At 40.1% G+C, this 121,896-nt stretch overlaps 3 protein-coding genes across 3 annotated transcripts; 2 read left to right on the top strand and 1 right to left on the bottom strand.

Annotated features, from left to right (window-relative positions):
• Positions 1–7,248: 7,248 nt before the first annotated feature.
• On the top strand, positions 7,249–21,740 carry CLUL1 (clusterin like 1). Its single transcript, XM_065669138.1, has 8 exons — positions 7,249–7,273; positions 8,642–8,790; positions 11,318–11,485; positions 13,359–13,803; positions 15,562–15,699; positions 17,551–17,765; positions 18,850–19,020; positions 21,141–21,740. Exons 1-7 carry the CDS (start codon positions 7,249–7,251, stop codon positions 19,015–19,017), a joined length of 1,308 nt encoding a protein of 435 aa, XP_065525210.1. The 3' UTR covers positions 19,018–19,020; positions 21,141–21,740.
• A 1,733-nt stretch (positions 21,741–23,473) lies between these two features.
• Positions 23,474–32,409, top strand: TYMS (thymidylate synthetase). The gene is made up of 7 exons (XM_065668087.1): positions 23,474–23,759; positions 24,466–24,539; positions 25,749–25,923; positions 28,083–28,184; positions 29,305–29,480; positions 30,913–30,984; positions 31,877–32,409. Exons 1-7 carry the CDS (start codon positions 23,618–23,620, stop codon positions 32,012–32,014), a joined length of 879 nt encoding a protein of 292 aa, XP_065524159.1. The 5' UTR covers positions 23,474–23,617; the 3' UTR covers positions 32,015–32,409.
• Positions 32,410–46,492: 14,083 nt separating this feature from the next.
• YES1 (YES proto-oncogene 1, Src family tyrosine kinase) lies at positions 46,493–97,821 on the bottom strand. The gene is made up of 12 exons (XM_065668086.1): positions 97,516–97,821; positions 64,923–65,192; positions 59,667–59,766; positions 58,436–58,534; positions 55,677–55,780; positions 55,153–55,302; positions 54,782–54,937; positions 54,284–54,463; positions 51,923–51,999; positions 51,418–51,571; positions 50,750–50,881; positions 46,493–49,972 (listed from the first exon to the last, which is right to left on the bottom strand). The coding sequence occupies exons 2-12, from the start codon at positions 65,185–65,187 to the stop codon at positions 49,764–49,766; spliced, it is 1,626 nt and encodes a 541-aa protein (XP_065524158.1). The 5' UTR covers positions 65,188–65,192; positions 97,516–97,821; the 3' UTR covers positions 46,493–49,763.
• Positions 97,822–121,896: the final 24,075 nt, after the last annotated feature.

The following is a 121,896-nucleotide window of genomic DNA, read 5'->3' as shown; positions in this document are numbered from 1 at the left end:
CTTTGCCATTAATTTTGTCAATAATTGCTTATTAGAAATTATTAAATCTACCTTCTTGTAGTTTAAAACCATTACCCCTTGTCCTATCACTGTAGCTCTGCACTGGACAAAAGAAATTATCTCTTTTATGGGGGAGCTCAGACACAGGTGTGGCCTGGCCAGTGCTGAGTAGAAAAGAAGGATCACCTCACTTTAGCTGGTAGCACCTCTCTTCTTAATGCAGCTCAGGAAGCTGCTGGCAAACACAGACAAGCCACATCTTGCTGAAAACTGCATGCCACATCAATGAGATTAATTTATCCCAGTTTTAGAGATCTACATTTAAGTCTGTTGGCCCTGTTCACTTTCTAGTCAGGGGAGAAAAACAGAGTCTTCCAAAGTGAATTCATCTAACTCTGAGGTCAAGGTCTACAGGTTCAGTTAAACTACAGCTTAGCCTAAAGCTCTTCTTTGGCTACAGAGATAATCTACATCACTCATTAGCTGAGGTGCACATGCTGTGCACACTCAGATCTGGATTGGTAAGTCCCACCGTTCTTTTCATAGTATTCCACAGTGCCTGCACACATATTAAGCAGCTTGAAGTATGTGCAAATCCCTCTGTCTTTCCCAGATGGTTTTGTACCAGAACAGGAGCAAGAAGGATCTCAAGGGTTATATAGTTGTCCTGTTCTGCCACATGTGCGTCTTCATGGGCTTCCTACATTATTGTTGTTTGCAATGACTAATTAGCTGATGGTAGATGATACGAAAGCGTATTACACTTCATAAACTTCCAGTTGGAGAGACTGTTCTCGCCAATGTCCCCTGACATTTTGGTACTTTGTAGTCTTTCCTATCTCACCTCCATTTCCCTTTCTGCCTTTTTGTCTAATTTCTAATTCTCATTTGCTCTGAACTCAGTTTTTCGTTTTTATTCTCCTCCTATTCAGCAGGTACCCATAACTAATGTTTTTCACAAGGCTTTAAAAGCTTTGAGTACTGAGGCAGATGCATGGGGCAGTGTACTGTTTATATAAAAGGACAGCTGTAAAAACATGTGTGATGGTAATTAAGCAAGAACTCTTAGAAGCATGAAGTCATTAATTCTAATTACAGTAAGGCTCTTCTTAGAAATTGTTGCTAATATTTGAAATGGAGAAACAGTCAGCTTCAGGCAGCATTCCAGCTTTATTTCCCCCACTTCCATGCTACAGCGAGCAAGGGGGTTGCATGTGTCTTGTTATTGGCTAATCGAGGAATCTTTAACTTCAGACATCCCTCTTCGGGCTTGCTGTTCCACAGGCACTTTAGCAGGTTCCACTTTAAATGCATCAAAAGCATTTAAACTACCAGCCAGAGGATTATTCCCCAATAAAGCAGTTTCCAGTTTCTTCATCGAATATTCTCAAGGCTGTATCATACATGATTCAATCACTTTTCAAGAAAGCAGCAGATTATGGCAGTTAGCAGCATCTTCAGGAGCTGCTCAGCACCTCACAAACTTACAGTTCATCCTTCTTAATTTCATTAAACTTCAGAGTTGTTTCCAACAAGCAGCTACTCTTTTAACTTGCTGATATAGAGCTGAATGATGGATATATGCTTAAGCAAACCAGATGAATACACACAAGGAACCCTGTTCCTTACAGTTGCAGGCTGAAAGCTGATATATTACATGCCTGCATGCAATAAAATTTTTTGTTTTAATGTTCCTAGGGAAGCTTGAAACTAAATCCTTGCAAAACATCTGGTTCAATACTGCAGCATTTTAATATTAAATGCTTCCTGAAATGTTTGTGTAACTGTACCAAGCAGGTTTGCTTCGTAGCTTTATAATAAATTGTTTCTAACTCATTTTGTTATCCTTGCACTGACTTTGGTATCTCCTGCTGGTAACATAACATCAGCGATAGTGCTACTCCAAGTTCAATAGTTAGTTGATATCCCAAGCACAAATTCTGAAGACAACCACATAATTTTCGGGTTTCAGTTTTGTACTGTGTTTTAGTCAACTCTAAGTTTTTAATATTGTGTTCCTTAAAATTCACTAAATTTCTTTATGTCATAGATTTGCCTTCCCAGACTAGGTGTTCAGTGTCACAACAGGTTCTTCTGCAAGGTCTCTGGATGAGGTATGAAGATACTCTGCCTGCCCTTGTGAACAACAGTTGTCATGTCACTGCTGGGACTGGTATTTAGAAGTTTGTGTCAAGGCCCTTGAGGGCTTGGAAATAAAAATAATCAGCAGTGAAGTGGAAGATTTGTTCCATACTTAATTGTCATTGTGATGGTCCATGGGTAGACAAGCAAAAGGAAACCAGAAAAGGCTCATCATTTTAAAGCATGCTAAGCCTTGTGAAAATGATCTTGCTGACCTCAAACGCTGTAGCTTAATAGTTCCAGATAAAGCCACGTAAAATCTTAGTGTGATGCTCTAGGTTATGCAGGCTAACTTCATGCTTTCAGCTGGTTTCATGTTTGTGCTGAGCATAGTGCAGAGTCCTGACCTGGCACTGCCTGACCGTCCATCAGACAGGGTAATTGTGTCAGCTGCAGGGCTCATGAACTTTGGGATCCTGTCACACTAACACAGCTGTGCTACTTTCGGGGCCTGAGGTGGTGTTCTCCAAAACATATAGCTTAGACTAACTATCCAACTTAGGGTAGCCTCAGCTCCTTAGTCTGAGGCCTTCCAGCATTGACTGAGATCATCTCAGAAGCTTGCCTCTCTCTCTGGGCTAAAGAAGGAGCCTTGGTTCCTAAGTTCAGCTATTCAGGTAGAGCTCAAAGATAGGCTGAATGCAAATGGAAGAAGGTCTCCAAAAGCCATTAAAATACAGGGAAAAACAGAAACCAGTCAGGGGCTTCTGAATTACAAGAAAGGATTAAAACCGAACCAAACCAGAAAAACTTCACACAACAAAAGTTTGATTCTATAGCATAAAACCCATGCAAACTGTCAGCAAAGCTTTGTGCATGCTTCAGATAAGCCATGTAATTACACCATAAACCCCCACTAGGATTTAATTTCAGTTGGAAGCAGTGGAACTAATGGTGTGCTTACAAATAAAGCTGATTAAGATTTTGTAGGACTGGGAACTATTTCATACAGATATCAAGAGATTTAATGTCAATATGTAGCCATTTGCATGACTCATAGAGTCAATAAAATATGCACAGGTATTTTCAGGCAGATCATTATATGACTGGCCTAGCTCAGAAAGAAATGTAAAAGTACATAGTATGAAACAACTCTCCAAACAGCAAATAATCGTGTAAATATATAGCTGGACCAAAATCCTACAGCTGATGTATAACACAGGAAATTCCATTTCAGCATATTTCTTGATGCTTAATCCTGCCAGGTGGAATGGATCAACAAAAAGGGAGAAGTCAGAGTACTTTGTGAAAAAATGTTATACATTTGTGGGGGTCATCCAACAGGACAGAAGGAAACTCCATAAAGCAGCTACAACTCTCATTGCTCAAGTTCAGCTGGGTTCAAGCTCAGTATCTATCTGTATCATTATAATTATTTATGTTCCAATTTATCTGCGTCTTGCAAAAAGCCTATTTTTACTGAAATCCCTTTTCAAGGTATTTCTTCTAATTTTTTCCTTGTTTTTATACTTCATATATATGTATGAATTTCAATTAAAATATAACAGCACTGGAATAACAGTTGGGATGGGGAAAAAGACACTTTCTACAACTTGCTCACAAGTCAGACTGTCTCCAATATGATTCAATGTTAGAAGAGTACCTTATGATTCGCAACAGCATTAGTGAGCACTGAATCATACTGCCTGTGTTAGACTGCAAAAAAATGAACATATCAGCATAATGTCATGACAGGGTATACTATAGCTGATTGAAGCACTCAAAATCAGAGGAAAATAAAATATTAAGAGGAAACTATTGAAATGGCAGCTGAGATAAAAATTGGAGATCTCCACGAAAGGTCACTGCAAATCAGATTTGGAACATTAAAAGACAGCGGATATTAGCTATGAAACCTGAATGTATAGTTGGTGATATTTTTGTTTAATTAAATTCAAAACAGAAATGAGAGAGGAAAAGATTTCCACAGTGAGCACAACCACTGTGTCTTTCAGGAACAGTATTGGGTTCTTAAGTACACTTCAGAGGTTAAGTTTAAGCACCAAGTTTAATAGGTATACTAGCTCTAGACAATTTTGTCCTCAGGTTCCTTAGACCTCTTCTTTCATTCATTAGATGAAATAACATTAGAGCAAAGAAGTAGGGTTTGGTGGTTTTGTAAAAAGATATAGATACATATAGCAACTATATCGTATACATAGATATATACATAATAATTCCTATTTCCATGTGGTTACACAGTGGTCATAATAAAATGTGAGGAATAACACCTAAGACAATGCAACACACATTGCAATGTTCAAAATCAACTGAATTGAGAAAAGCCTGACACACAACAATGTGACATATCTCAGCATTAGCTTCAGCACAGATTTCCCTTAAGGACTGGCTTTGCACGGCGTAAGAGTGTGCTTGACCAGAAACGCCCCCACCCAAAGCATTCAGAAGATGGGCAATTCTGAACGTAAGTACTGGGATCTGTGCCAGGGGCAGCCTTCAGCCTCTCCACCCTGGGGTAGGGGTACTGCTCTCCCTCCCTGCAGGGCTGAGGCTGCCTGTTTTCTTGCAAATCCCTGTGAGCTATGTTGAAACTGCCCTTTATGCTCTGGATCAAGTAAAGCTTTCTCTAGACTGAGTCAGGTCCAGAAAGGCCAGCAGTAACTTTTGCTAGTAAATGACTATTAGCAAACATAAATGCCAAAAGAGAGGAGGCAAAGCCTTCCAGTGAAAGATTAAAGTCTTTGTTAGGATTCATTACACATGTAGGCCAATAATACACACTTCACAAGTGTCTGTAATAGATTTGTCTTCCTTTGTTCAAATGTATTTTCCATTTACTCTCTATCTCTAGCCAAACATGAGGCCCAGAGGGAGAGACTGTCCCTTTCACTTCAGCCCAAGCCCCAGGGGTGCTTAACAAAGAGTCTGGCCAGGGGATTGTGAAGTCTGCAAGGGTGCCTGGTTGATATTGCCACAAAAGAGAACTTGAAAGGTTTTGCATAGTCAGGAGTCTTGGTCAAGGAGTTAGCAGCATTTCAGTGAGCCAGCAATTCATATATATTAAAATAAAATACATATTCCACTCCCATCCATCATTTTCAGAAAATAAGAGTGGAACTATCTTAATTTTTAATGCAAATTGAGGACTTGCAGTTCTCATTAGAGCTAACAGGTTCTCCACTCTTCCTGATAACGTGTTTAAAAATAAACCCTTCAAATCTCTTGCCTAAGTAGCATTAATCATGCTAGATCTTAACCACCAATCATCAATTGGCTTTTATGAGCTATGAGGTAAACAAAAAAGAATGGGTTGTTTTAAAACTGCTATTACAGACCACAAGCTACAGACATCTGCTTTCCCCCATCTCCTCTTTGACTTCAAGGGAGTATTATTCTGAACATCACAAGGTGGGATATGATTTGCTAACAATACTTGTCTATATTTTATATCAAGCATCTGTTAGTGTTTAAGTATCTCATTTCAAAGCATCTAAAACTTCATGCAGGTCAGATCCCAGACATATTTTGCACACGTGGATTAACTGCAGAAAATCATTAAAAGGGCAAACACCCAAAACATCAGCCAGTATAATGACTTACAAAATGCCAAAATTTGCTTATCTCATTTCAGACTCTACTCATATGCCAGCTTGCATCTGGATTCCTGATTTTTTTTTCCCCTGTATCTTCAGAAGATATATGAAGAAGGCCATTATATAATACTGTGCTTTTTATAGCAAACTAAAACTACACTGAAGAGATTCAATGTTGGAAGCTATTTTTAGCCAAACTAATTGCAACAATTTCACTAAGAACATAAGCTGCAGATGTCTCCTGAGGTAAAAAGCAAGGCAATGGGAGAGCTGGTCAGAGGCAAGGCTACCGACTACAGAAAAATAGGAGAACCAAATTACGTTAAATGATGCAATTCTGCCCAACACTCCCTCTAGTGGTTTTGCCCACAGACATGAGCATGGAGTCCCATACACTCAAAAGTCCTCCAGCCTAATGACAAAACGCCCGGTTAATAGGATTAAGTACCTTCTCATCAGATAAGTAGAACATGGCAAAATCCCTGACACTCCCAGCAATTAGATCAGACACAGCCCGACCCCTTCCTGACGCGGGGAGCAATTTTGCAGAGGAGGTGTTTCAGTATTAATGGTAAATATATTGGGGGTTTTTTTTAACTTTTCTTTGGTGATGGGTTTGTATTTCTTTGTAAAGTTAAATGGTCTTTTGCTATAAACGTAAAGATACAATATGCAAGTAATTTACTGTGGAAGTAAATCCAGGCTATAAATAAATCCAGGCTCTTAATTTACATTTGCACTTGCAGCTGGTAACTGCATTTCCATGAAGGCTATACTGGCTAACGAAGTTACTTAAATACTGTGTTCACTTAATCAGATGAGAACTATGAAATAGAGTTGCATGGTTTCTAAAAAACAAACCTTTCTCCTCTAATTGCTCTTGGGTGGCAAATAAAGCAAAGGGCATTTCTTTCCTTTATTTTGTAGGAATTTCTTCCAGTTGCTGATGTGCTTGTTTACAAAACTGATCTAATTGCCGTTTCTTTGCACACCTATTATTGCATCTGCTATATTAAGTATTATCCTGAAGGATAAGGAAAGGAATTGCATGTATGGAGACAAGGAAGGGAAAAGCAATCTAGAAATTTGCCTTTTCAAATTTGGCAGTAATATTTAACATGGATACATTTATAATATGAAATAAGGACAAAGTGTGAGAGCAGTACATAAGGAAGAAAAGGGACAGATGAGATGCATAAACTTTTGGTTTTATATATATGTCCTGGTTCTGTTAAACCATTGTGCAAACTCAGTGGAATTCATCTAGTTAGTCTGAATAGATAACTACAAATTAGGTCAAGCTTCTTACTCGTGTTTTCACTAACAGTAGCATTTACGTGCATGTTAGAGATCTCAGAAACCGTAGTTACAGTAAAAATTAATGGTATCTTGTATAATACTCAGTAAACATTTCACTAGGCATTTGAGCATCATGAAGATGCTTACATTTAACTGCTTCTTTAACAGAAAGAACATGAAGTCCTCTTGGTTACTTATAATATATGTGCTATGGCTGAATGGTCATCAATGTGCACCGACAAAGCAGGAGGAAATGAATCTTCGAGAAAACCTGAAGCGTATGTATGCTTTTCTTACCAGGAGTGTGCTGGGAGCCCCTGAGCCTAGGTCTCCAGTCTCCTGCTTAACAGATAAGCATGCCCTTGCAAAAAAGTATTAAAGCACTTTTATAGGTTATTTGGTCTCTCATAGATCATTAGAATATCAACTCAAAATTCAATTCAACAGACCTTCAATTATTTTGTTTAAAAGATCTTTGAAAATGTTTATTGTACAATTAAATAAATCACTGGAAAAGATGGTTATTACAAATAATTGAAGGAAAATGACTTAATTTAGAAAAAAAAAAAAAAACCCAGCTATTCTGCTTATAGTCACCTTTAAGCATGGCTTTATTTTGTGGATAAGAATTCCAAGAGGATCAGCGATGAAATATTCCTTTGTTTCAGTCCATGTTAATAATATTTCCATAACAAACAAAAAGCTAGGGGAGGGGAAGAAAGTTATAAAGGAAGAAATGACTGGCATGCTTTTGGCAGTCTCAGGGTGTTGGGTGTTTTGCTTGTTTTGCATAGCTCTGGCGATATTCAGGGTATTTCTGGGAAGGGAACAGATACAGATGAAAGACAGGTAATCACACAGAACTTCAAGGTGCAGCATGTGGGCCAATCTGGGCTTTCACCAAAACTCTACAGTCATTACTACACAAGAAGTCTAGAGACTGTATTCTTATGAAAGCAGTTTGAAGGCACCTGTAATCTACATTTTCTAAATGCAAAAGAAAATTATCACTGCTTTTAGATAAAGATAAATATAGAATCACAGACTCATAAAATGGTTAAGGTCAGAAAGCACCTTAAGATCATCTAGCTCCAGCCCCCCTGCTATGGGCAGGGACACCTCACACTAGACCATATCCAGCCTGGCCTTGAACACTGCCAGGGATGGAGCATTCACCACTTTCTTGGGCAACCTGTTCCAGTGCCTCACCACCCTCACAATAAAGAACTTCTTCCTTATATATATAAGTTATGTCATCAGAAAACTGATGAGTAATTCTTGGAGACATCCAAAACCCAGGATGAGGTCCTAAGCAACCTGATCTAGTTGACCCTGCTTTGAGCAGTGGGGGCGGACTCAATCTCCAGGGGTGCCTTCCAGCCTCAGCTGTTCTGGGATTCAGTGATCAGCAGTGGGACAGCTGGATATATAGCTTGAGTTACACACTCACTGGCAAAGGCTCTGGGTCAGATTCTTATCTGATGGCAACTCTCTTGGCTCTGTGTTATTCGGCATTCACTATCTAAAGATTTGGCTCTGCAACTGTAGGGAGACACAGAGCTGTTTCATTCTCCATCATCAGTGCATGACAATTTGTGATAGTGTTAAAATCTGATTAAATCACTGTATAATTTGGCTTTTTTTAGTATTATCTGAAGTTGGAGAGAAGTATGTAGATGAAGAGGTAAAGAAAGCTTTGATTGGTATTAAGCAGATGAAAATTATGATGGAAAGAAATGAAGATAAGCACATAGATCTGATGAAAACCTTGAAGAAGAGCAGTGAAGAAAAAAAGGTAACTGAAGTGCATCTGGAATGTTTTTTGCTTGTATTTCTGTTAAGTTGTGGCTATTTTTAATCAAAGATGAGCCAGGTTGTATATAGGTTTAGTCTGCCTCCTGGAAGTAGTAGGGCATGCCATTGTGCTTAGGCCAATAAGCAAGCCAGCAGGGATCCTTTGGTGTCTTCCCTTTTTTGGGGAAGAATGTAAACCACAGTGTACGTACACTCTGAGCAGCATACATCTCTTTCTGTGGTCACAGATTAATAGGAAATCTGTTTCTGCCCCTTTCTCTCACTAGCTGAGGAAAACTCTCATGACACTTCCACAGAGGCTCTCACTGCCTCTCCCCTGGAAACAGGAGCTGGGCCAACAGACATTCTTTAATAGCCTATCAGGAACCTACATGTTCACATTTCAGAAGTTAAAACATTAGTTTATATTTGCCAATTTCTTAAGAAAGAGCTTGCCTGCTGCCAGGACTCTGGCAGACTGATGCTTCAACCCTAAGGGAAGCTTTCAGAGTGCACTGGGATAAAGCACTGAACATGAGCACTGCCTGCCTCACTGGTGCCTCTTCCAGATTGTGCAGTTCTTTTGAAAGCTAGAGGTGAAGAGTTTCTGTCTTTCCTCAGAAATACAGCTTTCTAACAAAGTGGCATACTGTTAATTCTTCCCTGTGGCAGAATGTCTAAGCTATTTTTAAAATGAAACAGAAAGAGTGAGCACTAGGCAAAATACAGCTGATTTACCACCAGTTAGCAAGTTACGTTCTCCCAGTCCATCCTGGTTGCAAAGTAAAGCGCATTATCTGACACAGCCTTCCTTGAGATTTGAGTGCTCTCATTTTATTCTGCAACTGGGAGGTAACCAGCAGCAGCCTAGTCAAGCTGATGGTGATCACCATGTAGAGGTACAGAAGCTCTGCAGTAAAAAGAGATATTAAATGCTGTATGTGGACTCAAACATTACTTTGGAGAGAGAACCTGAGTTCTGTAACATCCAGGTGGCAGAGTTGCTCAACAGCAATGTGTTGATTAAAGTATTGCATTCAGTGATCATTTCTAGAAATCCCCTGCTTTACTGAATTCACACCAAGGCAACTGCAAGCAACCGTATAAAGGTATTTTGTACAGAAGGTCCAGAAGCTCTGCCCTGCATGTCTTTATACACCTCAGGCCATAAGATACTTCCCAGCTTGCTTTGCAAACTTCAGACCTGACCTTCAGAAAAATACCAAAGCCACAAGTGTTAATGTGCCCTAGAGAAAGTACAGGGTATCAGGGGAATTTCCAGTGTCCTAGTGCAATGCCTAGGCTCAAAGCCTTGTGCTCAGATGATCCTGAGAAATAGAGATTACTGTATGTTTAAAAAAAATACAAAGATCCTAAATCTTGCTTTCAGTGAAGCTGAAAGAAAATTCCTTCTTGGCCCAACATGTGGTAGTTAGTTTAAGCTATTTGTATTAGCAAGCCAGAAGTGCCTGATACAGCTTTCTAACATCTTTAGAACAATAGTCCACTCCCATGGTCTACGCTGTTGACAGCTCTTACTGGATGATTTCACTTACACAGGACTTACAACTACAGCGAGAGTTCAAAAAACGCTGAATAAATGTATTAGAAAGATCAGAAAATAATTAAACATAGACTATGAAGCCCAAAGTTACTGTCTTCACCAAGCACATTCTGAAAGATGATTTCTGTCCTGTGAGCCTCTTCCCTATTGAAATGCTGCCAAAAAGAAGCAAGACTGACAAATTAAAAGGTTTCTGTCACACTTAGGAACAACTTGGAACACTGTTTGGAACATTTTTAAACTGGTAAAATATGTTGTACTTGCAGAAAGAAATTCATGATGTGCAATCTACTTCAATGGGACTATCTACTTCTATTGCTGAGTCATCTAAGCCATGATGTTTCTGAGGTGTTCAGCTTTGTGCTCTACATGACCCAGTAAATAGAAGCAGTGTTGCAAAATGTGTCTTGTTTCCCTTCAGTACGGAGCGCCTCACACCTCCACAAGACCAGGAAGAAATGCCCTCACTACAGTCTTTGATTAGTATAATCCCAGAGGAAATGCTGTACTTTTACATATTTCTGATCATAAGAATTTATGCATGACGAGGACCTAGCCTCATGAAATACCAGTCCCTTAATGAATAGAGCAGGAACAGATGAATACTGAAGATATGATAAGGAGGAAAAATTACATGAATTGAGCACATGACCCTGTGAGAGGTACAATTCTTCTTGCACAGAAAGACGAGTAAAAAGGTTTTTTTCTTAACCTCAAAGATCCAGGTAGAGTGTAGAGATCCATTTGGTTTTGTAGACTGTGGCCTCTGACATGAAAAAAACCTGTAAGGAAAAGATTTTCAGTTTTCAGTTCCCTCCTTATGTGACTCAGATGAGAAGACAATCTACCCTTAACAGTTAACAATTAGCAAAACCAGGAACCAGAATGAGTGATCAGCACTGGGATAAGTATTTAGAACATTAACCTGCAAACTGCCCTCAACTGAATATTTTTTCTTACTTAGCAAGCCTTGCGACTCATGGATGAAGTAAAGGAAAGATTAGAAGAAGAAGAAAGACGATGTCAAGTAACCTTGAAAAATCTATGGGATGAATGTGAATCTTGTTTAGAAAGTACCTGCATGAGATATTATACAACTTGCAAACATGGTTTGTCAACATTTAGAAGAAAGGTAGGAAAAAAATTTGTATCTGGGAAATGCTCTTGAATTCACCTAACAGTTTTAAAGAGAACATGTCTTACTTTCTCAATACCAGCATCCACCAGTTATTATGTGGTTACTAATATTAATTTGATTTGGAGGGTCTGGAAATGTTATACATTATATGGCAGAGATTATATGAGACTATATTCATTGAACATTGAACCAAAATGAATTTGGTTGCACCCTGGTGTGACTCCATGGACACTGATTATTCCCCTGATTCCAAGAGAGTCACACCATATATACAACGTTGTCTCTCACAGTAAGACTCGCATTAAGAGGCTCAGTAACTGTGAAAAATGCCACATAGATTCTTTATGGTCCATCTGAAAATCAGCACAGTTAAAAGTGTAGCTATAGTTAGCAAAATTCCATGGGGAATAAAAATCACCTGATTATACAACATCATTCTTTCCTGTATTTATTTTATTTTAAATCTGCCCTTTGAGGAACAAAATAGCTTTAAAAGGCTTAACATTTTTTTTAAATAAAGCAAACTGTCAACAAAGGAGATTCCCCTAATTCTACCAGAAAGAAGATATGCTTTCCTGGCTGGCACATTATTATTTCAATATTTAAGAAAATTGTAATCACACTTTTTATTTGGGCATATGCTTGAAATGCAGCTTAAAAACTGAAAGTGTGCAGTTACTGCTACTGAAATTTTAGCCCAGGCACTGAAAAATATAGTAACTTAAAACCTAAACATGGTGTGTTTCAGGAGTGACAAGGGTTAGAGCAAAAGTGTTTAACATTTGTGCATATTCTTAAAATTATTCAGGTGAAAATGTTGAGAATATTAAATTTAAGACAATTGATGATAGTTTCAGCTTTTTAGATATGTCCCATGGATACCTCAGATATATCTCTTGGTCTTTCAAGGGTCTGTGGATGTCAGGTTGAAATCACTGCAGTAAAAGTTATACACAGCACTGCCACTATTGCTGACCTTCTTGGTAACTTCCTCAGTGAGCTATATGGTTTGTTTGAAGCATTCAAAGTAAGAAATGTCCTGTGACCTAAATTGTTTTGAAAAAAGAGGACAAAGATGGTAGCTGATGACACACAGGCAGCAGGGCAATACTGGCTTACTCAGGCTGTTCCTGCAGTGCTGTTTCACAATTCACCTTCCCTCTGAGCCGCACTAGTGGTCAGATCAAGCAGCTGATCCAATTAATAAAAGAATAAAAAATAAGCATATGTATATCTATATGTGTGTTTGGCAGGGTGCTTCTTAACACTTACCAGTTTTCTAATGCCAGGAAGCATGGCTCCACAAAACACCATCTGCTTAGACAAAGGTAGTACATTGAAGCACAAAGCAGGGAACCAATGGCTGAGACCAAGGAACTGGGAACTCTATAAAGCAGAGTCGACACTCTGCCTCTTCCATCATCAAACCATGGACTCAGAGCCACTGTTTCATTGCTTTCATTGAGTCTCAAATTGTACAAGGACATGAGGGTGTTTAGAGATCACAGCAAGATCACCTTCTGTTCCCTACACTGTGTATAAGTACCACAGAAATGTTTCCAAGATAAAGTCCAAATTGTTTGTTGGAAGAAACCCAAGTGCTGATAACAACTTTGACCCTCCACAGATTAAAATACAGCTGGGCAATGCTTTTATTCCAGATCTGGTTTGGAGCTAATGATTTAGACTGAACACGCTTTCTAGAGTCTAGTGTCGTAAATTACTCTGGAGACTATACTGTATTTGCAGTTATTAAGAAGGCATTGTTTCTATGGGTATTTGAAGGAGAAAAATTAGAGCCACTTCTCTGAGAGATGAAAAACTGGTAACTTGTCAGACAGCTCATCCGTCTTCTTCTTAAACACAGGTTGAAGATTTCTTGAGGAAAATACCTCCACTCATTTTTCCTTTTCATGAGGATCAAGGAAAAGACATCCAGTTTAATGAAAAGCCTGAGAAAGAGGATACCCAGCTAGTAAAAATGGAAGATTTATTTAGTCAACTGTTATCAGACATGGGCTCCATATTTGACAGAAGTCTAATTTTTTTCAAGCGGATGCAAAAAGAATTTGATCAATCTTTTCAGACGTATTTCATGTCTGAGCTGGACTTGAATGACTCCCCCAGCACGCCAGCTTTACCTGAGGTCACCACCAGAAATGACAGTTCACAGAAAGGCTGGGATATACCTGTCTTCTTACAGGTAGTTTTTGATTTCAGTAAGACAGTGTTTGAAGGTGTCAGTGAGGTGATTACTGAAGTATTTGATGAATACAGAGATAATAGAAGAGATGTGCCAGAACAAGCTAAAGGTAAGTGTTAGAAAATGGAAATCAACTGTCAGTGACAACAAACATCTCGGGATTGCCAAACTATAGTTAATGATTCAGTTTGCTGCATGTTAGTGAGATACTGTATGGAAGCTCTGGAGGCTTTCTTGGTTAAGCAGGCATGGGTCAATGATAACTTTATCAGTTAAATGAAAAGGTACAAATCACCTAGAGATCTCAGAGAAATGTCACATGGGGACTTATAGGTCCTACACAGCCTGATCTTCATGGCAACTCTCAAACTATTTCCAGGAGTCCCTCAGGAGCACTTGAATTCATGACAGATGCAAGTTTTCATAAGGCTGACTGACAGGTCTGACTTCAGCATCTGTCAGGATATTATTTGTATTATGCCATATTGACATGTCCCCAGTTATAAAAAAATAGTGTAGGCATATCTCTGCCCTTGCCAAAGGACATTAAGCACAGCCAGAGAGCTGCAAGCCATGTTCCAGGCTACTGCAACAATGCAGTGTACCAATCAAATACAGACCAGCCATCGGGTTTTCCAGTGACCAGAAAAATTCTGGGCATAACACTGGTTTCAGGTGGTAACTCTTAATGGAGTAAAAAACCCATGGTCAACTTTCAGAACACAAATAAGCCTTATTATTTTTATCTTACTAGTGCAGATAAAAACCAAGTATCATTCAAATACATGCTGGTGCCTGTCTATAAGAAGATCACAGTAAGCATATGACATAACTGAGTGGCAGGTGACATAACCATTATATGGTGATCAGGAAATATAAAGTTAAGTGATTCAGTGTTTTTTATTTTTTCTTGTATCGTGACCCATGTTACCTCCTAAATAAGCTTTGATACTGTGCTCTCATTTATCTGTACGTGATTAGAAACATCTTGACTTCTAAGGGCCAAGAAGATCCTACCAGCACTTGCATGTTGTAGAAATATCATAGAATCATAGAATAGTTAGGGTTGGAAAGGACCTTAAGATCATCTAGTTCCAACCCCCCTGCCATGGGCAGGGACACCTCACACTAAACCATCTCACCCAAGGCTCTGTCCAACCTGGCCTTGAACACCGCCAGGGATGGAGCATTCACAACTTCCCTGGGCAACCCATTCCAGTGCCTCACCACCCTCACAGTAAAGAACTTCTTCCTCAGATCCAATCCAAACTTCCCCTGTTTAAGTTTTAACCCATTACCCCTTGTCCTATCACTACAGTCCCTAATGAAGAGTATCCTTATAGGATCTTTATAGGCCCCCTTCTGATACTGGAAGGCTGCTATGAGGTCTCCACGCAGCCTTCTCTTCTCCAGACTGAACAGCCCCAACTTTCTCAGCCTGTCTTCATATGGGATGTGCTCCAGTCCCCTGATCATCCTCGTGGCCCTCCTCCGGACTTGTTCCCACAGTTCCATGTTGGTTTTATGTTGAGGACACCAGAACTGTACACAATACTCCAAGTGAGGTATCATGTAATATTAGCAATTGTTTGGCTGTTACTGTGAAATACGCTACTATGCCTTTATGAGGGAATATACTGTAGTGGCACAAATTCCTTGAAAGAAAGCATGATTTGTATATTCTCCTGACTTCTACTTTTTAATCTTTTATTGCTTTTTGGGTGAGGAATAGAGGGAAGGATTTATGCCAGATATTCTGGATAAAGAGCAAGAAATCATATTCTAGTACACAGAGCAGGTGACAAGCGTGTATTTACCAAGACCCTAAGCTTAATGGCACTCTAAAAATACTGTGACTTTATTCTAGATACTGACAGAAGTGGCATATTCTCAAAAATTGTGCCAGGGCGCCAGAGATCTCTGTGCAGGGAGCTTCGGGAGAACTCCTCTGGATGCCCACAGTTTCATGAGAGATGCCAGAAATGTCAAGACGATCTTTTGCATGGTAAATAGCTATTTTCTGATTATGTTTTTTTCTGTAATGTACTAATCACTGGTTTGCAGATTTTGAGGCTGTCATCCTCTACTGTGCTGATTCCACATTTTGGAATGAAATATTCAGTAACTGAGTTTTTCACTGTAACTGTGGATACAAGCCCTATTCCTCATTCCAGATGAGTTCAATTACCTTTCCCCACTCTTTCCACAGAGTGTCAGTATAACTCAGTTGTTAACATGCCACTGGAGGTCCAAAGACATTCTACAGTCTGTAACAAAACACCTATTTTGTTTGTGCTGCCGTCCTGCAGATAAGTAAGATGTTAGGCATTAATCGATCCTGCCTGGGATCAGCAGAAGTGGGAGCAGTAAGTAAGAAGCCCAGACTCCTGGCACTGGCTTCTCCTGCAGACAGCCAGACATAACATCAGGTAGCACTGAGCTCCTCATGAGGAAAGCAAACACTGAAAAGCCTGTAATTATTCTTTGTTGAACTATGTCAGGAATCAGGCCTTACATGAAGGACAGAAAGGGGTCTGCTTGTCAATACATAAGGAGATGGCAAAACTCTGGCATTCACCCTCCATGGGCATATGGAAAAACAATCAGACTGCATCAGCTAGAATTGGTGTCAGGACTCCCACAGCAGCTAAAACCATCTGTATTTCCGGAATTATTTAGGTCTTAAAAGCCACAGAAGATACTTAAACCCAAATGGCTTCAGAATATCTCCAGTATGGCAAATATTAATGATCCAATGACGCATTTTGAAAAGAGTATCAGACCACTGCCATCTCACTAAAAATATCTTTTTGTCTTAAACTGAGTATTACAGATAGCAGTTTGTATCCACGGGTACTGTACTATCAGCCTGAAGGTGTCCCTTGATAGTTCTATTTGACAGAGAATAAACTGAATTTTTCCATAGCAATTTGTGTATAAGTTTCATACAACATTCTTGTTTTAAATACGTATTTCAGTAAAGAAAAAAACAGCCATCTTCAGTTCTGAATTCATGGCAGTTGATACTAGTCATAAACTAATGTCTAACTGTTGTTAGATAAATACTGAGCCTTAACACTAGACAGGAAAACTAATACAGACTTTGGACTTCCTTGTTATAACCTATATAATAGAATCATAGAATAGTTTGGGTTGGAAGGGACCTTTGAAGTTAGTTAGGCAGCCCAATCCCCCTGCAACAAGCACACACATCTTCAACTAGACCATATTGCTCAGAGCCCTCTCCAACCTAGCCTTGAATGTTACAAGGAACAGGGCATCTACTACCTCTCTGGGCAAACTGGCTGGCTTCGTGGGCTGCGAGTGTGCACTGCCGGGTCATGCCACCAGTGTCCCCAAGTTCTCCTCCACAGGGCTGCTCTTCATCCCTTCATCTCCCAGCCTGTACTGATACCAGGGGTTGGCCCAATCCAGGGGCTTGTCTTTGCACTTGGCCTTTTTGAAGGCATTGTAACTCTTTTAAATATGAGCAATTAAAAGCAAAATATAATGTATAAGGATTTTATGAAGTTGCTATATGTAAAATCTACATGTTCTTATTTAACATAACAGAAAATATATTGCCATTAAATATAAAATAAACTAAAAGTACTTTGTAAGTTATTGTAGTAAGTCAAATGTGTTACTTAATCCATTTAGTCATTATGAGCCTAAACTAAATCTACCAGAAGAGGTCAGCAAGAATTACTCTTTTTTCTTTAGCATTATTTAAACACCAAGCCAAGACATGACCCTTGCTAGACTTTTTACAGTATTCTGTATTTCAGATAGAAAAGATGAAGTGCAAGATTTACTAGTTTCATATAAGCTTCATGCTGGCTGTCTTTTCTAACAGATTGCCCAAACATTCCCGAACTGCACATAAAGTTTGATGAAGCTTTTAAGCTGGTTAATCTCTCAGGGGAGCAGTACGAGCAGATTCTCCAGGTGGTTCAGCATCATACAGAAGACACTTCCTACTTGTTGAACAAAATGAAAGAAAGATTTGGGTGGGTGTCTGAGTTATCCAATATGACCATCGGACCAGAAAACGTTTTCAATATAGTTAAGGTAAGGGCTGTCTTCCAAAGGGAGTTACTGCACTGTGCTGTCTTTGACCTAAGGTTTGCTCGTACACATGCTCTTGGGGACTGTGGATTGCCAGTACATGTGTAATGTTTGGTTTCAACCACACAAAGTTACTATTCATCTTGAATCTGAAACTCCCAAGATTAGAACTGTTTTCCTCTAAATCCTTTTAGTCTGATGGATGGCTGACAGGCTAACTTGAATCACTGTCTGATAAGAGTAAATTGACACTAGCAGCTTTGACTGGCCTCAGATTACTTTCACAGATAAAATTCACTGCACCAGTCAGTGACACATCTTTATTGGACCACTGAACACCTACCTAGATGTCTATGTCTGTACTTATATATCCAAAAGCTCAAAGAAGGCAAATGTTATGCATATTACTGCAGTGGAAGCTGCATATCTTTAACAGCATTAGTCAATATTCCAATAAATAACTTTATCTCACACACAAGAATATATTCAAAGTAAATTAAATCTGGTTTCTTGGGCAAGAGACAAATCCTACCCTCCCTTCCAACTCAGAAATCCAATGTACTACTATTACTACAAGAATTTTATACGAAATGATTGTGCAATCCACCAAAAAAGCTCAAAATCAGGAATAAGGGGGCAGGCAATATTTAAGCACACTGTCCCAACTAAGTCTATCTGCTCTAGAGAAAATAAAGCTACTAAGTCTGGTTTATAAAACCACACAGAAATTAGTAACTTCAAGCACACAAACTCTGTCTTGATAGTAGTGGGACAACTCACACACGCAAGTTTTCATTAGGAGAGCAGAAGTTCTTTATAGGTGTAGTTCATGCTATAAACATTAACACGTAGTTCTTTAATATGGTCTCACAGTGCCATGTCAGCTCTTCCCACCACCTACAGTAAGCTTTGGCATAAATGCAGACACCCACTGTCTTTACAGAAGAAAGTGAGGAAAGTAGACAAGCTTAAAATATTCCTTTAATTATTTTTCCCTTATTAAAGACAGTTGGCACAGAGGGTATAAACAAAACTAAAAGCACACAGTAGTTTGTAGTGTCTAAAGTACTGATTCGTTCTCTTCTAGGTGGTACCTGGTGATCCCTCTAGTAAAAATGAAACTGTGGTAGATGTGAATATCCTGACCTCACCTACTTTCACCATTAAAGTTCCTCCCAACTTAGACCCCAAAAGTGCTGAATTCATTGAATACATAGCTGGGAAAGCACTGCAACTATATAAGCAGAATTTTTAAGTGGTAAGTACATTCTTCCTCTTCTCATAGAAAATGAAATTCTTTACGTTTCAATACCCTTTAGTTGGAACAGGATTCAGTCATGTAATATACAAGACCGTCTCCTCCGCTGATTGAGACAAACACAAGTGCAGGAAAAAAACCCAAATGCTCAATGTTCTAGCCTGTGAAACGCAGACATGACAATATTAAAAGATTTAACTTATTTAGCTGTGAAAACTTCGATCTTGAAGTAACATCTGGGATCAGGCAATGTGATCATAAATATTCCTTCAGAATAGAATTGCCTCACAACCACAGCTGAGAGCCTTGGCATGTCTCTGTGTTCATCATGTTTCTGTGTTCATCCATCATGAATGAACTGGAATTACCACTATTATGTTTTTTTTTTTTATTTTTGGTGGTGTTTAAGAACATGTTTAAGAGCATGTTCCACATTATTCTGATGATAAAGCAGTGCAAAATTAGAATCGGCATGAGAACTTACTATAACATTTTCCCATTAGCAGCACTCTGCTTAGATTAGTGGTGTTAATAGAGTCTGCAGTTTGACTCACAGGCACAGAGACAGATCCTTCTCATGGCCTACTAACCATTTCTGTAGAAAGGGCTCACTTAGGCCTTTCTCCATGCTTGACAGATTTCTGGATGGAGATGGAAGAACCACACAGAGAGGCAGGAGAAAACAGTGCTTCATATTCTCTAATCTCACAGAGAATCTCCAGGCAATACAGGGTGGTTACAGGTGGCACCACACTGCTGTGATGCTAGCCAGTCATCCAGGGAAACCAAGGAGGCTCTAGGATGTGCAGGTCTGGTGGCCTCCAACTCTCACAGTTGGCTCTCCCAGGGGCCAGAGCCACAAGACATATGAGACCTACAAGAAAATCACTGCAGTGTCCCCCTAATTTTCTGAGTAGCACTAGCTTCTGACACAGCTCCTCTTTAGGTCACGGGTGTCTGATATCCTCATCTCAACAAATAAAGCATGACCTGAATGCACACAGAAGTCTCAGGAAGGCCCTATAAAGGATTCAATACTAACAAAGTAGATGAAGAAAATTTTATCATTTTCATAGAATCATAGAATGGTTTGTGTTGGAAGGGACCTTAAAGCTCATCCAGTTCCAACCCCCCTGTCACGGGCAGGGTCACCTTCCACTAGAGCAGGTTGCTCAAAGCCCCGTCCAGCCTGGCCTTGAACACTGCCAGGGATGGAGCAGCCACAGCTTCTCTGTGCCTCACCACCCTCATAGCGAAGAACTGCTTCTTAATATCCAATCTAACTCCACTCGCTTTCAGTTTAAAGCCATTCCCCCTTGCCCAGTCATTACATGCTCTTGTAAGAAGTTTCTCCAAATTTCTTGTAGGCCCCCTTTTTTAATATGATTTTATATTTACTCTGGTTAATTATTTGAGGTCAGACTCATAATTTTTAAACAGATGAAAGAAATCATTTCCACCAGAGAGGCTGAGGTGGGTTGCACAATTTAGACAGAATATAATAAGCCTCACCATGAACTCTGCTTAGGTAAATATTGGTGAAATTATGTTTATATTGTATTTAAAACACTATCATTTTTTAATATTTATATATACATCTCAAAGAAAATAATCAGCACAGTTTCCCTAGTTTTTCTTCAAAATCCTCAGTAATTTATATGCAGTTATTGACGATATATACTCTTTTAGATAATACAAGACTAATCTTCAAGGCCGAACAATACAGTATTAAGTTCCTTAGTCTGATTATGATTTTTGGCCTAAATCTTAGTCTGATTTTCCTGTGCAATGTATCTTGTGTAGCCATTCCATACCCGAGAAAAGTAAGTGACATTAATTTCCAAATCACAATGCCATTTTACATTCAGTTTGCACAACAGATTTAGGGTATGTGAAAGTGTGATAAAAGCAGAGTCAAAACTCTACAAGAAAAGCGAAAGGTCTGTAAGAAGGGAAAAAGAGGAAAAAACCCCCTGTTTCTGTCTGTTGTTTTTTTTTTTGTTTTTATGTTGTGTTTCCTGGCAGGGCACTGACATTCCACATATACTTATTTTTCTATCTTGTTTTCTGTCCAAATACAAAATATTAAATATTTTTCTTCTTTTTCTTTTTTATTCTAGGAAAAGATATGTGAAATCTTTCTTCCTGTAATCCAGTACATATTCCTGAGGTGGAATACCCCTAAGCTCAACGTACAGCTGTTAAATGACTGTGGTTAAAATAGTTGTATGTCAATAAAATTTTGCTGAGTAAATACTGTGACATATGAGCTAGCAACTGAAAACTGTAGAAACCTTTTAACTTAAAATGAAATAAATTTTAATGTTCATTTATTTAAAAAAAGATTTTATTTATGCTGCAAATTGGGCAATTTTTGATAACCAGATATGCCTCTGGTTATGCAAATATTTAAGAACACAATCAGCTATAAACATACAAGTAATTACTATTTGCATACTTAACTCCAAGTACATTCTTAAGCCTTTTCAAGATTGGTCTCTACAGATGTTACACATTCAGCTAAGTCTGAATCAGCCACATTTCCATATGCATGTACCATATTATTTTCCAATGAAAATGTTCCATTTCTTTTTCCAGTTACTTTTGATGTTTATTACGTACATTAAATGACTTTTCTGAATATTCAGTAATGAGTAAATCTTCTGCCTTTGGAATTTCTTATTTGTAGTTCACCTCTGGAGTCAACTTTTAAATTAATTAACAAGGAAGCCTTTATCAGAAAACATGTTTGTTTTTTCCTACATTATACATATTAACTTTCAATGGTATTTGCAAATCGCAGTAAAGGTTGCGAACTGATATATCTCTCAGAAACAGAACTGTAGGTAATTCAGTCTCATTTGCTGTGCCTGGCATTTCAAAGTATTTTTTGCACACAGTTATAGTCATAATTTCCAACTGTATCTCCGCTAAATAAATTGTATGAATTTCAAAGTGTACAAACCATCTATATTAGCTGTGAGTATAGAAAAATAACTGTACCCTGATTATATCACACCTTTTCCTTTACTTCTATACATGCAAGTGAGGATACACATTTATACACGAAAGAGGCCATTTCATTGTTTTAATTAGTGGGAAAGATGTTTTCCTCCCTGCGGTAAGGGAACGTAGCATTTCCTAACCCACAGTCCTCTGTTCCATTCAACCTCCACTATATATGCCTGTATTACAGGCTCCTAATGATAGGAGACTAGCAGTCATAACTCCTGCAATCACACCAGATGTCAGATTTTATCCGAGAGATGAGTGACTCTTAAGAATGCTTGACTTCTAAGATGTAGTAACAAATAAATATTCAGAGAAGAGTCAGTTTGTTTTCACTAATAGAGAGAGTATACCTAGAAAATTTTCAGATAACACCACAGTGGGAACAGTCGCATTCAGTGTTGAAGACACAAGTCAGGACCCAAAATGACACTGAGAAATGGGAGAGAAGCTGAGATCGACAAGATGAAACTCAATAAAAGCAAGTGCTGACTAGTACCCTTAGTGAGAAAGCCAATGTGTAAATAAAATATGAAGCAGTCAGCAGCTGACAAGGCATGGCATAAAAGGATCTCATCTTTAAAAGCGCAGGTCACTGTATCACTGCTGCAACAGGGAAGGTGAGCCTGTGTGTGAAGGTGAGCCATGGCACCGCAGGAGCACCACACCAAAGATGAGGGAGGCTTGCACTGGACTACATTCGGGGCTTCTGCGTTTCAGGATATCCTGGCTGCAGGGATCCCTCACAAGACACGTGTGGTGTGCTGGGCGCAGCCAAAGTCTTTGCCCTTTTGCAGCTCTGAAACAGGATGACTTGAGGTTGCAGAGATAAGAAGGAAGATCAGAGAATCGTAGAATGATTGAGTGGTTAGAGCTGGAAGGGACTTAAAGCCCATCCAGTTCCAACCCCCCTGCCATGGGCTGGGACACCTTCCACTGGACCAGGTTGCTCCAAGCTCCGTCCAACCTGGCCTGTGATGAGGCAGCCGCAACTTCTCTGAGCGACCTGTGCCAGTGCCTCAGCACCCTCACAGGGAAGAATTTCTTCCCAATATCTAATCTGAATCTCCCCTCTGCCAGTTTAAAGCCACTCCCTCTTGTCCTATCACTACATGCCCTTGTAAAGAGTCCCTCTCCAACAAGGTTTACAAATGCCAGCAGTACCTTCCAGCACGAAAGAGGCTGGGGGGCAGATGAGTTGCCCTTGGCAGCAGGAGTCAAAGTGTGAAGGAGTGAAGCATGGACTGGGGTCAGGGGACCGGGCCACCCCTCCGTCAGGGCGACAAGCGCCGCAGGGTGCCGCGGAGGATTGCCAGCACCAGCCGAGGAAGCTTACGAGGGCAACGAAGGAGCCCGCCCCGCCCCGCGCCGCGCCGCCTTGGGGTGGGTGAGGGTCGCGGCCAGCCGGGAGAGGGCGGGAGGGAGGCGGTGGCTTCCCCCGCTCTGCCCGCCCTTCTTGCGCTGCTTGGCGGGAAGAGCAGGTAGTTGGCGGGTTAGGAGAAGCGGCTGGCGGTAGCAGGACAGCAGGGCAGCTGGAGCACATCCATCCCATCCCGGAGCGGGCCTCTCGGCGTGTTCCTCGGCCGACATGCCTGCCGAGGGGGAGCTCGGCGAGCAGCAGTACCTGAGGCAGGTCCGGCACATCCTGCAGCACGGCCACCGCAAGGAGGATCGCACCGGCACCGGCACCATCTCCATCTTCGGCATGCAGGCGCGGTACAGCCTGAGAGGTCGGCACCGCCGGGACCCGCGGGACGCCCCTACCCCTGCCCGGCGCGGGACGCCATCTTCTCCCCAGGGCTGTCCCCCGCTCGCCCGCTGAGGGCGGTGCTTTCCCCCATTCGGGGCCTGGGCTCGGACACGCTGCAGGGGCTGTAGAGGGGTTTCGGCCCGTCCTGTCAGCTCCTTCGCCCTCTCCCCGCCTGCCAGCCTGCGGCAGCTCGCACTCCTCTCCCCGCTTTGCCTAACGGCCCGGCCTGGCCATGCCCTGCCCCATAGCCCTTACCTGAAGAACAAACGGGTTAGATCTTGGGAAAGCCTGTCCTGGTCCTTCCTACCATTAAAACATACTAGGAAGGATGGTTGTGAAATAGATTTGCCAACGATCTTCTCTTAAGCCTCCCCTTTCCCTTGTGAATGCCTACGCATACATCCTTATGCTGCACCGTGGCGCCCTCTCAGTAAGAGTTATTCAAGTCTCCACGGGTAATTCATCTTCCCCCGTTGTCCAGGAAAATGAAAGTCAGGTTCTTGCCTTCCTTGATCTGAATATGAGAATTACACAGTCTTTTCCAGCTTCTTATTTCACATCCAAACCTCTGCATGTCAGATGGTGGCATTATGCTCTATGTGGATAAAAACCAAGGTCGGTTCACCCTTCCTTATGAATGGCTGTTTGCTCTGACACTCTCTTACACTCTGACAACTGTTTTTCAGATCAGTTTCCACTGCTGACAACAAAGAGGGTATTCTGGAAAGGAGTGCTGGAGGAGCTGCTATGGTTCATCAAGGTTCAGTATTGGCATGTCTCTGTGGGTGGTGTGCCTGAGGGTGGTATTAACAGAACGGACTAGTGTGAATTAAGGAATTTGGGGTAACTGCAGATGTTTCCATTTATACAACAGAGCAGAAATGCAGCCAAATAATATTTTGACTACACGTGGTAGTCCATTATCTTCAAAACATTCTGTGAATTTTAGTGGAGACTATTGCATTGTTACCAGTCAGGAGAGTTTTTCTGCTATTTCTTTTTAAGGGAAGTAGTGTGAAATAGAGAGTTCTTTTGCTGATCTGACTATATCCCACAGTTACAAAGCCTAGTACAGTCTTTTATTAGTGTTTGAATAAGAAATAGTAATATGAAGTAGACTGTAGGCAGCTTAATGATCTGCTTTTTAATACCGAGATAGCTTGTATTGATTTGAACAGAAATAAGCAGTGCAGAACCAAAGGTGAAACATAAGGCTCATTTAAACACTATGCTTTTTAGTAGCAAAAACCTGAGATCTAATAGAGCTAATAGCCGTATTGAGAGTATTAAAATTCAATGGTAGATAATACATTATGAGGTAAGTGTTCCTTTATATGTCGTGGCATTGTGCAGGTACAGGAAGGTCTGTCAAACCATTCACTAGACAGCAGGACTCAAATACACATTCACATTCTTAAAAATATAAAAGACTAGACACTCCCCAAAACAGAACGCTTTCTTGCGTTGGATTTTTGAGTCTGCTGACTTGGACGCACTGACTTGGAGTGTTGCAGAAGCCAGTGAAATTACTGAGGGTCATTTTGTTGTTTGTGTCATTTTTGTCATTTTGATAAAGGGATTTTTAAGACCTTAAGCTCATTGTAGATATCTTGGCAAAGCAACTTGAGGCCATAAAGTTTTTTGTCTTTTTTCATCCACCTGTACAGTAAAATTTTGTTGTCCTCAGATGTGCATTAAGAGTTGACCTTGAGGCTGTACTGTTTGTACATTCACAAAATTAGAAGAATCCCAAGTTAAACATAAGCATGGCACTTCAAATTTCATCCTAGTATGTTGCTCCTAAATTTTATTCTGTTGTGCAGTATCCTCACCCCGTGCATAAATCAGACTGTCCATCCTTTATAAGTGGAGAAATACTATAGACAAGCACAGCTGAATACAGATGTTTCAAGTCATGTCCTTTGTGTTGGAATTAGGAGATGGACTTCTTACTGTCTGTGTTTTGTAGGGTTCTACAAATGCCAAAGAGCTCTCTGCAAAAGGTGTGAAGATTTGGGATGCTAATGGGTCACGCGAGTTCCTGGATAAGCAGGGTTTCAGTACCAGAGAGGAGGGGGATTTGGGACCAGTTTACGGTTTCCAGTGGAGGCACTTTGGAGCAGAATATAAAGATATGCACACAGGTAATTACATACAAGTAAAGTCTTGATTGCTTAGTGAGACAACTGTGACACATCAGTTCCAGAGGCCTGGGTGGAGTGGACTGTGGTTAAAGGGACTGTTCACAGTGTGAATTGATGCCCTTCTCCAACAGTATTTATTCTGGCTAATTTATTTTTTTTTTTAACTCAGTCTAGTTATCCTGAAAGATGTAGCTTTGTATATTGTAGTTTGGCATTTGTGGCACAGATCAGTCACAAGGCATACGCTCCTTTTTTTACTTCAATCTACAGCATGTATGGTCACTGATAGCTGGAAGGATGTGTGTCTATTGCAGTCGAGAGATGTGAGCTAGCTCCATCTGGTAGCAGTGGAACACAGGCTGCCATCTCTGAATACCAATGCAGGGTCTGAATTTCCATGATAAATTGTGCTGGCAAGAACTGACATTTGTGCACGACATTCATTGGAGAGTCTGAAACTAAGATTTTTCCATTCTGCAGCTGGAACAAACTAGGATGTATCCATAGCTGATGATGCTATGGACAGAATAGCTGTAGCAAGTTATGATGTGAGTGGTACCTATTGGTGTTATTTTCAGTGGAAGTGGCTCATTAAACTTACTCAGAAGTGTCTTGACTCTTCTAACTCACTGAAGGAGAGGATATACGAAATGTTTATAGGACTGCTGTTAAAAAAAACAGTCAAAAATAAACGTTCCCTATCTGGTTTGTGTGATTTTTAACTCAGATTAACAACATGGTTAGTTATATTTTTTCCTGTTGGGTTTTCAGTATAGTCTCAAAGTTCACATAAGTTACAGATGTTAGACGTACTGGCATGTCGACTGCTGGCAGAAGACAGTTCTGTACTAACACAAATGATGCAAATTGTGAACTGACATATCTAACAAAGTTACTAAAACATATCGCATTCCCAAACATAAAAGGTCTGAGGCATAACATAATGTGGAAAAAACGAACAACATAAATTCCCATAGGTTTCATTACTAATAGATTTCCTTAGGTTGCATTACCAGTGGATATGTAATTAGCTTCAGAAGCCAACATAACCATTTGACAAGGCTTTGGCACAGTATTGCTGGCAGAAAAGTTCCCTGAGATGCTAATTGAGTATTAGCATCCTTTGTTGCAGCTTGGGTCTCCCTGTGACTGTTATTTGGTGTTGCTTTGCTATAGGAGTTACTAGAAAAAGTTAGTTACCAGCCATGCTGATTCACTGGCATGACTCAGAACAATGAGTAACAACTAATGACTGTTATTCTGGAATCCATTGTAAGGTTCAGTTAATTTCAGTGAGTTTCTTGCATAACTGGTATTGAACCTAAAAATCAGCCTGCAAACGTCATCAGGTGAAGTGTAATATCCTGTGCAATACATGATTAAAGTTCCCTTCTGGCACTAAATGCTATGGAATGCTATGCTATTTAGTTTTCACACATGACCTTGTAAGTGCTAGATGAAGGTGTTTATTCATCTGCCAAGAACTTCCTCCTTTTGAGCATGCAAAGGATGCCAGCACCCCACGTTACTGGTCTGGGCATATTGTTTTGGTTTTTACTTTTTGAAAGAAAGAGCACTGTAGCAGACACATAAAATCTAGAAAGACATCTTAATCCAGAAATGCATTGAGCAAATCAGTTTAAATACTATAAATAACTAAGTAGTAATACCTTGCCCATTCCAATACAGCTTTTGTCCTATCTAGGTAAGAAGTCATCATGAATGATAAAGTAAAATACTTTGTCCAGCTAATTTTTTTGTATTGCAGCTTTTGTCTCCTGCGATGTGTTTATGCAGGCTTCTTATTTGGTCTTAAAAAATGTCAAGTTATTGAGGCTTGGAATAAAATGTTCTAAATAGGAATGGTCCTATTTTGGTGGGTGCTAAAGGTACTCAAAGCACACAAAAGAAACAGGGAACATATGAAAATACCATCATGAAAATTTCACAAGCCTTAGAGTATGCTAAGGAAGACCAAGAATAGCTTACGTTTGAAGGGTGCCAACTGATAAATTCAGTCACTTTCAGAGTCACAGTAAAATCTTCAGAGGTTGTTGTTTGGGTATCACTTTTCAGTGGGATGTGGGCTGGGCTTTAAAAAAAAAAAACACATGACTTGAATCTCTCTGGCTTAGATCTTATTTGGTATCTTTCTTCAGATTACTCCAACCAAGGAGTTGATCAGTTGCAAAAAGTGATTGAAATGATCAAAACCAATCCAGATGACAGAAGAATCATTATGTGTGCTTGGAATCCCAAAGGTATTGAACAGCAGAGATTTAAGTAAATGCAGTTGCACATTATCTTGCTTTATGCTAAACTATGTTCTAATCCTGTGTCAACAGTCAGTTCCAGTTGGTGTCCTTGCTTACTCTCAAAACTTTCAGACCATTACTTCAAAGTTTTTCTCTTCACATGAAAGTGAGGGATATACCAGGCTACCAGCATCTTGGACATACAGTCTCTGTTCAAAGACAACAATGATTATTTTAAAAAGGTTAAAAAAATGAAACCAAAAAAGAATATACCAAAGCAGTGTGTCTGTTTTTTTAGCCATATAATAAATTGTAAACTTAACAAAAACCGTAGAAGTAGAAAACTATTATTTGTGTTTCAGTCATCTCCTTGAACATAGGTTGTCTAGGTAGCCATTCACTGTATTTCTTCTAAATAAGAGTTACTGCCAAATAATGTTTAACTTCAGCAGCAGTAGATCTATGCACAAAAAAAATCATCCAGAAGTAGAGCAGACTCGTGTCTCTGAAAGGGGATGCCACATGCCATTGCTGTTATTTTTAAGGTTAAATATTGTCAGATATAAGGAGATAGCTGGATACAAGTTTTTCTTACTAAGCTGTAATTGTAGTATTTGCACTTATAAGTGTGGATAAACACACAAAAGATCTTTTGTTTTCTGATTATTATTTTTTTATTGATCATTACTTTTACGTCTCAACAAGTGGTAAAGGCACATGGCAATAGGAAGAGAGTAAGATGAAGCAGTTGGAAGTCGCTTTAGGGTATGTGCTTAATTTTACCCTTAATGTCTTCCATTAGGGAAATCACCTGTCTCACTGAGGTGAGTAAAACTAAACTGCTGTGCAGCGTTATGGCATAAATCTGCTCTGTGGAATATCTGTTTATGACTTTTCTGGTCATACAGCCCAGGAGACAATATGTCATGACCGAGACTTAATTGCTTAGGCAGCAAGTGATTGTAAACAAGAGAAGAAGCAACAAAATGATAGTGCAGTTGGATTTTTGCTCTGCTGTCCCATAAAGTGCTTTTTTCAGGTTTTGCATCTCCTACATTTATAACACTAATGCTGTTACACCTTTTTTTTTTTTTTTTTACTCTTCTTCCTGTACTGCAATTGCTAGATATTTCTCTGATGGCTTTGCCTCCATGCCATGCCCTTTGCCAGTTCTATGTTCTCAATGGTGAATTATCATGCCAACTCTATCAGAGGTCTGGAGATATGGGACTAGGAGTGCCTTTCAATATTGCCAGCTATTCACTGCTTACTTATATGATTGCCCATGTCACAGGGCTAAAGGTAGGCTATTTAATCATTTTACTTAATCTTGTCTGAGAAGTGGGGGACTTAAGGCTCTTCATGTCATTCATGTCCAAGAAGAACTAGAATAAACATACTGTTAAAAATCTTGCTAAAAGATGTGTAAGAAAGGGCCTCATGAATTTAATGTGAGTTGTCTCGGGTTTGTACTGGCAGTTAACATCAGCAATGTAAGAATTCGTAAATTCATGTCAAGCAGACAGAAGATCCTCCAGGTCTTTCTAACTGAATGTCAAAACTGACTTGTTCCACTAGTCTACCTCTTAGAAATCCGAACTGAGTACTTGTCCTTATGAGATAGTAACATGTGAGTGATTAAATTTTGTAGCATGTGTTTTTTATTGGAAGCAAACAGTAGCTCAGTGGTTGCTGTCAAGGTTCCAGTTTGGATATTCTGCCCATTTAACTTCCAGCTATAATTTCAGCTGGGTGTTTCTTTCATTTTCTACTTTATATGATTATGTAGAGTGGTAGTATGTGCTCAGATATCTATTGTCCTGACTCCAGAGCTGTATTTTGTAATTTGGAGGAGTAATTTAAATGCACCACAATCTTGTACAAGTGAAAACCCCTTTTCTTTAGAGCATGTAAAAAATTATACTAGCAAGGCCATTTGGGCCTGACCCTTCTGCTGTCAGCAGCATGAAGGGGAACTTAAAATAGTGACGTAGAGAAGAACTGGACTTCACAGCAGTTGCAGACATACTTAAGAAATTAAGCCAAGGTACCAGAAAAAAGTGAAGTTTAACGTTATGTCCATTAAGTAGCTGTTGCCTCTGAGCTGCTTCCTCTCACGCCTTTGGTGGGTTTTATCATCATATATCTAAGGGTTGATCTGCATTGGTCAGAGGCCAGTAAAATAGCTGATAAAACTTGCCAAATTAAATTAGGGTGCCTAGGGGCTGCTAAGTCACAGCACTTGGGAGCTTGCAAAACCCATCTGGATGCTTAATAAGTGCTTTGGGGTTTAGCCTGTGACTGACACTTCCACTGACACAAATTACATTGTTTAGTAGTGGCCAAGGCAGCTAGTTTAAAACTAGCTTTGGCAAGTCCTACTTATTAGAAGTGGAGTGGAAAAGCTAGTTGTCACTGTCCCATCTGTTTCCATCTTGGCGAGCAGATCAGCAGTGCTCCATACATGTAGCAAAGCTATTAATCCTAGCAGGATTTCAAAGATAAATTTTTTGGTAAGCTAGTAGAAATTTCATGATGTTTCTCATCAATTATGCATTAATCTGGAAAGATAGTGTCCTTCAAAGCTTGCAAGGTTGTCTTGATAACCCAGTACAGAAGCTGCAATTCCACATTAGATGTAGGATGCTAAGAATCAATACTGTGAGCATTGTAATGTTTTTCTTTCTTGAAACCTGACTATTTGAAAAACACATGTAGTCTCCTTTCTCTTCAGCCTGGAGAGTTCATACACACGTTAGGAGATGCACACATATATCTGAATCATGTGGAACCTCTAAAAGTTCAAGTAAGTACTTCATCTGTATTCTTGTATCTTTCTGTCTTCCACAATGCTTACCCAATACAAAGTTATCTTGATACATATCTTATTTAAATATCCTTTTGCAAATATTTGGGTTTTCTTTTTATTTCTAGCCTAATAGTTGCAACACCTTAACCTCTGTTCAGCTTGGGTTGCAAGCAGAAATACAATACAAACATGACTGAAATGTACATCAGTGTACTATTCTAGAACCAAATTAGAGATCCAGAGTTTGCACCCCTACTTTTGACTACATCGTTTCAAAACCTTACAAAACCACTCTGCCTAACATAGATAAACACAAAATGTTTTCATAGGATATCAGAAAAGGATAACTTACCAATTCACAGAGTTAACCAGTATTAGTAATTTGCTGAATAAGGCTATCTTTTCTTCACAAAGTAATCTGTTGCATTAGGAGCAAATCAGATTTAGCTCCCACTGAATGTCCTCACCATTCTTGTGGTTCAAAACCATCCAGAGAACTACTTGCCAGGTCAGACCTGAATGTTCCTTTAAGAAACCGCAGCACATCTGACACACATCTGGGTCAGAATTTCCTGGGAATTTAGTTTCCTCTGGAAGGAATCTAATCCGTAACCACCAGAATTGCTCTGCAAACTGAATATGCTTGCATTTGGATGATCAGGGAATCCACTTTAAAATTATGCTATTGCTCCCTATCAAAATACTAAATAGTAGATTATATTTAACTGTTGCTGTGGGTTTTCTTTTCTTTTGAGTATAAATCTTCTTGGGAAGGAGGGAAAATCTACATAGTGTAATCTGTTTTGAGAGATTATTGAGATCTAATGTATAACATAAAATCTCTGCCTTCAAGTATTGGTTTTATACAATAAGCTTGCTTTTATTTCAGCTTCAGAGGGAGCCAAGACCTTTCCCCAAACTCAGAATTCTTCGTAAGGTTGAAGACATCAGTGACTTTAAGGCAGAAGACTTTCAGATTGACGATTATAATCCTCATCCACCTATTAAAATGGAGATGGCCGTTTAATGCTATAAACCAGCTTCTATTAATGTGAAAATGTACCTAAGCTATTTAGCTTTCTCTGTTTTTAAAGTTATGGGGGTTTTATATACTTCAAAAGATACATATTTTGTTACTGAAAAAGAAACAGAGTTCTGCCTTCAGTACCAAGCTGTAGTTGTACAGAACAGATTATTATTTATTCCTGCTGTACAGTTTTAAATTGTTAGTGAGATCATCTTCTACACATTGTTTCAGTTACCAGTGGCCACCTCTGTTGCCATTCAGTTACTGTGTGTGAGTAGCACTTACATGCTTTATTTAGTACTGAAAATGAGAACTTATGATTCCTTCAAGGTTGTAGAAGTCTCTAAATATGTTCTAAAGAGTGTATCTTTAATAAAGCTTAAAAATCTTCTGGAGGCATGATGCATACTTAATTTTAGTATGTTTGTTTATAGCAGTAGTAAATGAGAGTTGGAAAGCAAAGGTAAATGCCGTTTCACTTTAGGATTTCAGAGGGTGAGAGCTAGCAGGGGAAAATAAACTTCACATGGTCTTCATAGATGAATCAGCAGGAAGAAAGATCTTAATGATGCCTTGCCTGAAATGCAATCTGCATAACATCTCTCTATCGACTTATTTTCTAACCCTACATGAATGACGAATTTGCTATAAATCAGACAGACCTGTAGTTAAACAGCGGTTATCAAGTAGTGTTAGTCTGCTGTCATTTAAAATCAGATCCCACAAACTTGTGGACTAATTTTGTAGCCTGGAGCAGTACAAATTAAGAGATAGTAGTATTTGTAGGATTGGAGCTTATTAATTAAATCTTGCCAGAATTCAGTTTTCATCTCTCCTTATCCTTACAACTTCTCCAGTAACTTCGGTCCTTATAAAATTCCTCTCCAGGAATTCAGTTGTGAATAGATCTACGGTTAATATTGACACATAGCATATTCAATATGTATTTGAATGCATGGAGAAATGCATGGGGTTTCTTTATTAAAGTCAGTAAACTGCTATAACTGAACAAGCTGTCCCAGCAGCTGTCTGTGCAATGCATGCGCCAGCTGACGACTTAAAGAGCTCTTCAGGTGGCATTAGAAGTGAGTTCCTTACCAGCTCTGCCTATCCATAGCATTTTAAGTCCTTGCTGTTTGTCCGGCTGACTGCTACTCTTTCTGTCTCATGATTTGGCCTTGAAGAGTTTCTGCTCTTCTGTCATTCCTCCTTTGAATGCATCCTTTTACAATTTCCCTGCTTTCCAAAGGCAGTTCAGTTGACTTGGAGATAGCATAGAAATTTCTTACCACTGTGCTCAAATATCAGCTCCCTCTATGATCTGCTTTCTTAGCCAAGCTTTCCTAACCCACATTATTTCTGACATGTTATGATAAGTTGCAAAATTTGCCTTACTTCCCTACCAGAAAGAATATTAGTTATCTGGTTATGATAGATGAGGGGTCAGAAAAGAAGGAACTGTTTCTGAATTTTGAGATGAACACCCACCTGATCAGCCATTAAATTCAATAGTCTCTTAATCTGATTTGGCGAGTTTGCTACCATAGTGACTGCCATCTGTGTGTGAAGTGTGAACATGGGATGCAGCACAGGTTTCAAATACATTTATCAAACCCACAAACTGTTCACTTTCACCTGCTCGAAGTTTAATCCACACTTCTAACTTTCTTTGTAGCCCACAGGTAGGTGGGCTTATAGGTTAAGACAAGAGTATGTGGTGACCACCATGTAGCAACACCTTTTTTAAGACAAAAAAAATAATAAAAAAAATCACCATAATAGTTTGCTACAGGAGTATTTTGTATAACTAACCTGCTTTCAAGGCTTTCAAATACTGGGATATAATCAAATATTACCAAGTGCTGGACTAATTCACAGGGAGCCCCAAGTCCATACTAGAGAAAGACAGTGCTCAAAACCAAGGCATCCAAAGCCCTTAGATGCAGCCCTAGAGCATGACATGAAACAAAAAATTACACAGTGCATGCAAGCTTATGCTCAGAAATCACAAGCATGACAGCAGAAGAAACTAATCAGACTGGCTTGGAGAGTGGAGGGAGAAAGATTTTCTCATTGCTGCTGTGTTTTGCAGAGCCTTACTCTGGACCATCAGCAGCACAGGCAAGTTTTTGTTCACACATCCCAGCCTGCATTTGTAGAGAACTCAAAGCCTTAGTGTGTAGAAGCTGTGTTAAATATCACTGTTCTGGCAGTGTAAGGGGAAAAAGAAAAAAGACCTGAAGTCTCCCAAATTAACATCTTACAAGAGCTGCTAGCAACTCATACAAACATTTGTGCAGTGTCCCTCGTGTGTCTCAGTAAACCCAAATTTTTTAATCCACAGAATCACAAAATTGTTAGGGTTGGAAGGACCTCTGGAGATCATCCAGTCCAACCTCCCTGCCAAGGCACAGCCACTTAAAGCAGGTTACACAGGAACGTATCCAGGTGGTTTTTGAATGTCTCCAGAGAGACACATGAGAATTTGGATGAAGTGATATTCAAGGATGTTGCCAATATTAAAAGTAATCAGCTTATACTTATTATGAGAACAACACCTGACACAATGAACTGAAATATACTCTGTGCAAAATGGCATAGTTGTACTGGAATGAGTTTGGAAATTACTGCCCTTTAACTGGATGTTGAACAGCCTGAATGAAAGTGAAGCAAAAATGCCAAATGAAAATGGCTCTTCCATTCCAGGACAAGGACTGGAGCTTAATGCAAAGGTGATGGAATTTGTAGTGAAACCATTATATAATGCTCACATGAACTGATTGGGCAGCTCTGCCAGGTAATTCACAGACTGCCTCAGAATCTTGTTAAGATTTAGGCTCCTTCAGGAACCAACTCACCCCCTTCTGGTTCCTAACCATGTCCCCAGGCAGGGACTTGGAGTACACTGGGGACTGGACTGTCTTAGCTCCACTTCAGCATGCTCAGGACTACACAGCTTTGGGTGAGATGGTTTAGTGTGAGGTGTCCCTGCCCATGGCATGGGGGTTGGAACTAGCTGATCTTGAGGTCCTTTCCAACCCTAACTATTCTATGATTCTGATTCTATGTGCTTGCCTGTGGGAATGAGCAGCTATTCCCATTTTGAGACAGCTAAAGTCATTATAGCCATGATTCTGATGTAGGAAATCATTCCTGCTTCTGGAGGCCAGTCCAGCCATATGAGAAATGGCCTTGCAGACAAGATACACTTGGATAATAGTCAGGATTCAGTTTCTAGCTGTGCTACAGATTTTGTATCTGGAGCTTGGCTAAGTTGTTCAGTCAGTTCAGGTTTCATACTGATTTTCTCTGTTTGTAGTGCAGATAATAGTAATCCCCTTATTCATGGGGGAATTCTGTAGATAAAATACATAAATCTGTATGTGGTTCTCAGATGTTATGGTAAAAAGAAGAAAAAGGTTACAAACCATGAAGTAAAGCTAGTATTCAGGACTGGCCTTTACTTTGTAAAGCAAAGCTATGCTAATGGGTAATTCAAACATATCCTAATAGATGTTCACTAGGACATCGAATTAAGTAAGTGTCCTGTCTACTGGTAGACAACAGCTGAGAGCGAGAAGCACAATGAAATATGTTGATAGAAGGGCTCGGCATGAGGAACTGGCAGCAGAGAAGCTATGTTGTATGCTGTCACTGTTGTCTCCAGTTGCTGCGGAGAACAGAGAATTTGTTAATCCACATCGTTTGGTGTCAAGATTTGGTGTCAAGGCTTGGCGAAAAGACGGGTGCAATAAAAAACTGTTTAGGTTAAAGGCTGGTATTCTAAAATGTGCCAGCCTGTCTATTGACACCTCAGTATTTATGATACATCTGTGAGTTAGTTCTGGTCCTTGGACTCATTAAAAATATTTCATGTGAAAAGTATTTAAATATAGCTGATGGCAGTGACTTGTTACTAATGCTAACAATGGGTTTCCCTGGGGAAAGGAGAGGTTTCAGCCTTATAAAATAGCTGCATACACACCCGCCAAATTCCTCCTGATTTCAGACAGGGCACTGAGTGTATTGACAGGTTTCACTCTGACCAGTCTCACCTGGGGCCCACACTCTCTGCCCATGGGCCTCAGTTTGTGCCTGGGCTGCACTGCAGGTGTACCTGTTGGTCCATGGCAGACACAGCTGTGGATGTGTCTGGCCATGAACCAGCATCCTGGCCTGACCTCTTGACCATGGCCCTGCTCTGCCATGTCCTGCCTGGACAGCCCCTGCACCGTGCCTGACCTTGGTTCCCCTCACCAGGCCTGATCCTGAGCCATGCTCACACACTGCTGCCTGGCCTGGCCTCGCCTCAGCCCATCCCTGTCCTTGTCCCCAGGGCACTGCCCAGGGCTTGGGTCCGCTGTCTCCTGCGGACCCTGCTCCTGCCTGGAGGTGGGTCAGGCCTGCCCAGGAGGCTTCTGCCCGCAGCACCCGGGCCCCTCGCAGCAGTGACACCTGTGGCACCCTGCCAGCTACCTCTGGCTGTCTCAAGCCATAAGCCAGAGCCAGGCACATGAGCTTGGCTCTGGGCTCTGACCCTTCCACAGCACTAACACAACTAAACCCAAGCTTCGGAGTGAACCCCTCACAGGAGGACTTTGGGGTTCTTCAGGGGCCATCTCACATTGCAACTGTGCCAAGACACGGACATCACTGATCCAGACCCTGCACAGCAGGCTAATGGCCCAGCCCAACCTGGTCTGGGATCATGGACGGGCCAGCAGTCACTGGGCTGTGTCCGATCCTGGTTCCTGTCACTGGGCCAGATGGTGTCCTCAGAGCTGTCTCCTCACCATGAGCTCATCTGGCAGCCTTCTCGGTTGGCCCTGGCTGCTGCCCCCAGACATGCCCTGCCAGCCATGCTGTCGGCTCCTGGCTCCCCAGCCCTCCCTGCACCACTGACAGTGCTGCTGGTGCCACCGAGAGGATGAGCTGCAGCTTGCTAACAGCATGGTTTTATGGGGTTTTTGATGTAGAGCTGGGCACAAATAGAGTTGATGCAAGAAGAGGAGCCAGGAACCTCACCCCTCTAAACCTCACTCCTTCTTACAGCCAGTGCAAGGTCATGTCTACACATGAGCTGCTGTGCTCAGCAAAACACTTGCTTGAGCATCAAACCCGCAGAGAAAAATAGGAGCTGTGACCATTATCCTTGCACCACAGGGGGTATTGATTTTAGCAGCCCTGCAGCTCTCTACAGACCACGTTGTCCACCCTGCATTGTTCTGCACAGACGTTATCCAGGTTGTCTCATGGAGGTACAGTGTGCTCCATGGAGCAGCGTGGAATTCTTGTACCTTACTTCTCTGCATTTCATACAGGCAATCATGATCATGGATGCATTCTTTCATATTTCTCAGTGATGTGACAATATGAAATTTTAGCAGATACTCTCATCATAATAATGGAAAACTCTAGGTATTTCCAGGTTGTTCACGGAAATTGTGTGTGGGAAGAATGAACCAGGAAGACAAGCTGAAGGGAGTTAACCCTAATAGGGAATAGCTGAAATAGATACCAACTATTTTTCGTCGGTAGTATTCAACTTTAGTGAGAAATGCAAAGGAGTTTTGGCACCAGCTCCACAAGTTATGCAGTAGTTGCATTAAACAAGTAGTAGTTAGGAAAAAACCCAAAGCAGTTATACATGTTCTCTGATTGCCACACCGATTCCTAGCAGTGCTAAGACCTGCAAGGAAACAAAAATTCAAGACTTGCTTCTGTTTTCTAATTCCCAACAGAGTTACTCAGTGGCATAAAGGCTAAAATAAGGCTTGATTCAGCATACTGTTTTCTACTTATTTTATAGAAAATGTAACACGTTATACAACTTTTTATTGATTTTTTTCCCCTTCTTTCTCTGCTCTGCAAACGATGTGAAGAATTACATGGCAGGGTGTGCGAAGCGGTAAAGAAATGCACATACAGTACATCTGGGGGTTTAACGGTGCGTGTTGGGAGCACAAATTCTGAACTGAATTTCCAGTTTCACTGGAAACCACACATTTTTTAAAAAAAAGTTCATTCACATTTCATACTAAATGTTGGCTGCCTTCCTCATGCAGGCATTACAGTCCTTTCACATGTTTGGGGTTTCTTTAGAAGCAAACTATTTCTTTAAACTTAAGGGAATACAGGTGCAGAATCTGTGTCAAGGTCCTGTAGGAAATACGCTTAATGGCACTCTAAATAACTAGTTCAACCTGAGCTCTCAATATGTGAAGGTACAGTATCAACAATGCACTACAGTACTGACTGGAGTCACTGTATTATCACTGAAATAAAAAAATTAACTGTCCAACCTTTGAAATAGCTGCATGTCCCATCTGGAAAACTTGGCTCCTTAATCCATCGGGGTTTAAACTCATCTGGTTTAGTGACCCACTCTATTGCTTCCTTTATTTCCCATTGTTGGTTTGCATCCAGCATCTGGGGACAAGGAAAATAAGAAACAAATATCCTGAATACTGAAGGATTCCATTAACTTTTTTCTGTCAAACTCTCGTAAAAAGAGCAGAAAAATTCATATGAAGTGGTAGAAATTCAGGAAATAAAAAGGAAATTAAAAGCTGGAATTGCCATTCTGTATGTTTTGTGCTTTTGGCCACTCTTAACACTGAGTTGTAATGGCTATAGAAGTATCCAGACTAAGTTTGAACCAAGCAGATCAGGAGCTGTAGGAAGCAGAGCCTTCTGTGTCAGTGAGTATATACTGGCAGCAGATACTTGAGTAAAGCATCCTAAACCATGGACATGGCTGCCTGAAATTTTCTGCAGAAAAACTTCTTGACAAAAAAGTACAGTAGTTTAAATAAGGTGAGTTTCTCAAGCATCAGTTCTTTCCCACACAAGGGAGAATTCTTGCCCCTACAAAAAGTGAAACATCTGAAAAGGACACCGCCATTCCACTGCCGGCTCTTGCCATCCTGCATTCACAGAGACTGTTTGGCAGTTCATGATGTATGGCATCTGCACTGCCATACCCAGAGTACGTTGGCAGCAGTGGCCATGTCAGGGAACACATGGGGCAAAACATCCAGCCCATAGAAGTAACATTTCCAAATCAGAATGTATCATTTCCAACTAATTATTCCTTTTCATTCAAATATTTTAGTTTGAAAAACCTTTTGCAGTTTATTTTTGGCCAAATGTCAGAGTAAAATATCAACAGGCTTCCCTCTGGAAACCTCCCTGGACATTAAAGGCACTTAAAATTTTCTAGAAGACAATCCTGGAAGTGGGGTTACCCCAAAGACTTACATGGAAGCCTGGCACAGAAATACAGGATAAAATTCTTAGTAATGCATCTACTTGGGTCATGTCTATACTGCTTTTGTTGGTATATGTCAACATTTGTTGCCATCATTATTCAGGATTTGAAAAAGGAACAAAAATGTATTTGTCAAGAAATTTATATAATGAGAGATATTTCATCTAATAGTTTTAAACAGAAAATAACATAGTCTAATAGCAAAAAGTCATGTTCACTGTTATTTTGTCCAGGCCAAATCATTTCTTGTATAAATCTGCATCTGCAAATATCATCCTACAGATCTGCACCCACCTTTACTTTGAACCTAGATGCATATTTGGAACAAGATATAGATCTCTTCTGAATGATTAATGCAGCAATAAACTGGAATCCATCCATTGGATTGTAAACTAGAATATACAACTTCAGCATCACTGAAAAATCTTTATTATTACTTCTCTTCCCTTATGAGTAAGCTTCATCCTACACTGAAAATAAAACAGCAGTGTTTGGGTTTTTTTTTTTTTCATAAATCAGTGGAAACATGCTTATCTTCATTTATGATCAGCCCTCAGCTTTGCCATACCATTACTGCTTTCCTGCAATGCAGCATTATGCAGTAGTAGAAGGCGAAGTGTCTGAGAGAGAGATGGAAGCAAAGTCATCACTGTCCATATCATAGACCTGGAAAAGTTAGACTAGGTCTAGTCCGTCTGTTCAAAGCATAAAACATAGAAGAATAACACTCAATACAAGTGTTTACTATACATTGTCCACCCTTCTCTCAAGGCCTATGTGTGCAACAGCAAGCCAAGTTACATCAGTGATACATTCCCAGATAACTCTACCACACTGTATCTAGAATAATATTAATTTGCACATTTTCACAGTAAGAATAATCTTTTTATTTCTTCCTAGGAGGTTGCAGAAAACCATCAGAAAATTATATCAGGTATATCAATAATATCCAGCTGAACCAAACTCCTCAACCCAACTAACTGTAACACATGATCAATTTTTCTAGCGCAGGTATATCCCATGACTTGGCAACACTATTTCTAGATATACCAAGGTGTGTATTTCCCAGAAGATAAATCCCAACTGATTTAACTAAATCTGACAGCAATAAACTGTCCAATGCTTTCACAATATTTCACATAAATATTTCCTGGGGGAATACAAAGGGATTGGTGGTGTTATGAATTCTTGTTTGGTTGAAAGCCATAATTCTAATCAAATAGATAAATTTTGCTAAATTGGAGAATTTCCCAAGAGGAACAAGCATAAATATCAAATTACTGAACAACTTCTCCTCACCCTCAGATTTCATCATTACGGTTGTCCCTCCAGCTTTGGTCTTGCAGGCTTGTGGTGTATTCCTGAGTGAGCTACTCCCACCAAAACTAATGAAGCAGTTTAAGGGTTAGGAAGATAGAGGGTACCAAAGTCAGATCTGAAGGAAAGAAGACTTACCATAAGCTTCTTCATCTGTTAGCACATCAGTGAATATATCTGAAATCCATGCAGAATACAAATTGTTTGCCATCCTGACTCAAGGAAGATATATTAAAAAAAAAAGGAATAACGTAATAAAACAGAGTTTGGTCTCTTCTCCCAAGTAACAAGCAATAGGACAAGAGGTAACAGCCTAAAGCTGCGCCAGGGGAGGTTTAGATTGGATTTAGGAACAATTTCTTCACCAAAAGAGTGCTCAGGCATTGAAACAGGCTGCCTAGGGAAGTGGTGGCATCACCGTCCCCATGTAGATGAGGCCCTCAGTGACATGGTTTAGGGTAGACTTTGCAGTCCTGGGGTGATGGTTGCACTTGATGACCCTGAAAGTCTTTTCCAACCTAGCTGATTCTATGCTTCTATGATGAAAAAACAAAGTAGTGCTAGTCACTTGAGGAATGGCTGTCAGTCTTTCTCCTGTTTCTCTGAAGCAAGCAGGGATTTGAGAGACCTGGTATTTCTAACCTTTCCCTCTAGCAGCCCGCACTACCAAACTTAGGTGTGCCTGATTTCATGGCTGTGAGTAGCTGATAATAAATTCTTTTCACCTTCCTTATAAACTCTATCCAAGCAGGAGTAAAAAATCAAACAGGAAAGCCAAGTCACACTTTTCAGCTGTCAAATTAAGAGAGAGAAGCACCCCTGTTGTCACACCTCCTGCTCTCAGGAAAGGAAAAAACAGGTTATTTTAGAACAGGCTCTTTTAGATCTTAATACTGAATAGAATTCTCTCCAAATGACTCATCACTTCAGCAAAGAGATCAACACATAAGGCTCAAGCATTCGCTAGCAGACAACGGTAACATACACAGTTCAATTGCTGAGATTTTAACTGAGTAAGGAGTTATTTTTGGGAAAAAGCCCCCAGCAATTGAAAAAAAAAAACCCAACCCAAAAAACCCAAACCCTCAGTTATACAGATTTAAAGGAAACTAGCTCCTTGGCCAAATCATAAGCCTACAGATGAAAGCACAATCTTTAAGTACACAGCTTCCTATTAGCAGTAGACATCAGTTTGCAGTGTCCTCTGTGACACTAGAGCCAGACAAGACAAACAGTACAACTTCTCCAGAAGTTCATGTGGGATTCTACCAGGAAGGTCTCAGAAAGAGAGAGGCTCCATTTCAGATAAAAACTAAGTCCTTTTTATACCACAGACATTGGAGGAAGTAGGACATTGAGAGCTGCTAGAACATGCTGTTAATTTCTGCTTTTCATCCGTAACAGACAATAGATGATGCTGTTTTCTGTTCCTTCAGGGCAGGTGTTTTTTTCAGACTGTTTCCACCTTCTCAGGTGATAAATTGTCGTTATAGTTCCTTGTTTTGCCCTTATCGGTGGTATCTGTGGATGTCTCTAGGTACCCCGGCTGTTCTTCAAAGAGGCCACCTGCACTTTTCAGGGACGTTTTCTTTATGGTTCACAGGGCTAGTCCCCAGGCTCACAGTTCCAAGGCACCAGCCCTTTCTCTGTCAGTATTTTTGAGCAGACAATATCTTTTGCTCAGTAATTTCCCGTTCTAACCAGGCCACCTTTGTGGCTGCTCACATCACTGCCTAAATCAGTTATTTTTAATATCCAGTAACATGTTAAGTGTATAAGATTTGGCTCCCAGATCAACAGCATATTCGGTAGGGAAATGGTTAGAAGATTAAAAACTCAGATTAAAACCTCCAAGTCAGACAGATGAAATCAAGAGAAGGACGTACAAACATCTGATATACAAGGCTAGACACAAATCTTTTCTTTCAGAAGTGCCATAACTCCAACAAAATGACTCTGAAATGTTCTGACCAATTCCACCACTAAGCACTGTGCAGTTGCTACAATTTTTCACCCTGCAAAAATGAAGCATATGTAGCATGTCCAAGAACTCAGCAATGCCTGTGCTTTATTTGATACTTTAAAGCTAAACATATGTATAAATTACTGCAAAATCAAGACCAGATGTGCAAATGGGAGCAACCAGGAGAGGGAATCATTCACGTTGCACCCAGGTCTGGGTGGTCACTGTCAGTTTAGTTGCATCGCCATCTATGTTTAATCTTATATTTTCCTGTTTCCAGATGCTGATCCCTTCCTCAAAAAACTGAAGAATCACAGTGGGTTTTCAAAATGAAGAGTTGCTCCTGTATCACCTCCAACTCCCTAGAGAAATAAAAAGCCACCCTAGACCAACAGCCCAGAACACTGTCAAAGAAACAGCAGCCATCAGATCACATCTCCTCTGAGGAGAAGAGCATTTCTATAAATGAGAGAGCCTTTGCATACTACTCCTTTCAAGCAACTGCTCTGTCTCCCAGAGTCGTTTTGGTACCTGAAATCATGTTCAGGTTCTCATTACCTCCGGCAGGGAGGTAATAGCACTTGTGGCCCAGCTGTTTAAAGTCCCCAAGACTCAGGGTTGGGCTAAATTCTGTTTTTTTTCAGTCCTGCATACCACTCACTACCCAACATCAACATATATTCCCAGCAAGGGTTTTTGTTAGGGTAAACCATACGCACATCATGTCTAGCAAACCGCAGAGTGCCAGAAAGAGGACAGACACAGTATGAAACCTTGTGCCAATTGTGATTTTTTTTAGCAGCATGGAATAAAGAGAAATACGAGACCTCGAGTCCAATTCTGTGAGGTCTCCCCTGTGCAGGGTATTTGCTTGAGATCTGAGAAACCAGTGTCTGAGCCTCAGTTTTGTAAGAACTTTTTTTGTATGATTCTGGCTAAGACACTTTCCTGTGTCTCAGGTCCTCTGCTGTTCCTAGCTACACTGGGGAAAGAAATCCCATCCCACTTTCCTTGGATGTCATGTCACGTACCCGAGCGGCTGAGGTTGTGTATCTAGGCAGGCTGGACCAAGCACATTTCAATCACGACAACAGAAGGGTGTTCAGCATCTTGTATTATAACAGACCAGGTGATACACAGACTTGAGTCTCAGGCTGACTAAAGATAATGGTTTATTCTTAAAATAACTGAGTATGTAGTTTCTGGATTGCCAAGTGATATTAAAAAAGAAAAAATAGAGAAAGAAAAAAGTAGAGCTTTCTGTGAGAAGCACTTGCAAAGGTAGATAAAAGGAGGAAAAAGCATGGTATCGAGTCACCGGTTTTGTGGGTGTTCAGTTGACTGCTGGAGGGTTTTGACATATTCAGTGCCAGTGAAACACAAGAATGGCAAAGAAGGAATTGCTCATTCTGTGGTCTAGGGCACTGGTTGGCTGAAAGGGCACTAGAAAGACCTTCTGCAAATGTGTGGAAGTTACATCTGGTATGAGAAGGGAGCAATGAGAACTGCAGAGGAACTCACGCATGTGCTCACTGAGCGCTGCTCATAGAACACCATCACAGCCACATCCTGCTGTAACAAACGGCTTTGCCTAACAAAACGCTCCTGCCTGTAGGGCTGGTGTGTACCATAGTGTCCGAGATGCAGCTGTCCAGCGAGCTGGGAAGGTGGATGCTGCTAACAGTTCCTGCCATCCTTATGAGCCGAGGTCAAGCACTTACCCACACGTATCTGTGTGGTGTCTAGCTGCACTCCTGGGCAACCTGGGCTAGCCCCAGGCTGAGCATGGTTTCCCAACTCAAGCTCCGCACTGTCTGCACATAATGACTGATACACCAGTTTTGTGGGTGCACGGGTTTTATCCATGTTTTTACATTTTTTGGAGTAGCTCAGAGGTGGCCACTGTGGGGCATAATAGGAAATAACTGCGGGCTTTTCTTAGGAAATCATATATCCAAGCTCAAGCCCAGTAGTTGAGGTTGGTAAGCAATTCTAAAAGCTGCCCATCCAAAAAGAAATTCCAGAAAACATTCTGGCTGGGGCTCAGTCATGGTCTTCAACTTCATCCTTAGTGAGTCAAAATCCCTCTTCTCCTCTTGCCTTAATTTGCCATCCAGAGATAATGAAACTGATCTCATTTGTGAAGCATTTGAGAGTGAGAAATGCTATATATTATGCAAAATGAATTGTTAGGTAAAATGGCAGATGCCTTGGAAACCCCAAAAAGAGATGCTGTGTATCAGCAGGTTTCTGCCTATTGCACGGCATAAGAATGTCTGTCTTGGGACTCAGAAGAAATGAGGGCTCAGCTATTTTGTCAATAAATCAAAAACACCTGCACAAGGCAGGCTGGCCTATCAAGGTGGGTATGTATCCCACAACCTTCCTGAATGCCATTTGTCATTCCCAAGCTGTAGGGAAGGTTGCTCCTTCTTCCCTTAATGATCAGTTGACCTCAGGGAGCATATCTATTGCTAAGTATACACACACTTGCTTCTCAAAACACTTAGTAGTAGTCTGAAAAGGCTCAGCCATCCTAATGGCAATGGCGCCAGAGATTATATTTAGCCATATTTAGTAATGTACTTATTATAACCTTAAACCACTGAAGCTATTGATTGAGCTTCAGTTTCATATTGGAAAAAATTTACCCTTGCAAATGGTAGTCCTTTGATAAAGGCAGCACGATTAAATGCACAGACTTCGATGCAGTCACCTTAATAAATAACATTAAAATGTAAATGATGGAAACTGTTTCTATTATACTTGCAGTCTTTTAGCACAAAAGAATATACATTTTATGCTAGTCATAAGCCAAGAAAGACAGAGCCATTCCAGAAGTGAAGACGGTAATACAGAATGAAATCAAAACTCCAGTGGAAGCATATGGTATGCATCTCACCTTGCTCTAATAAGGCTGCTCTGCTAGGAACCAGTTGGGTGAGCTGACCAGAACCACCATAGAGAACACTGTAGCAGCGCTTGGCATTAGCCTTGCTCCATTTCCACTGTTCCACCAGGGAACAGATGCTCCTCAGTTCCCCTGCATTCCTACCTCGTTTTCAAACTATGATAGAGAGAACAGATGACACATGCTATGCCACATCCCACCTCACCACCTGCTTCCCTCTGCCCAATGCTAGCACCTCAGCTGTTCACCTCCATCCTCCCGTCTCTACGCTAAGGGAGAAGCAATGAAGTTGTTTAAGTTTCTCCAGCTAATGCTTTCCCTGTGTCAGTAAGGAAAAGTGCAGAGCAACCCCAAAACACAGCCCTCAACCAAATGCTTAAGCCTTTGTCCTGCAATGGGTTCTGTTCCCCACTCTCAACAACCTCCTAACAGTCTCTCACAGGTAACAACTGCCTGTGTAAGACCCACCAGCTATCCAGGATTTTTGATCAGAGCCCAGATTTTACACCAAAGGCCACTGTAACAAAGCCAGATAGAACCATCCCATTGCCATCTCCTGACTCTTCCCACCCTGCCCTGAAAAGGCGGCTGCCAGAGACATGCATCATGGGGGTTCACCAGCCCTGCACTGACCTCCAGGCTCCTGCCATGCCTGGAAGGACAATGTCAGTCTTATTCCTGCATTAGGATGAGGCTGAAGGAAGGCACTTGCACTTCTGGGCACTTACACAGAGTTCAAGTACCTACTGCACAACACAATAGCTATTGGATGAATCACAATGCTGGACTCAGGCAGTTACCCACCCAGACCTGCTTATGGTGTCCAAATCAGTTATTCAAATTTAGTCCTAAATTCCTTAGCTAGGTGTGAGAATGTGAGTTTCCCACTTGCAATGTACCGTTCAGCTTAAATGAATGCTTCTGTGGTTTAAACCCAACATGACTGTGTAGCTCCTAAGCAGGATTGCATTTTGGAGGCAAGTTGGCACAAACATCTATAGGTTCTTCAGACAAAACTTAAAAACTAAGAAGTTTATTGGATTGAACAGATCAAATAAATAACAAAACTGGGGGCTCATTTAGTTGCTTATATTCATTTATACTCATTTCAGCTATGGATATGCATTTTAAAATAAACAGTATTGTAGGTGACAATGGGTGACATGGCATTCTGGCTTATTTCTACCCATCAGCAAACTCTAGGAGATTGAGAAGAAAAAAACCCCAAAACCCTTCCAAGGTTACTTTTCAGTGGCAAGAGCTGCTCATGAGCCTAGTGGTTGCAAGGGTAAGAACACATAAGGTTCTTTACATGCTAAAACAGAGATGTGTTCTATCTAAACAGTAGGATCATACACATTTTTATATCTGCAAGGTTACTCAAAAACCAGTATGAAACAGTTCTTAAAGTACTACAACTTGAAGCAATGCAGGACAGACACAATCTGCAGGCCTAGCATCCAGAATGGGCATCACAGGGTTCTGATGGACAACAGGTAGAGCACAGATTACCAGAAATAACATGATTGTTGCATTAAAAATATGTGAAAAGTTATTACATTACAGGAAATACTAAAAATACAGTAAACTTTGCAGTCTGTAGTAAGAATGGTTTTAGTGTTGTACAAGTTATTACTGAAACTCAAACTGTTCTAGCTTCTTAATCTACAGTGGCAACATATATACACACGAGGATTTGCACTTTGAGCTGTAGTGGTCACTGAGACAGGTTAACATTCAATGAAGATAAAAAAAATCAGCTATCACAAGAACAAATGTGTAAAATTCCCTGAAAAACTGCACAGAAGTCAGCAGTGGCTGCTAATGCCAAATAAAGCAAGAGAGAGGAAACCTGTTTGCCCTGCAGCATGGCACTGACTGCCAGCTGAGAGTCTACGTTGGACTTGCTCTCACAAGAATCTCAAGTCTGTATGTCTGCCTGTCCATCATGGGGGTTAGTTCTAAGTCCAGACAGAATTGTTCTAGCCCATTCCTGCCAAGGACTTCTGCTCTAGAAAATGTCTCCCTTTTCACAGCAGTAATACACCACAAACTCAGCATCTTGTATGGAAGTACATTAAAATAGTTTACAGAGGATAAAAACACACCCCAAAGTCATGAAGGTTTAATTTCCCTCCTTTCCCCCTCAATATGAAAGCTACTCTGCTTTTGTCCCCCTCCCATCTCCCTCCTCCCATACCTCAAATAAGGAGATGCAATCAAGGAGAAATTTATTTTGAACCAATTCTGCAAAACAGTTCAACAATGCCATACTTTATAAAAATACTTAGATACATAATTAAACTTATTACTATTTATATAAAAAGTGTGAATGTGAATTTTAAACTCTGTTAGGGTAAGAACCACATCAAGGTCTTCAGGTGAAACAAATAAATTTTCATAAACATACAAACTCATTTGGAGCAGTTTTATAATACACAACCATTTACAATGAACACGTTCATTAAGTTAGTGTTTTATTCCTTTGCTATACAAGTGTTATTACAATGAACTGTTCCATTCATTAATTAAAAATCCAAACAATGCCAGTGTCATTTTTGGCATTTTTTGTTATAACTGTATTAATACATAAACTCATATGATTGTGTTATTAACTTTAAAATATTTAGAAAAATTAAAATTCCATCGTATTTTTTGGGTTGATTTTTTGTGTATTTTTTTGTTTTTCTTACATAAAGCCCTTTGAAAATTTGATAACCACAGATGTACAGGTGATGAGTGATGACGAGGGAAAATGACAAACGATGGCACTGTTCTCACAAAGATCTGTTTGGTAGTTGGGATTCCACGTAGTGTAAACCCATGAAGAATGTGAAGTTTAGTACCAGAACTATATTACCAGCTTTCCTGAAATTCATTTGTAGGATAGCTTTACAATGATAATATGAATTCAAACCTGGTAGCTAAGAGTTTAGTGTTTCAAAATTAAAGTACTTAAGCTTGATCAGAAATTCAAGAACCTCATGCAAATCGCTGAGTAAAAGACATGATGTTATTGCTTGATATGTCAGTAGCCAAGGAAAATAAATCTAGATGTAGTGTCAGCTGGGCTGAATACCAGCAAATTTCAATGTCAGTATATTCGGACAATATTAAATACATTTTATCCCTTTAGTTTTTAAACTTTCACATTTTCTTTTGTTTCTTTTTATTTAAATAATTCTGTAGGAAGGGCAGAAGTGGGAAGAGCAACTGCGTGTGTGTCTTAATAGTCAAGAAAAGCAAAAGTGCAATCAAATCCCTGAACTTGTGACAGCTAGCCTTTATGGCACCCACCCTTGTTAACACACATAAGCCACATAAAACAGTACCAAACCTGTCTGAAAAAGCACCTTAAAGTGGCTGTTTACCAGCTTCAATCTTGCTTTCCTGGTGAGCTTTGTTCAGGTAGTCTTCCCATACAAAAGCTCGTGGTTGGACTGGAGCTTAAAAATGAAAGGCTTTTCCCCCCTGATTGTATTACATAGCTTCAAATATCATCATACTTTATCAACACAATTTTATAAAGTATTACCTCATTTTCTAGTTACCGTCATTATTTTTAATCAGCTATGCAGAAAGAATAAAAGAAAAATCTCTCGTGCTACTTTCCAGTTATATTAATACAAGTATTAACACAGTGCATTATGCTCTCTAATTTCACTATTGAGGTCTACCATTTAGATCAATTTTGTCATTCACTGTTCCAATTTCTCTTTTAACCTGCCTACCCTAATTAAGTCCATGCAAGAGGAAGATTAAAAATCAAGACTATGTATGAAATACAGTGGTACCATCTTATCCTGGGGGGTGGGGGGCACATATGTGTAATTTGAGCACAGGAAGTTTTACAGAACTGGAATAGAATTGCTTGGTCCCACAAAGTTCTTCCGCTTTAAAAATGTCTTACCCCAAGATGACCCATTCCAGACAATTCCCTCTTTAGTAGGATGATTATCAAATGTCAGCAACATAAAGGATTTGAAACACTGGTTTTTCTGCTATTGTTCACAACACACTCATTTTTCTACCCCGTGTTTTCAGTAAGCTTCCTTTGGACCCTGAAAATAAGTTGGGAAAGAGGAAAAAATAAAAACATGTCATTGGTAAATTAGATTATAACATTTTAAAAGTGGTTTTGTGCAACTGCATTATGAAATTCCAGTTTGCCATTAAGAGCATGCAAAGTAGCAAAGATTTTCTTTCCTTTGATTCCTTATAGATGTCAGGAATTCTTTGCAAGTCTTTTACATTTGGCAGATTTGTGCATGTTATGTAGACTGTTGGCTTATAAATTGTCTCCAGGCTGATACTGTGGTTCTGTAGCAGTAAAGTAGTCCTCCAAGAAAGACTGTATATATTCAAATGTTGGTCTCTCATCAGGGTCCTTCTTCCAACACAGTTTCATTAACTCATGGAGAGACTCTGGGCAGCCTTGCGGGCAGGGCATCCTATATCCACGTTCCACTTGTTCAAGAACTTCTCGATTGACCATCCCTAAAAGAAAAGCATTTTAGCTCTGAATGACATCATGCAAAGAACAGTTTCCCAAAGTAATGCAATGCACATGAATCTACCAGAACAGAATCTTTAATGAACACGCCTTATAGCAAATTAATTTTTCACATTTGGCATTAAATACATTTCTGAAAATTATTTTATCACACTGGTAATGCTTCAATACCTGGTCCTTTGTCCATTGTATGTTATCTCATTCATTTACTTTCCCACTGCCTTGGGCAGTCCTTTCAAAAAGCAGACTCAAACACAACCTTCTGCCTGCCTCAGGTCCCATCCAAGGACTACTTAATTTGAAATCAGGCCCAGAAAAAGTCATTATATGTACCTATCAGGACTGCCCTACAAATTCCAGTCACAGCAAAATATTTGACAAGATATGTTACATATGTTTAGTTCAAAAACCGGTCTAGCAGGTTCACTCCACTGATGCTCACTGTAGCCTAGGAAAATATCAAAAGCAGAAATTTCAGGGAAAGACAGACAGGAAAACATAAGGATACTTAATGACCTGAAATGAATTATCAGTCACATTTACAAATGTTACTATCTTAAAACACTTAAAAAATATGTATAATAGTTACTCTGTAAATAAACCAGGTAGCTTTGTGAACAAAGGAACCAGTGAAGCATGACTAAGTTTTTGTCTCTGCCTGTCAACTGTGGGCTCTGAATGAAGGCAAGAAGTACAAAAGGTAACCTCAGAAGCATAGAATACAACAAAGAGAAGAAAAAGCTATTACATTTTCTTCTTACCTGGATATGGCACTCTCCCTTTTGTTACCAGCTCTGTCAGTAAAATTCCAAATGACCACACATCCGACTTGATTGTAAACCTACCATACAACGCTGCTTCTGGAGCTGTCCATTTAATTGGAAATTTAGCTCCTACAAACATTGGAAAGACAGATACTTAATTTTCCCTTGCTTACACTTAAAAATATTTTGAGAATACTGCACTCAAAAACTTCTTACATTTTGCTTTGTTGACAAAATTCAAGGTGGTTTAGTATTCTAATATTTCAGACTGGAAAGATGTTTCCAACTAGGGCAGCAACTACTGGCTACAATTTATGGAAGCACTTAAGACATCTGGGATTCTTAATTAAGTATGTTTCAAAGTGGGATGACCTTCATAATGAGCAACCTCTCTGGAATCTGAGCTCTCTTCAATCTGTAGCAAGTTTTACCCCCCAAAAATACCTGAAGACATTTTCTGAAAACATAAGCATAATTTTGACCTTTAAAAAGTTTACTAAAATTTCACTTAGGTGAGGGGAGCACCTAACTATAGCTGTAAAAGCAGTTTTATGCATAACCTTTATTCATGCAGCCAGAATACAGACACTTTCTGCTAAAAGTAATAATTCTAAGTAATCTGAAGGTAACTGGTCTTATTTATTCAGTAAATAAATAGGTCTTACCTTGTCTTGCAGTATACTCATTGTCCTCTATTAACCTTGCTAAACCAAAGTCTGCTATTTTACACACAAGATTGTCTCCTACGAGAATGTTAGCTGCCCGGAGATCCCTGTGGATGTAGTTCATTCTTTCAATGTAAGCCATGCCATCAGCAATCTTAAAAATAAAGTTTTATTAAAGATTACTTTTCATGACTATATCCATTTCTCCTAAGCATTAAGCTGCAACCCTTTATTTTAGCTCCATTCTCATTGTAAAAGTATAGGATTTATAGCACAGCAAGAGCTTGTGACAGCACTGATTAGACTGCGGGTGGCTATACAGTATCTGCTAATTGGGAACTATACTGTTTCTTTCTGACAAATTCCAAACCTACAACAGAAGATGTTAGACAGAACGGCATGCAATAGCCAGAGCACTCAGTATTTACATTTAGTTGATATCTGATATAATTTTAAATCTCTCCTCTAAGGACAAAATAAAGTTTTCTTGGCTTATACAATGTACCTGAGCAGCCATGTCGACCAGCTGTGGGAGTTTTAAGTATTTCCCTTCTCCTTCTTTAAGGAAGTCTAGCAAGCTGCCTGTAAAAGAGAACATATTTTGGGAGAAAAAAGAAAAAAAAAATTGATGTCATCTGAAAACATGAATGAGATTTCTTTTTTTCACAGACATATGATTTACATATTCATCTCTCAAAGACTGTATTTGAAAATCAGTCATTTACCAGAATACATGACTCAACGACTCCTGGTAGTTGCCTCTGTCCTGGTAACTAGTCAGTGCAAGTTTTATCCAAGTACTTTGAAATCCATTCCAATAATTCAGATAACTAAATACTAATAAAACAGACTGCTGCTTGATGACTATATGGCAATATGTGAGGATTGTTCCCAGTAGTCTTGGTATCAGTTCTTTTCCTAGCTGAATTTCTTTCCACAGTGAAATTTATAATTAAAGAACAAATAAACCTCCTATCTGTGATTTATTTCATTTCCTGACAGTTCCAATTATATACTAGGGGAATTATTCTTAAATTGTTGCTTTTATTTTATTGCTTTTTCTTTCTTACAATGGAAAACAAAAGTGTATTCCATTCTTTATGATATATTATCTTTTCCCATTTATATAATGCAATCATGTCAGAACATTATAACATAAGCAGTACTTGAAATCAGTTCCAAGTACCTGCGCTTCTTTCGAGACAGTAAAACTTTGTCTCTGATGTAACAGCTTTCTCTACAGGTGCTATTCTGCTATAAGGGTATAGGAACATGATCTCTTTCATAAGAAACTGATGAAGAGTGGTTAACTAATTAGTCTCATCTCAGTCATAATTACAATGACAAAAGTTACAAGTGTGATGCTGGGGAAAAAACCCAGTGATCTGCATACCGTGCAGTGGATTCATAGCTGTAGCTGTGAACTGGATAACTCGGATGTGGTTACAGTCACTTGCTGTATTTTTGCAATGAAAGTTTAAAGCATGGCAAGCCAGACCCACACTGATGCTGCTGTCTGACATGCGTGTTTGCACTGACTTTTCCCCATCTTGGCTCATGAGCTCAAAGGAACAAAGATTTCAAACTGATCTCTAGTAACCTGTTTATACAGAAAAAAATTTTGGGTGCTGTGCAGTTTTCACCTCCTTTCCTCGTAAAAGCAGAAATAAAGACAAAAAATATACTTGTTTTACTAGCTTTCAAGTATGAACCACCAAAGAACCAAAGAGGTTTTGTTCTTTGGTAAAATGTGAAAAGTTTTTCAAATTAAAACAGAGGTTTCCAATGACATTTTGAATCCATAATTTAGACGAACACTCAACTCTTTCTCCAGTTTTTTGCTTCTGCTTTCGGATGGTAATGTCCTGGTTCTGGCTTCAAACTTTACATTTTCTTAGACGGAAATCTATAAAGCTTTTAATTATTTTTTTTTCCAATTGTCCTGCCAAACCTGATTTCTGGACAATGAAAACTGATTTTACATTGCAGCTCTTAAGAGCTGACAGACAGACTGTCTAGTGTTATTCAGGAATACCACTACCACAGAAGGAACTTCTTGGAATTTCTATTCCTTTCTACCTTTTCAAAAGTATACAACACCTAAAAAACCCCATGCAAACAGGACACCCCCCTTTGGCAGAATACTGAACAAAAGTAGCCACTCTCTTTGGACTTTAATATTGCTTCTATTTCTTACCAGGATAGCAGAACTTCTCTGTGAGGTGAACAGAAGTCTACATTTTTTAAGAACTGGAATACTTGACTTGAAAATCTGCTGCTTCTTAACACGAATATGTTTATTTCTACATTCAGTCTAAATCTCTGCATCTGTTTTAGCAGTGAGGGGAGAGGGAAACAATACAGAGCAAGGAAAGAAGAATGAAAGACTAAACCCAAGGAAATAAATGAGGTAGTCTGGGAAAAAACCCTCAACCTTCTTAAGATTTACTATTACATGGCTGGAAAAAGGAAAATTAAAACCAACAACAAACAAACAAAAAACCCAAACCCTACTGATTCTGTCATGGTGAGCATGACCCGTCTACAGGCAGGCATATTCTCACGATATTCCTGGCTATACCATCCAATTTAAATGTAACAGTGCACACTAAAATTGAGGACAGAAAAAAGCCCAATCTTGGAAGATTAGCAAGGGTGACACAGATGTGCAAAAAAATCATGCCTCCACCCATGATCTAAATCAGATCTGCTTCAAGTAGGTCAAGCGTTGCTCATTTTAATTTAATCAAAATTACCACTTATACTCCAGTCAGTGTAAACCTAACATTAATTAAACATTTAATTTGCATCTGGCATCTTAAATAATATTTTAAATGTAGTATCTTCAAACTATTCTGTCACACACCTTTTGTCATGAATTCAGTGACGATGTAGATTGGTTCCTCAGAAACAACTGCATACAGTGGAACAAGCTTGTCATGTCGTAATTTCTTCATGATCTGAGCCTCTTGCAGGAAAGCTTCTGGCATCATTGTACCAGGTTTTAGTGTCTTGATTGCTACTTTTGTGGTTCCATTCCATGTTCCTAGAGAAACAAATCAGATTCTAGCTTCCACTGTAATACCAAAGAGATTTTCTGCTGAAACATGTTTGCTTTTTGCTTTTATTTTCTTAGCTAACACAGTAATTAGAACTATTTAATTACAATAACAGAATTATAATAGTAACAGAATAAACTAGAACCATACTGAAAATTAATCTTTACCTTTACATCTCTGATCACAAGCATCTGCCCCCTCCTCAATTCTTTATCAGATTATCTTCTCAGATCCTGATACTGATTTACTTAAAATACTACTATGACATTTGCATGAACAACTGAAATGTGTCGTTAAGCTCTTACCCATCCATACTTCACCAAAACATCCTTGGCCCAGCTTAACTTCCAGCCTCAAAGATTCTCTAGGGATTTCCCAGGCATCTTTTGCTAGTCCCTGTGTTTGTGGTTTCACAGTGGGACACACAGTTGTTAGCTTATGACACAGCCCATCGGCATGTTCTGGAAAACAGAAAACAGAAGCTTCATTGTTAAACAGGGATAAGACAGTGACAAAACTAACATCCTAATGCTGATAAACAGAATTAGTCCATTTACTATTTGTCAAAATCAAGAGAAATATTACAGTTGTGAATTCTAAAAATAAGCTATGTACACAGTTTTTCTTTCTTTCAATAGGCACAAGGTAGCATTAGGGCACTAGAACTTGGGCTTACCTCTGTAGTGTTTCACAAGCTTCTGCAGAGATTCAAATTGTGCTCTGGTTGTGATATAGTATCCACCGTTGTCAAGTTTTCTGATTTTGTAGTGTTTCACATTATCACCTCTGACCTCATCCCAGTCACGTATAGAAAGGGAGTAAGCACCTAGGAAACAAGTCATATTCGGTTCTTCACCAAAAATTTAAAGATCTATTTAACATATCATAGAATCACAGAATGGTTTGGGTTGGAAGGGACCTTAAAGATCATCCAGTTCCAACCCCCCTGCCACAGGCAGGGACACCTTCCACTAGACCAGGTTGCTCAAAGCCCCATCCATCCTAGCCTATTACAATACTTCATTAACATAAATTAAACCCCATAAAAAATAATACCCATAAAAAACCCCTAACTGTCATTATAAACATACGTGTCTGCACATGCACACGTATAATGTGACAGACATAAAAATCATCATTATGTCCACCTTGGTGGTAGTGGAAACTGGAGAGAGCAGACACATACATAAACAGACTTACCTTTAGTGGTTTCACTCTCTCTTACTAAGAAAATACCACGCTGGTTCCCAGGATTTAAAAGTAGCCTTTCTGCATCCTTCCTGCCCATCTTACCAAAATACCACCTAAAAATGTTAAAGGAAATGTGTTAAGTAAAAGCCTCCTATGCTTTGGTAATCATATAAATACAAGATTTAGAAATCTCAAGCATTGACTGGACTACTAACATCCCAAAGCAGTTATAGATCAACAAAGGTAATGACAGCCAAAGAATGAAAAGATTAAGATGACCTATCGCTATATGACTTTCATTTACATTGTTTGCAAAATACATGTAAAGAGGCCTCTATCCATGAATACTATGATTTTCTGATGGTTTAACAATGGACCTCAAGAGTACTTAACATTGAAAGTAACACTCCGTTGGTTAAGTTCATAGGTCAAGCTGAAGTTCGGTAGCACACTCAAAACACTGCAGCTGCTGAAACCACCTTCTATGTGTTAGAAAACAGTATGTAGTACAAAGTGGGTGTGGGGGGAAAATGTAAGTTAGGAGAAGGTCTGTGAGAAGAATGGCCTGTGTAACCACTTGGGAATTTGAAACTTACTTTTTATTGTATTTGCAGTTTGACTGCTTATGTAGATGTGCAAAGTTAGAACTGGAGAAAGTCTGGATGTAACCTATAGTCTTACTGACACAAACTTGAACCCTGCTTAATTACCTCACATCCTCCCCAGACTACTACAATTTACAAACGGTATTGTAAAGTGCTATTTTATTTCATTACCTGTAAAATAGTAGTAGGGTTTAATTGCGGTTTTTTATGAGTATTAAACATTTCTATTACGGTATCATTCAAAAGGCACGTGGATAATATGGATCTTGTCACAAGCAGTTTGTGATATAAAACACCTTCAGGATTAGAAGAAATCCTAGCAGTCTGGGGCTGTGTATTGCTTTTGCTCTTGTAACTGCAACCCCAAAACAAAACCTGCAAACCCTATCGAGGCCTAGGGCTAACAAATGAACTCTAAACCAAATGAGCTCTATTCCAAATGCAGTAGTCATGCTTTGCCAGTCTTTAAGAGCCATACTTGCTTTACAGAAACTTTGCGTTCTTAGTTTGCAAAGGGCTATCATTTCAATTTTACCACCACACACCTGTAATGGCAATATGCTTTTATTGTATAATTTAAAACGAAACAAAAACCCAACAAACCTCAACTTCTCTTCAAAAAAATCTGAAGTCAGCAAATTTAAAAGCAGGTGAAATTCAAGGGCATAAAAATAACAGAACATCTTTGATACCATCACTTATTAATAGCAAAGAGCCAGGTGAGAGCAGCAGCAACATGCTAGTCTCAGCTTGAGATTCAGGAAGAAACTTTGAAATCAGGCACTCTTCCCAGAAGTGCAGTAGCAAGCATAGAATTGTGCAGCTCACGTCAGGGAACTACTCATTGGCAGTACCATGCCTGTATACTGAAGCAAGAGGTGCAGAGTTTTATATTTCTATTACAACAAATACCATTAATCCCTTGGAACAAGTATAACCTGAAACTGTACTCCAAGTCACAACTCTCACAGGAACTCTATGCAATTCTGTAAGTGCTCTGGGATTTTTGTAAATAAATGCAGGAAGTAGTGGTACCAAAAGCAAGAAAATTTTCCCAATTCACAGTAGTCCACAGAGTGCCTAACACCTTTGTCACCATGAAGGTATTACAGATTAGCAGTAACAGTCCACCCAAATGACTAGTTTTAGAATATAAGATTAGGTGCTACCAAGGATATAGCTGAACTTGAATTAGGTCTGGCAGTGTGCGCTTGCAGCCCAGAAAGCCAACTGTATCCTGGGCTGCATCAAAAGGAGCGTGACCAGCAGGTCGAAGGAGGTGATCCTGCCTCTCTACTCTGCTCTCGTGAGACCTCACTTGGAGTATTGTGTGCAGTTCTGGTGTCCTCAACATAAAAAGGACATGGAACTGCTGGAACAAGTCCAGAGGAGGGCCACGAGGATGATCAGGGGACTGAAGCATCTCCCGTATGAAGACAGGCTGAGGAAGTTGGGGCTGTTCAGCCTGGAGAAGAGAAGGCTGCGTGGAGACCTCATAGCAGCCTTCCGGTATCTGAAGTGGGCCTACAAGGATGCTGAGGAGGGACTCTTCATCAGGGACTGTAGTAAGGGGTCATGGGTTCAAACTTAAACAGAGGAAGCTCAGGTTAGCAATAAGGAAGAAGTTTTTTACTGTGAGGGAGGTGAGGCACTGGAATGGACTGCTCAAAGAAGTGCTAAATGCTCCATCCCTGGCAGTGTTCAAGGCCAGGTTAGACAGAGCCTTGGGCAACATGGTCTTGTGTGAGGCATCCCTCATAATGATGATCTTAAGGTCCTTTCCAACCCTAACCATTCTATGATTCTATACACAAAAATAAGAACAAAAACCTAGAGCTGGTGGTGTGTGAACTCTTTAACCCATTATTTTTGCATTACATGAATTACAATGTATGTTCCCCAATTCTTACCTTCGTTATTGTATTCTCCTTTTTCCTTTAGCCTATATATAGCAACAGGCATAAAACATTTGCATGAGTGTATCTCACACTTACTACTAATTACACCTTTGACATCATCCAAGTAGCATTGCTATCCTTTAGTTAGTAGTATTACCCTACCTTACCCTTGCATGTTACATATACTGAATTAAGGGAATAGTGTCACCACAGGGCACAAAGCACAGAATGGGTAAGAAGAGACTGAAAGGATGTGATGTCTTACTCTTCTGCTTGAATGGAGTCTGCAGGAGCTACATAATTGCTTGGGATGTAGCCTGTTTTTCCCGTAGCAATGGATCTTGCTTCCCACCAGTCTCCTTCTCTGCAATGAAATATCAGTTATCTCTTCCACATATAAATAATGCATCATTCCCTAGCACCTATAACATCCTCAACATATGAGAAGCAAGTTAAATTTAGGTAACGTGTTATTTTAATTATGAATGTACCTAAAGTAAGTTTGTGCTGCACCTAAATACATTTTTCTTTTCATTGTAAGCAACACGAGTGCCTCTTAGTGGAGTTCTTAATTTTAAGGATTTGGATTTTGGTTTCGTTGCTTTTTTGCTTGTTTGGGTTATTTTTTTTGTTTCTAATATAAAAGGAATTTATCAATATACGCAAAATGTAAATCTACAACAAAACGGCTTATGGCAGACGTGTAAACAAACTTCCCAGTTCTCTAGTCATCATCTGCCCCTCCCACATCATTCTGTCTGTATGCTGACAGTGAGCCATAAAGGAAGCAGGAGATCAGCTAATAAAATTAAGAGACCTGGACAAAGTGCTGCATGTATGAATTAGAACTATTACTGCAGCCCAAAGCTGAGTGTAAAGAAATCTCCAAGATGAACAAACTATTTCATTTCCAGGAGACTTCCAGAAACCAGGCTGTAGTACTGTAACACTGCTGGAATCAAACCAGAACAGCAAACTACTCATAAACTATCTGAGCGTGGATTTACTGCAGAGGCCAGCTAGACCCACTTCCATGGTGAGATATCCCTGCCTACAGGCTGCACACTCGCCTCCAGTGAATGTGCTTGCTTCCCCAGAAGATACAGAAAACTGTCAGAGAGAATCTGCAAGGTGCAGAGCTGGGATGAGACAGTATGTGTCTCCGTATCTGCTGCCTGAAGTGGGTAGCTGTGTCGTGCTGGAGCAGGAAGCGGAAGGATGCCACCCAACCCACTGAAGAGGAGAGGCTTGGGGCCTCCTCAGTCACTACAGTTCTACACCTACATCCAAACCCTGACTTCAGCCTGAAGGTTATAGTCTTACCAGTATCGATATTTCAACCCCATGCTTGTTAGAGTATCATGTGCATCCAAGAAAAAAATAAATAAAAATCAATCTGCTCTTCACTGAAATAGGATACACAGATTTCAAGAAGAGGCGAGGATCTACTTATACCCAACAACCATCAAATGAAGTCTGTGAATGAGAACACTTACGTGTTATTTATTATCTGGAACCGTTCCCCTTTCTTAAATGAAAGGTCATCTGTAGTTCTGGCTTCATAATCATATAAGGCCACAAATACAGTAACACCACCTTAGGAAAAAGAAAAACAACTTGCGTGATATAGCAATAATGTTGCAACATTTGATTTAAGGACTTGTCTGTCAAACAACTCATCAACTTGGATTGGGAAGCAACTAAACACTGCAGGTTGCATCTCATTTTCAAAGCCGGATCAATAATCAGCTCACTTCTTAAAACAGAAGAAAACCTATAAACAGACACCCTAAAAATAAGCTTTCACGCCACAAAAGGCAGCTAAATACATCACTGGAAGTACATTAATATTTAGAGCAGTTATATACAGAAACCTGCACAGCACATCAGCAGTAAAAAAAGGCAGTTTCTTGGTAAGAAATGCAATTCTAGAAGATCCTACAACACCACAAGGGTGAACCGTAACACACTAATTTTTACAGAAGTAGTTTCCTGTTGAACATAGTTATAACTAACTGATTTATTCCTAACTTTCTGAGGTTAAACACATCAGATCCACTCAAGGAATCAAGCCAGAAATAAAAGTATTCTGTTGGGGACAAAGACATTTCTCTGCTTTAGGACTAATGATTTAATTCCATCAAGTTTCCCCATCTGCAAAGCAGACCCTTGTTGAGGATGATCCAACAGCAGAAAACAAGGATCGAGATGATGTTACAGGACAAGCAGCTCCACTCCACCAACTCCAAGGGATTTGCTTCCCCATCCCACTTCTGGTACAGGGCATGTTGTTGAGCACATCTGTGCTGGATGTGGCTGGGATAAAGTTCATTTTCTTCATAGCAGCTGGAACTATGTTTTGGATTTGTGCTGGAAACGGTCTTGATAATACGGAGATGTTTTTGTTATTGCTGAATGGTGCTTACAGAGTCAAGGCTTTTTCTGCTCCTCACACCACCAAACCAGTGATCAGGCTGGGGGTGCACAAGAAGTTGAGGGGGGGACACAGCCAGGACAGCTGACCCCAACTGGCCACAGGGATATTCCACACCATATGGCATCATGATCGGCATACAGAGCTGGGGGGAGAAGGAAGGGAGGATGTTGGGAGTGATGCTGCTTGCCTTCCCAGTAACCATGACACATGATGGAGCCCTGCTGTCCTGGAGATGGCTGAACACCTGCCTGACCATGGGAAGTGGTGAATGAACTCCTTACCATGTTCGCTTGCATGCGTGGCTTTTGCTCTACCTGTTAAACTGTCTTTATCTCAACCCATGAGTTCCCTCACTTTCACCCTTCTGATTCTCTCCCCCATCCCACACTGTGAGGTGAAAGAGTGAGCAGCTGTGTGGGGCTTAGTTGTCAGCTGGGGTTAAACCACAACAGTGTCCCACAAATGTGTGAGAGATGGATGGTAGGGAAGCTCATACACTTATGATAGGAAAACTTATACTGTAGTTAAAAGGACTAATCTGTGAAAATGGGCTAAAAGAGAAAGAGGGAAAGGAAAACAGGCTATATGAGATGTAAAAGATACAAGTAAAAATAAAGAACTATGTACCATAACTAGGAGAAAGTTAAAATAGAAAACTGCAGACAGGCAATCCAAAAAAGACTTTTTAAGCTCTAAAAATGATATTTCACAGTCTAATGGACATTTAGGAAGCGTAACGCTAATCTAAGCAATAACTTATTTTTAAATGTATAATGTTACATCTCTAACGTGTGCATATATGTACCAGAATATACACGGAACACCAGCAACAGAAACATACTGCATCTGATTTCAGATTGCATCTAATTTTAGATCTTATAATTAACATAACAGTGATCAGAAAGGAAGAATACATAATGAAATGGGTATTGTCTGCATCTAATATTCTTTTGCAATGTACACTTTCTGACATAAGAGCTTCTAATCATTTAAATATGTTAATTTGATTTAGAGTTGTCTTCTGATTACAGTCTCCCAGCAGGTATCAGCCAGAAATGAATTTACAGTTCCTCTAGGAAAAAACAGAACAAAAAATCCCCACAGGTGGTCAGAGTAATTAAGGGGGGATTTTGAAGTGTGATTTATGAACTGAAAATTAATTAGAATATTCCCTAGAAGCTAACAGTTTCTAATCCAAGTTAAAAAAAAAAATCAATACAGTTCTATCATTTTTTGCCTGCATTACTACATCGCTGTGTTATTTTGATGACACAAACTGCTACACAGAGCAAGTAAATTGTGGGGATACATACTATATTTGCACAAACAGAAACCAAGTTTTGTGGAAACAAACCATCTTCACAGAGTTCTTCAGCAGATGAAGAAAATAAATACTCTTATGTCACAATATCACAAACGTTTTTAACTGTACATAAAGAAACTGGGAGACTTCATGAACTTGGAAACAAATTGTACATCTAGAAAGATACTAACGTGGGAACAAGAGAGAGAATAATTCTTCTAGAGTGTGGAGCACTGGCCAAAAGTAATGGATTCTAATATAAACCATGCAATAGGAGAATTATCAGTATTTGTGTACTCTTAATTATTTTTAAAGAAATAATTGGAAAAGCTACCTTACAATCCTTGGGAAGTTTTGATTTCAACACTTCAGCTATCATAAAATCTCTTATTATGCTCACACACAAGTGTTACCTATTTCATAGCAAATAAAGTACTTACAGAGAACAGCAACAGCACAGAGAGTTTTAAACAAACAGATAATGTTCAAACGATTTTTAAGTCTCTTGCAGGTCTTTTCTTTGTGAATCACTAAAAGGTGATTTAGTTCAGCTGTTCAAGCTATTTGTGGTCATAACATTTTCCCTTAAAGGTTACCCTTTCATTAGGTCAGTATTCCCATCCTCTTATCTAGAAGTAATTTTGGAGAGACTTTGCTTTTTTGTTCAGTATGAGGATTACAGAGCGTTAGTGTTTACATACCTTCCTAGATGGCAAGAACAGTGGTCCAGTTTTGTTTGATTTTCAGTAGTATTCTATGAATTCAAAGTATCTGATGACAGAGAATGTGTAATACAGGGGCATGTTGACTAACTCAGATTTATTTTCCTTTTCTTCTCTAGAGGAATAAAAGACAGCCCAACTCTTTTCAGCCTCACTACAGGCCACGATGACAACCATATCATCTTTCTGTCAAACGTCACTGAAGGACTAAGTACTACTGACACTTATGTCCTGTTCAACAAGCCCATCTATTCTCCTCTCTTGCAAATCAAAGGGCCACAGAATGCAATCCAGTGTTTTATGTGTCACAAATACAAAAAGCTTACAGCCAGATGAAGTTTGTCATCTTACTCATTCACAAAACCACCCAATTTTGATCTCAAAATTGGTACTGAATGTAACAAGCGACTGTTGGTGTATTTCTTATTTATCTATTTATTTTTCAAGTGTGTGTGTTTGTGGATAGGCTGGTTTTACAAACTGAGAAGGCTTAATTACATATGCAGTATCATTTTACCTGATTGCAAAATGATGTCTGCTGACAACTGATTTCACACTTATGAGATATTAGACTATCTTTTTCCATGTGAAATCTCTCCTGTTGACTCTGGTCCAAGATGTAACATGCTTAACTACCAGTTGGAATAGGAACAGGCAAGAGAACATCCCTTCTGGTCTCTGCAGCAAGGTTTGTGACACCTGGTGGGGGGCTACTTCCCTGATGTCTATTAATGCCCAGGAGTGCCAGCACACACTGCTGGAGACTTCCATGTGAACAAAGAACCAGATCTAGTAAGAAGACATACACAGAGATTCTTGGGGGAGGTGAAGCCAAATAAATTTTCCTCAGTGGAGATAACGCATAAAAAAAAAAAAATGCTGCCCTTATTTCATTTCTGTGTATGTTCATCCAAAACAGGGATTCAGAGCAGAGTCAAAATTCTGAGACACGATAGATGCTCATTTTAATTATTTGATTTTACTGGATTCCCAAACTGGGAATATGAGGTGATCATTACCTGTCAACTTATATTTAGTTTCCTGAATTACTTATTGTCAAGGTCACAGTAGGTTTTCATGGATCTCAAATTTCTTGTGTTTAAAAGATTTTAAATGCCACTGTAACGAGGCAAACATTTAAGCACTGTAATTGCGCTACCATTAAAGGTCTGTGGGGAAACTAGAAATAGACTAATAAGGAATTATTTGCTGTTTTTTGTGAAGCGATTTAGATTGGATATAAGGAGGAAATTCTTTCCTGTTAGGGTGGTGAGGCACTGGAATGGGTTGCCCAGGGAGGTTGTGAGTGCTCCATCCCTGGCAGTGCTCAAGGCCAGGCTGGATGAAGCCTTGGGTGGGATGGTTTAGTGTGAGGTGTCCCTGCCCATGGCAGGGGGGTTGGAACTGGATGATCTTGAGGTCCTTTCCAACCCTAACTATTCTATGATTCTATGATTCTAAGTGTCTGTGCAAATATTCTAGAATAAATTACTCTTCTCTCTCAAAGAAAAAGTTACAGCTTCCTCTCAAAAATACCTAGCAAAACTACTGAAATTAGCCATGTGCACAAAATGAGTATTTTTGTAATGGAAGTTTTAAGACTCTGCTATAAAGGTAGGTTTATAACATCAAATGTGCATGTTACTTATGAACTCTCTGAAGATACAATATTTTAATCTCAGCTAAGGCCTTTGTGCCTTCTAAATTCTATTTTTACATTTTCAACTTTGGATTTAATATGGCCACCAACAATGAGAATTCTGCTATTTGTTTCATACATATTGTTCATACAGTAAACCACACAGAATGTACTGCATATTCCATTTACCTTTATGAATGAACAGATTCAATGCTGCATTAATATAGGCAATTTACAGCTGATCAAATAAGTCTGAAAATTGGTTAAAATCCTTCAATTTCCTGAATTTGAAGTTTTTTTCACTTTGCGCCTCTTTCCAAAAGTTAATGGCCATTATCCCATGCACATCCCTTCAACAACCTAGCGCTTTTAACATAATTTGGTCAACTATTCCCATTATTACTTTTAATGAGTCTTAAATTTCTCTGTGGTGTGATTGTAATCCCCCTCCAAACCAAAAGCCAGTCACTACCAAATATGGGCTGAATTATTATCTGAGTAATAAAGATATTGAAAATCAGAAATCCCCAAAAGGTAATTTATTTTAAATTTGCAATTTATTTCTGTGTGGCAAGGTATCATATTATTTTTTAATATGACTGTCAAGCTTGAATAATAAATTATAATATCATCATTTTATGTAACACTCACCTGTTAAAGTACTAGGATATGGACTTGGCACAGCTGAAAATGAAGATGATGCTCCTCCAAAGGGTGTCATTCCTGAGGGTCCTCCAAAAGGAGTCATGGAATGACTATTAAAATTAACTGCTGATCCCTTTATTGACGGTGACTGTGTTGCTTGGCTGGAGTCTGACCCGTAATGGCTGACATGGGAAATAACAGGTTCTGGAGTATTATCAGTTCTGTATTTCATGGCTGGACCTTTATCTTCTTTGCTTTTGATGCACCCCATGGTTGCTTCGGTGAGAATGACAGGGAAAAAAAACAAAACCAAATTCATCTCCATGTTGTGTCTTTTGATAATCAACACAGAGGATTCCCAAAAAGTTACCAAAAATGATGATTTATTACTTTTTAAAAAAGCACCAAACAACCCACAGCAATTGCTAACACATGCAGACTATAAACTCCAATGAAAGTGATCTGGAATAAAATCTAAGCCATTACCAGAATAGAGAAGACCTAATTATTTTCCCTTACAGCTTCGCATACTAGCAGCACATTTGGATTATTCTTCATCTCATTTCTTTGGCGGACTGCAAGTGGTAAAAGAGAAAAGAGGGGGAAGGGGGGAGAAAGAGGGAACTGGACAAAAGATGAGGTGAGGAAAAGACACTGAAGACTTCCATAGCAGGCTGAAAGGGAAACAGATGTGACAAATCCATAGTCAATTATCCAAAGCAATTAAAGAAAAGAAGCTGGGCATTCCTGCTTTCTCTTTTAAGCACCTGTACCACCAGGTCCTGACCAGCTGGCGGTATTACAACTAAGACATTTGAAGATGTAAAGAAAAGTTTTCATTTACTGCCAGCCCCCCCAAACAAAGCTCAAACCCAAACCTGGGATATTCACGGCCACAGGAGAGGGTCATGCTTTAGTCTAACTAGAATTAGAAAAATAATTTAGAAGAGTAATTATAACATCCACAGTGGTTTAGAAACTGAACTGCACGAGGACAGGTGACAATTTATAGCTGACAACCCAAGACTGCCACCAGCTCCCGCTGTGCCAGAGCTGTTTACTAGGGGGACACCTATTCCCTGCTGATGCAACTGATCCGAGAAGAGACATGTCACCAACAATTAGAATTACTGAGTCTTAAGAAGTCACCACCTGCCATTCATCAGGTGGTGACAACTGATGGCAGGCATTCTCTGGCTTATCCCAGCTGGGAAACAAATCAGGAAATAAGCAGGAGTCTCTATTAGATGCAGGGCTAGTCTGGCATGACATTATTGTATTCTTGCAGGGGGAAAGGTTAAAAATCTACTTTAACCTTGAAAGAAGAAACCTCCACAAAATCAGGAAATCAGCTGCTCCACATTATCTAATGAACCAGGCAAGAAAACTGCAATAAAACCAACCAACCAACCACCACCACCACCACAAAAACCAGTCTGAAAGCAATAAAGCAAGTATTCCGGTAACTACAACAGTTTCACACCGTCTAAATAACAATAAGGGAAACAGTGTTTCCCACTGTGTGTTTAACTACTTTTTTCCTTTTCAATTCCCTCCTACCTTGTTAACTATTAGGCACAAAAATACGGAACAAAGTAAATCTTTCTAAACAAATACTATCTTAATATAGTCACACCAAGAGAAATTAATACCCTCGGTATAACCAACCATTACAACAGAAAAGATACTCTAATTTCCTCAAGAACTGTGAATCAGAGTTACTGCAAAGAAGGCGGCCCATAGCTGGTGAAACACCATACGAAATTTACTACCCATAAAGATTAAGAATATTCACCCTGCCAAGTCAGCCCCTAATGCTGCAATATAAAACAATTACTGGTGTTGAAACAAGCAGGAACAAAGTCAAAGAACGGCATCTTTACAAATTTCACCTGAGAGGTTTTACACAGAATAATGAATCATCACAAAAATAACGCTTTATCTTTTTCTTTTTTTTTTTTTTTCACTTCTGATGCTACTATTGCCCATTTATTAATTGTGCAAAAACATTAATGGAACAAGACTCAACTGCATGTATTAAGAATGTAATGCGTCCAAGTATCTTACAAAAGGCACCCCACACTCTACAGTAGAAAAGCCAGTTATCAATTCACGATACAAGTCGATCAAATGCCGAGTCACATCCTTTTAATCTCTCTACCACTACAAATAGATTCTGTAATTTGAACCACTTCTTCTTTTTGCCATGTGGCTGCCTATGATGAATGCTTTACTCTGAGGCCCATTTCTTTGACTCTTTAAAACTGCCAAGTTTTCTGCTAACGCTTAGTAAAAGTCCAATCACCTTTGCAAAAATGTCTTTGATAACAGCACCTGTTCCTTGCCTTTGGCTGAAACTTTACCATCATGCATGACTCAGAAGTCCAGCACACTTTTTATAATAAAGCAGATTAAAAGGGAAATGTATGGACATTTGTATGATTAAATATTCATCACAAATATTTTTCCTCCCCTACTTCTGGCATTTGGTTAACCTGTAACAGGCTGGTAAGACTTCGAGATGAAAAATAAATAAATAAATGAATGAATGAATGAATGAATGAATGAAACCATTTCCCAAGTCCAGTAAAACTGCTGGATTCTGCCCACGATATTGCTTGTTTGGCCAAATGGTCGATGTCAAAGCTACCCTGCACTGCAGTTACAACTGCTATTGACAGTTGTGTGTTCACCCACACAAGCTGTGGTTAGCAGCAAGAAGTTGTTACCATTGGTACACTTGAGTGCCATGAAGAAAAGCCCTTATTGAAGACCTGAATTCATTCTAGAGAAATAGCCTCTCCCTTGCTTCTCCCCTCCCCAGCCACTTCACTGTTAAGGTAATCTTCTTTCAGGGGTTAATGAGATTAACAGCAGAGATTTAATCAGCACTTCAAAGAGAAATACATTCAGAAATACGCAGAGAAAAATTTAAAAGCTCTACTTTTATAGCCACATATCCACAAAACAAAATTAAGGAAGCAAACTCCTTCGCTTTTAAAAGGCAAAAAAGTAGGTGGAAATTACTACAAAATACTGCGTATGCATTTATAAGGAGAAATGAGAAAAATGAGGGGAGGGAAGATGACATAAACCAAGACTGAGTGGTAGGGAAGGGAAAAATGATTGCCCACCCTATGTGGGGAAAAACCCAAAGACATTACTGTTTAGTCTTGTAATACATTACTGGCTAAGGAAAAAAAATAATAATCCCTAAGCAGCTGGTATGGAATGTTGGATTTGATTATTCTGGTACTGCATTTGTTATGAAAAAATGTATGTAACTGAAATAACATTATAACTATTTTTATCACCCTTTGTTTGATAGCAACAAAATATAAAGGAATACATTTCTGCCATTTAAATTCATGGCACTCCTTCTGAAGCATGGAACACTTTCTAGAAACAGATGTATATGGCAAGTTCCTCTTTGCTCTGTAGAAGTCCATCTATTCAAAGAAATACTGGCCCAAGGTAGGTTATTCCCAAGCCACTGATTTCCCATTAGTTAAATCATTATTTTAGACCAGCCTGGTGCCCGAATAAAAACTACTTAACTTCAGCACCTTGTTCTTTCTTTGAAACAAATACTCTTCTATTGATTCTCATCGGCATGTCCATGTGTTTGGTGAAGGGCTTAGGAGTCAGCCTGCTTGAGGTCTATCAGGAAACCACGTTCAGAAAGCATGGACTAAAAAGCACAGATCTTTTGTTCTGCTTTCTAGATGAAAACAGTCATATGTTAGAATATTTTCAAGAAGAAACAGTAGTTGAAAGACTACTGGAAGGACATCTGAAGGTTAGCAAGTTGCCCACAAAAATCAATGAAAGAATGACAGTACTCCAGGAAACAGTCATCAAATGAGACATCTAATTTGACGTGGGCTTTTTGGAAAAGTCACACAAAGGGCAAAAGTTCATTGTCGTTCAATACTCCACAAACTCCTGAGACAATGCCAGAGGATCCTTAATAAACCCTCTGCCAAATAAGAGATCTCCAAGAAAGTCAATGCTGCCCTCTTTATCTTCCCAACTCCTTTTTATAGCAGTGCTAGATCACATGAAAAGCTTTGTTCAACAACAATTGAAAAGTGTGGCCAGTAAAGCCTGTGTTTGTTTTTCTTTTCTCCTTTCCTTTCAGAAGGATGACCTACCAGCCCACAAAAATTAAGTTTTTCCTCAAGAGCCATCATATCCCAGGATACCAACAACTCGGGGTGTCTGCAGACTCATCCACCCACGTCTGAGAGCTGGGTGTCACAAAAGAACCACTTGTTCATCCAGTGGGTGTTTGCTCTTTCCAGTTGATAGTTACAGAAGTTATCTACTCATTGGTTCTCCTCGGGACACAAAGAAGATCTCCCACTGGCGTGAAGGAAGATGCTAGAGCTTTCTTTGAAAGAGGTGATTTTAACACAGGTGGATAAACTGACAATCTGTAACAGCCAGCTGTCTCAGAGCAAAGCAGTCACAAATGCCTCTAAACACCATATTCATTTCCTCCCCTTACTCTACCCACCAGCATCAAGATCTTGAGGGCTAGATGTTAGCTACTGAAACCCTGAAGACCAAAAGCTGGGAGAGCCTCACATCTGTTCCACTTGCTGCAATGAATTTGATAATAAAACCCCTTCACTAGGAAAACAAAACAAAACAGAACGCCCACACAAACAAAAATCACTAAAAACACAACAAGCAAACCACCAAAAACAACACAAGAAAAATTAGGACTTTCCACTTGGGGCCAACTGGAGGTACTCTTCTGATCTTGCACTTCTGTTATGATAAAACATGTGCCCAGATGCTTCTGGAGACTTGGTCATGATGTAAGGCCAGAAATGACGACCGCACGTAGCCATTCTGACATGCCATAAAGAGAAAGACACTCTAGGCAGTTGTTCTCTTTTCAATCTCTAAACTAAACCAGGTTCTAAAACTGTACAACAGGAAGGGCAAAAGAAAAATCACTAAGGGGAAGGACAGGTTGCAACATTCCTTTTGACTACTGAAATTGTACATATGGCCAAAAAGAGCACACAAGTCATTTTTCAGTATGATGAGTCAAGTTAAAAGAACAAGCAAGTCAAGTCTCGTTCTAGACAGATGAAGCAAGACTGCAAATATTCTCCTGCCTAAAAACAACAACAAAAAGCCACCCCTCCATGCTACACAATACGAAAAAGAATTGAGAATCAAAATTCCTAATAAAAAGACAAAAAAAAAAAAATCATTGAAGATTCCCATTACTCTACCTTCACTTCTCACTGTTAGCAAAAGTAAATATTTCTTTTTTTCTGTCAAGAAAAGAAGCATCCTCACTTCTCAAGTGTGAAACAAATGTCTTCAAAAACTTACAACTAAAGTCATGATAGAAAGTTATTAAAATTTCATGTAATGATGAAGACAGGATATTCTGTGGAAAGTTAGCTAATGGATCCATTAGCTGACTACTTGCTCGAACAAGTGCAAGCTGACTCCATATGTCACTGGAGACATGCAACCTATACTGGCTTTTCGAACACTAGGCAAACAATGCAGAGCATCTGCCAAACAGCTGGTTTCAGGCTGTGGTATTGAAAACCCATTTATTGAAAGTGACACAGGCTGGAAGAAATTAAGATAACCAGAAAAGAGGCTAACAACCGCTTTGGCCAATACCATAATATCCAGCTAATTCAGTCCATCTTTAACAGGTCACTGCTTTGGTATAAAAATATGGGTGAGCTTTCTTATCTACAAAGCAACCTGGCATGTTTTTAAAACAAAATAAAGAATTGCCTTGTGTTCTTTGCAAAGCATATGCAATTTTAAAAAATGATGCAGTTTTTATCATGTGATATAATTTCATTTTTAAGAGCTGTCAAATTATAAGGTTTGCTTATTTTACCATGAACAACCTATGGCATTTCAAAGAATGATGTTCTACTGGATTCAGTTTTATACTTAGCAATAGCATTAGTTTAATGAGACCTTAGAGAGTCTGTATCATTATGCAGTTAAAGTGCGACTGACATGACCTTGTAATTAATGATCTAGTAAGGAGCAAAAAGTGAAGTAAGAAGCATTAAAAAAAAGAAAGACACTGAAGCAAGGATTTAGGTCACTAGAATTTCAATGTTTACCACACATATTCAGTTCAACCCAGAAAAAATACTTTCATCACCGACTAATGGAATCTGAGATTTTTGATCCTAATTTTTCTATAGACCAAACCACACTTCTATCATGTCTATACAAACATATTCAAGGAAAAATTCTGTGGCTGCTGTGGTAATGCTTTTGATTTCATAGAACCATCACAAACCCCAGAATGTTTGCTAACCAAGCGACAGCTAGCAAACCCAGAAGACTCTGTACAAGGAGAGAAACACAAGTGAGTATAAAATTGCTTTTGTAGTTGGGCATTTTGCACTTCAGAGTTAAAAGCTGTTGGAAAGATTGCATATTTCTGTTCAAGTTTTCTGCTCAGTCGGGTGGGTGGGGGGCAAGTTATCGGTCGGCTGGTGCTGAGGTGTTGTATTTCTCTTCCCTGGTTATTTGCCTTATCATTATTGTTACTGGTGGTAGCAGTAGTGATTTGTGTTATACCTTAGTTACTAAACTGTTCTTATCAACCCGTGGGAGTTGCATTCTTTTTGATTCTCCTCTCTGTCCCTCCAAGAGTAGGGGGAGGGCAAGAAAAGGGGGGGGGGGAGTGAGAGAGAGACTGCGTGATTTATGGCTGACTGGGTTTACACCACGACATATGGGAATCAGAATTTTAAATTGGCATTAAATTAGATATTGAGACTGATCCTTCAACTGGAGGAGCTAGCTACCTGGCTGACAAAATCAGTACAACTGTGCTCTGAAGGAACATCAGACCTCAAAACACTACCTGGAAAATAGGATTAGCAGGAACTGCATTTAAATAAAAGTGGTTAGTGGCAAGTGGTAAGGAAAGACAGACTCCTACTACAGCAAGCCTACTGTAATTTTAAAGACTCATCTAATCAAAGATATTCTAGTTCAGTATCCTGTCTTTCAGAGTGGCCTTTGCCTATAAACAGGAGCTCTTCCATCACCATTGGCATGAACTCTGACAGTAAGGTTGTCTCTCTATAGAATAAGTAACCAGCAGGAAATGCCTTAGAAGATGAGAGCAGCGGGATGAGCACAGACAGCTCCAACTTCCACCAATCTGTAGCTCAAAGTCCACAGCCAAATGGAGACTAAGGACTCAGCTACATGACAAAACTCATACAGGTGTGACCCAGCTTACAAATTTAAACTAACATAGTTATGTTAATGTAACATCTGCACAGGATTTGCATTCTAGTATACATCTTTACTTGAATTCTTTTATGCTGCCTGGTTAAAGCCAGAATAATCATATCCAAGGAAATAGTTACTTCTATAATGATAGATTTAAACATCATGACTTTCTATTCTAGACAAGGCTTCCGAAAACCCACAGGAGGTGAGCGTCACAGCCAAGACCTGGACTGAGATGTTCCAATAACTATAGTGGCCTGACTTTTAGTAAGGTTTCCTCTTGAAAGCTGTTCAAGCATCTGAAAAAGCACATTCCCATCATCAACCCCCTTGTCTCCCAGTTTCTCAACACCAGCAATCTCCACCTCAGCTTGAAACTGCCTTCCTTGTGTGCAAGACAACAGAAAACATAAAAGAAAGGTGATGCTGGGTAGAAAAAAACCCAAACAAACCAGAACATTTTGTTCCCCACCAAAACCCTACACCTCAAACCCAACTGCAGTAGGCACAAAGCCTGCTGGGGTACCTGACTGACAGCCAGAGAGAGCTGCTTTGAACTTCCAAAGCAGAACAGAGAAGAGGAAATATGTAAAATTTAAATGGTTACACTTAATTTTTTTAAAAAAACCTATCAATGGCTCAATAGAACTTCTATTTTAAGAAAGTTTGTTTTCGGGATCTGTTCTGGATTTTCAGTGAAGCGGGCACACTGTTCACATCCACAAAGAGCGAAAAATAATTTGTGCTTTTGTACATCCAAGAAAAACCCTGCTGATGAACCTAAGGCAGATGATGCAAGATATACAACACTGACAAGATAAAAAACCTGATGGATTAATTTTCTTTATTCCAGCAATCAAGGTCACAAGAGAGGGATTAACTAAAATACCAGACTTGCAAAAGCAATTTTATGTGCTTATAATATATAATACATACACAAGGCCATTTTTAGAGTTACAATGTCTAGCCGTATAATTTCAAACCTTTACCACACAAAGACATTTTCTCTGACAACAGATGATATCACAGACAAACAACCAATATATTGTCTAGACAGCATTACTGCTGCTCCATTGTCCTGAACATTTAAGTACAGAGTCAATAAATAAATGTAAGTAGAAAAGGACAATTCTGGGGTTTTGTTTCAGTGTAATAACCATTTTTAGTATTTTATAAATAATAACAATTATATTGAAAACTAAAAGGCTCATATATTCAAGAAGTCTTATACATTCAAGATTGTTTCAGATGATGGTAAGATGCATGTCATACCTTGTCAAAGCTATCTAGCCCATTTCAGACTGAATTTAGGAACTAATTTATAAATAGAAAGATTTTGTTTCCATTAAATCCTATTAGGGAAACAACAAAATGTATGCTTGGTACCACGTAACATTTTCATACATTCAGCTTTCAACTGTTCTATTTCAGTGTATTATTTCCAAGATACCTCCAAAAGTTATTCAAAAAGCAACTTTTATGTTCTGTTTTCCAGGTCTCACAGCAGCAGGAAGCATGCAAACTGCCTTCCCAAAGGACATCTGCATTACAGAAAAAGTGAAGTAAAACTTGTATGGTAAAAGAAGAATTTGCTGCAATTTTTGTTCTGAAATATTCTGTGATAATTTAGGAAGCAATTTCTTTCAAAGTTCATCTGTGAAAATATATAAGAAAACTGGACTACAACATCTGCAAACTCTCCAAAACTCAGAGATACTGAAATTAATATGAAACTATAGTATTTTTCATCTTCTCAGCTGGGCACAGAGCTGAAGCAGCAATTACATTTTAGGATGACAGAGGAATTCAGTATCAGCAAGAATCCAGTTGTAAATTCATTTAATCAACTTACAAATACAAAGAAAAGGAACAGTCACAGGAACTGAGAAGATTAATCAAAAAAAGACCTGTAATAAATGACTTATATCCACCCACATTATAGCACAGGAATACTGCTAAGGAATCTCATGGAACTTAGAAGTAATTTATTTGGTGTTTGACACACTGTTACTTAACATTTGCACATACCTGCTTTGTTGAGATGAATTTTCTCAGCTACTGTTTGCCAAATGTCACACTAAGTCGAAAGCGAATTCCCCTTTATTCTCAATGATTTTTTTATCCGAATATAATTGACATTATTAGCATGTAAAGAAAAATCAGTAATTAAAGTATTTAAATCCAATTACTGACAAAATGCTGTCACTCATTTATTCAAACGCCACATACCCAGATCTCCTTCAGCAATTAGCTCTTTGCTGAACAACAGGAATTTCAAGAAGCCAGCTGGAAAATATCAGCTTTTTGACTAAAATAAAAAGTGAAAGTATGTATAAACAATTACAACCACACACGTACACTGTTCTTCATGATTCAATAGCTTGTGTTTTCCTTTTTACATAAAAAACAAGTGAAAAGTACAATTAAATTGTAAAGAAATTCAAAATTAAACAAAAAAATAAGTAAGATGACAACTGCTAAATAACACCCTTATTAAAAGGGAAGAGCTGGATGATGTTTTAACTAAACAAGAATTATTACCCTAATAGCTATCATCACTGCTATTGCACTGCTTTCCATACTGACAGATATAATAGTATTCACAGACAAGAAGACCAGGAGAAATTACCTTCATTAGCTTGTCAGGCATCTTGCACAATAGAGGCCATACAGCTGCACTAAATTAATTTCTCTTTTCATGGTTTTGACGGTACGCACATGCTCAAATTCATTGTGACCTGTATGAAAAGTTCACCCACACTGGCCAAGTCCTAAATTTTAAACACAGTAACCACTAAAAGTACATGCCTTGTGTCCCATCTGAAATTTAACGCAAATATCCAGCCGGCAGTCTTATTACAGCCTTGCCTTGGAGCCCTAACACCACCCTGTTTCTCTTCCCTGTATAAGTAGACCATGGGCATGGGCAGGGACATCTTTCACTGATCAGGTTGCTCAAAGTCCTGTCCAACTTGACCCTGAACACGCTCAATGACATGGTATCCACAACTTCTCTGGCCTACCTGTTCTGGGGCCTCGCCACTCTCATCATAAAACATTTCTTCCTCATACCTAATGTAAATCTATTCTTCTTTCGGTTTAGAACTATTACACTTGTCCTGTTACTACAGGCCCTGATAAAAGGTCTCTCTCCACCTCTCTTATGAGCTCCCTTTATATATTCAAAGGCCACAGTAAGTCTCCCCAGTGCCTTCACTTCTCTAGGCTCTAGCAACCCCAGTTCTCTCAGCCTGTCTTCATACAAGCGGTGTTCTACCCCTCTGGTAATTTTTGTGGCCCTCTTATGGACCTGCTCTAATATGCCCATGCCTTTCTTATACTGCGGACGCTAGAGCTTTTGCAGTACTCCAGGTGGCATCACCCAAGCAGAGGGGCTGCACCTCCCTGAACCTGGTGGCCACACTTCTTTTTATGTTCCCAGGATGCAGTTGGCTTTCTGGGCTGCAAGCGTACACTTATGGGTCATGTCCGATCTTCCATCCACCAATACCCACACCCCAGGTCCTTCTCTGCAGGGCTGATCTCAATTTGTTCCTCCTCCAGCCTATATTGACACCTGGGATTGCTGTGACCCAGGTACAGAAGCTTGCCCTTTACCTTTTTCAACTTCATGATGTTCACATGGGCCCATTTGAGCCTCTAGTATTTATTTTGGCAGCAGCCACTGTCCCTAGAACACAAGTTCCTACATCCCGAAAGCACAGTCCACATCCTTCTTGCTAGGAGTACAGTAATTTTGCTGTACTAAGCAGGCATGACTTAACTAATCCAAATTAATCCAACAGTGGAGCTGTGAGACAAATTTTTTTGGGAAAAAACCACCCCAACAGATCTATCACTCATCTGAAAATAGAGACAACAGGACACAGTAACAGTCTCACCATTACCCTACCCAGGGTTTCTTATAACTATCTCCAATACTCCATTCCCTGTTCATCATCTATGCTGCAAGCACCTGGCACTGTGTTTTGCAACATGCGTGGAGCTCAGCCACGCAGCAGCTCTACCTACCAAGCTCATCTGCTTCTGCAGGAAAAAGATGTTCCTGCTGCACCTCAGCAAACACACTGCAGAAGGAAAGCACCCGCTTTCTTCTTGCCTTGGGAAGCAAAACTGGCTTATTTGTAGGTTACAGTCAGAGAAGTTTTGTTCTGAAGGTGGGCATTTTGCAAGTGATTTTGTAAGCCTGCTACCAAAAAACCCCCCAAAACACAAGCCCGAACCAAACTTCATTATTTGTTTTCCAAAACAAGGTGTTACTTTCTCTCACATTCATGTTGTTTCATTTGCCTAAGGAATCAAAACACTGAACTCTTTCCAGTTCGAGACTAGCAATTATGAGTGACATGTACTGGGTGTACCAAACCTGCAATGATGGCATGTAATGGAAAACCACACAGCATTCCCTTCCTACTGGCTTTCCATTAGATTCTTCTTCCCTCGATTTTTTCTCTGTCACTTAAAACTGCTGAAAGGGATTTAACCACAGCTCATAAAAGCACTCCTGAAAAAGAGGTCAAAGACAAACTTTTCCTCACGGATGGAGTGAAACAAAGGGGAACCATCTCAGCATTCCCTGTGATTGAAGGTTTATTAAATACAGCTCGAAAAATATTGAAGTCTTCAGATACCTACATTAAAGATGACATCAGTTTTCTCTTCACCTTTTTTAAAGGTTTTCTACATTTGGCAATGGGCCTTCCCTCTGATTTAGCATTTTCCCAGCTCAGATTACTCCTTACCATACACACAACGCAATTCAAGCATGAATGAGCCACTGGCATGTAAAACACATTATCAGTCACTATTCTCCACACAACCACACAGTTGGTGAACACAACCAATAGCTTTGATAGTTAGTCACTCTACAGGATACAAAATAAAACATGAATAGATGAGAGAAGGGTGTGAAGAGGAAAGTGGAGATGGTAAGACAACAACTAGAGTGCTAAGAGTTCTCTTTAAAAAAGGATCAGAATATCAAAGACCAAAGAAAAGAGCAATAGTTTTGTCATATTTCATGTAGGTAAAGACTGTTAACCTACAACAGGGTACAACCCAGTACAAAGACATCCTGCAGCTCTCGTTGACAGGTTCAGATAATGCTCTATGAAATAGGTATGTAAAATGCCTTGGCCATTTCATGTTCTCAATCATTTTGGTACTTTATTTTCAGGAGTACACAACGTATACTTAAAGATTCTCTCTGGGGTAAATAACTGCTGTTTAGTAGCAGATCTTCTTGTTCCTGACCAGTAAGCAGAGCTTTTAGCAATGCTCTTTTGACACCAAAAGTATTGCCAGAAGGAAGCACAATTTCCATTTTAATTAAATGTTAAATTGAAGGGTGGGGGAAGATATTAGGGATTGAGCAGAAGTGTGCATATCAAACAACCTATTCGTCAGTAACTTCCACGAGTGATTCAAATTTTGGTCACATGTCAGAAGAATTTAGGTTATGAGTAATAATGAAAGAAACAACAAATTAACAATACTTAAATAGAATTGATGCTGCCTGATAGAACCATTGCAACGGCAGAACTTCTTACCTACAAAAATAAGCAGCATGCTTAAGCCAGCTAAAATACGTACTTTGCTGAAGATTTGACAGCTCCAACTGAAAATTTCAATAAACACAAGTATTCATTGAAAACAAACAAACAAAAAAAAAATTAATTTTTTTTTTATTTTATCATGTAGCCATAAAACAACAGAAAGGGGAGAAAGCCTCGCTCCATGTTTCTCCTGGAGGGTGGGGAGAGGTCTTTTAAGTCCTTTCATGTGGTTTTCTTACTCGTTTGTACTCTGGTTCATCTTATACTGATCTAAACCAATGGTTTACAAACATGTTAAAACTCCTGCTTCTCACTTCGCATAAGCTTAAATAGGAAGCTGTATCTGAGCAGAAGTTAAAGGCGCTCCCTATCTACCAGAATTGGATTTCTTTGCTAATCTTCTAAACTTTAAAATTGCTTTAAGTCCTCACCAGTTTTATAAACTTAATGCTTCCAAATGTCATCTTTCAAGCAGGAAGCAAATCAATACGATCATCCCACAGGATAGCTCTAAGAATCAATTTTGCATATTTTTAAACACTATTTTCTAGACTAAACACAAAATGATCTGCTGGAAACCAGCTTCTGTTGTTTGGAGTAATTTATGGACTCCTTGCTGCCAGAATCCACTGCTATTCACAAAGAATACTACTAAGAGTGAACCATGAGGGTGAGTGTAATTAGAATAAATACCTTTACCTTCGGCCACTAGAGGAATGGCAGAGTTCACTGGTGACTGGTCTAAAGGCACGTAAGATGTGCACAATACGCAGTATATTCCAAATACACAGTAAAAAGACAAGAAAAAACAGCGGCAAGTAACTTCCTTGGGAAAATCTTACAGGGAAGGAGTAGGTAGCACTTCATATTTCTACCAAATACTAGTTATAACTCAACATGAAGAAAGGGTATTGTCCCCAGGCAATGTTCAGTATCGAGTGGAGAGCTCAGCAATCGCTCCTTAACTCACAAGCTCACAGGTTTGTATTTCCTGCTTGTTCCTACAACACCCAGCATTAAACTGTCAGAATAGCGATGGGGAGAATTATCCAGCCATTCCCAACTGGTAAAGACTACTGGGGTTCTTTATGTTCCCCTCTTGCAGGGAGGTGTTTTTTTCTAGGAGTGCCTGGTAATTTCTATTTGACAATGCTCTGCCAGTGTTAAGCGCTGACAATGTGCTTCATCCATCCTCCTGTCTTCCTGTAGCATGTCACAGCTGTGACTTCTGACTTCGCTGGTTTCGTGAGAGAGCTGAGAACTGGTTTACATCCTTTCCGGAACAAGTAAAGAGTCCAAACAGTATCTGTACAGCACCCAGTTCTCCCAGTTAGAACCCCTAATAACCCTTCAGTTCCAAGTTTGCAACCACTGATTTCCCCTAAACTCCTAATGAGGAACTCCTCCTTATGTTTGTATCTGGTGGAGGAAAATGTTTGAAGGATACAGGTTTCTATGATACACATAACCTTAAATGTTGTTGTTAGTTATTGTCTATTTCCAAGCTACTTTTCTAGATATAGGCTGATAAAGGAAATAAAAAAAATAATGTTTAAAAAAATCAGCCTTTGATATATAACTGAACATAAGCATAATAGGATAGAAAATAGGATAGAAAATACAGACAATACACAATACGATACAATAGAATTGGGATTGTAATAGTTTCTTATTTTTAATTCAGGTATAAGGACAGAGTCTGATGGTAGGATCTAATCAGTGTTATCAAGAGAATAATGTTGCCACATATTGTGACAAAAAAAGCAGAGTTCCCGAAAGAAAGAGGAAAGAGGAGGAGATTGCCACTGACAGGAATCAAAAACTATAAACAGGAAAAAGGGGGTGAGGGGGCTGGTGTGTGAAGACTTTTCAAGCATGGCAGAGTGAGGAAGCATGGCACAGCATGGAAAGTACTTAAAAAGGATACCAGCCACTCCAAGTGCCTGCTCCAGACAAACAGAAGCAAAAATTAAGGAAGGTATCTACACTGCTTACCTTTTGGTCCTGAACATGTGAAGACTGGACCACCTTACACAGGTTTGTGGTACAACCAGTGGAAAGACACGGGCTCCTCTAGAGGAACAATGATTTTAAGGACACCTACATTATTTTTTTTATCCCTAACATTTAACAGAAAGTTACAGAGCAGAAAAAAAAATTGTGTTATATGCCCTGCTCTTCTCATTACGCTAGTCTCTGTCGTCATCCCTGCATCCCAAAAACCAAACCAGTTGGCAACAAGACTAGTCAGCCTCGCAGAGCTAGATGCTTAGAAATTAGGTAATGTGAATATATCCTACTTGTTAAGTTTCAAATCTGCTGTAAAAGAGCAACTTCAAACAAGACAAAATATGAAACAGGCTAGAGTGCTGATTTTAAATGTCTGAAACACAACTCATGGAAATAAAAAGACTTCTACTCAACTGCTGTGCCAGTCAAGCTAGTGTCCTTTTAAATAATTCCCTAGTTTAAACTAATGACATTTATAGTTGGTAATGGACTTCAGGTGGAATTAATCTTCCAAATTTAGACATCCATCTGGGGGTGAGATGAATCATGCAGTGAAAGTGCTTATTTCTCTCCACTGACTATAAAGGGAGCCTACAGAACTAGCTCACTTATAGGCAGCCAAAGCTGCTAATGTTCAAGTTTACTTTGCATAGGGTGCCTAATGGTTGTCGTCTTCTACGACTGAATCAACAACAACAGCAACAAAAAAAGCTAGTAAAGTTTTCTTTCAACAAGGTGAGAAGCAACACTGTCCTAAATTAGCACCAGGAATTAGCTTAAACTGTGTGTGCAAACACTAGCACAGTCACTGTTTTCCCCTTGCACGACATTAGAAATGTTCATGGAAAAATAAGCACACCTTTTAAATACCCTCCATCTTACATCTTTGTACAAATCTTAACCATGAAACCACACATAGAAAGCTATCCAGAATCCGATATTTTCATAAAATTATGCATAACTGGATGAAAATATATTAGTAAGTCTACTAACTGCCTATACTCAGCCTAAACTCCAATAATATTTCTACATAAAGGAGGGACTTAGAATTCAAAAATCAGTGACACAGTAAAGCATACTACTAAATCAAAATAATTATTAAGATTGAATCAAACAGTAAAATTTTCTCTGACTTGCGCAGCTGACACCTTAAAAAAAAAAAAGGAACAGGGCAACAACATTAAATAGCAGCCTCTTGTTTCAAATAGCATGAATCTTCTCAAATGCAGTATTTGTCCAGCACAATGTCCTCTCAATGTTACTTTTCCATTTACAAGTAGAGAGGTCTCCTGAGTATTTCAATAATCTTACAGACACAAAGAAGTATATTTTTACCGATAATCTGGTCACGTACAACAGAGATACAGGGTCTTAGATTGTCTGGGGGAGGGAAAGGAATACAAAAATCACCTCAACGGAGTCTGAAGGAAAAGCAGAAATTACCAGCCTACAGACAACCCAAACCACGCATTTATTTGATCAACATTTACTGAGAAAAACCTCTTTCCCTAAAGGCACTGTATTGCATGAGGAGCACATGAGAGAGAGGCGATTGTAAGTGCATCTATTACATGACCAAAAAAGTACTATACATCAGTAAGAGGATGAAGTAATATGAAATTAAACCATCGACTCACATGTACCTGCAGTCCTATCCCTGCTCTGAACACAATCCTTTCCTCATGGACATTTTATATTTTGGTGTCACACACCAGCTCACAGAAAGAAAAGAATATGTAACCAGTGGACTTAAACACCCTCTAAATAGGTTAGCACCCCATTTTGGGCCAAAGTTTAAGTGCTACTGCTAGAAAGGATTCTGGAAAATGAGTAACAGAGAAATCAAATTTAAAAAAGGGATGGGCTTTATAACAAAGTAATGGCTGCAGTGAGCAAGCCCCAAAGCTCCAAGTCCATTCAAATACCCTCTCACGAATAGCACCCGATAACAGATACCAAGTGAAGCATGTTAAGAACGTAATAAACATGTAGTAGTGCTTCCCCAGAACACTCTCTGAGCCCCCAACAGTTTGCAGAAGCAGGATTTCCTGAACAAGAATAGGTATTTTCCTTTGATGATTCTTCTTCCATGCAACAGCAGTTTTCCTCGGCACTGATGTGATGTTTAGCTTCCTTAAATTCCTGAGGCAAGGAATTCTATAGCTTAATTACATGCTCTGTTGAGAACCACCTCCTTTTGTCTGTTTTCAATTCATCAGCTGCTGTTTCATTAGATACCTCGTAGTGCATGTGCACTAAAATAAAAGAGTGAATAAAAAACACTCCCTATTTATGTCCCATTGATCTGCTGAACACTTTACAGAATTCTGTGACACCACTTCTTGGTCACCTTTTCTACAACAATGAATTCAGCTGCTCTTACAGATAATTGCTACAGATTTGCTCTTCCTTAAAACTTCAACTACGTTCTTTTTGAGATGATGACAGGGAGAGGAGGGATCAGGGCAGAACTACGTAAGATAATTCGAGTATAATCATTATTCTCTCTTTCATTCCTAACCACTTCTAGTGGCAAGTCAGCTTCGAGCTCTTTTTTTTTTTTTTAGATGAGAAGACAAGCTTGCTCCTCTGCACCTCCAAATATATCATGTGAAGCAATTTATGAGAAATTTCATCTGCCATTTTAACGACATTGCTCAGCAACTGGACAAGTCCATGTGCAGTGGTCTGCCTTGCATCTGCTACCCATCAGTAAAGCCTATGAGCTCACTTTTATTTAATATCCTTTATGAACTTGAACATTCTTCACTAAGATAATTCTGGAGAATTGTTACCCTCCACCCCCCTCTACTCTATTTACTCCAATTCTCCCTTTCTTGCATTTTAGTCATTAATGTAACCACATGAAGTCCTCCTCCTCTATCCTATGGCTGCTTAATTTCTCCAAAATTCTCTGGTGGGGGCCACTGTCAAATGCCTGTTGGACATCCAAGTAAACTATTTCTGTCAGATCTTAGTTATTCATGTGCTCGCCTTCAAAAAAACCTCCGGTGAATTCGCAAAACGTGACATCCCTTCACAGCAGGCTCTTAAGTCTTCCTCAATACATCATGTTTATCCATGTCATCTTCATTATTATTTTGACTGATTTACTTGGAACAGATGTCAGGCTTACTGATCTGTAGTTCCCCAGATATCTCCTGATGCCTTTTTTGTTTTAAACAAAAATAAAATCAGTGTCACATTCAAATTAAGACATTACAGATCATACATACATGATTTTTTTTATCTTAGCTAGATGTTGCATTTGTAGCTTAGTATCTATGGTACAGTAATCCTTACTTGCTTGCCATTTGTAAAGCCATACTTCTTCATAAGTGCAAAAGCTTACTTCATTAGTGCAAAAGCAAGACTCTCTAAAGAGATGTAAGTGGGTTTTGTTTCATTTCCTTAGAAGGTTTAAGCTGTGACTTTGGGAAGATCAGTAAATGATAAAGATTTACCATGAGAGTAATACTACAAATATTTAGCTGTAGTAAAAGAACTCTCTTATCTTTCCACTCAGTTCCATATATATATGCCCCTGCACAGTAGTAGCCATTCAACTATTTAATAGCTGTCCTAATTACCACAAAATACAAATGAGCTTGTGACAACATCGTTATTCATTTGCAAGTGAGACAGCATTCAAAGGAAGTATAACTTTTAACATCTTGCTAGACAACTGGTATTGTTAACATCTGTGGAAACTACAACCAATGAGCAGACAACTTGAGACATGGACTAAATCAAACCAATTTTCAATATACATAGGTATTTTTATCCTCACCAATTGTGTGAATTTGCAGTTTTGTTTCACAAGGTTTCTAAGAGACCTGCAAATTTCATGTTCCAGTTCACACACTTTTTCCTCAGCACAGCGCTGACTTTCATCTTATTTTTTACTCACAAGTCCAAAGACGAAGAGTTGAAAATAAGTCCTACCTTAGTAAACTGATCAGGTGCTTTTCTGTGACACAAGCTCAAATTCTAGGTTTCATTATGACTATATTTCTATTGGTAAGATGTTAAACATAATAATGTGTTTAAATCCATATACAACTGTTTCAGCTCCTTTTTTTTCCTCTACATTTTGAATTAGTCTAAAGGAAATCCTTATTTCTAACACCAACAGAACAGCATGAACTCATCAATTCAGTATGCTTAGTCAAATGAAGGGAGAAAAACAAACAAAAGAAACCCCACCACCTTATTACCATTACTAAAAAGACCGTTGAAGCAAGCATAGAGTCTACATCCTAAGGGTTTACAGCACTGAGAAAAAATTATCCTATTGTAGATGTTGAAAAAATATCTTTCCAAATAAGAAATTAAAACATTTCCTTGACTTAAAAGGCTCTGGTGCTGTTCAGTCTTCCAGGCAGCAGAGAAGTTAACAGTATCCTCACCACTGCTGTCATGGGAGTGGGGAGAGGACGCAGCAGACAATAAAGCCAAACACAGACTTGATATTAATAGCAGAAAGCTAAGAAACCAAGAGAACAATGCAGTTGGCTAAGAGTTATCTCCCCCTTTCCCAAGCTGTCGTAAGAAAGCTGACAGAAAAAAATAAATAAGAAAAATCTGGCTGCCAAAACACACATACAAAAATATTCTGCCCTTCACCACCTGTGTTTTGTTTCATTTCAACAACCGCACTTACTGTAGTGGCCCTCTTAAATCCTTTCATGAAAATCACACAACAGATGAAGTTGGAAAGGACTTCTGAAGGATGCCTACCTACTCCAATCCCCCTGCTCAAAGGCATGTCAACGACAAAGTTGCTTAGGGCCGTGTCCAGTTTCTAGTTATTGCCAGGCATGGAGACTCCACAACGCTTCTGGATCACCTGTTCCAGCATTGTATCACCCTTACAATATATAACTCAACATGTTCTTTTCTAATGTTTGTATGTATTACAACTTGTACCCACTGCCTCTTGTCCTGTCAGCAGACAGTCCTGAGAAAAGCCTGGCTATGTCCTCTTTATATTACCCCATCAGGTATTTATACACATAACATCCCCCTGTCCCTTCTCTTCCCCAGGCTGAGCAGTTCCAGCTCTCTTGGGCTTTCCTCACAGAAGAGATGCTACAGACCTTTCAGTCATCTTTGCATCTTTGTTAGACTCTCCAGTATGTCCACTGTCTCTCATGTACTGGGAAGCCCAGAAGCAGATGCAGTAATGCCGGTATGGCCTCACCAGGAGTGAGCAGAAGGATCACCTCCTAGACCTGCTGGTAACTCTTTTCCTAATGCATCTAGGACTTCTCTGGCCTTATTCACTGCAAACACACATTGCTGGTTCTTTTACATCTTTTCCACCAGAACCCCCAGGTACTTTTCTCCAAAGTTGCTTTTCAGTTGGTTGGACACTACCACATTCTGGAGCCTCGGGTTGTTCCTCCCCAAGAGCAGGACCTGGCTTTTCCCTTTACCAAACCTCATGAGGTTCCCATCAATTTCTCCAGTCTGCTGAGGTCTGCCTGGATGGCAGCACAACCCTCTGGTTTATCAATCACTCTACAGTTTTGTATCCTCTGCAAACTTGCTGAGGGTGCACCTCTGTGTAAGCACCTAGGTCAGTAATGAACGTGTTAAGCAGGACAGACACTAGTATTGAGCCCTGGGGTACATTAGTAGAGACTGGCCTCCAGCTGGACTATGTGCCACTGATGGCAGCCCTTTGAGCCCAGCAGCTCAGCCGGTTTCCAGCCACTTTCAGTGTTAAACCACCTGGCAGAACTTCATCAGTCTATGAGGACGGTATGGGAGACCATGCTGAAAGCCTTACCAAAATCAAGATACCCAGTGTTCTGCTCTCATCCACCCAGCCAGCCACCTCATCACAGAAAGTCATTGAGCGTGATTTCCTCCTCATAAATCCATGTTACGCTGACAGCTCCCAATCAATATCTAGTCTTTCATATTTGGAAATTATTCTAGCTCCTGTTCTTCACTTTTTCCAATATACTTACTCATTAATAACTGCACATCTACTAACTGGGATAGCCTTAAAACAACTAACAATTCCATGGCACTGCTTAACAAACCATTGATTCCAGACAGGCACTGAAATAACAATGCTCCTCTTTTCTCCACAAATGTATCTAAACTAGTAGCAATGCTGTTGCAGCTGTAATAGCCTAATGATGTCAGAGAAGCAAGGAATACACCCTCCTCCCCACCCCCAAATACACTCGCTACTTACTGTTGGCTGTGAAAATACAAGTTCACCAGACATACCATCCAACCATCTTGCCTATAATAATTTTTCTCAGTTAAACTAAGCATTTTGTTAATAGCATCCTGTCTACGCACCTATTATAATCCCAATATTTTGTCAGACTCTTGACAGAAGCAGCTCCTTCTCTCAGATTTCCCACCCTCCCTGGAACAGAGACAACAGGAATTTCAGGGAGCATCTTGTCCCCACATTTTTTACTTAACTTTTTTCACCTTCTCTCTTCCTTTCAGAAGTGCAGTGAAGACTCATCAGATGCCAAACTATGCTAAGAAAAGGCCTGGGCTTACACTATTGCAGAAGAAAGAATACACAGCAGCAAACCCTCTGCATTCAAGTGATGGTGTACCTAGAAGGCAGGGATCCTTTCAATCTCCATTAAAACTAGAAATGCATCAAAAAATTCTGGCTAGCAAAGAAATGATACAGTTTTCCTGAATTCTGTCCGGTTCTAAACATTCCCAGGTAGTAGATAATCCAGTAGCTGGTTTGGCTAAATGGTTGTTCAGCTCTGTAAGTCTTACAGTAATGGCAGGTTACAGTTGTGGTTTTACACTGTTTTATACATCTAACTGCTTCAAACACACACTAGCATTAAACTGAACTGGAAGAGCACATTACAACAAGAATCCCATATTCTTTCACCAATTTAGTCGTGTACTGCCAAAAAAGAGTCCATTTTAAAAGCGGTGTTGTGCATTTGGCCAGGACATGTCCGCTGTAGTTCCAACAGACCAAGGACAATCATCTGACAACAGTTTCTTGGATACTAATGCTCTCTGCAGCCAAGTGATTGACTAAAATACTTTAAACAAATTTGGACATACTCCCAATAAGACTATAACAATTTCCAGGCAGCTGAAGCCCTGGGCCAACGTTAGTCGACAGCATCCGTTTAAAAACTCTTTCACACTTGTGCAAAGTTAAATCAACTTGGCACTCTCTCTGGTAGGCAATTGTCTCCTTAAAGTATGAGCACTATTCATCCAAGTGAATTGCTGCATTAAGGGGACAGTTGGCTGGCATGGAGAGGACGGGACTGATTGACAATGTGCCTTAGTCACAAAGAAGTTGCAGCAAGAGTTTCTAAAAACCAAAAAGCAGTTAAGACCATGAATACATGAAGCTAGCTGAAGATGACAAAAGTACAGGATGTTTCCAGGAAGATGCTGGTGGTTCAATAAGCTTCCTAACTATGACTAATCTTAAGAAGTTCTTGTGTCTTGTTTTGTAAATTTAGCACCTCAAGTGTTTTGGAGATTTTCAGTTTAGTACTTAACCCGCCAACACCAGCTAAATACTGCAGTAGCAGTTATTTGTGGAGGGGGGTTTTGCAGAGCTATGTATGCTAAACAGCTAGGAGCTCTGTGGATCTGCATTCTTCCCAGGGAGAGGATTTTACTTCACATGTGAAATGTTAATAAAGAAATGTGGAGCAGCACTTAAGGACTCATTCTCAAATCATTCTAAGGAGATTACAATGTTCCAGCCCCCTTCCCTTTGTGAGACTTCAAAGAGAAAGTATAAGAAAGCCATACAGTGCTTAGGTCAAAATAATCACTGGCTTGAATTAATTCACGATTCCAACACATATCAGGAGCACTGAAAGAAACACTTGATATGCAAGAGTGACAAACGATACGTTTTACAAGAAATATAGCAGAGTATTACGTAAGTAATCACGGTATTTGAGTTCATTTTTCAAATACTATTTTTTTCATCGTTTGTGTACACAATATCACTGTGTAGAGCTTAAAAAAAAAAAAAGTGCCAAAGGCACTACTGTCTACTGTGGAGTTCACTGGGATTACTTCAGACACCAGGAGCAAACACACGGGATAAAATCCAGTCCAACTTTCAGTGTAAATGAATTGCCCTCTTCCACCTCAGCCAGGCTACAGAAAGCCACTCAGGATGCCAGCTTGATGCTGAAAATACAAAGACCCCCAAGTCCCATGCAATTTGTCATTTAAAGCCTAGTAAAATTTAAACGGTTTGTAGATCCCTTTCAGCTACTTAAGGATAAACTGCTTTAACATTTCTAACAGTGTATAAGGTGTTTGAGTTTTCTAATTCTTATGCCACATAGACAAGAGAGTTCATAAACAGATTCGAGGTTCTGTAAAATATCTGTAGTCAAAAATAATCAACATCTTATTCACTGTTCAATGCAGTGAATTAGTATAACCGTACTATTGAGTTGGAAGAAGGGAAAGTCTTTGATTCAACTAAACTACCCTAGCTGTTTGAGCTAACAGATCCAATTTCATCGCCTGTAAAGGCAAGCAACACTTCTTTGTCTTCATTTTATACTCTAATGAAGTCTACTTCAATAGAATTGCCTCCCCTTATCCCAGAGGACAATTTGGTCCTTTTGTATAAGGCTAATCCAGCTCTCCCTGAAGTCAAGGGGAATTTTGCACTTGACTTTAGTGTGAAAAAGGATCAGGTCCTAGAACAGAAATGTTACAATTTCTGTGAATAAAAATAGGTTCTGCTTTTCCACATCCTAGTTAGCTAAAAAAGAAAAAAAAAAAAACCAACACCACAACCCCCCCCCCCCCTCGATCTGATGAAACAAACATTTTATTTTTTTTTAATGGAAGTCTAATTTCCATTTCAGGATAAAGCATGTGAAAAATTGGTTTATGTGGCAATTTTTTAAAAATGATAATACAATTCTATTCAAATACTGTGACTGCAAAACTACACTATCTGTTGCATCTGCCTCATCTTTTCAGTTTCAGAGGAACTGAGGGGGAAAAGTAACAACCCCTCAGGTCTAGGAAATACTTTTAAGAGAAGCAACAGTTTAATGGCATGGTTTCCAAGCTGTAGGAATCATGTAGCAGTAACACAAACTTTTCAACTCTCCATCAGTGCTGTTAGGGTTTCCTCAAGAATTTCTTATGCTATGATCACTCCACTGCCTCAAAAGTTTTGGCAGGTTACTATACCTAAATACGATTTGATTCTGTAACTGAAATTAACTGGTTACCTGACTATAATATACTACCTATAGTGCAGTAAACAACATTTACTTCTAAGCATCTGTATAACAGCAAAAATAAAACACAGACCTGCACAGACAAATCATATGCTGACTGACCACGTGCATGTTATAATTGAAAGTTACCCTTCTGATGGCATTTTTGTAATATTTAAAGCAAAGGGAAAAAAATAAAAAATTATATTGTTACATCAATTTTTTTTAAGATCCAAATTTACTGTTTGTATAACCTATACTAAGATAAAAACTTACTCAAACTACATTGTTAGCCATGAAAATTTTAAACAAATTCAAATCGCCAAACAAGGAGAGCTCATTCAAAACCACTAGGAATCAGAATTTGAACACCAGAATACCTAAAGAAATATAAGCTTTTACAAGTGTAGAGGATTGCCTTACCCCCTACTTAATATTATTTCTTACCTGTTCACTGGAATGTGAGAAACATTTGGAGAATCAAAGACTAAAACACAGAGGATACACAGAGTGTCATGCTTGTTAATGTAAGTCACTTTGTATTAACTTGGCTATGGTTTGACAATGTATGCACCAAATTTCAATAGTATTCTGAAGTTATATCAGACCTAAGCTAAAGGGGAGAGGAAGGAGCCCTAGATTAGATAGGCAATGCAAATTAATTCCAGAATATTTAAATACACCTACTTAGTATGAACAAGTCAAACGTTTCCAGGGAAATAACTTCTCATCTATAAACTACCACTTGTCTCATTTTACGTACATCACGATAGCCTGAATCAATTTGTTCTACAGGTTTCTACAGCACACAAGCTAAGAAATACTTCCTGAAATGAAAGGATCGATATCTTTAGCAAATTACATAATATATATAATTATCCAGTAAGCTATTTTGAAAGCTTATCACTTTAAATAACATCAACCACTACAATTCATGAACTGTGTTTTAAGTGTATAACTGTACCTAAAATACAGTACAAAACTCTACCTGAGAGTAAAAAAAAGTAAAACACTATTGCACCTTTGTTTCTAAAGCCATATACAAATCAGCATTTCTTATGTCTTCTGAAGTTGAGAATTTTGTACTTGCATTTTGCTCATTCATGTGAAAAACAAGGAACTAAAACAAAACAAAAAAAAAATCCCCCAAAACCAAACAAAACCCAAAACCACCCCAAACACATAACCCTTTTTTCAGCTCCTACAGAATATTACCACAATTCTGACTTTTCAGGATTAAAAAAGTGTGGCTGCTGAGAAAAGGAATGTACTCAGGAAAATTTCCCCAACTGGTTAGTAGTAACAGCTCAGGAATTATCCTGGTTATCCTTTCTCTTTCCTCCATGAGTAATTGTTTTCAAAATGAGCAGCATATCACTCCATGCTGTGTTTCTGAACAGAGTGTTTAACTTTACTATGAAAACAGAATTAAACATGGGTGTCCACAGTGAAACTAGTATACACTTTTTCTCTCTTCAATGCATGTTTTTCAGTCAGTGACAGATGAGCTGATCTGGCCAATACTATTAGAAACTTTAATAAGCCTTAAACAATTATTTATCTTTGGTATCAGTTAAACCCCCTCCCTCTCTCTGCTTTCAGGACTTTGTCATTCTATTAATGCATCTTCTAACTAGAACTTATGGCAGGGGGGGCTTGGGGGGATGAGCCCAGAAAAACCAAAATAAAGAACATACATTGGCAAAAATCCCAAATATCACATGCCTCAGAAACCAGAGAGCACACTTACAATTTCAGGTACTACTGCTGGAAGAAAACCTGAACGCTTTTTATTTAAAAGAAGTAGAATCAGAGCTGCCATCTGTTGCTGAAAGAACACATTCTGATACTTTCCCTTTCACTATACTTCCAAAAACTTCTACTTCAGACATTCAAAATTTCTCCGGGATGGAGGGAGAAAAAAAGTCCTAGATGGACTTCTGGTCTGATTTACTACAGTCGTTTTTTTAGTAGGCTCTATTTAATGAACATGTGCATCAAACAGGAGAAGCACTGTTAAGATTTATAATGAAAAACCCAAAACAAACATGAAACCCACAAGCCTTCCATCTCCATGCAGTACAGGACAGCCTTCTCACAAGAATGACACACAACTCACCCGGGTTAGTCATCACGAAAAGCAGAGAATGGCCTTTGCCCTACAGATCTCACCTAAGCCTTGCACAAATATGTATTAGGAAAAAGAAAAAAAACTTGATTTTTTTTTTTCAGGTTCACTTGTCACTGAAATATTGTAAGATTTTCTATTAAGAGAAATTATCTGCAAGTGTGTAAACTGCACTATTACATGTTTCCAGCTTCATAGTAGTGCCAATATAAGTTCATATCTCTAAGGATATGTGGAATGCTTCAGCTGAACTTCAGCTAATCACAAATACCAAATAAACACTATGTATCAACACAAATACCAGTAGCAGTAAAATATTCTGCTGGTACATTGCGTTTTCAGTGAGAGAAGTTATGGGAAAGGGGACATAAAACACTCGCTTTTATCACAATAAGCTTTCCTCCCATTTCATCTCACCCTTGCTTAGCCCTCACATGAATATAAATGTCACGTCTTTACAGATTTACAAAATGTGAAGCTTGCTATTAGGTTTTGGCAGATTTTTAATTTTTAAGATGTTTTTAATTTTTTGTACCTGAAACATTACAAATTTTGGCTGGTAATATGCTTCTGAAGATCTTGGTTTGGAAATCAGTAAGGTAAGGTTTTAATCACAAACTGCACCCGTGCAGAAAACCAGAATGAGAATCAAGACAAAGAAAGGAGATACAAGAGAACTGAAAAAATAACTTGGAAAATGTACTGCTAAACTTATTGGTTTATGTTAAACACTTTACAATGAAATACAGGTCTCTGTATTTATGTTTAAATTTCCTTCCTCAACCAGCTCTTTGTATAACATTTTCTTTCCCACAGTTTGGCAAATGAATGCTAGTTTCTGATAAATGTAATTTTGAAAACAAGAATAATTTTTAGACATTAATTCTACATTAATTTTTTAGTGGAGCATACTTTGACAAAAGCCTTAATAGTGTTGCGCATCTCTGAGGCACATGTTCAGTAAGTTAAGCCTACTGGAAGGCCAGTTGTTATGAACTGGAGCAGAAGTCCATCTAGCCCAAACACCTCTGAGTCAGACGAGAGGTTCACCACTGGTCCCTGCCATCCAAGATGCTGGGCAATACTCGATGCTCAGGAAGGGAGCCTAATAATTAGGAAAGCCTGTGGCCACAGTCCTTGGCACAGTCTTCTGGACTTTGGGGGGTACTGTTGCTGGCAAAATAGAGTATTTATGTTGAAAAAGCCAAGCTGGTAAAAACCAACCAGAAACAGGAAAAGTGTGGAAAGGAAGAGCACAGTATACAGAAGGACTTTAGAGATTTTCGGGGTTTTTTTTATTCTTCTGTGGTTACAAGTGTTGGTCATGACTTTAGTTTCCAGTAAAACATTCTTGAAAAGCAAGAAGATACACATAACAACTCAGACCTGTTTTTCTTTTATCACATTTTAAGCATAAATATTAATTTTGTTATCTAACCATACTTAACTTATTAAAACTGGATTGTTCACTATTAATTTGTTTTGTCTTCTTTTCCTGGCTTACTGCCAAAACAGCTATAACGATATACAATGTGCCCAAGAGAATCACAGTACCCTTTCATTACTGTTTAAATACCTCACATAAGCACTGCCTTTTCTTACAATCATGAGGGCATTAAGTAGGGTTGAAAATTTCAAAACCTTCAGTCCAGATACTGTGTTTTAGTTCCTGAAGCTGAACTTTATGCCTGCCACCAAAAGGTTTGACTGAACCATGGAAAAACATTTGGAACGGGACTGAACATGAACACCACCTTCCACTCTGACCCTTCTTTTGCTACAGGGCCTTCAGTCCTGGTAAGCATATCCGAAACCTGGCTGCATTTATGCTCCGTCATTCACATCATGAATAAAGCATTATTACTGTCTCAGTTTTGCAAGATTAAAAGGTGCTTTGGGCATGTGCAAACAAAGGAAATTCACCCCACTGAACCAAAGTCTTCCAATATGAAGACTGACTTTCCATGTCTGATTAATGCTACAAAATGCTCCTGAAAGTTTCCTCAAAGCAAAGTTAAAGACCCTCATCTACAAAGATTTACTTATGTGGGTGTGTTTACTCAACTCCACTGTCAATGGAAGTAAATGAAGTTACTCGCTTTTGTAAGCCTCGTCTAGTTGATCCTAATGTCTGAACTGAAGGGGTGGTTCAGTGTTTCTAAAGAACCATTTATTTTTTCCAGACTTCTTTAGACTTCTGGCGTGAAGAAAGCCACAGAAACATATATCTTAAGCCACAGCTGTTCATCCCCCTGAAGTACCAATTTAAAAGACAAATGAGTTTAAGTTCAGTAGCACCATCAGAATTCAAAATTTACATAATTTTTTAAGGTACTGATGTAGTCAACATAGATACTTACTAGAGTTTCATGTAACACTATTATAATAGCATTTGCCTTCCAAAATTACAAAGATAAAATACAGCCAGGTTAACAAAAAAAGTTGTCTAATGTACTATGCAACATCTTAAAGCACCCAAGTAGCTGAAATACAGATGATGCCAGTCTGAGGTTTTAGTGATCATTACTTCCTGGGCACTCTCCTGTAACATTACCTAAAACTACAGTCAACTAAAATTGAAACAAAACTCCAGTCTCAGCTGTAACAGCCAAGGCGACCTTGGATCCTTTCAATGTTGATCCCTATGGCAGCACCCTCCTGGGCTGTGGGGCTTGGACAAGTCAGAGCTAATGAGTCCTTGCAGGAGACCCCTCAGCTCAAGACCTCCTTTCAGCAGAGCAGGACTTTGACCCAATGACTTTTGGGACACGGTATGAAACCAGGTACTCTATGCAGGTGCCTATCCAATGTGACAACAGAAAAAGCATCTCCCATCCTATTTCCAGTTATTCTTTACATTTTTAAAGAGTATGTGTTTAAATCTAAAGGGAACAAAACTCATGCATAAGTAATAGCATTTACTTACTAAATTTCTGGCATTAATGTTACTGTCATTGTGATCTCTGGTCCTACAATCAGCCATGCATGTTCACTTTACCTAAGGGTGCAGTCCTGCTTGTTTCAGTAACTTGCTTTTGTGCCAGCCTCTGTTTTGATACATGGGCATCAGTATGGATAAACCTTACAGGTGGAAAAGGCAGTAAGAATGACCTCTTAAAACCAAAAATTAAACTTGTCCTACAGTTAGTTGACAGCACCTTTGCAATATGACCTTTTCCCTAGCAAACCCAGCATACACATGGGAATCTATTGAGGTTTGCCTTCAAAACCTGGCAATTGATACCACAGTCCCAAACCCTAAGGCCCTAAGTCATTGGTTTGAACGCAGCTGGGGACTGTAGTGATTGAAAGGAGTTACCATATACTGCAACCATAAAGGAGTTTGGATTAAAAAAAAATAATTAAAAAAATAATAATAAAAAAAAATAGTGGCTACCACATCATAAAATCCATCACTATAAACCAGCATCCTACTGGCATTCTCAAGGAAAACAAAAATGCAATAAATTCTGAGAATGAGCTTATCTACTTGGAGGTGGTTCCTCCAAGGCAACAACTAAACCATTCTGTTACAGAAGTCTGAGAAACTACCTTTCTCACTAATCAATCCGTTCTGTCAACTAGCAGAGGACATCCAGTACTACAAGCTCAAAACCCTTCATGAAGGCTTCACAAACCACAGATTCATGGAAGGTGTCTTGTTTGAAAAGGGCTGCTTGGTGTGATGCAGCACAATAAGGACATGTTCCTAAAGCCGTCTTTGTGCTAATACTGACACCAATTTTTAAATTAACATCAAGGTAGCTTACTCAAACTGTGATCAAAGCATGAGGCAAAACAGTCGGATCCAAGTAGGGAATACAGATGAAAGAATGTATTTCTTTTAACCAACAGATCGCACTAAGGAATTATCTATTGAAAATATACAGCTTTTGCCCCCAGACAGTGCAGAGAGAAAAGTAAAACCACGCAGCTACTTTGTCTGTAACATAAACTTTGACATCTGCCACACCACAGACTTTCATATCACTGTCACATGATGGACATAATTTATTGGAGCAAACTGAGTGCTGATTTCATTCTTCAGGAGCAGCAGAAGTATGCAAAGCTCAAAATTAAGAATATTCCTCTAGTGCAGAAGAGCAGGTCTCTGCTCTGTTACATGAATAGTGATAAAAAAACCTAAATTGTGAATTGCAGGCTTTCAATCAATCTGTTACAAAGTACACAGCACACTAAATACTTACGAAGTATTTTTCTAGCAATTTCAAATAACCTAGCAACTTAAATTTTCTTTCAATTTTGTTCATTTGTTTCACAGCCAAAAAAACCCTGTTGTTAGGCAATAAACATTCCCCTGAAAATCTCTCTTTATAATACAAAATACAGATCTAAGCTACTTTAGGTTCACTGCTCTCATTCCAAATGAAGTTTTTCAAAGAGCGGTATTGGTGTCCAGATATTAAAAACTTCTCGAAAACTGGACCAGTAGCTCTGTGAGCAGCAAGACCAGGGAGGCCCCATTTCCTGCATCAATTTCCAGCTCAAGATAAGTGTTGGCATGAACTCTCCAGTGTGCCGGTTATGAGTTCTCTCCTACCTGGCTTCCTTACTTTCACAAATTTTGTAGAAATTGCTCACCTGGGAGACCTCTCCTGCCAAATTTGTCTCAAACAGGCTAACAGCCAGAAGAGTTACTAGAGCGGCTGAGGGCACAGAGACACTGCAGTTGAGCTGACCCTCTTGAGGAAATAAAGCTGCCGCACCTCCTGAGGAAGTAACAAAACTCGTGGAATAACCACTGGTGATCGCTGCTAACTACTGTCACCCTTTCACATGCCTGCTATCGCTGGATCTTTTTGCTTGAAATTTAACAGAGCATCAATGCTGCTTTCCTGCTCCCATCACAAATGCTACCTTGTCATGAAATTAACCCCAACACCCTGGCTGTGCAAAACATCTGCGTAACCCCTGCTCCATGCCCATGTTCAGCCAGAACCTCCTATACCTGAATTTACATACAGGCATGCAAAAGTCCACTGGAAGTACAAGATTTTGTCGTTTGGAAAGGAACAGTTCTTACAGCTATGAAGCCTGCAGTTATAGCAAAACTGTTCTACCCACTGACAGAGAAACTGCAGGTGCAACTGACAGGGCCATTTTATTAGAAATCCCTCCTCAAAGGCTTACTGTCCAAAAGCAAAAGAAAAAAAACTCTGAGGTAAGCTTTTGTATCTTGCTTCCCTGAGTAAAGGTCAATTTCGACTGAAATTTCATACAGCTATGAATTATCAAAATCAAGACAATACACTTTTCTTGGCAACATACTCCAAGTTTTACTCTGGTTTTGGAACATTTTGCCAGGTCAAGTAAATCCAAACATTCACTTTTAAATTAATGACTAGCCTCTGCTTAGGGTTTAATTCAGCGGGTACATCTGAATATGCCTCCTTAATCACAGGCGGTTCGAAATACTTCTAACCCCAGTTTTGCCAGTGTGAAGTGGACTTTACCCACATACATAGCAGTATTTGTTTGGTATGGACCATTCTGAAATTAAGTCAATAAACTTGTATATTTATAATACTGCACAACAGAGGAGAAGACGCTCTAACCCTTGGCCTGTGGGATGCACTAACTTCACGCAGGGCAAGCCTGCAGGTCCACACAGCGCAGAAAGTTACGCACAGCCCCCACAGGCACAGGGGCCTCTGTGCATGTCCAATACATTTTGGTTTCGCCGTATTAAGACGAGGAGGCATGATGAACTGCGATGATTGAACATTTAAATTAATGACTCAGAAATTTTAAAGCAGCCGTGTTCCTGCACGACGCAGGGACACAAACCAGCACAGCGAGGGGAAGAAAACCAGTAATAAAGGGAAATAATTCCGCGCAGGCCAAGCTACAGCGACTCGAAAAGCTATTTCCCGAATTTCGCCCCTTTACGCCCCGCTGCCCCCGGAGCCGAGCCAGGACAGGAGCCCCAGCGCGGGCGGTGCACGCCAGCGCCGGGGAACGAGCAGCCGCCCCGCGACCGCGGCAGCCCAGCGGGAAGGGGCCGAAGGGGAGCCCGGCGGCGGCAGCCTCCCCTCACAAACTTACTTCCACTCCGCCCGCCCCCCGCGGCCAGCCCAGCCCAGCCCAGCCCAGCCCAGCCCCGGGCGGCGCGGAACGCCGCGGCTCCCGCCCGACCCCTCAGCCCCGCGGGCGGGGGTTCGGGCCCGGAAGAAAGTTGCTGAGAAAGTTTCTTCGGAGGAAGGGGCCGGGGGTGCGGGACGCTCCCCCCCACACCACCCCCGCCTCCCGCGGGGCCGCCCAAAGGGGAGAGGCCGGGGCCAGGCGGCCGGGGCCTAGCGCCTCGGCGGGCGCCGCTGCCGCCGCCATCGCGGCCGCCTCTCCCGCGGGGCGGGGAAGCGGGGACGCGGCCGGGTCCTCACCTGCCTCTCCTCGGCGTGGCGGGTGGGAGAAGGAAGGGGGGAGGGAAGGAAGCGGGACCCCCCCCGCTCCTCCCGGAGCCGCGGCGACCCGGGGAGGGAAGGGGGGAGGAGGGGAAGGGAGGAGGGACGAGGAGCAGGAGGAGGGAGCGGGGCGCTCCGGTGCGTGCGGGAAGCCGGAGCCTCGCTGCGGGAGGAGGAGGAGACTTCCCCGCCCCTACGGTCGGGCTCTCCGGCGGGCACCACGGCTCCTCCTCTGTGGCGTGCTTCCCCCCGCAGCCGCCCCATGCGCCCCGGGGCAGGCTCGCCGCGCCTCCGGGCTGGGGCAGCGGCTCCACGCCCGATCCGGAGGCCGCGGGGAGGAGCCGGGCTGCCCCCGCGGAGCCGGGCTGGCGGTGGCTGCCTCCTTCTCCTCCTCATCGTACTCCTTCTCCTCCTCCGCGCCGCGGCACACGGAGCCAACATGGTGGAGACGCGGGGTGGCGGGGAGGGAGCCGGGGCTAGGTCGTGGGACCCTTGTCGGGTTAAACACGGGGGGCTCGGTGAGCCTCTCGACAGAGAAGCTGCAGCCGAAGGATCCCAGTAGAGGAGCCCTTCTGCGTGGCGTGAGAAAGGCGATGAAAAATAACCAGGTGGGCTGCGGCTTAGGCTTGGTGAATTTCATGTCTCTGGGTCAAACATGCGGAGGATCCTCCCGAGGTGTGGGGGCCGCAGGGACCGAGGCGCTGGAGCGGCGAGCGGGAGCGGTGCTTGCGGCTCGGGGAAGTCCGGTGCTGCCCCGCGGAACAAGCCTGTGGTCGTGACACAGAGCACAGACAAAGCCTACGAGTAACGCCCCAGTAATTCCGTGGTATTTTGTGTTACGGGTTTCCCACCCGTCGCCATTCCAGAAGTCAGCGTTTAGCGAGTTAAGAAATAAAAATCGGTATTTATGTCAAGGTGGGCTTCACAGAGAAAGGTCGTTCAAATGCAATCTAGCGTTCAGAACTGCGGACTGCAAGAAGCGAAAGAAAAGGAAAAAACCCTAAAGAACCAAAGACTGAAGTTTACATGGGCAAATCAGCAGTTCTCACTCGTCATTATCCTGTACTGTTCCACTGCTCTAATAGTCAAATCTGGCACTGGAGTAGCGTTTGTCTCTTACGTCTTTATTTGGTTCAAAGACTGAGCATAAACCAGTAATTGTATTACGAATGATAATGTAATATATTTTATTCTTAAAAACATTGAAACAGGATGTCCAATTTATCCTTCAGGCAGTAGTGTAAAGCCATTTTGTGGTTTTTTGATTTAAGATAAAGCAAATACACATATTTGCCTTCATGGGACCACAGATGCAGAAGCAGTCAACAAAATACAAAAAAGCAAAACTGTTTCAGATACGGAGACTCCTTACCATAAATCGCACTCATGTAATCTGGTTAGAGTGGTGGAGTTTATCATATTCCTGTTATGTCAGGAGCCTAAATCACATTATACAGAATTGATTTTTAATTTAGAAATCAAAAGTGAGTTTTGCAGATTGTCCTGGTCGATGAATTACTTAACTGAGGAGTGTTTGCAGACTGGTTGGAGCTCTGGGTCTGCCATGGCTTCACAGCACTGGCTGGGCTTAATAGTAATCGTGAGTGAGAGCAAGGTTTGACCTCCACTCTTGGTGGTGATTTTGCATGCAGGCAAACATTGCTACATGCTTAATTTTACAGTGCAACATGTACATATCTGAAAAGCAAAATGGGCTCTATCATCATCTTCATTATGCTTCAAAGTTACTAATTTTTCTTAGGAAAATTTTCAGCATTGGGTTACAGCTTCATAGTTGAGGCAAATTGGCTGTTGCCAGCTGTCCCTGTAATTTGGCTTCCAGGTTTCAGGCCTGGGGTCAATGGATAGGGTTACATGGCTATCCTTTCTCCCAGCACCTGGCTGTGCCTGTGTGGCACTAAATGCTTTGTTGGGATTCTCGGTCCCTCACACCTCTCCCATTGCTTTCACTCCTTAGTACTGCTGTAAGGAATGATTTGGTGGGTTTCTGAAAGACTGAGCCATTAACCATGGCCCTCACTTGCTGTTTTACGTGTACATGTGCTGCCAGCTGCCACAGACAGTACTGGGGCCACACCAGTGATTGACTTTGGTCAATAATGGAGAGACTGGCATGCTTAGTTTCAAGCACAGTGTGATTAAAATAGCAGAGCAGTTGGGGAGAAGATGAGATGACCAGTTCCATAACTGACAGCAAGCTCAGACCCATACCATATGGGTGTAAAAGAATAGATGGGAGTTTGAGTCGGGAGTCTTGGAGGCTAGACATGCTTTCACTGCAGTGGAAAAATTGGCTGCTGCTTAAATTGTCTTGCACTTGTCACTGGTAGTCTGAGTGTTCCTCATATTTATAAGGAAATGTTGAACAGGTGACCTAAAACCATCAAACTGCTGGTGGTTCAGTACGTGTTCATGTGCTGGAGGGGACTCAGGGTGTCATTGCCACTTTTGGCTTGTGAGCCAGCCTGCAGCCTGTCACCACATTTTGCCTAGGTAAAGCTCCCTCATGCTGCTGCACTGCTGTTACAGAATGAGGTCTCAAATCTGTGGCAGTGCTGTGAACTATGTAAGCTGTGGCGCCGCTCGGTACTTGTTCAGGAGGCATCATCTGAAACTGGCACGAGTTTCAGCTGCAGGTCAGCCGAGGCCAGTGCCTGATTTTAGGAATTTCCCATCCCTTTTTGGTTTAAATTAATATTTTTGACTTTCTCAAATGGGGAAGGGAAGTGAGGAGCTGCCCTCGTAAGCTTCAGCATTGCATTTGTTGGATACAGTCAACAGATAGCCCTTCAGATAGGCTCAGCATTCTGTAACTCTGCAACTGTGCTGTATTTTTAGTTGGCATTAACATAATCTTAAAGATTTGTGCAAGTACATGGACAATGCCTTTGTAAATGTAGGCTATCTTTGAAAAGATACCTTTTTTTTTCTCATGTATTTGAATTAATTCCTACAAAATATGATCATTTATAAAGTCCTTAATGTTTTTTTCCTCAAATTACTCAGTTGGTAGGATCAAGTGCATATTATGACAAAGGAAATATTTTTTTAATCTTAGGAGGAGGAATACAGGTGTGAGAACAGAAAGAAAGAAGGAACAGAGGTGAAGGAAGGCAGACTAAGATATTTCAGGCATAGGTGTGGGTTCCGTGATTTGTGGTTGGGGAATACAGGACTTGCATCCTGAGATTTTGAAGGAGATGAGCAGATTGGTTTCCTGAAGAGCTTTAACAGTAGTTAGTAGAGGTTACTTTTTAGTAACTTGGAAACATTGAGAGATTCTTGAAAACAGTGGGATTGTTTTACAATAAATTTGAATAAACAGAAAAATATTGTACTGTTTCATGGTCTGCAAACGTTTTTCTTTTAAAAGAAAAAAACTTTTTGCTGGACCTAAATTCATTCCTTTATTATGAGAAATAAGTATGGTAGTCAAGGTCTCATCCTACCCATTTTCTCTTTAGAAGTGTGGGAAGCAATGATATAGCAACATCTCCTAAAATTCATGTGCCAAGTTCCCATTGCTCATTGTACTGTGTAATCATATTACAAAAAGCAGTTTTTCTTTGAATTAATTATTATCACTAACATGCTTACTTTTAAGCACTTGCATCAATATTTTTAAGAATAGGGAGTTTAGCAAAACTTAGGTAAGTAAGTGGGTAGTTTTTTGTTTTGTTATGTTCATTTCTTCAAGTGAAGCTATTAATAACTGATTTTTAAAAGTGAAACACCTTCCTTGGATGTAATGCGAATTACACAGGAGTATAGTAGTTCAGTAAGGAAGTGGAGTGCTAGGTCACTGTGTGATGGACCTGTTGTTGTTTTCTATTCCAAAGCTTTATGTTAAGCTTCAAAATGTTTTTGTCACAAATGTCCCATTTTGCCTGAAAATGCTTCTGCATTCTCCAAATGGCTGTTTTTTTTTTTTGTGTTTGGTTCGCACATCTATTTGCAAGGTTAAATATTCCATTCTTTCTCAAGTAGCATTTCTGTTTGATCTCATGTAACATGACTAATTACTTACACATATTATACTTTTAGCAAGTATGGGGAGGGTTCTTTTTGAAAAACATTGATTCAAACAATGTTTTTGAAATTATTTGAAGTTATTTTTGAAAGCATGCTAGACTTCATCCTGGTAATTCATCTTGGTACTTCCAAACCTGTTGCTATTTACATTTGTGTCACATCCAGTTATATCAGACATGCTGGATTACACTGTGTAATGAAAGCCTTATTGCTGTACTCTAATCTTTATCTCTTTATATCCAATCTCCTTTGAATTGCACATGAGTATTGCTTATGGTTACTTAAAATAACTACTGCTTTTGTTTCAAGGGCAGTACACTTGAAAGTGCACTATGATGAGCACTTAACACTCAGCCCTGCTTTGGCAGCACTACACATCCTATATCTTTGGTTGTCGTATGATTTAATTTGGAAGCTGCACCAATACATTCATTTTTTTATTTAGATTTCATATTTGAAAATTTTGAAACGTGTGAAATCATACATGTCCGGAAAGATTTAATGCATTTACTTGGTCCATTGAGAGATTTGGAACATGTGCTCTCCTCTTCACGGAGATACAATGTGGCCCTGTGGGACTAGTTTTTCCTAATCAGCCTCTCCTCCATTCACTCCATCATTCTTGTCCCTGCTGTATTCCTCCATCTTTTTTCCTCATCATCATCAGTGTTTAGTTCTTACGCTCAGCCTTGCTCAAAGGTCTGTCCTTTCCTCTGAGCTCCCAACCTGACTGAAGATGGACAAGTTCCTCAGAAAAATCTGTTGGTGCCCTTTATTATGCATTAATGCTTAACAAATCTTCTGAATTTTCCATGCCAGGTTGTAGCTTTTGCTATAATGTTTTGAGGATAATAGTCTCTCACAACCCAGAGCACCAGAAAGCCTTCTTTCTTAATGTAGAAATGAACATGATGAAGTTAATTATTTTGGTAATGGCTGCAGGAACAAAGTCATCCCTGCAGTCTGGGATTACAGAGAAATCCTTAGAGTGCAGCTTCAATCCGGATGGGGCTGTTCATTGTTGTAGTGTTTCAGGTGGACATGACTGTTGTGCACCATTTAGAGACCTCAGGAAACTGGACAGTTGTCGAATGTTTAGGGTTTTTTTCTCAGCATGCCATGTATCTCTGTTGTTTCTCTCCCATCTGCCATTTTCTCATCACCATTCTTTCAGCTGGAGGTTACAGTCCCTTCAGGTCTGCTGGCATAACTGCAACTATATTTTTTTTTCTGTAGTTTTGCCATCATGATCTTGGTCAGTTTAAGTCTCCAAATAGTTTTCTAAAATATGAAATTGTATTGATGCAGTTTTGCCAGGGAGTGACATATATACAGTTGTGCTCACTGACGTGAGGAGAGAGGTAACACCATTAGGGAGAGACCAGTTATTTCTTATTCTACCTCAGCTGCAGTAAGAACAGGCTGAATTTTCAGAACCTGAGGAGCACCAGTGTGGTTGCATTGATAGATGGGGAGTGATGGTGGTGAATAGGAAAGAATAGATGGCTCTATTTTCCTGATGTGTAACTCCTGATGTGGCTCTGCATGCATGTTTCTTAGTTCCCACCGCACTCCAGATAAATACCCTTTGGTTTCCTTATCACTATCTGCTTTGCTCCCCTGAGGCAGCTGCAGTCTCCTCCGTTCTTCCCTGAGAATCTGTGTCAGGGCAAATGAGAGTCATGAACGAGGCAGCCAAGGTAACAACCTCTCAAGAACAGGCACTTGAGGAAAACCTAATTTTTAAAATCTGAAAAACTCATTAAGGGATGCAGGAAGCCTGTGTTTATTAAAAGCAGAGTCAGTAGCCTTTCCTGTGGTTAATGGTCACTAGTACAGTTTGTAAGAGTTTTCAGTTGCCTATAGCCACCCAACTTCAGCTTCTGAGGCTTAAGATTCTTCTTGGTGATTGCCTGCCTCGCTGCTCTGACACTTGCAGCGTGAAAATCTGCTGCTTTGTCGTGTTAGAAGGAAGCAACTTTGCCAGCTGAGTTGTAGAAAAGCACCTCTCCTTCCAAACTGGATGCAGCCATTTGAAATTTAACAAGTCTGCCATGCAGACGTCAGGGATATATGCCTTTTGTATTAAGTGTCTTAATAATACATCCACATCTGACCTGATAGTAAGTAAGCCTCTGAACAGTCTCACTTTGCTTAGGGGCTTAGTAGATCTAAGGTAAGTTCTCCCAAAACTGGATCTGCATATCCTCCCACAAGCCCTACTTGCCAAGGAGGCTGGAGATGCTCCATTCCAAGGCTTCAAAGGCTAAACCAGCATTTCTTTGCAATTAGGTAGGAAGGCAGAGCTGTACTGGACCTCCCACCGTGCAACAACTATTGTGGGAAAATGGTAGAGGCTCTTCCCTTTTCCACCTCTGGCTTAAAAAGAAAAAGCATACAGGAATGAATAAATAAGGAAACCTACTTCCGAGTTGCTCCTCTTTTTGTTCTGCAAGCTCCTGATTCGTCATGCTGTTTTATCACCGTGTCTCTTGAGCATCTGGCTCTAAGGGGAGGAAAGGAGTAGAAAAGAACCCAACCTGAGCCCCTCCTCCACAAGTGCTGAAGCTGGTGATTATATGTCATGGGTGCTCAGAAACTCTTTTTTGTTCATATTCTTCAAAAGGGGAAAAAAACGCTACTATAAAGGTTGAGGAGAACTAAGTAAATGCCACAAATTCACAACTGGTAGCTATAAAAAGGACATTTTTAATTTTTTTTATATGCATATATATAAAGGAGAGTTTTTACCAACATGCATTTTTCTAAATTTTAAGTTATTCTAAGAAAGGGAGCTGGCAAATGTTCCTCCCCACCTTCCTTATTTGAATGTGCAAATAACTGATCCTGTTGGTTTCAGAGAATTGTGAAACTTTAGAGGGACTATAAAAATCTTTGAATTTTTGAAAAAAGTGACATTGTATTTTCACTGTTCTGTTTCCTATGTTTCGTTAAACAATTGTGGAAGCCAGATAAAACTGCGTATCTGGTATTTCATTTCTCATGGAATAAATTGTAAGTGATGGGATGAGAAGATACTTTTCTCATTCCCATAATAATGGGGCAATGGTAGTTAATAATATGCAGACAAATGTAGCTAAAGAAAAGAAGAAAAATATAAGCTAAAGAAAAATACATAGCATTAAATATTACATTAGTATGGCTTACATGCTGCTTCCTTCTGCTTGTTTTTTCTTTCACTTTTGGTTAAAGTGGGATTTTCCAAAGCACAAGAATTTGCTTATCCTACTCTTCATTCTCTCAAAACAGAGTCTATTGAAAATCAGACTCTGTGTTCTACATTGTCTCCCATATTTTTGCTTTTGTTTTCTAATTGGGAAGAAAAATAGACCATGGAAACTTCACAAATATTTTGGTTTTAAAATGTGGGCTTGGGACACCTTTGATGCATCATCATAACCAGCTAGAAGGGACTCTATTGTTCTTGATGGAAAATGTAATCCATTCAGGAACCCCAGATGACAGGGGAAATGAGGGACCTAAACCATGACAAACTCATGATGAGTAATGACAAACCATCCCGAAGCAAAACATTTGTATTTGCTTGGACAGTTCAAAACACTTTGGATTCATTTTTATTTTCCCAATTACATTGTTTTGGCATAACCAACTTTTTCCTGTGGAAAAAAGTCAGTATTGCAGAAACCACTTTTATATTAAAAGCCATGAACAGAAAATTCTGGAGCAGCAATAGAGGGAAGCAGTCAAACCAAAACCAAGCACATTTGAAAATGTCCTCCCTGGAGAATCATATGGCGACTCCGACCTAGCAATAAGAATTTTACGTGAAGGTACGTACATTTCATAGTCACCAAAAATAATGTGATGAAATCTATGTGGCATGACTTAGTATTTTTCAGCACATTTAAAATGTGAAGTTTCACAAGGGCACTTGAAAACTCTGTTTAAAAATGTGAAAGAGCTCTGGTGGAAGGCTTGGGCCTTTGAGGTGAAAAATCCCATCTGAGATTTCAGAACTGCCTTCCTAGGACTGGGTATTTTTAAAAACCTGAAAACTGCTTTAAAAAAAAAATAAAATCTCTGTCCACCAAACAAAAGCTTGTATATTTTAAACCACACTTTTACCTTTAGAAACATAACAGCAAAATTCATTCTTTAATGTTTAGAAACATACTGCTAAATTGGGTTCTAAAAAGTGGGCACAAACCTCTCTTTAACAACAGCAAAGTATCTGGGGGAAAGGTAGGATGCAGTATTCTTCCTGAGTTTTTAGTTAGGATAACCTGCCGTGCCATTTTACAGCCTTGTAAAAGTGGCTGTGAGTCACTGACTTTCTAGAACCGGTGATCGTATCAATGTCTGTTTTTCAGGGCAACTTATGCTTTAAATGTGACAAGGTTTGTCTTGGCTTTATTTGTATCAGGGCAGGTTTTGTCTTGACAGTAGTGGGCAGAAGACGCAGCCTGGTTTTTCCCATTACACAAGTAAATCACATGCTCTTCTGAGTATAATAAACAAGTGATTCACTGAGTTTCAGAGCAGAGGTGACCAACAGACCAGCCAGTGTCAAACGTTCTGAATATTTACCACCACTGTTCAGATTTCAGCCACGCTTGAGCCCAGTCTCTTGTGCCAGACCAAAGTATTCCAATAGTGATAGAAGGCAATGAGAGATGAGTGCACAGCACTGAGTGCACAAGCTTATGGGACCAGTGAGGAAGAAAAGCGAGTAAGAAGCTGAATTTTGATACGAAACTGAGCAAGCAGGTATTTGAAGAAGACTGTTGGCATCATGCCTGTTGGCACATGGATTGTTTGGTGGGCTGTGTTATACAATTTTTCACCTGGTTCTTGCAGGCATATATAATTACTTTTGTCCTTTGTCTGTGTAAGTTTCACAATGGGATGCTAGTCCTCATGGTGGGTCTGTTGGGTACTTTCGTAATACAAACTACAGTACTATAAACAACCCTTGCTAGTCCCATATGCAAAATGGCCACAAGCAGCTCTGAGCTTCATCACACTGCAGGGAATGCGGGTGAGCTAGTGAAGGGCTCAGGGTCATTGCACATTTATGCTGGCAAAATCAGGAAATACTCTACTTGCTGCATGATGTTTCTGGGAACGTCTGGGAAGTCAAATTAAAATGGAAGTGTGGATTTCACAGCTGAGGGCTTCCCTTTGGAGCACTTGGAGCTCTTCACGAGCTCAAAGCAAACAAATTACAAACGGATCCTGCTGAGGTTTGAAAGGTATTTTAAGTATATTAGGTTTTCTAGTCAACATTACCTGACAGACAGTGCTGTTTATTAATACATTCAGTGTGTTTCAATGCATTTCTCGTCTTTCACCGCTCTTGGTTAGATCTGGGTTGGTTTTTTTCCCCTGTAATTGTTTATGCAGCTAGGCAGCTGTTGCTGCAATCTTCCTTAGGGGCGGTTGGCTCCGGATTTAACAGTGCAACTGCACCCTCTTGTGGGAGGTAGTACGTACATGATTTTGGTTTCCTGGTACCACCTGGTTTATTTTTTTCTGAACAAGTCAAATATAAACCAAATAGCAGAAGTGCTCTGAGGCCACAGCAGCAAAGCGTCCTGGAGAACTTAAAAAGCTGCAACGTTGGAATGTCTGAACTCGGATAGCCTTTGAAGACAAACTTCCGTGGGGAAGACTCTCACCCTGGGAGACCTTCCTGTCCTTAGCTACATTGGGGATCCATATCATAATATATTCTTCAAGAGAAACAGAGTTGACATGGCTATATATGTAGAAATTGTACATTTACAACTAATTCTAAGGACAGTAATTCAAGATGAATATCCATCCTGGACCTGGAAACAGTTACTGTTCATTCTCTACATGTGTAATATGGCATGTTTTTGAAGGCAAATCTGCTGCAAAAGGGAGCAGGTTAGGCTGCACATTAAAGGTTTAACTTGGAACGCTTGTAAATCTCAGCATGCTGGGTTTATTCTGCAACTCCTGTGGACACTTTATTCACAATAAGTGCATTTGAACTCATGAACACATTTATACGCTGATCTCTGAGAACTCCCTCAGCTGGTGAAGCAAGTCTATTGGCATGTCCAACTCCCACTGTGCAGTATATGAGCTTGCAGAGAGATGGTCATATAATATTTCCCTTGCAAAAAGATGAAATTAAGAAAACTTGTTTACAGGAAATGAATTTTCCTGCAAAAAAATGAAAGTCTCAGACTTTTTTTTTCCCAGTTAGTGTGAACACAAGGACTTTCTGACTAAGATAATATGAAGAAAATATAGATTTAAAAAAATGTAATTCATTATGTCTCTGTTTATGTCATAAACAGAGACACTGATAAAAGGGAAAAGATGCCCCTAAAGTAATGATACTTATAAAGATACCACTTTCCATAAGTAAATTGTAAAATGATGCTGAAAAATTATACCTAGTTTTAATATATGAAGTATTCAAAGACATTAAACTCCCATGTAAGCAGCAGCTGGGTTTTATGGGCCACTGCACTGCTATTCTTTCTCAGAGCAAAGAATTAACCCAGAACTTGCCCTGATATAATTTAGAAAGCTGGAAGAATTTGTCTTGCCTCTCTGTAAATGCTTGATTAAAAAGAAAAGTAACAAAACAAAGTAACTGTTATACAGCATTTGATCCGCTGTGTAGAATTTAATGAGGTGAGTTGATTTGCATTTTTATGTCTGAACATGTTCTTGCACTGCCAGCATGGCTCACTGAGCGGTGAAATACGACCTATTGACAGCTCTGGGTGGGGTAATAGAATTCAAGATGCTGGTCTGAAAGTTGCATTTAAGGAGTCCTGGTCCGATGCTAACATTGCCTTACCTGTGACAGGGCTTCTGTGCTTTCTGGAATTCCACAGCAATCATCACACTGTTTAAAATTCCTATTTCTGCTTGCTTTTCCGTTGTGCTTTTGCTCTGTGCTTTAATGGGCCCTTCGCCATCCTCAGATGATGCATGTTTCTGCAGTCAGTAATGCGGTAATTTACCCCGGATGAGGATATGAGCCTTATTTTAATACCTCTGTTGGATATTTGCACTCTGTTCTTTGTGTATTTCTGGCAGAACAGCAGTAAGTCTGGCACTGTGCCGGCTGACCCAGGAGGAGCAGCTATGGTTGTGGGTCTTTGGAGGGGGTGGCTCACACAGCCTGGCCAGCTTTGTGCTCCATGGGCTGTCATAAAAGGAAAGAAACAGGTCAAGTACTCTCATGACTGTTGACATTATAATTTTGTTACATCTTTCCATGGGGCATGCAAGTACACACAGATGGATGGGCAAAAAGAGTTATGATCACCCTCATATATGGAAAAGCCGCTTGTTGGATCTCAGCGTGCATCGCTTCATGCTGCCAAACTCAGAAGGGCTCATTTTATCACGCTTCAATCATGGGAGCTTGCTCCTTCTCTAGAGTGAGTAGGGATGTGAAGTTTATGCAGCTGCATCCCTCTTTCAAGTTAATTATATCACTCCAAGCACTTCAGCTATGATCCCACACTGCAGTGCCTTGCGCTTGAACCAGCCTGCCTGTTTCCCTGAGCGCCTGCCACAGAGGTTACCTCCCTGCTGAAAGCCTGGCACATTACCTAGTCCTCTGTAATCCGACTTTCTTTCAAGCTCACGTACCCAGAATTCACCACTGTAGCCATGCTTCATGTCTCTGCATGATTTCAGCTGATTTCCCAGTCTCCCCTGGGGAAAGGAGCATGTCCAGTCTCATTTAAAAAAAAAAAAAACATTGCTGAAAGCCAAGGATCTACAAGCAGATTCAACTACCTAAAACAGTTCCCACGTGGCGCATAACTAATGAAAAGCCATTTTCAACTCCTAGTATTGATCCCCTACTTCATAATCCTGAGCATCTCTATCAGATACAACCCCACGTCCCTGGGACCAGCTCCTTATCCCATACTCCAAACGTAGTGCCATTTCCAAACCTAGCTTTAAACAGAGGTTGACTTTAGGATGTACTAAGCTTGCAAGACACAGGAAGCACAAATTTTCTGTCCTTCCCACCCAGAATCTGTGATCCCAGTCCTAGAATTGCAACAAAGCACTGTCCTCCATTTCTCCCAGCTTATCTTAATCAAAGTAAATGTGGCCATGGCTCTCTTCTTCACCAGCCTTCTGGCCTTGGAAAATCCACAAAGAAACCCAGCTCTTTCTTTATAGGTGACCTAAGTCCTACCGAATATCCTGTCCCTCCTTGAAGCTTAAACATTATCCATGAATCCCCACTTGTGCTCCAGTGTGCTGGCTTTGACTGGGATAGTTAATCGTTTTCATAGGAGCTAGTATGGGGCTGTATTCTAGATTGCATAGTGTGAGGTGTCTCTTCCCATGGCAAGGGGGGTGGAAGTACATGATTTTAAGGTCCTTTCCAACCCAAACCAGTCTATGATTCTATGATTTGTGCTGGAAACTGTCAATATTTCAGGGATGTGTTTGTTGTTGCTGAATGGTGCTTACACAGAGCCAAGGCCTTTTCTGCTCCCCACAGCACCCCACCAGCAAGCAGGCTGGGGGAGCACAAGAAGTTGGCAGGGGGGACACAGCTAAGACAGCTGACCCCAACTGACCACAGGGATGTTCCACACCATATGGCATCATGATCGGCATATAGAGCTGGGGGGAGAAGGAAGAGGGCATTTGGAGTGATGACATTTGTCTTCCCCAGTAACCACTACTCATGGTAGAGCCCTGCTTTCCTGGAGGTGGCTGAACACTTGCCTGACCATGGGAAGAGGTGAATGAATTCCTCATTGTGATTTCCTTCCACAAATGTGTGGTTTTTGCTTTACCTATTAAACTGTCTTTATCTCAACCCATGAGTTTTACCCTTCTAATCCTCTCCCCCATCCCACTTGGCAGGGGGAGTGAGTGAGCAGCTCTGCAGGGCTTAGTTGTCAGCTGGGGTTAAATCATGACATCCAATTAAGATAATTGGGTGGCCCTGACATTAGGCTTTGCAAAACTCAACAATCAGCAAAACTCCTTCTCAGCTCATTTCTTTTGAAACCCTAACTTGAATATTAGCCATCCTCTGCTAGAAGAAGCCTTTCCAAATCTTGCATGTGTCACTCATCCCTCCTAGCAGAAGCTCTTACCTAGCACCATGCACCTTGAAGGGACTAGAAATGAATGTGACTCATTGATCTTGGCATTGCTGGTGAATTTTAGCTCTAATCGTAATCCTGGCTGCATCATGGGCCCAGAATCAACATATAAGCACTGTGCTTTCCAACAGTAAACTCGGCTCTTCTCACATGGATGCTGCAGGATCTTGGTGAATTTCTTCATTCCTTGCTGTCCCACTGAAACGGGACAATGGCTGGGGGTGACAAGAGTGAACAGAGAAGAGTCAATTCTAAGCCTAGTTTGAGGGTTGGAGTAAAGATTTGGGTTTTGAAAAACAAAGCATGAAAATCTGTCTTTATTGTCTATTTCTACACGAACATTAAAGCTAGAAGAGGGACTACTGCTGGTAGGGTAACAGGACAGGGTAGGATGTGGGTCCTTGGAGTAAACTGCGGCTAGAGGTTCAGATGCAAAGGTCTGATCCAGAAAGGTAGCAGGGGATGGGAAATGCTAGTCACAACTGCAGATTAACCTCTGAGCTCTGATTAAAGCTAGGGTTAGGGTCTGGCCCTAACCCAGGGCTTAAGAGGGCAGTCAGATGACTGCTGGATCCAAGACATGCATGGGGTTAAGCTGTGGACTGACCCTTGTAGGGGAAAATAGCTCACTGTTTGGGTTGGTGTTGGAGGGGATTAGCAGGATATATGTAAACCATGTAGTTTGGTTCACAGGTATCTGAGGAATCCAGGAAAATTCAGGATCTTCTAAGACCCATAGGAGGAGAAATGAATCAAGGGTAGGCTGAATTTAAGTTCAGGGTAACAAAAGCTGGATAGCTTGATCTGTTCTGGGGTACAATGGAATTAGTCTTATATCAAGGATCTGAAATTGTGTTTGAGTTCAAGGAAACACGAACTGAAGGGTTCAGTTTACTGCTGAATTCTGCAAGATGTACAGGAAAAACAATTGGTGCTGGCAAATAATTTATAGCTCCTTCAGAGTTAATTAGGAGTTTCTGGTTGATGGTAAGGATTAAGACACTGAGAGCTAAAGCTTACTTCAGGTTAACTGCAGCAGCTGATTTCAAGCAAACGAATGATTTACGCTTAATTACATTTGAAGTTAAGTACAGCAGGGGTTAATTTCTTGCTGCTTTTGTACAAAGAGTTTGGTTTCTTGCTGAACCTGGCAAGTTTAGATGCTAAGATGCGGAGAAGCATTAGTCTAGTTTAAGGTTATTTTGGTTAGTGTTTGCTTCTTTCTGTATTAGATCTGCCGAGGGAGGCAGAGACCTCCTAATGGGAATTCAGCTATTCCAGTTTTGGGGAGCGAGAGAAGAGGTTAGGTCGGACAAAGCCAGTTTTGATTATTTTAAAGCTAAAGCTGGGTCTAAGTGAACATAGTTTGTGACTTGACCAAAAAATAATAGCTAAGTATTCAAAGGTTTTAGTCAGATATCCGGTATGCTGGCTAAAATGAGCAGGAAACACAAGCATACCTATATAAAAAGTGTTTGTGCAAATCAAACATTAACCAGTGTTCTCAAAGTCCCATACAGGAAATGTACACATACATATGTTTGCATACACACACATATGTGGTTGATTGTGTGAGCTCTAAGAAAATCAAGGAACTGAGATACCACTGTGTGAAGGTTTCAGAAAATCAGAATACTTTAGCTCAAGGCCTACCTACCAATTTTGGCAAAGACAGTGTCTACTATTCAATTAAATTCTCATTAAGTCTCAAATTCTCACCATTATAGAACTCAGACAGTAGTAATTACAAATTTATTTATACATTTTCCACAGTTTATTTGAAATTGAAACACATTCAAACATCCTTCTGAATATTCTGCATTACATCTTGTTTTAACAATGATTCATGATGGATTAGAAACAACATGCATAAATAATAAATTGCATAACGCACATTGTATAAAGGAATGCAGTAGCCTATGCACTTATACAAAAAAAAGAAAGATGTGGCTAAATAGGTTTGGTATTTATAGAAAATCCTAGTGGCCCTGTAAATTTGTTTAATATTTCAAGAACAGAAATTTACTTAAGTGCTTAGAGCGATTCCTTCATACCATAATATTTAATAGTACACTTTGGAGCTATATATTCAATTTCACATGAAGACCACAAATCAGTTTAGTATTATACCTCAGAACAGCCCCTGGTATCAGTTAGATTTCTTATAAAAACTTAATTCAAAAGCCAGGTTTTTTAATCTTGCCTTTTTGGGGGGATAGTTACTTATATTCACCAGAAGGTGAATCCTACAGCCTGTAAAGGAGCCTCACCCACATCAGTGGTCTTCTTGAGTGAAAATGCTGTTGAGGAGAGCGTACCCATTAAGAAAAAAGAATGTAACTTCCAAGTTACCACCGTGAAGTTACACCCTTACATGTATTGCATGTGCTTGTCCTGTAGAGCTAAATGGCAGAAAATGCATAAAAGAGAGGGAGCCCTTTCACATCTTTAAATTTGAAGCAACCTATTGCTGGGAAAAGTGCTCTAATAGTAGACTAGAGAGCTTGTGAAGGATGGGAAACAATCCGGCCTCCTGTCTATCCGTAATTGGCTCTATTTTTAAACACAGCCTTTGGGAGTTACGCTGCAGGCTACCATTCCCAAAATCTGCTTATTCCTTAAGGCTCTTTCCCCACAGAGCTTGCTGCATGGGGAGCTGCCACCACAACCACCCTGACACTGATTTCAGGTGGGAAGCCTGATTCAGATATCTGTGCAGGTCTGTTGATGTGGTACAGCATTGGTAATCCTGAGAGCAGGGTTTCCTCCCTGCCTCCATCTCTGTGATTTCCCTAAATCACGGGAATTTTCCTATCAATCTGAACGATGCCATTAATATAACTTATTTTTTTTTTGCATGCCTCTGTGCCTTACAAGCTGCAGTTATAAATTATAAATATCAATTGAATGACACACAAGAGTATATAATTTAACATAAAAGACACTTCAGTTTTAAGAACTCATTTCAATCTGAGTTTCCTCTGGCAAAAGATAATCAATGAAGACAAAAATCTACATTTTGTCAGAATATCTCTAAAGATTTGCCCAGTTTCTTTTAAAAATCCCCCAAACTTCAAGCTGAAAAAATACCAGTGAATTGGGTTTTTTAAATAAATGTGCTGAATTTCTAAATACAGTGGGTTTCTCCCCATTCTTTTTTTAATGGAAACTTTTAGAAACAAATATTCTCAAGCATCCTGACTAGCTCTAACTTCAAAGTGGACAGTCCAGTTACATTACAAGTTACAGCCAAATACATTTCCAAAAGGAGAACCTGCAGTAGAAAAAGAGCAGTCAAAGGGCAAGCCTGCTTTTTAATGCAGCATTGGAGTGTGGAGGAAGAAATGCATTAACTAAAGCATTGTTTACATGCTGAGAGCCTCACTGGACATGAATGGAAACAATGAATGCAGGCTACACGCACAGCTGCTTCCCTGTGGACCAGGACAATTACCAGCACTGGACAAGCTTAAAAATAACTCTGCTAAAAGAAAAGCCTAATAATACTTGCTCTGTCTGCACAAAGCAACTTGTGCCTGTTCTTGAAGATTTTATCCTGGAGATGTTGCAGTTCAAGGAAGTTCTTGGTTTTGTGCGCATTGTTGTATTTCACAGCTGTTTCTCAGCACCTTGTGTCTGCCAGTCTTTTGGTCCCTTACTGCGCATAGGGCATTTAGAATCTGTCTCTGTGAATGCTTACAGATTGTTTCGGTTAGTCTGACCCTGCAAGAAGTTTCTTTTTCCAAAGCTGACCATTGCTTGTTGGGAAGCTGTTCTCTTGGGTGGGAGATGGGACATGCGTTGTGAAGGTCTCTCAGGCAGTTTCCTGGAGGCTGCTTGGTCTGACAAGCTCTCTTTTTACCACTACTGCACGGGGACTGAAATTTTAACTTTTATAAGAAACTAGTATGAAAGTTAAAATGAAATTAAAAACTCCCTTTCCATGATTCAGAATTCTTGTTGTTGGAATTGCTGGAACAAGAGGGGTGAATCTGAGTCAATTTTCATACTAGGCAGGTGTAAGGCGAACTGAGCCCTAGTGCCAAGTGTCTGATAGACTTTTGCCATTTCCATGGTTTGTAGGAGACATCTTGTGGTCAAAAAGCAAAATCACAGAGCGTGCAAAGCGTAGTCTTCTGAGAAGCCTGAGGAGAATGAACATAATTCCGCTGCATCCCAAGCATTTAGTTTGCTTTTTCACTGCCAGGGAATAAAGGAAGTAGAAGTTATCCATCTGTCTGAAGGGGGTTTTTGAACTAGGGCAGAGTGGCTGAGCTAGGGCTGAAAGGCGCTTTGAGGCTAAGAAGCGTATGTGACCTTGTCAGCCTTTTGTGCAGGGAGGACCCATGAAATCTGCTGCAGCTTGCTTGGAGTCAAACGTTTCTTAGATGAGGTGATGATCTTGCTAGCAATGTGTCTGCCTGCTTGCAGCCATCTCTCTCCAGCATGGAACACTGATGCAGAATGCTGCAGAGCATGGGAAACAAGGCAAAGCACAGCAAGTGAGAATGCATTCATATTTAACTTCAGCACACATTTTTTTCTGTGACACCATGAAGATGGACATCATTCAGCCAGTCACCTAAATCTCACTTACAGCTACCTGTGGAACTGGGATGCTATGCAGCATTCACATCAGATAAAAACAGAGGGGACAGTTCCACTGAGGGAGCCTGTTATTTAAAGATACCTGTTTAGAAAAAAAATTATTTAGGTAAAAAAGCATAAATAAAAGCAAAAATCAGGAAAATAAGACCACTGCAGGGAAGCAGAAAGACAATGCTATTCCAGATGTCTTTATGATTAGTAATAGGTATCTGTCTCTGATAATAATTACAATTACTGCACAATTATGTAATAGCATTTTTCAGCTGGCGTGGCCTTTCATTGCGGTAGGTGCCCGCCAGACACTCACAGAAAATGACAATACTTGACTCAAAAGAGAGTCCCACCTATGAGACAAGATAGAGCAGGTGAATGAGAAAAATAAATGGATTGTGTGACAGAAGACGTGATAGCAGTAATAAAATGATGGGTGCAATTCTAAACTTACCACCATACCAGACTGTGCTGTTAAAACCTTGTGAGAAAGCAGAAAATGAGTGTCCATGCCAGGTGAGTTGGGAACAATAGCCGCAGCAGAAGGTAACTCCTAGAAGATGTGTAAGGAAAGCTGACTACAGAAACCATTCAGTAGAAGCTGTATCAGGCAAAGCAGTCTGATAATGGGACCGTATATAATGGGACCGCATTTGTCCCCAGGCTGCTATTATGCATGGTGAGCAAATCTGATTCTTGCAAGTGTGCAATAAAAAAAAGCATGACCTTATAGACCCCATTTTTAATTAAAAGAGCCTTGCAGAAGATGGAAATTCCATTTGGCCACTTGCTCTCGTTAGATATGGCACCTTTAACTTCACAAATTCTACACAGAAGGGTATTTCATAAAGGATTAGTGTCAGGTCGACCTGGATATTTCATTTTGAGATATGGAAATTTTAGATTATATAATGAAATATAAAATTAAATGAACAGTCCTTTTGGGAAAAAAAAAAAAAAGAAAGAAAGAAAAAAAAAAAGGAAAAAGAGGAAAGGGAAAAGAAAAAAGCCCAAGCCTCAGAATATTTGACAAAAGGGCATTTTGCAAAAATTTCACAACTTGTCTCCTTTTTCTTTCTCCTTTGTTGAATGAAATTACTGAGGAAATTCTGCAATTTTGCAAATGCATCAATGATAATGAAACAGAATTTTCTATTCCGACATTGTTTTCCCAACAAGCTGTGTTAACCAGCTCTCACTCGTCTTTCACAGCCGAATTTGGTCCCTTTCCTTGAAAACTGAAACAAATAATACTTGGCACAACAGTATACAGCTGTACCAGCTCTGCACACAACTTCCTCAGAAGAGAGTAGCCCTTCTGCAACTGATGTCTGAGAGCCAGTGCATCTCTGGCAAGATCTCCTCTTGGCACAGTACTGGGGAAATGGCACGAACACAGTCCGTTCCTTCTCCTCTCCTTGGAGCTTGCTGTGGCCTTACACGCAGGGCAAGCCTGCCCTGACTTAAATCATAGAATCATAGAACAACCTAGGCTGGAAGGGACTTTGAAAAGTCATCTGACCTAACCTGTTGTGGGAAGGAGAGCCTAGATGAGATTATCTAGCACCCCTCCAACAGTGGAGACTCTACCACATCCCTGAGGAGGCAGTTTCAATGAATGATTGTTCTCACTGTTTAAAGTTTATTTCTTAGATTAGGACAAAACTTTTATCAGTGTAACTTGTGAAGAGAGAGCTTCTGTCCTCTTTGTAGCTGCCCTTTAAGTACTGGAATACTGCCATGAGGTCTACCCTGAGTCTTCTCCATGGAGAAAAGACCTAACTCCTTCAGTCTTTCCTCGTGGAGCAGGTTCTCCATCCTTTGATCTTCTTTGTGGCCCTCCTGTGGACCCTCTCTAGTCTGTCCATGTCTTTCTTGAATTGTGGGGACCAGAACTGGACACAGTACTCCAGGTGTGGCCTGATCTGTACTGAGTAGGTTGATCATGTCTCTATCTCTGCTAGTAATGATACAGTCCAGGATGCAACTTGCCTCTGTTGCTGCAGCAGTGCTCTACTGTAGCAGCTTGTTCCCATGTTCAGCTTGTCCATCAAAATCCTCAAGTCCCTTTCAGCAAGACTGCACTCCAGCCACGTAAATCAGAGCCTGTACTGGGCTCTTTAGTTGTTTGAAACCTCTGCTACATTTGCCTCTCTCAGCTGCTGAAACAGCTGGGAATGTCTGACATAAGAGAAAGACCTTTAGAACTCCAAATCTGCCTCTTCTGAAATACTCCTAGTGCTAGGGGTCCCAGCAGAGGATGACCTGTGGCCTGAGGGCTTTTCTTTAGATTCATTCATGTGTCTTAGGTGAATGTTGTATAGTACTTAAGTGGAATAACAATAGTCCTATTTTTCACAGCAGTAATGAATGTGTAAATTAATAATGTGTAAAGATTCATATGTAAATATGATCAACTACAATACTGACTGAATTTTGCTTATAAATAGGCACTGCTGACACCGTATTAACTGAGAATGCTAAACCTGATAAAAAAAATAACTTATCTCTTCCTCTTGCCTGGTAAGAGATGTCTAGCCAACATCAGTTTGGAAGGCTTGGACATTATCTGCTGTTACTTCCCATCTGCCTCAGTAGCAAAACTGTAGTCTGAGTTAAATATGCTTGGCAGTAAGTTTTGAGTGTGTCTTCAGGCTCCTGCAGGGAGCTTGGCATCAGCTTTTGGAGACTGGGTACTGCCCCATGGACTCTGGTTATATATGAGTCACCAATGTTAATAATATACAGATGAAGAATTTAGTTGCCATCCACAGAGGGCAATTTTGTATTGCCCTGTATACTGGAGCATCACAGCAAGGGAATGGAATGGAAAAAAGTTTTGGTTTATGGAAAGTATTGAACTTTGAAATTCTAGTCACATTAATGATGCCTTTGAAATAAGACGGGGGGGGGGGGGGGAGGGGGACACAGTGTGAATCTCAGAGTCCAGTCCAGAGTAGACAATTGATTAAGCACAACTCCTAATTACACTGTGAAACTCGTTTCACATATCTAATGCAAGTCAAAGGTACAAAACAGTTCAAAATGCAATTAGACACATTCAAAGGGAAAAGTCAAATAAGGACAGAACTTCAGAGTGAGGATGCACTTGATATCTCAATAATTGCTTAAATCGCAGACACCCAGAAGCAGTAAGTACATGAGGAAAAAGCATCAACATAGGCATGCACTGTTCTTGTATTCTTTCCTCAGCATCTGCTAGCAACTGCTGTTGGAGGTAGTCAAACAGGTTTGATGGACCTCTGTTCTGAGACAATACAGCAGCTTTTATGTTCTTACATCTCCAACTCTGCTTGCTACAACTCTTAGGTCCTGTAGCCCCAGGGACTTCAATCCAAGTGTCCTGTATTGCAAATAGACACATCAGACTCGGGGTTGTATGTATTTTCATGCAAGTATCCTAAGCACAGTATTCATAGCAAAACACAGGAAGTCACAGCATTTGTATAGCATCTTGTGCAACTCCTCCAATGTCTGTACAAGCAAATACCAGGGTGCTCCTAGAAAATCAGAGCAGGGTATCAAACTTACATCTTAGCCAACTGAGACGTAAGTGTTTCTGAGATAAATTCCTCTCAACAAAACTTTGAGTAGGGGAATGCCTAGATTTTGACAGCTGCCATTTTTTGTTGATGATTCCTAAGCACTTTAATTACAAATGCACCTATCAAATAGAGCTATCACATGAGAACAGTAAAATTTCTGCACAAAAGCTTGCTCACAAGAGACCCATTGCTAATGTAGCATAAATACTGCTAAAACTGAAGACCTGGGGTCGCGTAGATTGTACTAATCTTGCTGGAAATTCATTTTATGGTCTTATGTGTATTAACACCAACAGGTGCGTGAATCCAAAAATGGGAAAAGGGCTAAATACAAACTCTACAAAGTAACAGCAATATTGTATGAACTGGTGTATGGAAAAGAAGCCAGCTGATTACTGATATTTTGCTTGAAAAGAGACTATTGAGGGACTAATTTCTGGTAACATTAAACATAGTTTAAGTAGATTTGACCCCTACAGATCAATTGCTGTTTTCAGGAACCGAATGCCACATGACATAAAAGCATTCCCACAGGAAATCTATTCTTCTCTACCCAAATGTCATTATCTAAAAGTGGATAAAGATTATTTGCATACAGAATGTGAAGAAGATATTTTTCAGCTATTACAATGCCGCTGGGATTAGCACTTTCAGAAGAGATGATTTCTTCTTCCTTTTATTTTTCTTTTAAATGGAAAAATAAGTCAAACTCTCACTCTGGATTTTATTTTGTTTTTCTGTAAGTAAGCGCCAACAACATTTTCTGCTTTCCACAATTTTGTTTTAATGCAAAGGTATCGAAGACAATCTTTCTTTTAGGAGTGGCAGAAGCAAAATGGGGTTTTGTTTTTCTTTTTTCTGGACTGCCATTGGGGGCTTATGCTGCCGAATACACATGTGGTTACATACTGTGTAAGAAATATGGATAAGATCCTGTTCATAGCTCTACAGTGCAAAAATATCTTGCTCTTAGCGGCAGTAGATATAGAAATCACAGAAATCTAATGTGTTAAGGACCTCAATAAATCATCTAATCTAATGCTTTGGAAGGCATCAAGTGTATCTAGGCCACTGGCAAAGATGCTTGTCAAATTATTCATAAATGCCTTCAATAAAGGAGATCCCTCAGCATTTCTCTTTCCCTTGGTTCTGCAACTCACTGTCTTTCCAGTTAGAAAGTCCCTTACATATTTAACAGGTAATCAAAATGATGTCTTGTTGACCTTCTTTCACTGGTCGACAGCACTCTTGTTTGACCCAACAGCAGTTCACAGCCTGCCCCATACTCCGCCTGCGAATGCAGTCTTCCTTCTCAGTAAAGTCAGTAAGTCCAGAAATAAGGTTCTGCTGTCCCCTTACATTGACATGCTGACACTGCCCCAGTGCCGCAGCACCATGAAGGGCTTGTCAGTCAGAGCAGGCTTCAGCCCTTGCGGAAGCACCCATGGGCACCAGAGGAGCTCCTTGAACTCCGTGGCTGCTTCCCACTCTTGCTGTAGCCTCAGGGTTCCTGTGTGTTCATTTTAATCAAACAGATTGTTTAAGAAGCCCTTGCAGATAGGAGAAAAAACTCAAAATTAGCTTGCTCAGGTGGGACTGGAAGTGTGGGAGGAGCAGGACTAGGCTTGGAGGGTCTCCAGCTGTGGCAGATGTGCTGCTGACGCATTACTGAAGTGGCAGCATTGGGACCCCTCAAAAGCATTTACCTCAGGGGTGTACTGCAGCTTTCCTCAGGGAAAACTTCTGGAAAATCCAGTGGGATTTGTTCATGCTGGAAATCCCAACTCATCTTCATGAAGCTGTTTATCTCCTTTCTCATCAGGTGATGCAGGGGCCAAGGGCCCCTTGGGGACCATGGGAGCCCCCTGCAGGGTTCACCAGGGCAGCTCCTGGCAGCCGGTGCCTATCCCACTGCCCCAGCTGGGGAGCACTGGGGCAGCCCCAGCCCTGGGCATCGAGTACCTCCCTGGAGTGGGGGACAGGCCAAGACTGGGCCGGGACATGGCCCTGAAGGTAGGCTCAGCTTGGCAGGGCCCATAGCCAGGCAGGGCAGGGCTCTGGGGAGCTACAGACTGGCCCTGCTATGGTGTTGCTGTTGTAGGGACTCATGGCCTTAGGGAACTGACATAGATGGGGTCCTGGGCTGGGGACCCTAGGACTCCTGGGGGTTGGGCAAGGACAGAAAGGGGTGGCATTGCCTTAGGGCCATGGCACTGATTGGATTTTCAAGCTTTCCCACCTCTCCATCTTTCTCAATTGGTTGCACTTCTGGCACAAAAATCTGGCAAATATGGGGGGCTGACCATAAGGCTGTTGAGATTAATTAGTTCAGTAATGATCCTTTGGCATGAGTGCCATGACTAGTGAACAATTTCTGCCCACGTTTTGTGAGGCAGAAAGCTCAATTTCCATGGAGAGGAAGCATGTTCCTTTCAGTGCAGTTACCTATGAGTCAATCCAACTTTGAAAAACGTGAGGGATACTTTTCAAAACTTCTTTCTGTGTGTCACAAGAGATGGCAAGCAGAAAAGTGCAAGCTGGTAAAATAGCTTTGTAGCCATGTTTTGTCTGAGATGGGTCACATTTCAGTAGCATGCAAAATGCCTGACCAGCAGTTACAAGTGGCTCAGCAGCATACGTCCTAAGCACACCTGAAGGCATGACACTCACCTCTGTCTCAAAATTGTATGTGTGCTGCTCAGATGTTGTTTCCTCCTCATGTCTTTCCATGAAAAACTGCTGAAACTAATGTCAAATGAGGAGTTCTGCATGTAATAAGGAATGAATCCCATCACATTTCTCTTCATTGTCTGGGTAATTTTTAGGTTGTGTCAGATTTCTGTCAAGGTTTTGCCAGGATCTTCGGGACAAGCCATCACAAAGAGACAAGTTTTATGTTCCTGAATGTCTTCACACCAAACACAGGGGCATATCTGTTTCTTAGGCCAAGCAAAGTGAGGTTTGGTCAACTCTTAAGTTATTAGGTTCAATATTTGGGTAAGTGAGACTGAGGAAGTGAAACTGAA

Source organism: Lathamus discolor, chromosome 2 (genome assembly GCF_037157495.1).
Source record: "Lathamus discolor isolate bLatDis1 chromosome 2, bLatDis1.hap1, whole genome shotgun sequence".
Lineage (NCBI taxonomy): Eukaryota > Metazoa > Chordata > Aves > Psittaciformes > Psittacidae > Lathamus > Lathamus discolor.
The sequence above is the reverse complement of the archived record's forward strand: the minus strand, read 5'-3'. Positions and strand labels throughout refer to the sequence as shown.

Excerpts from the sequence above, each read along its gene's own strand:
- YES1 (XM_065668086.1), bottom strand. The coding sequence starts at position 65,187 with ATGGGGTGCATCAAAAGCAAAGAAGATAAAGGTCCAGCCATGAAATAC. Across the intron at positions 55,781-58,435 it reads GACTCCATTCAAGCAGAAGA|GTGGTATTTTGGTAAGATGG; the intron begins GTAAGACATCAC and ends TAACATTTTTAG. Across the intron at positions 50,882-51,417 it reads TGAGTATACTGCAAGACAAG|GAGCTAAATTTCCAATTAAA; the intron begins GTAAGACCTATT and ends CAATGTTTGTAG.
- CLUL1 (XM_065669138.1), top strand. The coding sequence starts at position 7,249 with ATGAATCTTCGAGAAAACCTGAAGC. Across the intron at positions 7,274-8,641 it reads TCTTCGAGAAAACCTGAAGC|TATTATCTGAAGTTGGAGAG; the intron begins GTATGTATGCTT and ends GGCTTTTTTTAG. Across the intron at positions 8,791-11,317 it reads AGAGCAGTGAAGAAAAAAAG|CAAGCCTTGCGACTCATGGA; the intron begins GTAACTGAAGTG and ends TTTCTTACTTAG.
- TYMS (XM_065668087.1), top strand. The coding sequence starts at position 23,618 with ATGCCTGCCGAGGGGGAGCTCGGCGAGCAGCAGTACCTGAGGCAGGTC. Across the intron at positions 24,540-25,748 it reads AGCTGCTATGGTTCATCAAG|GGTTCTACAAATGCCAAAGA; the intron begins GTTCAGTATTGG and ends TGTGTTTTGTAG. Across the intron at positions 25,924-28,082 it reads ATATAAAGATATGCACACAG|ATTACTCCAACCAAGGAGTT; the intron begins GTAATTACATAC and ends ATCTTTCTTCAG.